The 143211-nt window shown below is 40.7% G+C and overlaps 6 protein-coding genes across 13 annotated transcripts; 1 reads left to right on the forward strand and 5 right to left on the reverse strand.

The window, feature by feature from the left end:
* Positions 1–9183: 9183 nt before the first annotated feature.
* b3galnt2 (beta-1,3-N-acetylgalactosaminyltransferase 2) lies at positions 9184–19148 on the reverse strand. Of its 2 annotated transcripts, none has more exons than XM_055018265.1 (12): positions 18881–19148; positions 18074–18200; positions 17596–17696; positions 15396–15589; positions 15053–15148; positions 13600–13710; positions 13404–13482; positions 12663–12846; positions 12189–12314; positions 11833–11992; positions 11695–11751; positions 9184–10213 (listed from the first exon to the last, which is right to left on the reverse strand). In XM_055018265.1, exons 1-12 carry the CDS (start codon positions 18987–18989, stop codon positions 10076–10078), a joined length of 1482 nt encoding a protein of 493 aa, XP_054874240.1. In that variant the 5' UTR covers positions 18990–19148; the 3' UTR covers positions 9184–10075. The 2 variants fall into 2 exon arrangements, with proteins under 2 accessions (XP_054874240.1, XP_023133805.2); XM_023278037.3 differs by having other exon boundaries at positions 15396–15595; positions 18881–19147.
* Positions 19149–23109: 3961 nt separating this feature from the next.
* LOC111573728 (guanine nucleotide-binding protein G(I)/G(S)/G(O) subunit gamma-4) lies at positions 23110–42786 on the reverse strand. Its single transcript, XM_023278024.3, has 3 exons — positions 42366–42786; positions 41023–41128; positions 23110–25278 (listed from the first exon to the last, which is right to left on the reverse strand). Exons 2-3 carry the CDS (start codon positions 41119–41121, stop codon positions 25150–25152), a joined length of 228 nt encoding a protein of 75 aa, XP_023133792.1. The 5' UTR covers positions 41122–41128; positions 42366–42786; the 3' UTR covers positions 23110–25149.
* Positions 42787–44177: 1391 nt separating this feature from the next.
* On the reverse strand, positions 44178–103399 carry lyst (lysosomal trafficking regulator). 3 transcript variants are annotated; one of them, XM_055018609.1, is made up of 55 exons: positions 103143–103399; positions 102761–103032; positions 93360–93451; positions 88403–88601; positions 84597–84687; positions 81574–83674; positions 77669–78617; positions 77366–77551; positions 74786–74942; positions 72636–72847; positions 72449–72515; positions 71719–71828; positions 70670–71039; positions 70423–70579; positions 70143–70316; positions 69890–70050; positions 68243–68433; positions 67370–67615; positions 66612–66785; positions 65577–65726; positions 64662–64799; positions 64380–64575; positions 64160–64288; positions 62656–63280; positions 61558–61738; positions 60205–60374; positions 59814–60044; positions 59462–59628; positions 58020–58172; positions 57746–57907; positions 57227–57418; positions 56921–57132; positions 56604–56813; positions 55934–56110; positions 55623–55699; positions 55319–55507; positions 54200–54345; positions 54019–54115; positions 53775–53836; positions 53512–53567; positions 53254–53406; positions 50652–50896; positions 48764–48830; positions 48517–48673; positions 47971–48111; positions 47665–47882; positions 47345–47575; positions 47031–47220; positions 46794–46930; positions 46558–46656; positions 45947–46086; positions 45765–45862; positions 45497–45653; positions 45349–45420; positions 44178–45259 (listed from the first exon to the last, which is right to left on the reverse strand). In XM_055018609.1, exons 2-55 carry the CDS (start codon positions 102839–102841, stop codon positions 45121–45123), a joined length of 11682 nt encoding a protein of 3893 aa, XP_054874584.1. In that variant the 5' UTR covers positions 102842–103032; positions 103143–103399; the 3' UTR covers positions 44178–45120. The 3 variants fall into 3 exon arrangements, with proteins under 3 accessions (XP_054874584.1, XP_054874583.1, XP_054874585.1); XM_055018608.1 differs by having other exon boundaries at positions 64380–64578; positions 103143–103398; XM_055018610.1 differs by lacking the exon at positions 57746–57907 and having other exon boundaries at positions 64380–64578; positions 77390–77551; positions 103143–103396.
* A 3519-nt stretch (positions 103400–106918) lies between these two features.
* Positions 106919–121640, reverse strand: nid1a (nidogen 1a). The gene is made up of 20 exons (XM_023278008.3): positions 121418–121640; positions 119368–119670; positions 119063–119289; positions 118645–118940; positions 116934–117074; positions 116226–116477; positions 115733–115933; positions 115411–115644; positions 115136–115273; positions 114542–114670; positions 113874–114017; positions 112579–112698; positions 111862–112089; positions 111481–111653; positions 110659–110785; positions 110374–110545; positions 109192–109349; positions 108985–109108; positions 108058–108170; positions 106919–107508 (listed from the first exon to the last, which is right to left on the reverse strand). Exons 1-20 carry the CDS (start codon positions 121619–121621, stop codon positions 107399–107401), a joined length of 3594 nt encoding a protein of 1197 aa, XP_023133776.2. The 5' UTR covers positions 121622–121640; the 3' UTR covers positions 106919–107398.
* Positions 121641–126281: 4641 nt separating this feature from the next.
* On the forward strand, positions 126282–133366 carry gpr137ba (G protein-coupled receptor 137Ba). 3 transcript variants are annotated; one of them, XM_023278023.3, is made up of 7 exons: positions 126282–127003; positions 129163–129212; positions 129323–129545; positions 129891–130037; positions 132097–132225; positions 132617–132738; positions 132860–133366. In XM_023278023.3, exons 1-7 carry the CDS (start codon positions 126632–126634, stop codon positions 132957–132959), a joined length of 1143 nt encoding a protein of 380 aa, XP_023133791.1. In that variant the 5' UTR covers positions 126282–126631; the 3' UTR covers positions 132960–133366. The 3 variants fall into 3 exon arrangements, with proteins under 3 accessions (XP_023133791.1, XP_035807675.1, XP_023133790.1); XM_035951782.2 differs by having other exon boundaries at positions 126283–127003; positions 132097–132144; positions 132845–133366; XM_023278022.3 differs by having other exon boundaries at positions 126286–127003; positions 132845–133366.
* A 6159-nt stretch (positions 133367–139525) lies between these two features.
* On the reverse strand, positions 139526–141891 carry LOC111573711 (uncharacterized). 3 transcript variants are annotated; one of them, XM_055018791.1, is made up of 7 exons: positions 141652–141891; positions 141350–141534; positions 141066–141197; positions 140810–140935; positions 140492–140569; positions 140158–140342; positions 139576–139874 (listed from the first exon to the last, which is right to left on the reverse strand). In XM_055018791.1, the coding sequence occupies exons 4-7, from the start codon at positions 140831–140833 to the stop codon at positions 139865–139867; spliced, it is 297 nt and encodes a 98-aa protein (XP_054874766.1). In that variant the 5' UTR covers positions 140834–140935; positions 141066–141197; positions 141350–141534; positions 141652–141891; the 3' UTR covers positions 139576–139864. The 3 variants fall into 3 exon arrangements, with proteins under 3 accessions (XP_035807692.2, XP_054874766.1, XP_023133767.2); XM_035951799.2 differs by having other exon boundaries at positions 139526–139874; positions 140158–140339; positions 141350–141891; XM_023277999.3 differs by having other exon boundaries at positions 141350–141891.
* Positions 141892–143211: the final 1320 nt, after the last annotated feature.

A 143211-nucleotide genomic window follows, 5' to 3' on the forward strand; every position in this document is an offset into this window, starting at 1 on the left:
TCCACTGGAGCAGCTGGCAGGACATTTTATTTCTGTACAACAGCCTCTGAAGAAAACCGCCCACGTGACTCCTAAATGTTTTCAAAGTGACTTAAAGCAGTCTGTGTATTGAACTATAGTGCCTATAAAAAGTATTCATCTCCCCTGGAAGTTTTCCCATTCTATTGCTATTCAAAACTGAATCACAGTCAGTTTAATTTGGCATTTTATGTATTCACCTTTTTTAAATGGACAGTTAGTGTTAGACGTCACACAATTAGTGAAATTGAGATCATCTGCGTGTAGTGAACATTCAATTCAATTCAAATGGAAGGTCCAGTCACTGGCAAATCAGTACTTCTGGCTGTAACTACATCGTAAAGACAAAAGAACACTCCGAGCAACTCTGTGAAAAGGTGATTTAAAAGCATAAGTCAGGAAATGAGCTCAAAAAAATCCACAAGTCACTATCCTTGGAGTACAGTTAAATCCATCGCTAAAAAATGGAAACAATATGGCACCGTCCAAGAAAGAGACAAGTGAGGGAGGCCACCAAGACACCTATGACTCCTCTAAAGGAGTTACAAGCCTCAGTGGCTGAGGTGTGAGAGACTGTATATCCAGCTTCTGTTCCTTCTTCTTCACCAGTCGTAGCTTCGTAGGAGAGTGGCAAACAGGAAGTCACTGTTGAAAAAAATTCAGAAAAATCTAACTAGACTCCAGATGACAGCTGGGAAACCCTGAAGTCAACCAGAAGAAGGTTATTTGGTCCACTGATGGTTATCTGACTAGACACTGTCTGGCAGAAACAAACACTGCACATCATCACAAACACACCATCCAAACCATGAAGCACGGTGGTGGTAGCATCATGATGTAGGGATGCTTCTCAGCAGCAGGCCCTGGATAGCCTGTAGAGGGTAAATTGAATGCAGCAAAACATAGGGAAACCCTGGAGGATAACTTGAAACAGACAGCAAGAGAACTGTGACCTGACTGAATATTTGTTTTCTGGCAAGACTTATCCAAAGCATACGGCCAAAGCTTCGCAGAAGTGTTTAAAGACAACAAGGCGACTGTCCTTGAGTGGCTGAGTCAGAGCCATGACCTCAACCCAATTGAGAATTTGTGGCTGGACTTGAAAAGGGCTGTTCATGCAAGATGCCTGTGCAACGTGACTTTGCTAAAGCAGTTTTTGAAATAAGAACTGGGTAAAATTGCACGATCTAAACGTGGAAGACTGATGGCAAGGCTAAATGCTGTAATTACCGCCGAAGGTACATTTACTAAATACTGACTAAAAGGGAGTACACATTTATGCAGTCGCTCACATTACATGTTTTAGATTTTTAATCAGTTGACATAATTTGTAGAAATCTGTTTTCACACAATAAAGAGGTTTTTTTTTTTGGTAAATTCTCTTTAAAGTTTTCAATTTTTATTGACCATGATTCAATGTTGGAAAGCAATAAAAGGGGAAAACTTCCAAGGGGTGAATACTGTTAATAGGCACTTTATATTTCATGATTTTACCAGGATGAAAGAGGACATACGTGATAAGGCTACTGAGATTCTGTACTTTTGTCACCAACTCCCATGAAATTAAAGATTCAACTAGATTATCATTATGTAACACAAGGTTGTATTACCCAAATTATAGATTCTTTGCCATTTTGTCGTTCACAAAGAAAAGACAAAATTACTTGAAGAATAAATAATCATGTACTAATAAAACTACTTTTGTGGTGAAGTGCAGAGGACTTCCTGTTTTGGGCTGCATACATCCCACATAGTTTGTGATGTTTCCGGTTAGGATGCTTACTGCTACTCCCTCGTAAAAGTTAACAAGAATTCGGCACTAAGAAGGAAGCTTGTGATTGAGGAAGCTTGGGAATTTAGCTTCCTAAATTAGCAGAGCCTTCCTTAGCAGGATGGAGATGTGTGATGACCATGACAGCTTCTCTGATACTAATTCCCAGGAAGCTAAAACTGTTCACCTGCTCCACCTCAGCGTCGCTCATGTAGACAGGTGTGTGTGTGTCTCGGCTTCCTTCTTCCTAAAATCAATAATCAGCTCCTTGTTTTTCCTCAGCAGTAGGTTGTTTTCTGTGAACCACACTTCAAGATTGTTGATTTCCTCCCAATATATTCTCATCAATAACCAAAAACAACAACGTGTTTGCCTCACATTGCTTCTCTTGCCTGTTTGTTGCTTTCATCCCAAACCCATTTGTCCAGCGATTGCCAATTCTTTTTTTAAATGGGTTTTTCATTCTTTGAAAAGGCTGAGTAACCTCTAAAAGAGCTTGACACTTGTTGAGAACTATTTTCAGCTGTAGATCTGGCGCACTGGTGAGTGTTAATAACAGCAGGCAGGACTGACATAAAATAAACCACAAAGCTCAGGTCCATGAAAATGAAAAAAAACATGTCAACCAGTGCAACGGAGGGACACACTGATGTTTTCTCAATGACATTTAGACAACAGAGGGACTCTGCAACACAGAAAAATAGGCTAAGTCAGGCTTCGAATATAGACAGTTCTTGTGAGTAGGATCAGTTTGTTGCTGGTTTGGTCTTTTAATGGGATTTGTTCAAAATCTGAACAATACAGAATATGATATCCTTTAATATCGCTTGATGCAGGAGCTTCATGAAAAGCTTCCCGCAGTTTATAATATTCATGTTAGTGTAGTTACCATATTCATGTCACTGTTCCCAGAACAACACATGTTCTCATGCATAATTCTGCCAGCACTGAGTCATTTGTAAAAACCTCACTGCGTCTTCATGTCCCATCAGGGATAAAGAGGAAATAACAAGCGCTAACACAAAGTACAAAGATTCTACCTGAAATCACTGTAGGTGATATAAATCTCTCTCCTCCGGGCTTGAAATAGCTGTATATTGATTAAGGGGGCTGCAATTTTACACACGAAGTTCAGTTTACTCATCATTTGGAGTTTTATGCTGCCTGTAAAGGAAATCTGTGTCATGTTTTCTGTGATTCGGAATGGTGCTTGATGATGTCATGAAGAGTTATTTTAGCATGGATGTGGAGATTCACACATTTGTAACCAAAATCCTGTCTTACCAACTGGGGCATTGAGTTCAAAAGATGTGGATGTTTATCAGACAGGAGGAATCTAACAAAACATACCTTTAGTTACATTATGGAAAATGTAAGAGCTTGCATTTGTGGAGTAAATCAGGATATCTCCATGGACTGTAAATAAAGATGCATAAAACCATAGTGATGTCACTCATACGTTTCCTGAAGAGTGGTTGTGAAGCTCAGTGTGGTGACTCCAGCCATCGCCATCCTGGCAGTGCCTGACCCCTTCCAAGTCCCAGTTAATCCAGAGGTGGTGGAGCGTGAGGAAGCTGAAGCGGGCCATAAACTACAAAGGTATCAATCTGTTGCTTAAAGTGTAACTTTAAAACTTAATGCAATTTAAACAGGTGAATTATTTAAAAATTCAAAAGGACAACTTAGCTATAAAGACAGCTTTCTTGTAAACCTGATATTTTTGCTGTAAATTTGGGCATTTTAACTTAGGGGCCTATAGGGACTGACCTGCCTTTTGAGACAGCCCCAAGTGGACTATTGAGGAACTGCAGTTTTGGGCAAATCTGCATTGGTTTCAGTTTTTAGCCCCACAGATTGCTGCTCGGATATCATAGCCTCTGCTGGATTAATGTTCTATTAAAAATCCATCACTTGCAAGTCTTCCAATCTTGCAGAGGTACAGTCCTAAATAGCAGGAGTATCCCTTTTAATGCTGAACTGAGGGCAAATGTGCTCTCCTAGATGACATCATGACATTTTGTGCACACACGGTGTGGCATGGGGTTACACCAAATGACTGAGTGGTTTCCTAGAATCTCATCATCAGACCAATGAGCTAATTCATGATCCTCTTAAGACAGAATGTAATGGATGTAATGGTTCAGTAATGACTGAGCTAATTATCTCCCACAAACACTATCATAGTAAATCTGCCATGTTACTGCAGCAGGGGTCAAGTGAGCTCATGAAACTTCGTGATTCACTCAGTATTTCCATCACTTTATAAAAGACGTGTGTAATTATGTGTACCGACTAACAGCCGACCTTCTGCCGAATGTGTCATCCAACCAATCCACAGTATCACACATTTCACAGATGTGTTCTGCAAATGTTTGCAAAAACTGACAGGCATAACCTCACCAGGCTGAGACGCTGTAGCTGCTATGGAAATGAGAGAGAGAGCTGTGGGTGCAATTTCAAATTGAGAATGAAAATGTTGCCCCATTAGGGCATAGATGTGTGTCTAATAATATCTCCTCATTCCTATGAATCAGAATCAGTCAGAAATACTGGTTTTGGATGCCGGGTGTCATGAATAAATGATTTCCTCCTCATTTTACTGCACACAGAGGAGGAAGAGGAGGGGGCTGCTGGAGAAGAGGAGGCTGATTGACAGCAATGTGTAATGCTCTGCGAGGAGAGTCTAAGAATCTGGAGTTGTTTGAATGAGTATGCAGATGCACGACACTCAGCAGACTGTAAGCTCCTCTTCTTAAGATCTGGGACAGCTGTGCCTGATCTGATTCATGGCGTCTTCTCTATCACACCGCAGGTAAGTTTTAATTTGATCCATAACGTACTGTATGTTTCCACAGGGCTGTAAATAAAGACACTTATTATACATGCCCTCACAGATGGCATGTAATCTGTAAAGTGGTATTCTGCTTAAATGGTTACTTGGCTGTTCTGAATGGTATAAAACTGTGAACCTCTACCAGAGACACTTGTACTGCAGGGAATACCTCCACCCTCAATGTCTCTGTAGTTGCAAGGTGGAACTCCACAAGTAACTCAACTGAATTAAAAACCAGAAACTTTTGAGAAAAAAAAATATTCATATTTGAGTTCAAAGGAATACAATCCATGAAAAAAATATCAATTAAATTAAATAACCTAAAAGTAATGGATAAACAGCTGAAATTGCTATGTAAACATGTTGAATAAATGGCTGAAATAGCAAATCTCTGGCTAAAAGAAATGAATAAAGAAGTAAAATAGCTAATTAGCTAAATATTAACACCTGAAATGGTTTGCTAAAAGTAATGGATGAACAGCTTTAACATTATAAATTGCTAAAAGAAATGAGTAAATAGTTAAAATTGCTAACTAACGAACAAGTAATGGATTACCAGTTGAAATAGCTATCTGGCTAAAGACAAACAGTGTAAATCATGAATTAATGATATATACCGTTTGTCTAGGTTACAACCTACTGAAAAAAGAGATGAAATAAACAGCTGGAATAGCTATTTTATTTCCAGGTCTTCCTAGGTTAACTTATGTCTAAAAGTAGTGATTAAATAGCTTTTACAGTTAACCTATAGGTAAATACACTGTCCGTCCAAAAAAAGGTCGCACACGCTATTATTTCATTGGACCACCTTTACCTCTGAGAACGACACACATTTGCTGTGGCATCGATAAGCTTCTGCAATGTCAGAGCATTTATTTCTATCCAGAGTTGCACTAATTTTCTACCAAAATCTTATTTTGATGATGGGAGAGTCGAACCGCTGCACAAAATCTTCTCCAGCACATCCCAACGATTCTGAGGTCTGGACACTGTGGAGGCCAATCCATGTTTCCACATGTATGTCTCATGCTCCCTGAACCACTCATTCTAAATGGGACCCCCATGAAGCCTGCCATTGTCATCTTGGAACATGCCCATGCCATCAGGGAAGAAAAAATCCACTGATGTAAAGACCTGGTCATTCAGTATATTCAGGTAGTAGCTGACTTCATTCTTTGGGAACAAACGTTGCTGAACCTGACAAACCCCAGATCATAACCCTAAACCCCCACAGGCTGGTAGACACTAGCCATGATGAATGCATCACTTCATCTGCCTCTCTTCTTACCATTATGCACCCATCACTTTGGAACAGGCTAAATGTGGACTCATCAGACCACATGACCTTCTTTCATTGCTCCAGAGTCCAATCTTTATGCTACCTAGCAAACCGAAGCCCTTTTTTCTGATTAGCCTCACTGATCAGTAGTTTTCTTAGAGCTACACAGCTGTTTAGTCCCAATACTTTGAGTTCCCTTTGCACTGTGTGAAAATGCTCTTACTTTCACTATTAAACATAGCCTTGAGGTCTGCTGTTGAATCCCTTACAATCATCTAAGAATTTGTTCTGACCATATCTTTTCCTCGAAGATGATGGTTCACCACTATCCTTCAGGTTTTAATAATGCGTTGGACGGTTCTTAACCTGATTTTAGTAGTTTCAGAAATTTCCTTAGTTGTTTTCTTTGCTTGATGCAGGTCGATAATTTGACCCTTCTGAGACAGATTAACATCTTTTCTACGACCACAGGATATGTCTTCTGACACAGTTGTTTAAGAAATGAGAAGCTCCTCACTGCATCAGCTAGGGTTAAATAAGTTGTTGCAGCTGAAACATATTCATCACTGCAGTAATTATCCAATGGAAGGCTCTTACCTATTTGCTTAATTAAATCCAAGTGGTGACTTTTTTTTGGACAGGCAGTGTATTTAAACAGTTAAAACAACTGATTTGCTGAAACAAACCAGGTAAGGTGTCTACTATGAAGTGAGATTAATGGGTTAGTGAGATATGTTGAGCCTAAAGTCAGCACCACTGTAATGATACCTATTATCTCTGATTGGGGTTGTAGGTTTTATCTTGCTGGTTTACACAAAGGAAGCCTGTCTATGTCAAGCTTGCTTCATAGTACACCCTACGTAAATGGTTAGCTTAGCTAAAAATAAGAAACACTTGGATTATTTAGCTTAAAGTATTAAATTCACAGTTAAAATGAACAGCTACATATGGCTAGAAAGACTTAAACTTTAGCTAAAAGTAACAGTTAAAAAGCTAATACAATGAACATGTGGCTAAAAGAACTTCTTTAACAGGTAAAATAATTAGTTAAATAGAAACAGCTGAAATGATCAGCTAAAATAATAAACACTCACATATTTAGCTGCACATAAGAAGGAAACAGTGGAATCAGTCAACTTAAAAAGTCTCTTAAAAGGTTATGTTGCCGAAAGTGATGAAAAAACATTATTTTGCAACAGATGAAGCACTGAAATTTACAGCCTCCTTCAATGGTAGCAGAGTGAAGGCAAAAACACTCAAAGCAACCTAAACATCAACAATTCAGTTGAATAAATATTATGACAACATATTCATTCAAGTGTGTTAAGCGGCACATGGAGGGTGGTGCTGATGCTTAAGCTCATCAGACCGGGCTGTGTGGGTACCTCAGGCAAAAAACAAAAAGATTAAAAAAACCACTCAAGTAAAATTAAGTGTCTGCCAAAGCTATCAAGAAAATAAGACTCAAATTTGTAATGTCAACACATTCTTGTGCTCAATCTGCAGCGCAAGATGATGAGTTTTGGGAAGAGGTGAGACTCAAGATGAAAAGGATTTTATAAATACAATTAACTCCAACGCCCAAGTTCCCTCTATTTTCTCAGAGCAGTGCTTGTCACAGGCTAAACGGATGATTGCACTTTCATGGCAAAATATTAATAGAGTGAAAATAAGTCAGTGGTTCAGGGAATTGTACTCTTGTCATCACTTACAAAAGATTACACATACACTTGAGGGCATAGACTATTCAAAACGTGTGGGGTCTATTAATATCAAACATATGGATGAATCAGATATTCTGGGTCAGTAAGCTGAGATGAGATCTTTTCATTATGCCCCGTCTTATTGTTGGACTACTTTTCCAGTTCTGCTTCTTTAGTCTTTAAGCATCTAGCTCTGGGAATGACTTTATGTTCACAAGTATTGATCTTTGAGAGAACAAAGGAATTCTTGAGTAGTGTTCCCCCTTGACACATTACTTCACACCATCTAACTCTTGCTTATGCCAATACACAAGGCTTTTTTCCATCCAAATATCATGCAGTTTCACATTATATAAACACACCAAATGATATGTTATTTTAAAAAATGTATAGAGGCAGGCATAAGCGGAGAAAACAAATCAACAAAAGGGCCTAAGCCATCAAATTATTATAAGGGAGAAGCCTGAGGAGACTGAGAATATAACATAGCAGCAATTTGTAGGTAAATACGGTGCAGTTTCTTTAAAGCTATTATGACAGATCTAGATTCAGTTGATTTTCTCAGATGGGTATGTGCAAGAGAACAGGATGAGAATAAAGCATTCAGAGGATTTGGAGCGTATCTCTGGAAATAAAATGCTAATAATTTAAACATTTTACATCAGTGACAATATCCCCACAGCGCTCATCAAAGTTCTGACAAATTCAATAACTTCATCTTCTAAAGAAGCACTAGCCCAGAAAGTAGAAGTAGGATTTTTCCCATCTGCGTGTCATTTCCACGCTTCTCTCGGCTCACAATGAAGGGCTTCGAGCCAAATCAGTGAGAAAGGCTGATGGAGTGAAAAACGCCGTGCTTATCTATGTAGGAGAGTGGAACAGATGCGGGTATGACTTTGTTATCATGCAGCTCACTGAACGAGAGGAGGCGAAAGGATAAGATGGGAGGCAGTGGGAGGGAGGGCGGTCGGGAGAAGAGGAATGTCTGCTCCAATGTCAGGTTAATTGCAGGAACAGATTTCTTGGCAGGTAGGACGGGTCTAAATAAAACAAACGACTTGTATTATCCTCCATTAGTAAAATATTCAGCATCATCTTTCATTATTTACAAATACATACAGCAAGGCAATCTAATTCTAGTGACTCAGCATCCATCATAAGGCTATACTTTAAAAAAGAAAAAATAAATCGCTGCAGCGGCTAAAAACGTGCAAAGAAAGCTCATAAAAGATCTAAACACACTTTACTGGATGCGTTAAGTCTTATTGATTAACATGAAAACACAGATCAATGTGAGGCTAAAACACACCACAGGTTGCCCTGTTCAAAATTCCAGCAGCTCACTGTTTCAGAAAGACAATCGCTGATAGAGACCAATGTGATTTCCTATTCCTTTTTAAGTTGCGAGGATGGATTTCTGTAACAAACTGAGAAAAGTGCGTTTGCTGACTGTGAGTCTCTGCTGCCGACTGAGCAGCACTAACAGCTAAAACAAAGCTTCACACTCAACACAGAATCAGCAGTGCCGGTGAATTTACGGAGTGCATCGACCTCAAAATAAACAGCGACAAAGCCGATCGCCTCTCTTAAGTGTTCTTTATTACCTTTGAGGAAGCTTTCATAAAACCGTGTTAAATGAATGAATGTATTTCACAGTCGCTCCGACTGCTTCGTCAAGTTCCAAAAATCTGTGTTCATATCACAAGTGTTAACATACATACCATATGACGCCTAACAAATACAGTAAGGCCACATCACTATTTGCACGATAACAGTTACAGTACAAACTGTGTGTTTGTGAGAAAGCTCATCATAAATCTAGAAATAGTTATAGAGCATGAAAAGCTTAAGACAATAATTTTCAAAATATAGCAATGTAGAGTAATTATCTTTAAAATGCCATCAAGTATCTGTTTTAAACCAAAAGGTTTAAGTCTGTACCAATACCAAGAGTACCAATAATTAAAATTTTCGAAAGTACTCAAGTCTTACAGATTCTGTACACAATAACCGTCACATGCTGGTATTGCACATGGTTCTAGTCGATCCCTGACAGTTTACACAACTAAAGCATTTTATAATCCACAGTCTTTTCCCTTATTTTCTCTGTTCCTTTAAAGACATTTTCAAATGTAATAACAGAGTTCATAATACAAATATTGACAAGATGCTATGGCTAAATGTGAGTTTTAAACGTATTCTGAAGCTGCAAAAGCTTTATGATGTCTGTGCAGTATTTTGTTAATATTCAGAACTAGCAAAGTTCCCAAGATTATTTTTCAACAGAAAGTCCCACATTGCAAAATCGAAGTGCCTCTATAACAACAATAATAATGATAATAATAATAATAATAATAAACCGACAATGGCTCAGTTTGGTGTTTTAAGGAAATCACAGCAACTGAACTGACAACCAGTGTTGAGTGCATTTTACCCACAGTGCCACGTGGTGAGTGTGGTCTTAACCACATTCAGTGGTCCCAGGGACAGCCGCAGGGGTCTCCACAGACCCTCTTTCTGTCCCAGAGGATGTGCAGCTCCTTGGCTGTGTGCTGAGGAGACGACAGCATGTCCAGGTAGCACTCTTTCTCACACAGCCAGCCGGGGTCCTGGCGACAAGACAGAAGCAGAAGAGGCTGTGTTGATACTCTCTGATACTGATCTGATTATTAGCTGTACACTGGTTCAGTTATCACTCAGGTTGAACTGTTAATATGAGACTCTGATATGCTGGAAATGAACTCTATGTTGCAAAGACTGGACCAGTTTACAAAACAAACCGGACGGATGGAACAGGATGGGATTTTCATAGACACCACTAGTGAATATTTTAGAGTTTTCTATTTGCTACAAGTCAGTGCAGCATGTAAAGTGGAATGTGGGAAAGCTGTGCTAAAAGGCTAGTGTACAGTAAGGAGTGAGCAATTTTGTCATAGATGTGCAGAAAACTATATATGTTTATAGAATATCAGCAGAATAGTAAATTACTTCTTTCCCTGGTATGTTTTTCATAGAAATCAAAAGGTACGTGCTTAAAAACAACTACACAACTGAGAGAGAGGAATAGGCCCACCATTTAAATTCACAGTTTCATTTTATACTGTATTTTGTACATGTGGGACATATTAGTGAAATGCTGAATTTCCCCTAATGAAGCCCAGAGGATCAAAACAAGACTCTTGCCGGTGAAAAGTTTTTTACAAATTTCATACTTTTAATTTTTAAATAAGCAGTCAACACCATGACTCAGCATGTTCACCTTAAAACTACAGATTTCCAGCGTTTCATATGTAACAAAGCCAAACAACCAATCCTGGCAACCTGCAGGGTGCAGCTTTCTGTATGACTTTCTTCAGATTTAAAGGTATGACTGAATGACTTCAATATTAGAACTTGTCGGAGAGTAGTTTTACATTGTTTTAGCAGAGTTGTAGGTGAGCTGGTGTTCTCCACACAGTGTGGAAATGGGAAAGAGCTTCATAGATTTGCATATTGTAGAGGACGCTACAATGCAGGAGGTTAAATCTATACTATTTTAAGGCACGAGGGGGTTATTTTCATGGAAACAGTGTTGAGTTTTTAGGGCTTGAATCACTGACCGGACAGAGTCTTTAGCCAGTACAGCTGATTGACAGGTTGCAATTTACTCTCACAGTGTGCGTCATCTCCCATTGTTTTACACTGTTTATCTGCACAAAGTCACTCATAGTATCAACTTCAGCAGGATATCAAGCTGAGATGGAACAACCTAAAAGGATGTTGCTTGAATAATGGCGTTTAGAGATCAATGTTGTAATTTCAAACTGATATTGACATCCTGAACTGTGTGTTGTACAGCTATGAAATGGATGATTTTTAGCTCTTCTTTTCTTCTTAATGTCAGTCACTAAATGCTTATCTCATGTTGATAAATGCTGGTGTACTGTCGGGACAATGATGGAGCGTGTAGGACTTAATCATTCCTGACAAAAGTCTGATAAGCTGTTATTTATAACGGTGTTAGAATGATGTCAGTAGACCAAACCCAATCATTTGCAAGCACTCGGCTTCATTGGAGCTGGCAGTTTAAGGCAGTCAGGCAATTTCTCACCTGATATTTCTGTGGTCCAACAGCTGCCATCCATATCCCCATGCTCACATCCTCTCCCTGTAACGAGACATCCAGGACAGACTGCTCACATTATGGTCATGATTATCTGCCACAGTTGCTCAGTGATTAGTACTCTACCTGGTAGGCCTTCAGTTTCTCTGCATTACTGGCGAGCCACTGGACCAGGTCACGAGAGACCACGTAGCCGGAGCCGCAGGCAAACGCCGGGTAGGCCGGACTGGCATACTCCAACTCCTGCCACTTCCCGATGCGATCCACTGCCCAGCTCTGCCTGAAACTGGGTCAGGACGGCAGATACATTAACATCAAGTCCTGTCTTCCTTTACACCTGACCAATAACCACTTTCACTACGCTGAGCATTCCTGTTTCTTTCATCTGAAGTTCAGCTGACAGTGCACTGAAGTTAAACTGAAAACACAAGTGGATGCAAAATATACACTGTCAACAGGATCGGAGACCAAATCGTACTTACTTCCCCCACCAGAAATTGCTGCGTTTGAGACCCTTGTGGTCAATCTTCATTAATACTGAGTCCACATCGATGTAACAATCATCATCCGTCTTCAGCAGTAGATTAAAGTCAGCATTTCCCACAGACCTGCCAGAGAGGGTATTTGCAATCTTAATTAAAGCCCACTTTCTGATTTTTTTAATTTTTTTTGCAATGTCCCCGAGTGGATTTACTTTCAAAAACCACAGAGAGTGCAGAGAAAGAGGTTTGCAAACAAGCAAAATACTTGTCAACTCCAAGCTTAAGACCACTCTGTATATTTTGCCATCTGATGACTCATAACTGTACTTTTTTCCCTGACGGAGTGATTGCAATCGTGATTCTAACAGCAAGACATTTTGAGGCGACGACACACTTTCATTTCAGGTTGCTGATTTCCTCAGAGGGCCCAGGTAATTTGGAGACAGAGAATCGAGTCATTAGCACTTGGCATACCATTTATAGAATTGAAGCAGTTTGGAAGGCACGTTCCTGTAGGTGTCTACCACGTCTACGAACACAATGTCTCCGTGCCTCAGGCTCTCCTCCTGCAAGGTGGCATCCTCCTGCCTCAGCCTGGAGGCATGGTGCTCCATCCTGGCTGGGCGGCCCCGCAGGAGCCCCGACAGACCGTCCCCATCTAACAAAGTGAGAGGGAGAGTAACATGATGGGGGGGTAAGATGAAGCAGAAAAAGGCAGAAAACAGTATAATGGTGGAGTTTGGTTCTAAATTTGATTTCTTTTAGGTCACATTAACTGTTTATTCACTAAAAGTTTGAATAAATGAAGGTACTTTTGAGAGGCATTAACTTTAATCACTGACTGGCAGAACAATACAATAAAATTATACCCATAGTACAGAATGGATCATTTGTTCTGCTTTCCCGAAATACTGAATGATGAATTAAATTTTGTTTTCCACAAAATGACTGCAAATGTAAACACATGCAGGTAAAATCAATAATGAAGCACAACAGGGAGGAGAGGGGGAAAAATGTTATTTTCCATTTGGCACATATGCAAGAGCCCCGAGGAGAAAAAGAGCTAATCTCATAACCTGCCCGAATGAACAATGTTTTTTTTTTCAGGTTTTAGAGTTTTTACATGGGGCTGCTTTAACAACAGCTGGCTCATAGAGCGATTTTGATCGAAGTCTTTCATAAAAAGCTCAGAATTAACTGTGTAGCTGGACCAACCGTAGATAGTGAATGTGAACCCCCCGGCCAGGCCAGGAAATCCAAGAGCACTTCTATGAGGCAATATGCCCTCTGCAATCTGCAATTCCAAGAAAAGAAAAAATGAAGTTTGTAGCTTCTTGAACTTTCCCTTCTTGGGAAACTTGAGAGGATTTTCCTGCTACATGTATTTTTGACATCACATGTGAGCACATACAGAGGAGAACTTGAGAACACCTCCTCCATCATTGAGCTTCACGGAGGAGGAGTTGACTGTGGTCAATGCAGCCGAGTCCAGACTCTCCCAAACCAGTGTCCCCTCGAAACCCTGGATAAAAGACAGATGCATCACTCATGCTGCAGAGCGTTGTTCTATTAAAACTGAACCGTAATATTGATGTCAAGACCTCAATACTGTTAAAATTTGATGGTTTACTTTACATTCTACAGTTAAGAGCTCACATTTTATTGAAGCTGATTCCAGTATTTCTCTACCCCACTTTTATTAAACAATACACTCCTCGAAAATCGTGTTTGCTGACATCAGGTTTTTTTTTTTTTTTTTTTTTTTAAAAACTTTTGATTTTGCAGCAGTAAAGTACAGGTACAGCCACAGTGCAACAAAACACATTTGTCCATCTGTAATTCTGATTTGGTTAGAGGTGAAATAAGTTTAAGAGCCCATACTATGTTTTGGGGGTTTTTCACTTTCTTTTAGTCTGCAAAATACCTTTTTCGTGCACATAAAATTATGCAAACTTACAAAGTCCATACCATTAATAGTGGTTATTCTCTCCCATAGCTCCCCATTTGCCTGAAACACCTCATTTCAAGTCCAGGGCTTTCTCTTGTTACTTATCTATATATCATCACACAACACATTTGCATAGTCTGCCTTCAAACAAAGAATCAACAGCTTGCTTGAAGCCCACCATTATTTTCTCACTTAGGCTGCTGCTTCTAAAGCTACATCTCTCTGCCTGTACATAGATCTGGGTTTACTAACCAACCCTGCCTTATTTTCATTGGTCAGCTGACCAATCAGAGCACACTTTTCAGGAGGGGGCCTTAAAGAGACAGGAGCTAAAACAGAGCGTTTCAGATGAAGGGTGAGATAAGGTGCTGTAGTAATGTATAATAGGAAGGAAAATGTGTGTGTGGTTTTTTTTTTTTCAATCATTATAAGCACTTAAACATATGATATTAGGCTCCAAAAATAAAATTATAAACCTGAGAATGTGCATTATATGGGTTCTTTAAAACTTTGGACCAGAGAGGGCAGCAAAACACTGTTTTTTTAAACTTGGTTTGAAGTTATTCTTTAATGGCAGCTTAAATAAAGGAGGACTTAATATCGCATTTAGCATTTTATTTTCTGTTGGGAAATAAGTCATTACATCATTCCCTAAGTTGCTTCCTGTAGAGAACTATATACAGTAATCTGATACTAATTATTGGATAAATTAATGAATTCTATGAAGACTATTTTAGTTTTTTAGTTGTGTGGAGAAAGAAATGTCTGTCATGATACTACTCAATTCAAATAAAACTCTCAAAAAATTTAGAATTCAACAGCTTTCTATGAAAAATTTAAAAAAAAATAAAACTGAAACACTTTCAGGACTGGGGCGCTTGAAGTCATGACCGCTCGGTTTATGTGAAAAACTGACCTTAGGCAAGATGAACTGCTCCACTGGTTTGTACCACACCCAGTTCACCATGGTCCCAGTGCTGATGGAGCTGAAGCGAGCAGTAACCACAGCCTCCTGCAAAATATAATCACTACTTTTTATCCATAAAGAATTCACGAGGAAACTGCTGTTGCTGTCATACACATTGAGCGTTCCACTACACTGCTCTCTCAATGGCAGAGATCCAAAATAAGCTGATGTTTGTGTCTATGACTGAGGGAGTACACATCAACCACAAAGTCCTCCAGCTGCCCCCAGGCTGTGTATCTACCAGGGTCCACAGAAAAAAGCAGCATACGGGGTATGTTTCGCTCACTGTTACCTCCTGGTCCAGCTGGAGAAGCTTCACCGTCACGTTGCTTTGAAGCTCAGGCCGGGTCCCGCTGGGAAACATCCCCAGTCTTGTTATCACCACTGGGTGGAGGACCTTAAAATCCAGGGCGATGGCGGACACGTCAGAGGGGGCGAGCACCGAGGGGTCCGACACGGTCACAATCTCTATGTCTGCATCCTGCCCTGTTACTGGGACACAAGAGGGATGGGAGTCACTGCACAAGCACATGTGAAATTTACTGCTATCCCCACAGAGAGAGTGATTCAGGGAGAGCGTTGAGAGAAGAAGACGGACTCTGGTAAAGCTACACCATCAGCACTTTGAGGAGACCGTTCTCAGGACCGCCGTCTTCAAAGTGAGGCTTCTGCTCATGAGTGTGCTTTCTTAATTACAAAAGAGCATTTTATTACCCGGGAGATCAATGAAAAGATCAAGGCTGTTAAAGCAAAGAGGGGTTTTTACATCATACGCGTTCTATAAAAGTTCTAATGCTCCTTCCATAACAAAGACAATTAGAGGACAGACAAAGAACAAGCAGCAGTTTATCAAACAAAATGTTTCTCACATTGACTGAATGGAATTGAGCTGCAGCATTTTACTGCTCTGGGAGGATATATTTAATATTTCTACGCTGACTAACTATATATGCTTAGCTTGGGCACACTTGTCAAAACAAATAACTGCAGCGCTCCCTTGGCACCGGCCATCTTGAGAATTCTAGTTTAGTCATTGGAAGCATGAATAAAGCTTGGCATATATCAGAAAGTATTACCACAAATTTACTGTTATTTGGTATTTATGGAGAACTATTTAAATATTAAGCAACATATAATGTTCTATGTTGTGCATGATGTACAGTTCAAACCATTCTTTTTATTATTGGCAATCTGAAGAGTCATGTTGAGCTCTGGTGAAAATATGATGCATCTTTTTTTGTATTTTCTGACATTTTATAAACCAAATGTTCATCCATTGATCAAGAAAATAATATGTGGATCAGTAGTAGATGAAGAAAGTTCATTTTCTTGATCAATACATGAACAATATAATAACAATACAATTGCTTGAGTTGTTTCCACTAACACTTCAAAAAATTCAAAGATATTCAGTTTAAAGAGACTAATAAAACCAGCAAATATCCATTAAAAAAAGTTGAAACCAAGGAAGCTTTTTGCTTAAAAAATTGAAAATTACATTTTATCCAGATTCTGAGGCCTATTATTCATTTTTCAGCTGCAGTTACATGCCCATAGATATTGTAATATGTTGTTCAGACCAGGGTTGAAGTTTTAAAGCTTAGAATATCATTAGGAATTTGTTTCCCCTGATACAAAGAATAAACACCGAGCAGGATTACCACCAGACATTCTGAGAAGCTAATCAGCATTCACCTTATTGTAGTCCCAAAGAAAAATCCCTGTGATGAATGCAGCACAAACATATTTCAGAAACAATTAATGGTCCGCTTAACACGTGCTTTGACCTGAATCCTGAGTTGGGTACCCAACTGTGTTTAAAAGCAGCTATTGTCTCTTCCAATCACACCGAGCATCTCACACCGAAGCCGCCTGCCTCCGATTCTGAAGCAAATCACGTCAACATTTACGACTATTAACACGGCAGAGAGCAGAGAATACGCTCGAAAAATAAAACATTGCCATGACCCTAAAGGCCGCTGTCGGAAAAAGCCTATTCTGATGAGCCGTTATTATGTTTTCATGAAGGCAGCAAACACTGAAGCGGTCAGGAAAAGGAGTGAAATGGCTGAATTGGACTGGATGTGTGAAGGTGAGAGACGTGACAATTACTGTGGACGTTCAATCTGACGGTGACCACATTCAATTATTTGATATAGGGTGCATCTGTGCTTCGTATAGCTCTACTTTTCAAGTGTTAGCACGCACTTCTAGTTACCCTGCAGCAGCTACATTCACTGTGAGACATTTCTGCTTTGGCCTTGGATGTAGAAAGAAAAGAAAGCTGTTCTTGAGCTGTGGGTGAACATGAATAAAGGTGCTTTACTTTTTTTTCTGAACATGCATTCTTCTCATTCTTTCAACTCCTCTGCTGTTATTCTACCTTGGCTCCATTATTGACAATTGGACATGCAGGCAACAGATTGCAGAGAACATTTCTTTTGTGTTAAAGCTGCCGTTCATTAGAGTGGTTTTCTCTTTCTTTTTGTTACCTGGCTCGGTGAAGTTCAGCAGGGAGCAGGAGTATGGATCCTCTCTGTCCTCCTCTGGAATGGGACACCCATGTTCACCCACGATAAACTTCACCCCTACCCTGGAAGAAAAAAAACACAAATGCATTTGTCTTTTTGTGTGTGTGTGTGTGTAACATTCGGCTAAATATCTAAAGCTTGTCCATCTATCCACCCTGCGTTGCCATGGTTACCGATGGTTGCTTAAAGGCCATCACACCTTATCTCCACTCAGATCGCTGAATGAGAAAGAAATGGACAAAAAGGAAGAATGAGAGAGAGAACAATCTTGGCCGCTGGTCAGCTGAAGATAAAAGGGTTGATGGGGCAGTCGGTTATTTGTTGCCAGCCGCAGGCTTTATTTCCTCTATATGAATTTAGCCTGGCAGGTGGGAAAAAAATAAATAAATAAAAGAAGAAACAAAAAGAAGCGGTGAAGTTGGAGCTCCGCCCTACAGACCTGTGCTGGAAGTGGGGGTGATCTTGGAGGTAGCCCAGCCATGTCTCTCTTATCGCTTGTCGCAGTTCATAATGGTGTCTCGCTGACAGCACTCCCACCAGAACTTCATAGAAAGGTAGTGGTTCATCTGCATTGAAAAGAGAGAAAAAACCCCTCACAACAGGTTGTCATAGCCTGTCATTTCCACACAAAAAAAACACCCAGAGAGGGGGTATTAAATGCAAGGATAGGGGTAAAATATGACCTACAGTTGGTGACAATAATAAACAAAGCAGCAGGGATAAATAATTTTAAAAAAGACACTTTGCAGCTCTCTTGATTTATGGTTCTCATTCCTGATCCTGACGCCAGTTTCCTCTGATATTTAGTTTACAGTGATTTACTGTGATGCCTGCTGTAATTCACCTCATGCAAATTCATGTCCTCATGCATCAAAAGCTGGTTAAACTACACTCGTGTGATGAGAAAGCGCATCCACGCAGCAGCACAGGACTGATAGTAAGTGATCATCGGCTTGCAGACAGCTCAGAGGACATTAGCTGGACTGTAACAAGCAGATGCACAGCCCTTGTTTCCTCACGTTAGACTATCCCAGCTACGCCCAACACTACTCAACTGTTATATTCACATTATTTCCCTCTAAAACACTCAGTAGCGCCAACACACAGTCCGACCATTAACTACCTGTTCACACACAAACTAACAGCCACAACGGGGCGGTAAAAGCAAAGTTAGCCCGCCGCTCGGATTGGAAAAGTTGCGGGGCTTTGAGGAGGTGAAGCTCCGGGGTTGAGGCTAAAAAAGTACCCGAGAGTGTGTTGTTGTCCAGCGGGGAGAAGGAGGGTCGTTGTGCCAACCACAAGTGCACCAGGACGGCGACAGCACAGGGCAGCAGAATGAGCGCTAGCCTCCGCATGGACGGAGCCCTTCATTCAGCCGGAGCAGCCTTCAGCTTTAGCGGCGCGGAGCCTCTTCCTGAGCCGCACGGCACTGCACGGTGTGAGCCCCTCCGTGTGTGCGCTTCATTTCAGCTCCGCAGCTCTCCGCCGGGCTCTCAGCACTGCCTCATGTCTGCCTCCGCTGCTCGGAGAGGCGGACCAATGGGAGACGAGGAGCCCTGCCGCGGTGCACTCTGGGAGGTGAAGTTCAACTCTGTAGCCAATCAAACAGTGTGAGCTATGTTTCTACTGTAGTAACTATACCGGTAGTATAATATAAAAAGTATAAAAAATGTACAAATAATAAATAAATAAATACCAGCAGATGACATTAGAGCGTATAGCAAGTAGTATCTAACCTTAAGAAAAAGAATTACAATTTCTGCTAGTAGTTGTTGCAATGATAGTAATAATAATAATAATAATAATAATAATAATAATAATAATAATAATAATAATAATAAGAAGAAGAAGAAGAAGAAGAAGAAGAAGAATATATGATGAAAATAAAATTAAGTTCTATGTTATTTTACATTAATAATAATTTGCTACCATATCAGAATGTACAGTGATAATAATATAAATTAATTATTATTACCATTATTTTAAAAAATTACAATACTGTTTTTTAATATAAAAAAGTAGTCAGGAGAAATACAGCAAATAATAATAATAATTATTACTATCATTATATTTATTTTTATTTATAATAATGATAATAACAATAATAATAATAATAATAATAATAATAATAATAATAATAATAATAATAATAATAATAATAATAATAATAATAATAATAATAATAACAATAATAATAATAATAATAATAATAGTTTGCTATATTTTTCCTAACTAAATATTTTAAAATTAAAAATAGTATTGCAAATACTATTTAAATAATGGTAACAATAATTAATTTATATTATTTTCACTGTACATTGTGATATGATAGCAAATTGTTATTAATGTATAATAACATATAACCTAATTTTATTTTTTTTATCATATTACCATTATTATTACTATTATTATCATTATTATTATTATTATTATTATTATTATTATTATTATTATTATTATTATTATTATTATTGTTGTTGTTGTTGTTGCTACAACAACTACTACCAGAAATTGTAGTTCTTTTTCTTATAGATACTTCTTGCTTTGTGCTCTAATGTCATTTCTTTTTCTTTCTTTCTTTCTTTCTTTCTTTCTTTCTTTCTTTCTTTCTTTCTTTCTTTCTTTCTTTCTTTCTTTCTTTCTTTCTTTCTGTTAAATCAGTAGTTGTGATACTTTTATTTAGGGTTAGAAGCATATTCTCAAATATGTCATCTATTGGTGGTGATGGAAAATTATTGTTGCTTTCTGTTACTGTTAATGTCATAATTTTTTTGTTGTTATCTGAATCAGGAGGGTTAGACGCACACCTCTAACGTGCAGTCTACAGGCTTAGGTTACACAACATTTCAAAAAAACATCACCTAATTATTGCAAATACCATGCATTTAAAATCTTCCCCTCATAAAGTACATCTGTTCTAATTTTACCTTGTACTACTTTGTTTGTGTCCAGACTCCAACAAATGTGAATGTGTGCACTACAGCAAGTTCAAGAAATACTTCTTAGCATTTAACGTCTCCATTAAAAATAAAGCAGCCCGTGCAGTTCCATTTAACCCGCATTAAAGTAAAAGGATGACATAAGCACAATAAATAGTTCATCACGTCCTGAGAAGAAAATTAAAACACTAAAGTGAAGTGGACCTTTGCATGTTTATCACATAAGCACCGGTTTTGTTGGTCTGTTTTTGTTTCGTCCATATTGTGAATTTCTTATGGAGTGAATAAAAATCCTAAGTAGGACATATAAATTATCACATGAATCACTTTATCTTTCTAAAACGCAGGTGACATGTTTTAGCTTTAAGATTAGAACATAACTTTATTAAACCCGTTACAAGGTGCTGCACATAAATCATTTAAATAGAATCTATTGTGCATGGAGATGGATGCTTGAGGAGGATTTCTTCTGACTTGGGAGAGCACTACTGTTTCTCCTGGAGACAAGCAGGTCACGCCACCACGAGAGCCCCCTGCCATACGTGTAAACATTTCATTTGAATTGATTTTAATGGAAATCCAGTGTTGCATAAATGTCATTCTGGAGACCTTACCACCCCTTGTTGTGAAGAATAATAACGCAATGGGAAATACTGCACTGTACTGTATGCCAGTGTTATGAGTGGAAACCACTGCTGCAAAACACCATGCTCTGCCTGCAGATAAATAATATTATCAGAAATGATTACTATTGTCATGTATTTTGTGTACACTTTGGGACTCACTGCTCTATTTGGAAAATTGCTCCATCACAGATTTTCAGTATTATAACCTACTGCCCTAGGGATAATTACTTTCCTGTGCATTATATAATCCTTTTTGGACTCAAATTCATAGGTATACTCATTACAATGATTTAGTTCTCCCTCTGCAGCACATTATTCATTTGAAGGGAAAAGGCTATTCATAGCATGTTCAGGCTTTCTGGAAACACATCCGAACATCCTGCTCTGTGGTGGCTACGCAGCCCTCATCTATCCAAGTTTGTTGTTTATGTGTTTCATTTCACTTTTTATTTATACGTTGAAACCTATTTATACTATTCCAACTCATGTGTGTGTGCTTTTTCTTTTTCTTTTTTTTTCTTTTGCTTTGCTGCTTTCAAAACACTCAGGACCCACTGCACTTTTCTTCAGATCTAGATAGATACTTTTTTTTATTCAGTTGGGTCCCAGCTGGGAACCATGCATCTGCAACATAAAACTGAGACTTACTTCCTCAATTTCTAATTCAAGTTTTTTGGTACATAAAACATTTTTACTCTTATCTGAATTGAGGGTCTAAGGAGAGAGGGTGCTGTAGACTGCAAGGAACTCTGAGATTAATTTGTAATTTTAACCATATAAATGATAATAATAATAATATTAAAAGTGTTTTTCTTCAATACTGATTAGCCTTGGTTAAATTAGCAACAATTCAATTTAAAGTTAGGAAAATCACCGTTCTTTAGCATCGTTATTGGGAGAGAACAATGAAAAACTAACTTCATAAGACGGACTGTGTGGGTTCAGACTGATCAGATTTTATTAACTGTCTGTCAGATTTGACACTGACCTAACAAATCCTGAGTGGTGGATGGATGATTGCAACTTTACGTTTCTCTGAGTCCCACACACTTTAAACCAACCAGAACTGCACAGAGAAATACAGAAATCTGTTAAAAAAAACAAAACAAAACATTTTTAACTTCAGGAGACAATAGTATATTCATGTAGGACCCCATCACTCATTGCAGAAAGCTGATTGGCCTTTAATTTGAAATAAACGTAGATAATAATCCACAGCACAGCTGGTCCTCTGGATTTAAAAAAAATCATCTTCTGTTTTTAATTACATCCTGCTCCCTTGGGATTGGTATAGTGAAATCAATAAGAGACACCTGGATTTGCCTTATCGCTGCCATTCATCAAAACTGTCCATGTCGTTTTGTGCATTCATCATAGCCTCCTTTTCCTAAGAAATCAAGTTGATATCAAATATGATTTTGATATGATCATTGGAGTTTAAAGTGCAGTGACAAAGTGGTTAAAAATAAGTCAGCACTATCAATCATGTGTGGTGGAGATTAGAGTTGAGTGTGTGAAAAGGATGCATGGATGGACACATAAAAGTGCAACAACAGACAAAATAAATGCTGATGTCAGCGGCAGATACCTTGAAATATTATTGAGGCCATTTTTCATGCAAACTGCAGTGTCGCTGCACATATTACCTTTTTTTTAAAAACCATCTACACTGTAGGAGGCAAACTGGCCAAGGCTGAGCTGCATCATAAAAATGCCACAACACATGCACAGTGCATCCAGATGGCCTGTGGTTCAGCTCAGCCACAGGAGGTCTCCACCTCACACCAGAATACCATGTTCCTCCGCGAGACCCTGAACGATTTGCAATGGCCTTTAATGTTATCAGCGTGATCATGCAGACCGCAGCTCCAAACATCAGCGACAGACAGAAATATTGAAGACACAGCACATTTGGGTTGCCGTTTTCCTTTAATTCATTTGATCCATCAGAGGATTTACAAAGCCTGCTATTTAAATGCTATTTTTTTTCCCCAAAACGATAATACCATTCATGAATACAGCTGCACATTGTTGACATATCCGGACTCCAATGAAATTATTCTGTGCAGCGTAGCACCCAGAAAGTCAATGAAGAGGCAATATTTTATATCATAATAGTTCTCTCTTGTATAAATAGAAATAAATCCATGCAATATTCATCTCTAGCCGTTGTATTTCTTGTTTCGGATTTGGCACCATCCTTCAGATGAGGTCAGTGAGAGTGCCCTGAGGTCGGTCTCAGGTTTTCAGATAGGAAAGAAAGACAATAATTATCCTGAAAACAATTTGAGGACACACTGGTTTGTGTGTGTGATCAGAGTTGGATTCCTAATGTGATGGCTATTCAAGTACCAAGAGGAAATTTCTCTCAATTTTACAGAAACAATGATGCAAAAAGCCTGAACCACCAAAGGGAGCATATTATGTAAACGACCCTTACTGTTGTTTTTAAAAAATACTTAGATAGTATCAATAATTGCATGATTTATAAATGTTTTTTCTAAGTATCATACAAGCTTAGTAGCACTACACGTCATGTAGCTGTCAGTGCTGTGCAACAAATATTCAATAATACTACTGATAATAACAATATTAATAACAATCATAACAATTCATCGTAAAAATTAGCAAATGCTATTCAACTACCATGTAAAGGAAATAGTTCAACAGTGTGCTTTTTCTTCCAAAAACAAACAAAACGGAAAAAAGGCTGCAGATCACAGTGTGAAGATCACACTGTTCCCACAGAAATTGGCACTGTAACATACTGTACACTCTAAAAGACTGACAGTCCCTCGGAAACAGAGGAGGCTGTCAAAAAGGAGCAGAGAAACATGCAGGCCTCTGGTTTGGCTTTAATGTCAAAGGCCTTGCCATTCACTCTAGGACAGGCAAAAAGAATCAGGCTCAGGAAACATGCCCAGAAAAGAAATGACTCCGTTAAGGAAATAAGATGAAAAGATGTCCTGCAACTTGTAAAAATATTCCATTTGGGGGCTACAGGATTAACTAATAGTATCTCTGATTTGAAGTGGATGAAATATACGAGGAGTAAATCAAACAGAGCAGCAAAGGTAGAGTGCATTAGAGCCGGGCTGGGAAGGAGGAGGCAGATTCATAAATAATTTTTGACTTAAGGGTTGTTTGCACAGTGATAACCCTGAAGAACTCATCTCGCCGTTGAAACATTAGCTCTGCATCTTTCAATAAACAGTCTATGTGTTTATTTGCAGCACAAGTGATGTGCCGCCACCGCCTCCTCCTTCTTCTTCTTAGGAGAGCGGATTGCAACTGAAATTATTTACTACGTGGGATCAGGTTGGTGTTTCTGTGCACTTAATCTGAATCTGACTTTAATGCAGTGCTAAAAACGAGGCGGGTCAATTGTTGGCGACTCTGGAGGGAAATTGAAACTGAAACCACTAGTGAGGGAAGTGTCAAATTCCAGTGGTGCTTTCAGCAAGTGTTGCTACAAATAGTCAAACGTGCACACTGAGAGCAATAAAACAAAAACTCAAATTATGTTCAAGGTAATACAAAGATTTATGCTATTCTTAAAAATTCAGATAAAGGGACGGGGAATAAATGTTTAAAAAAGTTGCAGACGCTGGGCAAATTTCTGTTTCCTGAGGCAAGTTAAGATCTAGCACAAAAACAAAAGAACGAAAAGAAAAAAAAATCTCTCATCTCATTAAGCACTGAGCAAGGCTGTTCTCTAATAACAAAGCAATAACAAACCTATTTAACAAGACATGATACGCTCACTGGGTTGCCAGTTTGGTAGCCGACTCCCCCAAAACCTTCAGCCACCAGGACAGAGCTGACCAACAACAGAGTGTCCACCTGGCAAATCTCAACTCAATGCCTATGGCCAGTAGCTTCAGGTGTGGTGAAGACAGAGAAGCCAGGCAACACCATGCCTGCACCTGTACAGCTCTACCCGCAGGTCATCAGAGGATGGTGCAGAAGAACTTCTTCTCCCGGAAAGGGTTCTCGGAGGCGGGGACGGGCATAATGAGGGGGTCCTCGCGTATGTGGGCGTCGCAGTACGCCATCAGGTCTGCAGCTGCTTTGGATACCTGAAAGGTAGAGACGAAGCAAAAGGACCAGATCTTTATAATAAGTATTTGGGATCACAGAGAGGCTTCCGTCCCCTGAATGCATCTCTTTATCTGAAATGTTATCTCTAATTCTAACTGATGTTGTTTTTAAAGTACTGTTCTTCCAGAAATATACACTACACCATGCTTTATTCATAATGTTTTCAGCAATCTTGCCTTCATTAAGATGGTGTCTGGGGCTGTTTCTAGTTTTCCTACATGTTATTCATCAGCCATGCGACCTTAAAGTTCAGATTCGGCCTGGGGGCCATGTTGCTTCTCCCCTCATCGCTATCTGATCTCTGCGCTGTTGTTGTCTAAAAGAGGCATTCATTTCCCCAAGAAAATAATCATTTTAAAAAAGCACTAGACAATGTAAACCAGATGAATCCGTTTATGGAGTGAATCATGTATCATCAAGTATCTTTGTTAAAGACAAAACACAATGAGACAGTCAGAGGAGCTGATTTCCAACTTGGCAGGAAAACTGTAACGTCAGAATACCTTGAATCTGTGTGGAAGCAGAACTGTGTTAAAGTTATGGCATAGGGTTGAATATGATGTTTTGTACTGCACAGACTAAAGGATGACAGTCATGCTAGCAGCTCTGAGATACTTTACAGTCAATTTTCTTTTTGCTCATGCAGCAATACTTTGAGCTAAAAGATAAAGTTAGCATGTTAACATTCTCATTGTAGACTGTATATAAAAGAATGATGTCAGAGTCTGATAAGTGAAGCCAGTGCAGAAGTGGCTTAAACCTGCATCAGAGATCAACATCTCCGTTTGCAAAAATAAGTCTAATTGTATTGAAATCTATGAGAAAATGACCCTACATTGACCCTTGATTTGTTACCAAATTAGATTTTTGTCTCAATTAGTGATGTTCTGATAAAATTTCTTAACCCTGATCCAATCTAATCTTATCCGAGTCGTTTAATATTTATCTTCCAATGCCGAGTCCCAGTTCGATACCAGTCTCCTAAATAATACACTAATCTACAAGTATTGTAGATTAGCTGTTTGCGTCACATGGTTGCTCTTACTGTTTAACACTATGGTGACCAGAGGAGGTAGCTATGACAAAGGGTAAAGGGGCACCATGACAAAGTCTTCTGTGACACTTAATGACTCTAGGTACAATCATCTAAGGTACTAAAAGCCGGAATCAACTAAGTCAGCATTCCTATATCTCATTGCCTGTGGCTTGAAATAGCAATAAAGACACATGTCCAGTATACTGAATTTGTAATAAAAATGAATCAGTTATTGATTGATGATACCGCAGTTAGTAAGAATATTTTAAAAATTTCCCAAGACCTGCTTGACAGTGGATGTTAACTAAAGGATCAGGTTTAGGGTTGTCCTGAGACCAACCAGTTAAAAATTCCTGATCTAAATTCTAAAATTGCACATGCCTAGACTCAATTGCTAGTTTGAGTCTCCTTCAATACTGCATAATGTTCATATTGTAAATTATTGTCTTATTTTGAGTAAAATAGGCAACAAAGTAGGGCATGTCTTCGGGCAAAGATTGACTGACATTAGCATTAACACAAGCAATCAAAAAACCCAACAAAGATACATTGTTTTTAACTAGTTGTGTCTTTTAAATTCTGTGAAAGGAATTCTGAAGTAGGGCTGCACAGTGGCGTAGTGGCTAGCACTTTCGCCTTGCAGCAAGAAGGTCCCTGGTTCGCGTCCCGGCTTTCCCGGGATCTTTCTGCATGGAGTTTGCATGTTCTCCCTGTGCATGCGTGGGTTTTCTCCGGGTACTCCGGCTTCCTCCCACAGTCCAAAAATATGCTGAGGTTAATTGATTATTCTAAATTGCCCGTAGGTGTGAATGTGAGAGTGCTTGTTTGTCTATATATGTAGCCCTGCGACAGACTGGCGATCTGTCCAGGGTGTCCCCTGCCTTCGCCCGAGTCAGCTGGGATAGACTCCAGCCCCCCCCCGCGACCCTAGTGAGGATTAAGCGGTGTATAGATAATGGATGGATGGATGGAATTCTGAAGTATCAGTTTTGTTGCTGTATGTTTTGCATTTAAGGTCATTTATTATTTTTCATGCACATTTATTTATTAATCAAGAATGATGGAAAGAAATGCTGAATTTTATAAAAACTATGTTTACAGGAAGATTGTACATTTTTGGGGGAATATTTTGTTTGCTTAATGACAATGACAATGATGATGTCAAACAAGGTGAATATCCCGTGGAGTCTTGGCGAACAGTTGTGTGACACGTTTTAATTCTGATAGTTTTGCACTGAAGCTGCAACTCGCTGTGTTTATTCTCAGAGCAGATGTTTTTGGGGATAAACTTGCACCAGAGGAGACCTGACTGGATGTTTGGCGGCTGTTTTTTCTTTGAAACCGCATATTGTCGGTGCTCCCGATCCGTCAGTGCCTGTGGCGGCTGCACTGATGCCTGTCACCTCAGCCGGAGGCAGGAGGACGAGGCGACTCAGGAGGTGACTGACAGGTGTTCAGGATGGACCTCCTCGACCAGCTCAGGGGAAAACAGAGTGGGACTCACGGCTGCACTTCTTCCACCGAGGCAAAAAAGTTGCACGATGTATTTTTCAAAGTCAAACAGTGACTATGAATTTTACAGTATGGTCAGACTGTATGTGAATCCAGGTTTCCACTCGGGAGATGAGTGGGAGGTTACGGGAGGGGAGGCAGCAAATGGAGAGCAGAGGAGCAGGTGCATCAGAGGGACGGCGAGGGCTCAGGGATCTACGTGGAGGACAGAGCCATCTGATCTCCTGCCTGCCACTTCACCTCACCCACTGCTGCTCTCACAGGAGAATACAACACACAAAATCCATCATGCTGCCTTTCAGCTTAGGTCCTCAACCAGGATTGTTACACTGTTATTTCCACCATCCCACAGCCTCAAATGGAAATATGTGTAAAGGATTGTGGATCAATAGCAGTAGCTGAGATCTCTGCGTTTCAAATGATCAATAAGGCTCATCTTATTTGATATTTTTCTCAGTGTCATAAAATCCCATGAAAAGACCAAAAACAACAATTTGTTATTCAGTTTCTTGCGTCTTTCTGACATCTTTAACCTACGGCACTCTGCTGCAAGCTCATTTGTTGTTACAAAACATATAGATTAGTTCACAAAAAGGTGCTTTCACTTTTAAAAGGCTCATAAATTTTGCCAAACAGCTGTGCACTGTCATTTTTAACTGATGTAACTCAAATAAAAGCAATTTGTTGGGGACTGTTTTCTAACACAGAATATTACACACTTGGTTGCAAGGAGTGAACTTCAGGTTTTAGCAGGACAATTCTTTTCAACTGTCAAAAACAAACTTATAGAATATCATCAGCTTCACTACCTCATTTATATTCACATTAGGCTTTCAAGCAAATGAAAGAAAGAAATTTTGATACATCTTGTAATCTGAACAAAACACCGTCAGTTTCACTAGATGATTTAAATAACTCAGTCTGGATAGAATTTATCATTTTGAATAGTTGGGTTATTTCGTGCGGGAGTACATCGGCATAGAAAATGTAAAAAATATTTTATATATAAAATATACGAATATTTTTTGTCAATATTGAGATCACAATTAGTCTATTCACTGCAATTTTTAATTGACTTCAGAGACAAAATATTGTTATTGCGCTACCCAATTTTAATAAACAGAGTGCTGCTTTCACTTCTACTTCTAATCTTCACATTCAGAGCAAAATAAAAATAAAACTTTACATAAAACACCTCACTTGTCATCATTAGACGCAACAATTTACCGATGTTCCCTAAAAGCCTCACATGAAGGCTACGCTAGAAGCTAACTGGGCGGCTGAGCACAGAGAAGCCTTTAGTCTCCACTGAGTTACTGCAGCATAGCAGCTCATACAGCTGAGACCAAAAATTTCTTTGAAAAGAGTAAAATGAAGCATTCTATTACCAGATTTACCAGAGCTAAATCTGTTTTTTATCTTTCTATGAGCCTTTTAAATATCAGTATCACAATCACTCATGTTCATTCATTTGCAAGAAGCCAATCATGACCATAATTTCTATTCAATGAATTGTGCGGCTCAATAATTAATGTTGCTTTTTTTGCAACCAAATCTTCATTTTTAGTGTTTCTCTCCACTTCCTGGCTCACTTTACTGTCAAAATGTGAAGTCTGCACATCAACAGATTCTGTGTCTTTTAAACAAAAAAACTGTTTATCCAGGAACCATTAAATTGGAATAAATTATGTTGCATCGGACAGACTTCTTTTGTAGATTAGTCATAGAAAATGAGAACTGTGCCAGGATTCTTTTTGTATCAAGCTGAGAAAAAAAAGCACAAATGTGTTTGAATTAACTGTCCTTACTTCCCATTGCATTGTGAGTATTGCCCATGTACACATCACAATGTCAAGGCTCAAACAATATATCCTGCAGCTCTGTTTTGACAACACACTCACCAAACCACTGAGTTACCAGTAAATCTGAGACTAGACTGAGCTTTACAGAGTGATGGAAATAGCACCGTAGTGTTGAGATCTAAAAAGAGCCAGCATGCTTTTGTGCCAATAGCAAAGCGGTATAATAATTACCACGTTTCCCGACTTAGTTTTGCATATTTACATCCTAACATTTGCTACATCCAACAGGCACAAAACAACTGAAGTGGAAGATAATACTAATATACCATTAGTTTATAATTAATGGTATATTATTAAAATAAATGTTGGCTATATTAAAAATGCAAAATCATGCAGTCATCACAATTCGTCTTGTAGGGCACAGCAATGTCTTGACCATTTGTATTGGTAATCCAATAGTAATCCAATAATAATAATAATTAATTGAGACATTTTACTAAATGCCACAAATGTCAGCCACATGGAGGAAAAGTCACACTTACACCAATATCTGCGTGATTCACTCTCTGTGTAAAAATGATTTTTGTACAAATTTTCATGGCAAGCCGTAGTTGTTGAGACATCCCAGTCTGGACCGGAGAGGTGGGCCGGTCGACTGACACACCAACATTGGCATCCATCGAGTCACACTGCTAGCCAGACCAAAACAAGCTGACAGAGTTTTGACTAGTCCTACACATTCAGTCAATTCAATCTGCCTCTCCTCCTCGGATATTCACTGCTTTTGAATTTCTTCTGAATGACCGTATCCAAATACAACACCCTGTTTAACACCAGAAACACACAACAGTGTCCTCTAATGGTTCACTGCCACTTCCATTTACAACCTGTGCCATTTTTTTCAAATAATCAAAATGGAATTTTAAAATTAGAAGTTTAGTTTAGTTATGGGAGAACATTAAGCAGTGCAACGAGTTAAGTTGCCAAACTACAAAAAAAGGCACACTGACAGAACAGTGTTATCACACATGGCTGCCTCTCTGCATGATTCTGTTCTGCTCTAACTACTGTGCTGTCGCCACCTTCTTCCACTTAATGCGTCTCTATTATTTATGTCTGCTTCACCACACCTGCACTGTGGATCTGTTTTGCAATTCCTCTGTCGCTGATAACAGCTCATAAGTCACTGATTACTCAATACAGCCTCAGTAAACAGAAGTGTCTTTTTTTTTGTGAAAGCTGACAAGAACTGACTTTCAAAAACACATTTATGCTTCGCAGCATCGTACCACTATTTGACAGTATGTTTTTGCACTTCCTGAGTCACAGCTGAAAGGAAGATCAATACAGCAATGAAATGCCACATTATCAGTTACTATGAGTATACAGGTGCACCACTGATCTGAATATTTGGAATAAATACACTCACACTCGCAGCACTTTTGAGACACAATACAATCAGTTTTAATTTCAGCGACACACTTTCTGACCACATCCAGCCTCTTGTCGCTGCATCCAAACAGTAACAAAGCCTTCTCCTGCTATAGAAGTAAACAGCTTAATTATTTTCATAATCAAAGTAAATGCAGTAATTATATTATCACGTAGCTGCAGCCAGGGTTTCTGCAGAGAGCAGGAGCCCCACAGGACAGAAAGTGGAACTGCACTGTGTGTGTCATTAGGCCCAGACTGATTGTAATTACACTGCAGCCCCATGATGGAAGGAGAGTCCTTCTAATTAGCACAGATCACATTCCTTTGGCTGATTGAGCAATTAATGAGAATGTGGTGATCCCTCAATCAGCAGCACAGAGAGCCGCTCTCGTCACTGATACACTCTCTCCCTCGTCAGATCCCTTAATTAAATTTAAGGGATCGCCACACGTAGCCAACAGTCTGTTTTCCACTCTGCTTTTATTTCCAGCCACATTCTTCTTCACTGCTTCTTCTTCTTCTTATTTTAATGAAGAATTACTCGGATCTGCACATCCGATGTGCCGAGCGGTAACACGAAACACAAGCAGCTGTCTGCCCATCGATCAGCCAACAACTGCTGTGGAAATAATAAAGATTTGAAACCTGCAACTGGTTTTTACTCTTTTCAATATGCAAAAATACACATGTAAATACTGCGTTGGGCCTAAAGTAGCCTGCCATCCAAATCAGTGATTTTTTTCCCTCCTTAACATATTAATTCAGTATTTCTTTGAAAATTATTAAAGCTAATAATGAGAGTAAAATCACCAAATTCCTGCAAAACACATTACACCAGGGCGTCAAACTCATTCTAGTTCAGGGGCCACATTCAGCCCAATTTGATCTCAAGTGGACTGGATCAGTAAAATCAGAGCACACTAACCTATAAAGAACCATCCATCCATCCATTATCTATACACCGCTTAATCCTCACTAGGGTCGCGGGGGGGCTGGAATCTATCCCAGCTGACTCAGGTGAAGGCAGGGGACACCCTAGACAGGTCGCCAGTCTGTCGCAGGGCCACATACAAAGACAAACAATCACTCACACATTCACACCTACGGGCAATTTAGAGTAATCAATTAACCTCAGCATATTTTTGGACTGTGGGAGGAAGTCGGAGTACCCGGAGAAAACCCACGCATGCACAGGAAGAACATGCAAACTCCATGCAGAAAGATCCCGGGAAAGCCGGGACGCGAACCAGGGATCTTCTAGCTGCAAGGCGAAAGTGCTAACCACTACACCACTGTGCAGCCCCCTATAAAGAACCACAATTCCAAATTTTCCTTTGTTTTACTGCAAAAAAGTATGTTCTGAGAATGTTCACATTTAATAAACTATTTTATTTTTTACAAAATATTATGAACAACCTAAAATTCCTTAAGAAAAATAAATTCAATTTCAACATCATTATGCCTCAGTTTATCATTTACACATTACAACTTCCAGATCACAGGGTGTCTACAAAGGAACAAAACATTTAGAAGGTATCTGGAATTGAACGACATAGTATTTTACTTTATGATCAAAAAGGCAAAAAAGACAAAAAACAACCAAAACAAGACAAATTATTACGAAAATGAGACATAAAATGACAAAAACAAGACAAACAACCTGAAACAAAAACGACACAAAAAAATTAGACAAAAAAAGAACAAAATGCCAAAAAAAGACAAAAAACACAAGTGAGACAAAAAGGAAACACAAAAAGATGAAAGCGAGAAGCAAAACGACAAAAACATGAGACAAACGACAAAAGTCAGACAAAAAAACAACAAAAACAAGACAAAATATTACAAAAATGAGAAACAAAATGGCAAAAATGAGACAAACGACACAAAACAAAACAAAAAAGAGACAAAAAAGTTACAAAGCAGCAAAACAAATGGAGACAAACGAGACAAAAAATGACAAAAAGGAACAAAACGACAAAAGGCAGACAAAAAAAGACAAAAAACAACTAAAGCAAGACAAAATGTGACACAAAATGACAACAAAAACCAAGCAATCTAGTGTTTTACTTTATGATCAAAATAATTTGTCATGGTCTAAAAATTATTTTAAATTTACGGTTTTACAAATGTATATTTTGTAGTTGTCTCCTCTGTAATTTTTACACTTAACAAAGTTGTCCTGCGGGCCGGATTGGACCCTCTGGCGGGCCGGTTTTGGCCCACGTGCCGCATGTTTGACACCTCTGCATTATACCGATGTCATCATAACTGTAAGAAAACCAAACTTTACAAGTAATGCAGCCGAAAAACTAAATCCTAGTCAAAAACAGCTTGACAACGTTAAAGTTTACAGACGTCAGCTATTCAGAGGAACTTACATTTCCGTCAGACTCACTATGGAGCCGAGTGAAAACCACAAAGACAAGCAGGAGATCAGTCGTGACACTTGAGATCCAATTACATTCCAGTCTGACATATCTGTTTCCATGTTAAGGTGACGGTAAAACTGACGAGCCAAATCTATTCCGACACTGTGATCTAAACACTTCTCACCTCATTCAAAATAACAACATCATTTTACATGTCTGAATATTTACCTTCCGCAGAATCATAGTCGTTTTTCTCACATGCTATTTTAGGCAGGTCTATTATTGTGCATGCTGCATTTGTTACCTATTTTTTTAAACAAACTAAAAAATGGAAAACACATCATTTCTGGTTCACAAAAGCATTTTTTTTTCTGTTGTGTTGCTGTCATTGTGGCACCATCATGTAAATCCACTCGGGAACTGGCTGGAGGCCTGAACATAATGTGCGAAAATAACAAACAAAACAAGAAGCAGCCCACCCAGAAGAGATGGCAGGAGACGGAGTTTATTGAAGATTTAAAATGGACAATCTGAGAAGATTGGCGTCAGGATTTCTGAAAGTTTTGAAACTGACTGCGAGAAAACTTCCTGTTAATTGATTTTTAAGCATTTACGTTTTATGCCAAGACAGTTAGCCGCATTGCTAGCCTCGTCGTCGCACCAAATACAGGTGACATGTCGGCTACATGACACGAAGGTCAAGGTATAACTAGGTTTAAATGTCGGAAGTCGGTTTGAGAAGAATCACTCCTGCAGAACATCCCATTTGAAACATCTGAGGTAAAAACTGGAAGAACCAGAAGCTACTTAAGCTGCTGATGCCCGGCATACCACCTACAGTTTGTCTGCCAGAGACTGTGGCTGTGTTTCACAGTACTTTGAGGTTGAATCTTTACTCTAGCATTCAGATTAGTACCAGTATAATGACACATTCCTATCAAACCATAATTAAAAACACATCGAAAAACACTCAGTTTTCAAGAGTCATATTTAGATTTTTGATATGGGTTGAATACAGTTTACTGGTTTGTAGTGAAAAATACTGATTGAAGCTCTCGAGCAATTGGCAAAATTTTGTATTTTTAAAAATATAATACAAAAAGCTGGTCATATGTGTTGTATTTCATCTTGGAAAATTCTGCGTCCACTTCAGTGCGTGCATATATATATATATATATTTTTTTATATATATATATATATATATATATACATATATATACATATATATACATATATATGTGTATATATATATATATATATATATATATATATATATATATATATATATATATATATATATATATACATATATATACATATATATGTGTATATATATATATATATATATATATATATATTTTTTTTTTTTTTTTTTTTTTTTTTTTTTTTTTAAATTAAATAAATAAAAATGATGGTTGTTTTCTTTAGTGCAGTTATTGCCTATAAAGACCTTTTCAGACATAATGAGGCTTTAGCCAGGTGTAGGTCAACAAAGCCACGGAGGACTGAGCAACTTAAACTTTCAAAACTTGTAGTTGGGCTAGAAAACATTCTGAATGAAAACTGCACCTTATTAGACTATTACCTCAATTATGAAACTTTAATAGATCTGTAGAGCTACTGGGGAGAAATGCACAACAAAGCTAGATGACAGATTATGAGCATAATCAACAGTCAACACCACGACTGAGCAGCTTTAAACTACAGTGCACTGATTAGAATCTCAAAAACATGGATTCAGCTTCCAGAGTATCTTACATGACAAACCTAAGGAACCAATCCTGTCAGCATGAAGAGCAGAATGGTCCGTTATCATTATTCTTCAGTTTTTAGATGTGTGTGTGTGTGTCTCCGATATCACAACTTGTGTAGTGAAGAGTAGTTTTACAGCGTTTCAGTGGAGTTTAGGTGAGCTGGTGAGCTCCAGCTGCAGCAAGTGGTGGAGAGCTGGTTAAAGAGAGATCTGCATATTCTAGAGCACGCCTGTCAAACATGCGGCCCGCGGGCCAAATCCGGCCCGCCAGAGGGTCCAATCCGGTCCACGGGACGACTTTCAAAGTGTAAAAATTACAGAGAAGACATTAACTGCAAATTGTAAATTTGTAAAACTATAAATGTAAAATTATTTCTAGACCATGACAAGTTGTTTTGATCATAAAGTAAAATATGATATTGCTCATTGTTCTTTTGTCAGTGTGTCTCATTTTTGTAATATTTTGTCTTGTTTTTGTTGTTTTCTTGTCTTTTTTGTCTGACTTTTGTCGTTTGTCTCGTGTTCGTAGTTTTGTTTCTCATTTCTGTTTTGTGTTTCCTTTTTGTCTCGTTTGTGTGTGTTGTTTTATTTTTGTCATTTTGCGCTTTGCTTTATTCATTGTTTTGTGCATCGTTTTTGCCGTTTTCTGTTTTTTGTCTCACTTGTGTTAGTTTTTTTCTGTCATTTTCTCACTTTCTAACTTTTTTGTCTAATTTTTTCTCTTTTGTTTTGTTTTGTGTCGTTTGTCTAATTTATTGTCATTTTGTGTCTCTTTTTTGTCATTTTTTTCTTTTTTTATCTGACTTTTGTCATTTTGATCATGAAGTAAAATATAACATTGTTCAGTTCCAGATGCCTAAATGTTTTGTGCTTTTGTAGATAAACTGTGGTGTAATATTGTTGAAATTGAATTTATTTTTCTTAAGAAATTTTAGGATCTTCATAATGTTTTGTAATTTTCAGAACATACATTTTTGCACTAAAACAAATGAAAAATTTGGAGTGTTCGTTATTTATAGACTCATCTGCATTGATTTTACTGGTATGGCCCACGTGAGATCAAATCGGGCTGAATGTGGCCCCTGAACTACAATCAGTTTGACACCCCTGTTCTAGAGAAAGCAACAATTGCAGCGGCACATCTAAGCCATTTTAAGGCATGGAAAAAAGCTTCTCAATATGCAACTTTGATCAACAGAAATGAGTTGTAAGGGGTTTAATCAATGACCAAAAAGACTTTACAACACGCCTGATATGTCTTCTAGGATTGAAATCTGTTTTCTAAGATCGGGTTTTCCTCCTGAGATTTGAACACAAATACAAACCTGTGTCACATTATTAGGACAATCAGACAGGCTCATTATCAGCTTTTCATTTTATTGTGGCCTCCATCCCTCACTGGATGCCTTTCAAATGCTGCTGGCTTTATCCAGTGTATCCAGTGAAATTGCCATTGCTAATTTTACAGAAAAGTGAGCAGGATTAAGACATGAAGCTGACATGTTCAGATGCCATCAGATTAGTAGAATACTATGCCTGTCTGAAAGGTGCTTAAACTGCATCCGTTTTTACTTGGATGTACTATCTGACGCGAAAACAAATTAAGCCTTTCAATAAAACGTTGCGCCACAAAAGGCGACTTGTCCGTTAAATTGCCATGATACATCTCCCAAACCCTGATTACAAGCTGGAGATAAACATTTTGTTTTAAAAGACGAGGACGTTTTCCTGTGAGCAGCCTTTGTTGTGCTGAGTAGTGATGACGGTGTATGGCTGACTTCCAGGCTCGGCTATAATGCTGAGCGAACAGCCTCGGGGCTGCGCAGCAATCATTCCCTGAGCACATGAGGAGCCTGCTGAATGAGATGATGACACGGCCTTTTAAGTTGCACAAGACGTCGTTCATGAAAAATGTTGCCCCTTCACATACCAGAAACATATGAGTGGAAACTATAGCCTTTAGTAGGGTGAAGACATAAAACAGTTAAAGCAATTACTTGTTTTATCTAATGAATGGAAGCAATGGAAATCCCTTTTCACATCGACTTTATTGATGTTTTAAAGCATAATGGCTGGCCTCTACTATAAAGAGTGCATAGGGATCAAAAGTCAATATTAACCCAGTGCTGTTTGATGAAGGCCTAGCACTGCTACACAGTAACAGTGTGATGGAGCTCATGATAAAAAAGGACACTCGCTCATTTAAATTTACGTTTCCTGTCCTCATCTGGGAGTTTGAACCTTTCGCTCATGAGCCCGAGTATAATATGAGGAGGAATTGTGCAACCAAATTGATCCAAATTTGCTGAAAGCTAATGTCAGAAGCGGTCAGCAATCACCGTGCCCCACTATTCCTGTGGGTTCACCGCTCACAGTTACCACATGGGTGCTACTTGGGTGTTCCAGCTGTGCACAACACTGTGACAGAGAGTTGGTGACATTGGTGCTTTCAAGATGAAGTAAGGCTTTATGCAATGCCTGTCAGAAGACGCTGCACTACCCTAACCTGGGACACATTCATTGTTCTTGTCAGGTTGTAGTTGGGGCTGCGCAGTGTCTCGGTGGTTAGCACTGATCTCTGGTTTGCGTCTTGGCTGGGGGCGCTGCATGGAGTTTGCATGTTCTCCCTGTGCAAGCGTGGGTTTTCTCTGGGTACACCGGCTTCAGACCAGAAGATCAAGAGACATATTGCCATAGCCAAAGATGCTTTTAACAAGAAAAAGACCATCTTCATGAACACACACATGAGTATGCTGACAAAACTAAGAATCCTCAGATGCTACATCTGGTCAATCTTGCTATATGGATGCGAAACGTGGACAATATCAAACAATATGCAGAAGAGACTCCAGGCAACAAAAGTGTGGTTCCTATGAAGAATGCCAAAGATATCGTGGGTAGAAAGAGTAACCAATGAAGAGGAGCAAATGCGAAAAGAACAATGCTGGTAACCATCAAATCGAGAACCATTAGATTCCTAGGAATAGCATAGAGAATCTTGCAATAAAAGGAAAAATAGAAGGGAAGAAAGCAGGAGGATGCCACAGAATGACATACATTGACAACATCAAGGACTGGACAAATACATCGAAAGCCAACACTGTACTACTTGCAACGTATGACAGAAAAGTGGAAAGGCATGGTTGTCAACGCGATTAAGCAAGATACCTAAGAAGAAGAAGACTCCAGCTTCCTCCCCCAGTCCAAAAACATGCTGAGGTTAATTGATGATTCTAAATTGTCCATAGGTGTGAATGTAAGTGTGATTGTTTATCTCTCTGTGTAGCCCTGTGATAGACTGGTGGCCTGTCCAGGGTGTCCCCTACCTTCACCCTAAGCCACCTGGGATAGACTCCAACCCCCCTATGATCCTAATGAGGATTAAGTGGTGTATAGATAATGGATGGATGGACATGGCAGTTGGTCGTTGGAATAACTGATGGGAAATCTAAGTGTGGTGGTTTATAAGTGTTTATATGCATAAAAAGGACTTTTGTGGCACCAGAGGGAACTACACAAAATCTTATAAATGTCTTCAAGTGATGTCCGTTTATTCAACGTCACTTTGGGGCAGAAAATACAGGTTTGGAAAAGCTAAACAAAATAAAATAAGTGGTATTGTGAAGTTGCAGCCTACTACTCATCTGAGCTGGAGACAAGAGGCTGCATTAACTGCTATTAACGTCAATTGATGCTTTCTGGATCCATGTGTCCGTAAGGGTGCACATGAAATGAGCTTCTGCGTCAACCTCTGCAGACGTCTGCAAGCAGCCTAAGATTTGCGACCACTGCAATCGCACCAACTGTACATGCAGCAGGAGGAGAGGCTGTGTGAGGAGGAGATTTGCCATTATATCCACACATTTACGAAGTAAGAGTTGTAACTGAAGGAGTTGCTGCTGGTGCTTTGATTTGCTTCCCCAAACACAGTGGGAAGTTCTAAATTCTCCAGAAATCCTTTGCTACGTCCACACACTGCTCTGAAGACAGGAAGGCAACAAACTCAGCACACCCCCAGAATAAATATTAGCATATCATGGTGCTATACAACCTATTTTATACCTCAATATAGCAGATTAAGATACAGAATGGCTGTGTGTCCTGTGTGCTTTTATGTCTAATATGAAGGTCAATATGATGTGTTTATGTAGCAAACTGACTTGTACCTTGGTAGTATGTATATTGTAGCATGAACTGAACAACATGCACCTCTGCTCTCTGGATTCAAAGGCTTCATCAGTCAGCAAACTATATGTGGAAACCACGAGTTAGCCTTTAGCTTGTGTTTTCCACATTCAAATCTTAGACTGAACTGTTAACGCTTGAGTTGCATTGTGGGTAGTCTGACTCATCAGATGTGGGTAGCAGGTATAAGCCTGGCCTTTCCGCCGCCCTTTTCACATGGGATTCTCCTCTCCTTCCATTATGTGTGCGTTCCCGTTCTAAAAAACCCTTTCACTACATGAAACAACAACAACAACCTCTGAGCAGCAACCTACACCCTGAAGATGGTAAGTTTTGCAAAAGATTCGGACCTTACAATAAAGAAGTGTCTGCTCTACATGCAAATATTCCACTAAAACAATTCCGTCATCACTATTTTGCAGGAACACAGTCGCTACTTCCTTAGCTTAGCCTCGCCCAAGATGATTGTGATTGATTGTTTATGAGGTGCAGTCAGACCATTCTCCAGCACTGACACATTATTGTGGAGACTATACAAGACCACATTATGGGTAATGCAGGCTGGCATGTAAGAAAAAAAGCATGAAATAAAAAAGATAATGCATCTCTGTATCAAATGTGTTGCCTTGATAAAAAAACTGACCATTGTGAGTCCGACAAAGTTATCGGAGTGCACTGCTAAAAATAGAATAAAGAATAGAGACTCCATGAAAGTCTGATGGTGATAGTTTACTCCTGTTGTATCAGTGCATCCACTACATGGGTTAATGCATTCATAATGGACTTAGATGACAAACAGTGTACAATAACGGACATAGGATCCAACACAAGGCTTTAATCTAAAGTGTTTTTGGAATGTGGAGTTGATCAATGTCTGCTTCTGCGTCTACATTGAAGAAAGCTTCTTACAGAAGAGGCAGGAGCAAAAACTGTGGTCTGGATGAAGGTCTAAATAGTACGACTGGTGATATATACTATGCTTTTATGCTTGTTAGAACATCCTATGAACCAACAATGCTTCAGTCTTTCTCTAAATCTTCCTCGTCATGCCTGAGACTCTCAGTTCCAAATCGATTTGATCCTATTGAAGAAGTAAATCTTTAAAAACACAAACATACAGCACACTTAGAGTTTAAAAAAAAAAAAAAAACACTCAGTATTGTCCTCAAACAGCTGGGTACTGTAGCGTTTATCACATGCTACTCAAACAAGAGTAATCAGTACATTAACATGGGGCTAATTTGAGCTGTGGATTAATACACGTTTGATACACTAGTGAGTTTTTACAAAAGGACAATCCATGTTCAATCCAGCAGCTTGTCATCCGGTTTGAGTGATCAATGTCTTTTTTTTTTATAAATTCTGGACAACAGCAGCATCAGCCTATCTTTCAGGTTTAATGATTGTGTGCAAATATTAAGAAATGACCACTAAATATGATAATGTTGCCAATTCTACCCAAGAAAAATAATTTTTTCCAGAAAAAAATGAATAAAAAAGTAAATATTTGCAGCAGATTGTCACTTATGAAGAGGTTATTCTAGTGCTCGGCAGAAACACATTTAAATCAAGCAGGGCTACAGTTTGCACATTTGTTCACACAAACAGAGGTAAAAATCAAAGCCCCGTACCTTTATTCTATCCATGCAGGCCTCCATCTTCAGCTGCTCCACAGCTTTCCTGGCTTGGGAGATGCTGGCCGTGCTGTTGTTGGCGATGCCGTCCTTCATGATGCTCCTGTGACGCCAAGCAGAGGCACAAAGAGGGGCAACATGGAGTCAATGAACATCACATTAGATCCAGAAAGCAGCAGCCCCCCTGGCGGTACCTCTACCCCCCCTTGGAGCTGCCTTTCTCTAACACAACCCATTTTTCCCCCTTTTTTTTTTAATTTAAAAGGACCCATTTTGAATGGGGGAATCTGTTGTACAGCAGCCAAGCTCCATTTTATCTGGAGAAAGAGCAGCAGTTGGACAGCAGTTTGTCATTTATCAGCCGCTGCTCATGCATGATTGTTGTATTTTTTTGTGTGTGTGTCAAGTTATGGCGGCTGGTTGACGGGAGGGAGAAGTTACAAATGGGGTTTGAGTGCTTTAGTCAGATGCACCTCAGATACATGTTGAATCATGTGTTTCCACTTTTTGGGAAGCAACTTTCCCTCCATCTGCAGCCTGGAGCACATCTCTGTCCACTCTTCATCTCCTCAACTTTCTCCTCAGCTGCAGTGGAGTTCATCCTGCCACCTTCCTGCACATCAATCTCACTAAATCTTGCTCTCATTTTTAGGCCTCCTGACCCCCTCGCTCCTCAGATGCCCCAGTTTGGCAGCCAGCAGCACTAACCTGAGCACAGATGTGTTTTATAAGAATGTGCATGGAGATTATGAAGCATTTCACTGAGGTGGGGTGCTGTTGAATCCATTCACTCACTGGATTATTTTTCCTCACATCGATTTGTTTATTTCATTGCATTAGTTCGAATAGAAATGTATTACAGAGCTGATAGTTGGTAAAAAAAAAAAAAAGAAACAAAAAGAAAAAGAAAAAAAAGGGGGGAGATGCAGATTTTTTTCTCCAATCCACCCCTTCGTGGCTCTAAAGCCAGTTTGAAGCTTTTAATCACAGCCTCGGATGAAGCTATCAGGCCTTTTCCATGTAGGTTTCCCTTCGATTCGTGCATCCACAGCTGTGCTCGGCTCTATCTGGGGGGCTGTGCAGCCTCTGAGCCGTTTTATCCAAAATGCAACGATGCTAATTGTTGATGCAGATCTGTCAAACATGAGCGACTCTTATTTCTAATGAGATTAAATAGTGGACACAGAGCGGAGCTGCGGCCCTGCTCACAGCACAAAACAGCAAAAAAAAGCACACATCATCTACAGCGAACAAACGCACGGAGGGAGATTATTAGAACAAATCTGACGCTTCGCTGCATCGCTCGGCTACATTAATGTTGGCTACAGCCGCCGACCTACCTGAAATGTGCCAATGGATTTCCAATTTGGAGAATTCCGGGTTGACTCCACCCAACACACACACGCACACTCACACACACACACAAAAAAAAGCGAGGATCTGTCAAATATCAAATGATAAGAGGAAATCCCTTCGTCTCCCTGAACCCGCGGAGGTAAATCCTGCCGTTTTAATTTCGCCTCAGCGGCTCGCTCAGTGTGAGTCGTGCGTATTCCGTGTAGGAAGATGAAGCGGTGAGGTCTTGGTGAGCACCACGGCTGGACTTGGAGAGATGTTACGCATGCAGCAGGGGGGGAAACCTCTGTATGACGATCAGATACAGGCTGAGGGGCAGGGAGCACTCGATCAGTGGACCAGGAGCTGCAGCAAGAAGAAGCAGCAGCATTCAGGATTGGAGCTGCCACTCTGCGAACTGACCCGACACTGCCTATTAGTCAAATTGGGTCCTGCTGCTTTTTCTAATTTGCTTTATTGCTGCTGAGATCTGCAGGCTTCCCCATTTCATTTTTACATCAGCTTTGACATCACCGGGTCCCCCCAATAGTAACTGATGGGGCTCATCCTTAACGACAGCGCTCTTTGGGAAAATGTGCACCTCCAGTTTTACCCCCTTTATCATGCCACTGATCTAATCTGTGCAGCATGTTTCTTCACGTCCCTGAACGCACCCCTTTTCTCCACACAAAGAAGACACCATATTTTTTTCAAATATTTATATATATTTATAACATACTTATCACTTGGTTCGTCCAAACATACACACATATATACAAACAAAAAAACAAAACAAACAGAAAACATTGAGAACCTCAGTCCATGATGCCAAAAAAACTGCCAGAGGTGAAAAAAAACTAAACAAAAGACAATTTAAGCAATCTAAGACAATGATCTTTAAATTATGCATAGCTTAAGTTATAACAAACAGAAAATAATACTTCATTCTGTCCTCTTCCTGCTTTTTTTTTGCCATTTTCAAAAACATTCATACAAACTCCTCATTTGAAGGTTTAAGAGGAAGGTGAAACACAAAATGTACACAAGCAGTGAAGACGCAGTAAACACTTTAACATCATGCTTCGCACAAAAGGTGAGTTGAGGAGGGGAAAAAAATAAATCAAGTCAATGACACAAAAAGGAATGATGTAAGAAGAAATATTCCCTTTCTCATGTACAAATCAAACATAAAGTGTGAACTGAAAGACATCAGTTTTCAAGACTCGCTGCAAAGGCAAAACGACTTGTGTCACAGCTGTTAACGCAAACTCATGTTTTCTTCCCATGTGGAACACAATTAAAAGTAACCTCCTGCATGTCTGATATTGCTTTCTGGATTTATTAGTGGCAATAAATCAAAGCTCAGTTCAGAGCTTGAGTTAAATGACAGCTGGTTTTTAAAAAAAGTACTTCTGACACAATAACAGACAAACTAAGTGCAGTAACTTCAGTGGGAATGTAAAGAAAAGCTGCATGAGGAAACAAACGGTGGGTTTCCCAGACCGATGAGTGTAGTGTATTTGACTCTGAGATCAGCTGTAAACTCATCAGTGTAGGAAAAGCTGATCGACCCCTCCCACCAGCTATTACCATTAAGTAATGCAGCACAGGTACTAAGCAGGTGTCGCAGAGCAGTGAGGATCACAAAATTCATCTCTGCTTCTTCTCCAGCCTCAGGCATCTAATGCCGTCCGTTAATTGCTTGCTCAGAATCTCGATGAGCTCAGTAAAGTAGTGAAAGTGGTTCCAGTGCATTTAAGCGGCAGACAGTTTCAGTCAGTAAAACACAAGAGCAAAAAAAAAAGAAAAAGGAAACATGAGCCTTCATGATGTTTCTAATAAATAAATGAATACCAACATGTCTCATAATGCAAAAAGACAGGTCTTAGGACTTAAACATCCTTGTTTAAGTCCTGCATCATGACAGGAAATGTCATTTCCACATTCACACAGTCAAGGTCAGCATCACCCCAGCATACAAAAGCAGGACAGAACAACAGGCAACACAAGGTACAACTCAACCCATCGCTTCTCCCCAGTCCCTCCTCTGAGCTCAGATGCAAAGTGAAGCAGGGCCGTGACACTTGTGTTCAGACTTGAGTGGAGCAGACAGGCCGGCAGAGGGGCGTCTCACTCCCACAGAGCAGGACGTCTCCCGGTGACAGACACGACGAAGGACTGCTCCCTCCCAGCGTCGGCAGCGTCAGCAGGACACGCTAGCTGAGCTCCAATCTGTCAGACGAGGCGCTGCAGGAGATCTGAGCACTGCCGAGGTGAGAGACGAGGGTCTTCACACTTCTGGGTCTGGCTTTGGCCAGACGATAGCAGCTTACCAGGAAAATAAACATCAGGCAAGTATCTTTGCACAACAGAAAACACAACAGCAGGAATCAAAGAATAAAAGACAAATGAAACACACTCTCAGAAACGCATTTTGTATAAAGTGTCTGTTGCAGCCATGGCCAAATATTCATCCATTCCTCCGACATTCCACTTCAGCATGTTTATAAATATATATTTATATACATATAATACTATTTTCATAATCATTTCTTGATGCTGGGAGCGGCGGTGGTAGAGTTTGCTCAGCAGGGGATGGCTTTATTTAAAAGTCAGGGAGGTTGAGGCCATGCTGACATGTCCTCCTCCCTGTCAGAGCCGACAGGAGGAGGAGGAAGAGGTGGAGGAAGAAGAGGAGGAAGAGAAGGGGGGGGTGTCCTCTTGCTGAGAACAGGACAGTAGTAAACATCAGACACACAGTCAGCCTGCAGCATAACTGCTCAGGAAGGAGTAGAACATGGGCAGCTTCATGCGCTGCTGGTCCCGTCGACACCACGCCATCACCGTGCCCTCGCTGTTGGCTGTGTAGAGGTGGTGGCCGTCACACGAGTATGTCAGGCTGAGGTAGACAGGAGAATATATAATGTGAACAAGTGGCATCACATAAAAGCATAATAAGGAAAGCATGACTGTAGTCCTGTTAAATACCTGATGATGGGTTTGCTGGACTTGGGGAAGGTGATCTCTCTCACTGGTTTTAAATCCCAGGTGCTCCACAACCTGAAAACATCCATCAGCGTAAATAATTCAGCGTCTCTAGAAGAGTAAAGGAAGCCCAAAAAATATTCTTTCTTACCTGACGACGCCGTTCTCCAGACCGCCGGCGATGACGTTGACAGACACGCCCTCCGGCTGGTTGGAGAACGCCACAGAGCAGATGATCTCTCTGCAGTGCACGTGACCAATCAGGTCTCCGTTCACCGTCCACAGGCGAAGGTCGCTGCCTCCACCCTCTGGATACGGAAAACAGGGGTCATAACTCACATCAAGGACCAAAAGACACTTCAATACCCTGGATATGTGATACAATAAACACCCAGATTATGCGGGAAAGTGTCCCTCACCGGAGTCACAAACTGTTGCGATGTCTCCCGTGGTCTCGCTGGCAGACACAGCAGTCACTGGGCTTTTGTGGCCTGTGAGGCTTTGTACATAGCAGAGTCTGAGGAAACACAGAACAGCTCAGAAACCACACACAGTATACTGCAAACATTATCTTCTGCTTTCACTTTCCAAACACACTGACCTGTTGAGGTCCCACAGGATGCAGGTGCCGTCGTTGCTGACGCTGATCAGGATGCTGTAGGGTTTGCAGACAAACAGGCTGGTGACCTCGCCCGTGTGGCCGTACAGGTGAACCTGAGATTCCACCTCCATCTCCGACGGCTGTGGAAAGACATTTTCCAAACCCAGCCACATGTTAGACGGGACAGAGGACATACAGATCTTAATGTATGTGTGACTCAGTAATGAAATGCTTAGTTTTTTTTCCTGAAAAAAAAAAAAATCCATTAATCAATCTCCAACTTGGCTTTGCAAATCAGTGCAACTCAACTGCTAGTGAAACACCCTTCAGGGACACAGAAAGAGGAAATCTGGATGCCTAGTGTTGGGGACCGATGAAAGTCTGAAAGCCTCTCTGATGACTGAACTCCCAGACCCCTAATCCCACTTATAGGCTCGGTGGAAATGTGTTTCAAGGGCAACTGTGATGTGACTAATGAAGCCGAGCGTTTGAGCACGGTGAGGCTGTCTAAGGAGGGGGAGGAGGGGGGAGGTTGATGGGAGGCGGGTGGGTGGATTGGGTGTTCATGTGGAGGCGGAAGGTTAGAGGGGGACGTCGCCATGGAAACCCACCGTGGTGCTGGTGAAGCGGTTGCTGTAGGCGGTGATGACTCCACACTTGCTACCCGTAAATAGCTGGCAGCCATCAGGCACCCAGGCGCAGCTGGTCACCTGGAGGACAGAGAGACAGACGGTTGGACAGCGGAAACCACAACCTCGAAGCTTATTGGCTGATCGGTTGTAGAGTTGTGCAACACAGAAAAAAAGGCTGGTGATTCTTTTCACTAACTGGTGCTCTGGATGTTTACCTGGTGGAGTTGTGAACACTGAATGAAGTTGATAGGAGGTTCGCTCTGCTTGCTCTTCAGCCTCAGTATGTTGTCTGCGTAGCCCCAACTCAATATGGCTGACCACTGGATATCTGTGCTGTGCATGCTCCGCACACCTACAGAGCGAGGTACATAAAATTAATGGAGTCAGCAGGATGTTGTGCAATACATCCTGTAATTCCAGGCTGTCTTGTGAATGAGTCTTAGGCTTCCTACCCTGCTCCTTGCTGTAAATCATCATGAGGCAGAACTTGCGTGAAAGGCCACAGATGGCTCGGGTCGGCAGAGCCAGCAGGGATCCGAATCTCTCCCCGTGGGGCTGACTGAAACACACCACTGGGTCAGGAGCAGAGGGAGAGCCCACGTACTCACCCCACTTCAGACCTTTGATCCATGGCAGTGGACTCTGTGGGGGAGGAAAAGAAAATTGCCAGGTGAGCAGCAGATCATTTCATGGATGGTGCATTAAGTCATGTCGTCCTCAGTGCACAGCAGGCTGCCAGAGTCACTGCCACCGCAGAGCAGATTACCGGGCAGACTATTTCCTTCGCCTGTTCTCTGGTTTCTCTGAAGGCCAGCTGAACCAGGAGGCCCATGGCGGCCGGCAGCTCCCCCTCCATCATGAGTTTGGGTCCCGCCCTGCTGATATGAGAGGCGTTGAAGAGCTGCCTAGGCGTCTGTCCGTATGTCTTGATCATCGTCTCCAGCGCCCGTCGCTGGACTGGATCTTCTACTGCCGAAACGTCCATGCCAAAATAGGTCTGTGAGAAGGTAAATGAAATTGATGTAAGCAACAACAACATTTTTTCCAAATTATATCAAGCAAATGCGCTAACGAGAAGCTACTTACAGCTGGATGGAAGACGTTGATGGCCTGGACGGCAGCTTTGCCTTTCTGCTTGAGCCCGAACACCAAGTCGATCCACTGACACAGCGTCTGGGAGACCTGGTCGGACTCTAGTGCTTGTCGGTGGATCAGGATGAACAGACGTGGGTCATTGCGAGCCCAGGGAGGTAAATTCACATGATTCACCCTCTCTCCATTCTGACGAACCCCAAAATCAAAACCTGCAAAAAATAAATACATTTTAAAAAGTTCATTCGGGTGAAGATGAAAAACGTACGCAGGGATAAATGAGAAGGGAAAACTAATTACCCTCTCTATTGACCAGGAATTCTGGGAGGTAGAAAAACTCTGGGATGAGTTCTTTGACATCAGTCATGGACTCGTACGATGACAGACGCCACGTTGTGTTCATGGAGTGAAACGTCCGGTCCGGGATATCAAAGCTCTGGTCTGATTAAGGCCAAAGACAATCTAATTACAGATTCGACTCACTGATTGAAAACATCCCCTTTCATGACCTTAAACACCATGCTCGATGAATAAATTTACAATCACATAAAAAAGATGCCTCGGAGGATCAGATGAGAGAGAAAGAGAGAGATGAATGAAAAATAAATTAACAGGAAGGAAAGAAAAAGAAAAGAGAAAGGAAGGGCGAGGAGTTGATCAGAGAAAAGCATAAAGATGAAGCAGCCTTTCAAGGCTAATAAATGAAATGCAACACGGCTACAGCAATGGGCTCCTCAGTTAGTTTTGAGACCAGGATGTCCCAGTATTTTGTCATTTCAGTCTGTTAGATATATCCTTATGTAACATATGGGCCAATATACTGTAGGTTTGGGATTAGATTCTCACCCTGGTAGGCAAGGAACATCTTTGTGAAAGGTGGCATTCGAACCAGGAAGTGCAGCACAGTGCCGCTGTTGGAGTAGTGTGAGCCATAGTGATAAGGCTGGACAGGAGGCATGGGGTCGTCCTCACGAATGCCCTTCTTGTACTCCTCCTCCAAATACTGCACAAGGCACATACACATGTTAATGTGCTTTTTTACTGAAACCAATAAACAAAGTAGCACACGATCAACCTGTACACCAAGTCTTACCCTGTAATTATCCACGTAGCGATCCTCCTTCTCTTTTGACTGGACTGCAATGGGCTTGCTTAAATTTCTGCATAACAAAGAGAACGCAAAGCACTAATGAGCCATGATGTTCACCAGTAACAAATGCAAGCAACCGTCTTCACTCGACGCAATCAAAGAGTCTCTGTATGTCTGTTCTTCGCTTTTCTCGACAATCACAGATGTGATTTACTGTATACTTGGCAGGTGTGTTGCTGTGGACATGACAAAGTGCAGCTTCAGTTTGCATGAATGGTTCTCAAGAAAGAGAAAAAAGATAAACATTAAAAATAAAAAAGGACTGGGGTGACTTGGCAACGTCACGACACCATCCTTGGCAACAACAGTGAATCTTAAAGAACACTGCACCCGGTCAAAGCATAGAGACTAAACTAAAAACATTTTGTCTATGATCATCTAAAGCCTAGGAGTATTTTAGACAGAGACCAACAATGTGGTTCTCTGTGAGCACAGCAAACTGGAAATAGGTGATCACACCAGTACAACTGGCTGCACAAGCACTCGAAGCAAAAACCTCTCGGAGCGTTTTGTCAAGGCACACCGCCCTGTTTACCCTGTCGCCACCCGAGCATGATATAGGCAGTCAGGATTATCAACACGCTGAACGTGATCTGTTTCTAAATGTTTCATCGCCCCCATGTGCAAACAAACTCCTGTCCTGCTGCCGTTATGCTAACGAAACACGACACCGTGCATCATTTCATATTGTTATTCAGTTGTGTTACATTTTTTATTGATTGAACGTCCATGAATGAGTTGGAAAATGCCTTAAACTAATTTTACAAACTATTGTTACAGTCTGTAAATAATTAAAACTACTTTCTTTACACAACACGAATGCAAGAATCATTTACCAGTAATTATCTTTACTGCACAGTACCCCGGTCATGATGTGAATCTGCATCACAACACAGTTTTAAGTCAAGCATTTAAATAAAAATAATTTAAATAATATAAAACTACTGACTTATCAGTTTAGGGAAACGGCTGCTTGGACATACAGTCAATAAATTATGCTGTATCACGGCAATCCTTCAGAATTTAAGGTACAGTATTTTTCTAGCATCTAACAAATAGCCAGAAAAACAGGGTCTATTATCATTACTGACTTAATGAAACAGCAATGACGCTGAAATTAGATGATGATGATTTGATGTTTGTTGAAATATTAATGACAAGCATTTTGTATTCATTATGCATAAAAAAAATTCTTATTTTAACAAAGTAATTAGAAGAAATCTTTAGAATAAGTTATCAATTGGTCACTACATTAACTGACTAACCAAAAAGGGTTAGACCAATCAATACCACTCCTTCTAGTTAATTCTGTTCATATGTAATGAGGTGTCAGCTAATTTGAGTCCTAATTTTAATGCTTTAATACCCCAAACGGAGTCAGTACTGAGTGTAAATCAGCTTGGATGAGCAATTGGTCTTTAAAATTCAGAAAGGTGTAAGCAGCAATACTGAAGGCAACGCAATCGTTCTGTTTTGTACTAGTGTTATAAATGATTCACAAGAATGACTTCAGTGGGGCAAAATTTGTCTTTCAGTTTATCGAAAAACACCACAATAAGTCCATTTAATACTATATTATGTAACTGAGAGTTCAATAGAATAGCTCTAGGATAAATAAGAATATATATATACAAGTTTAGCAAAGTGCAGCACACATACAGCACCTAGTAACTAATGCATCAATGATACAAGAGAAACAAATCTGCAAAACGATTCTTAAGATTAATGTCTATAACCTGAATAAATCTACTTTACACACGCAAAAACATGGGACATCACAACTTTTAATGCATTTCCTAACACACTAACAGAGCTTCCATTCAGCACCGACCTGTAGATGTTTGGGTCTTGCAGGTCGATCGTCTCGCTGGTGTAATCTCGCAGGATAAAGGGAAACACTGGGTACTGCATGAGGTCGTTGAAGGAGCGACCCGCGTGCTTGTTGAGATGCGTGAGGTACTCAAAGTTAGAGATCTGACCCGAGCCCCACAGCTGTGTGAGCGCCGTGATGTTCCCGTGCTCCAGCAGGTTGGGGAGATCAGAGGTTAGGATGTTGTGGTAGACATCATCTCGGAACTGAAGGCAGAACACACAGAGAAAACGTGAGACTATTGTTGATGAAAGAGCGAGCCTGGTGATCAAACAAGCCATCTGTCAATCCACTTTAACAAACTCAAATATTTTAGAGTTTGACTTCTATTCTTTATTAACTTTTCTATTGTAACAAGCCCAAGATTTAGCAATTAAAAAGATATTGACTGTCAAACATTCAACTATTAATAACCTCAATAAGAATTACTGGTATCAGCCTTTCTAATCAGTGTGTTACCATAGTGGGCTAGAAGTTAGTTGAAGCCAATGCTGATGCCCCCGGTTTGCTCTCAGCCTACATTTCTTATAATTTCTGTGAACTGGGGCTGTCATGGTATCAGATTTTCACTATTATCACAATTATCATGGCCAAAAGAATTAATGATAATATTATCATCACGTTATCTGTAGGAAGAGTGAAAAAAAATCTTTATTTATTCTGTTTAATCTCCTTTGTTGACAAATGAATTACTGTTAAAATACAAATGTAGACACGTGGAGGAGGACTCTGTAAACAACTGCATTCTGAACGCATCCTATGCTGGAGTGTCATCCAAACAGCTACTGGTGCTGGACTGTTTACAATATTATCACAGGTGTGTATCAATAATGCATTTTTGAAGTATCACATTTATCCTCAATATCAGTGCATGGTAATAAAAAAATTACAATAAACTTAACTTATATAATGCTTTTAGCACCAAAGTTACAGACTACTTATGAGAAAAAAAGTTTTAAAAAGACAAAAAACACAAAAATAAGTGAAAAATAAACAAAGATCATAAAAGCAGCCAGAGAACACAAAACAAAGATCATAAAAACAAATAGATCATAAAACAGCAGGGGAACAAAAAAAGCTCCATAAATCACAGCCATGTAGCTAATATTCATGAAGGCCTTTTGAGAAAAGAATATTTTAGAAAGAGGTTTAAAAGACACCAAAAATGTTGCCAATCTGATTTCAATAGGCAGCAGAGACACAGCTGAGATCTAGGAACAAACGGCGCATGTTCCGATCTAAGAGAGCGCCTGGGACATAAGTGATTTAAAGTTCCTTAATGTAATTTAAAGCAAGGCCATTTAATGCCTCAAAAATAATCAACAGAACTTTGGAAACAATATAGAATTCTACAGGTAGCCAGTGTAAACTAGCCTACTACTAACTATCAATAAATGCATGAAATGCTCAGAACCAGGCTACTGTGACATCTGCAGCTGTGGTATGAATATAGATTACCGGCAGGTTAACATGCACCTAATGACAAAGCTAAAATTGTATGCTGATGTTCAGCAGCGAGATGTACTATGAAATAAGTGTCTTTGTTAACCAAGTTTTTCTTCATCTGGCTCTTTGCACGCTCCCATAAAAGAGGGTGTTTGACGAGTCACTCGATTCTTCTGCACAAAACGGATGCATGTAGGTTTATATGACACACAAGTGCCTACAGTTTGCCACCTGAATTCGACAGCTTCATTCAGTGGGATGACTAACATGCTGCTCAACAGTAGTGCATATAAACCATATTCCCTCAGCTAAAAATGTGTATGACTTTCTTACAGTCGTACAATGAAAACTCCGGCTTTAGGCTCAACATATCCCATTCATCTCAAAACCTATCTAAAACAATACATATCTGAACCTGAAATGCACAAGGAAAATGGAAAAATCTTTTTGTTGCTTTTCCCAGGAAAAGATTTTACAAGCCTGCAGACAATCTGCAGGCAACAGATTAATCTGTTTGGCTTACATGTGCTCGGCAGCTCTGTACTTCCTTTGATTTTTCTGAATTGGAAATACCAGTCATAAACCATCTGTCCACCCATATTATAACTTTCTTTCAGTGTTTGACTGAGAGAAAAATATTAATGGTATTTTTCTGCAGAGTAAGATGGTACTGTATCTTATTTCCATGATTCATAGTACAGGTATCAGGAACAGAATAACAAAAAGGTAATTCAACATTTACCTTTCACAGCAATTTTTTTTTTCAAGCTGCATGATTTTGTCTGGTCATTCATCTCTTTCTTTGAGCTGTGATAAGCTCTTTGATCTCATCATTTTTTTAAAATCACAATCCATTCTCGGTGGCTAGATTTTTATATTCAAATAAAAAACAGACCAGATTTTTCCCTTGTGATTTGCCGGGGAGTCTAGTCATAGACGATAAATCCACTCAGGGCTCTGTAATAATGATGTGAAACATCTGAAGTAAAGAAGCTAGAACATCCTACTGTGCATCATTCATGAGCAATGTGAGCATTTGCTTTGTGAATATCTAAACTGGAACTGAAAACTTTGCATCTTTTATTGTTATTCTATGTGACTTCTGTTTTTTCCTCACCTTGGTGTTGTCAAATGCTAACAGCAAGGTCCTGCCGTTGGTGAGGAATATCTCCACAGCGTTGTCTCTTAGCTGCCACCATCGCTTGTGCACCTCCTTGATCTCCTCGTATGTCCAGGAGAAAGAGGGTGCCTCGGTCTCTCCATGAAGGCTCTGTTCAAACACATTAACACATTTCGCGTTGATTAGCCAGGAAGGCACATATCAAAGTGCCATCCCTGCGGCAGAGAATACGCCTGAACAGTCTGCTGGTTTTACCTGGTTGTCATGAGCATCAGCAGCATTGTCCTCCACAAAGTACATTCCAGATTTTCCTGCGAGACAGTGCAGGGTGAGTGAGATTTGTTGTACTAAGCGCAAGACAAACAAAAGCTTCCCTGAGTGAATAAATAAACACTTGTGTGTGTGAGAGAAGAGCAAGACACTCTAGCGCCTTAGAGAGAGCAGATTATTCTTTGTGCCTTGTGACCGGCAGAGTATATTATACATGGAGCAGCTGTGAGCTATGGTCAGTGTCTTACCCAGAAGTAGCTCCCCTGCTGTCTCTCTGGAGGGGGCAACGCTGATGCATCGCCTGGTGAACCTAAGGACAGAAAGACATTTCTTATGCCAGACACACACCATCTGAATAAAGAATAGGTACCTGTCAGTGTAGTAAAATACATTTAGACATTTATGTGTTTTCTCCCAATCATTCTGACTGTTTCAGACAGATATGGTGTTTACTAAAGTCTTAGAGTCGGGCAGAGAGGCAAAGAGTTATACCTGATGGACTCGCTGGTAGCTTTGTCTTTGACAGTTGAGGAGAAGGAGGAGTGAGTCTTGTCCTCAAACAGGAAGGAGAGAGCTGGCTTCACTGAGTCTAAAAAAAGAAGTGGAGATCAGATTAAGGGAAAAAAAAAACACTAGTGTGAGACAGAATTTTTACCAAAGAACGTTCATCCACCTTCAGGCTGGCGTCTGTCTTTGAGTAGGTATTTGTTAGGGATGGTGAGGTAGCATCTCTGTAGCCGCCGTCGCTCCCGGTTTGGCCCTTCTGTGGGGTCCAGCTGCCAGGACGTCGGGTAGGATGTCTGGTCGTACCAAACCGCACTGTAAAGAGGACAACAGCACACTGTCAACTCACTGTAGTACAGAAGAATCTCACTGCAGTTGTACATACAACTCAGGATGCCAATGTCAGGTCCTCTGCAACTAGAGGTTTAACATTTTGAAATGTTGCAGTTGTGAATTCTCAGTTTTAAGCCAGATATGCTTTCTGGTCAAAGTTCACTGTTTCTATAATTAATTCTTATGTAAATGTGTGTGGAAAGATTTTGGGACAGTATTTAGTTAATTTTCAAAGGAGATTTTATTAGAAAATAAATGTTCTTGTCTATGTTAGCAGTTAAATTAGCATTTTAGCTATTCTTTAAGCGTGGCTATATGGAAAGCAAAGACAGTCAGTCAGTCAAACACTTTGTTCCAGACAAAAATATCTTCACAAATACCGTATGGATTGTTAAAACATTTCTGCAGACATCACTGTCCTCCTCACTTATAATCCCTTAATGTTTCATCTTGTGGCATCAGAAGGTCAGATTTTTAAAGCCAATTGCAAAACGGTAGCATGCTAGTGTTCTAAACTGAGATGATGTCCATACTAGATGTAATACTGGATGATGAATATCAGAATATTACTATTATTATCAATTGTGAACATGTGCTTTAAGCCGTAAGGCTCTATTAACGCTCTGCCTGTAAAACAGCCCTGCCTGCCCTCTGGGTATGGGTGCACAAATGTATAGATCAAAATGTTTGCTTCATTTCACAGTGTTTCAAATTGTACCTTTCCTCTGAGGGTACTAAGATGCTCCGCAGGTTTGAGATTATTTCATTCGAATGTAATTATTCACACAAGATTGCAACCTATTTCATATTACAATGCCATTTTAAATAAGAAAATTACCGCAAAGTAAGGAAGAGAAAAAGTAATCATCATTAGAATAACTACAATCATTACAGAAACAATTTCATTATTTTGCTGTGTTCCAATATTACGTGAGAGATGAACTTTTACACCTACCGGTCATGTGTGAGTTGCTGCACCAACTCCTGCCAGTGGCGGCTGGCACTGAGGTCTGTCTTGTAAAGGCCCCTGATGTGCTGGATGACTTTCTTTCTCTCCATGCCTTGCCGCAGAGACACATTCTGAGTGATATCAGCTGCAATCTTGGAAATGTCCTTGGACTTTCCATCCAGTCTCTGGATAAGACTGCAGAGGAATAATAAAGAATGGAGTGAAAAGAAAAATGGAACAAAGATTAGATTCTTACCCGTATGCTCTTGAACTAAACATCAAGCTCACATCGGGAAAAAAAAACACTCACTTCCTCTGAGTGTTGGCCATTTTCTTTTCCCACGCCACTTTACTTGTTTTTTCTTCAGTTTCATATTTGAATTTTTCCTGTGTGAATAAAGTTATAGGTAAACAAGTTCTTAATTATTTGGTTAAAAAGAAAACTTGACAGGTGGTTCAAAGCATTAAAGAAAGATGAGGATATTTAACTTGCAAAACAGTTGTTATTTCATACTCTTGAATTGAACAGGTATATTAGGTTTCACTATCAAGACTTGGAAGCAGTTGCCCTTTACTTTAACGGTGACTGTTCAACATGAACTCAGTCTCTGTATGACTTACCTCTTTGACTGCCTTGAGCAAGTCTTGTTTGTGTGGAGTGTTGGGTGGAATGCAGCGATGACCACACAGCTTGAGTGAGGTCATGAATACACCCACGGCACTCTGCTCGTCTTTGGTGAGGCTGTCCTTGTGATCGTGCAGCATCTCGTACAGGTACAACGACAACTTTGGTCCATGCTGAGAGAGAGAGAGAGAGAGAGAGAGAGAGAGAGAGAGAGAGAGAGAGAGAGAGAGAGAGAGAGAGAGAGAGAGGGGGAGAGAGAGAGAGAGAGAGAGAGAGGGAGAGAGTAAAAAGAAAGAACAGATTTGAGTTTTTATTATAAAACAAGTCGCATGCAATGATGGACTGGAAAAAAGCCTCGTCAGGCTAAATGACCTTCAGTAAAGTCTGACAGGAGGACAAAGAGTGAAAGAGCACTCCCATGGTGATGAAGACCATGAAAGCATTCATTTGAATATTTTTAGAATCAAGGACTGGAAAACTTGTCTGTGGACTGAAAATGTTACACAAAGCTAATACTACATACTGCAAATTTACTCACAGATTCCCCTGAAACAAGCCCAAATAAGAAATGATATCTCTGTGAATGAAATTTACCAGATTTTTTTTGTCTGGGGTCTAATACATAGCAGATTGGTGTGTAAGTTGACAAATAGACTTCACATTCACCTCTAGACCTGGGCTGAGGCTCTCCTTCAGAATATCCAAATGCCTGGGATCAAACACAAACTCAAGCGCCTCCTTCCTGTCAGACAGGGGAAGCGCAGGGCTGAGTGTGTGCACCAGCAGACGACCTATTTGGACCCGAAAAGTGTCCCGACAGGACCAGAGAATCCTTCGCCACTGTTGATGTGGGGCTCCACCTCGACCTGTGCTGCCCTGTGGACCCAAACCACCAATACTAGGTTAGATTTTACACATTACAGCACCTAAACAAGCACTTTACAGCTGAGAAAGAGACGCTTCTCATTGACTGATGTCTATACCAGGCTGATCTTGATTCCATCCATCATGAGTTTGAGGATATCTTTCTGAAAGCTCTTCTTGCTGGCAGGTGGCAGAGTGAAAAGAGTCGGAGAGTGTGGGACAGAGGCCGAGCCACTCTCCTCTTGTGGTTGATCACCAGGTTCTGGTGTGAAAAGCTGTTGGTCTGGAGAGTCTGGAATATTCAGCAGGTCAAATAAGTCCTGACTCACATCTGAAACGAGAGAAAGAATTTAAAAGAAGACCAGGATTAGACAGAAAACAGAGAAGATTCGGTCGGATAATTCGAAGAAAGACAGCTTACTTACCATAGTAAATGAGCCTGTTGACAGCAAGAACCACAAGCCTCTGCAGCCGTTGGACAAATTCAGTCTCACTGGCACGAATGGGGTTTTCCTGGCTCATCCTCCTCTGCATCATCTGGTTGAGTTCATCACTGGCTACAGAGCGCATCCGCATCAGGAGAGAGTCGGTCTGGGCCAGAGAGAACCGGCGACGACCTACAAGCACAATTTTGGCATGTCTTCAGTTGCGGTAATGCAAAGCGCACTGATGCATGATAGTACAAACAGTTCAAATATGTGCACGCATCTCCCATGATTATTAGGAGTCACTGATCAAAATGCCATTTGTGCTGAAATGCTTAACGCTGATTTAGTTAAGCATTCAAACATGCACATACAAAGGCACCAGTAGCACACAAGGGTACTGGGCAAATTAACCCCCAAGGTGAGTGCCAGGGGGCAGGGTGAGTTCACTGCAAACAATGGGAGACATGCTCCGTGACGGGGAGGATGATCTCCGCTGTGGACCGCAGTCCCAGCTACCTGCATCACAGTGGAGCATGTAGGATGGAGCTCCGGAGGGGGAGGGGAGGGGGGAGTCCTGGGACAGGAAGCTGAAGGGAGGGGACAAGGGGATCTGGCCATAGGAGCAGTAGTGCTGTCTGGGGATGCGGGGGATAATGGAGTCTTTCATGGCAATGGAACCTTTAGATGGGGATGAGGAGAGGATCAATACACAGACACAGTTCTACCTCAACACTCAGGAAGACACGAGCAGATGGGATTTGTACTGTTGAATCAGCTTTGTGGCACTCACCTGCGATGCTCTTGCGCTTTTGATAGATGGCATGATGCGGAGAGCTCGGTGCATTGACAGAACTGCTCAGCTTCTGAGGTTCTTGGTTGGCTGTCGTCTTTATGAACTCGATCGCAGACTGAAGGACACGGAACTGCAGAGCCACCGCCATCTCTGGGAAGAAAACAGACAGTGAACGTGGTCAGTTAGAGGTCTCTCCCAATAAATGATTGATGAGCTTCATGCAAAATTCAGTCCTACAACACATTCAACAAGAGTTTTTGAAATTCAGCTGAAAAAAGATAGTGCCCTATATATATATATTTAATTTAATTTAGTTTCCAAGATCCACTAAAGCAATCAATACGATTAAAATCGTTATTAAAATCAGAATCTTATAATATCCTACTGTTGGGTGAAGTAAATACAATAAAATCACACTAATACTGTACAATACAATAGGGTACCATTTAAAAGAAAACAAACAATAAAACCCTATATTTAATGCTATGTAGAACTGCTTAAGCTTTATGATTAAGACAGATTGTCTTGTTGCCTCTACAATATTAAAATGTGGACACTCAACTTTCTGCAGCTTAATAGCAGCAAAGATTAGGTGCTAATAATTGGTTTATTATTTTTATATTTTCATTTCATTTTATTCTCTTTTATTGATGTAAAGCACTTCAGGTAGCACTTGCTGTACGAATTGTGCAATACAAATAAAGCTATTATTTTTAGTAGTAGTAGTAGTAGTAGTAATAACTGCTGTAGGAATACTGATATTACAAAATTAATCATGTTTTTGCCTGCTGATCAACAGGACTTCAAGCTACGGTCTGTTAAATTCTTCTTCTGACAGGTAGCCTTCTATAACAATTTTAGGCAGCTGATTATACTAATGATGAATCACACACACCTCATGAACAGATGGCATTCATCAAGATGAGATGAGCTACTTCAAAAAATGGTGCAATTAAGATAATTCAATACGGAACAAAAGTCGCAGAATAGGATAAGAATACAGACACTGTTTTGCATTAGGCCTATTGAGGACAGTAATACAGCTAAATATAACTACTAAATTGACAAACAAACAAAAAAAAGGAGCAGTCATGCCATTCTAATGTTTCTGTGATCACGGAATGATTATATCAGATCATAAATATAGTGAGGAAGTAAGTGCCATTGGGGAAGAGATGGGAGAGATATTTTTCAGAGCAAATTTAGAGAACAATGAGAGAAAACCATTTAGCGGGAAGATGAAAATGGAAGATATTTCTCAAATTATGTTTTTTGTCAAATGAGTTTCCACTCTGCAATTGCAGATAATGAAGTCACAATCCTGTTCCTTTCTGCAGTACAATTTGACAGCTTGATATCATCCACAACTGCAGAGCATAGGAGATAACAAGACAGATGTATTTTGCATGTGTATTGAATTTCAGAAACACAGCCCTCACCCTGTGTGCGACGCATCTTGCTGGTCTGCATGAAACCCAGCAAGGTAATGAGGTCCTCGATGATGCGGAAGTATTGGGACCCTGAAGAGCTGCAGGAGTGGATTGTCACAGCGACTAACATCTGCTGGATGTCACACACCAGGAGCTTGTAGTCATTCAGGGGAATACTGCAGAGAGAGGACAAGAAAAACAAGAAATATGAAGCACAGGAAGTCAGTCTGCCGATCATATATGCAAGATCAACCAAGAGTAAGAGGATTAATGATTTAATTCTTGGTTCAAAGGTTCAGCACAAAACCCATGAACCTATTGAGGTGTTTGAATGAATCATTCTCTGTTCTGGCAGCCTTACCCATTCTCCATGCCATTGAGGGTGGAGAGGGTGTTAAAGAGCACGTAGAGCAGGCCGTGGTCTAACAGGATGTCTGCCAGCTTGGGGCAGGCGTTGATGAGCTGCAGCAGCATGCACAGGATGTTGTGCACCAAGGAGTTCTCATACAGGGAGTTCTCAATAAGACCCAACACTGGGATGATACAGCGCTTTCTGAAGGGTGAGATATTTTCCATTTCCTCCAGATCCAGACTGGAAATACAAGAAAGAAAAATGTGATAAAATATGCACAAATATGTGTGCTTCAACCATTATTTATACTGTAGACAATTCTATGCATAATAATATGAAATACAGTGCCTGTGGTGCACTAGATGTTTTGGCTTGACAAGTGTATTTTGTCTGGACTCACTCTTCCTCCAGGCCCACCGGTCGCCCAAACAGCATCTCCAGGAAGCATTCAAGGAGCCCCTGGCTGCCTTGGTGGATGTACAACTGGTTGGCCAGCAGTGAGAAGCCATGGTTCTTCAGAAACTTCTCCTTCTGCTCCTTGAGAGCTCTGCTGAAATAGGCATCCAGCAGCTGGGGGAGAGGAGCAGAATAAATGAGGTCTGTGAGCACAGAGGAGTACTGTCCTGGGGCCTCATTTATAACTGGTACATACACACAAAACAGGGATTGAAATATATGTATAATGCTTTACACAAAAAAGCTGGGAATTATAAAAACAAACCAGATGAGAAAATGCACGTATTTGTAAGGAAACTATAACCCATGAGGGTTAGATACACTTTGCGTTTTAGATATCAAGTGTATGATTTCATCTGCTGTTGATGCTTAACAAATACCAAGTGGTGAGCTTTACAAGTCGGTCGACACTCTAGCTGCTTGTTGCATCAACAGCCGCTACAGCTGTCACTCTCTCAAGCTTTGATTGCAACACCGTTTCAATTTCACACAGGAACAACATGTAAGTCGATATTCATGAGGGATTTGCACTGATGAGCTTTGGTTAACTGTGGAAATTTAATGGGCGGACTATGCGGTTCTCCAGAGAGAGCACCATCACAAATTGATTGCGACTTTGGAAAAATGAAATTTGTACAGAGGATTCAGTGCACATGTTTATAAGTCTGATTATTTTTTGTGTGCACCTAAACTTTGATGCAGATAATAACTATGCACTGTCCTGTAAACTAAGCCCCAGGTGCTATAAAAGTACAAGAACACCATCTGTACTGAAAATATTATCCAAATTATTATTTTCTCCTGCTTGAGTAATATTTTGCTAATAACAGCAGGGCCCAGCTTGTTAAGGGATTTCTTAAAAAACTAACAGTATGTACATGATTAATCAGACCTAATGACCTGTGGGACAGACAGGGTATGGGAAGTTGAAAAGTATTCAGAGACAGACAAAAATACTGTTGATTCTGGACTTTTGATGGGATTTGTTGACATTAAGAAAAACATTTTGGCTGTTCAGCGTCTCTAGGGTTGTGGTTGGTTGTATTTTATGCACTTTGTACAGTTTCTACTTTGCTTGTCTATAAAATTCTGACTTTAATCTTACAAAACTATTTTACTTACTGTGAGTTTTTTGAGCAAAAATTGCTCACTCAGAAGCACAACATGTAAATCATATGCATAAATGTGACTTGCCGGAAAGACAATAAGTAAAAAACATCCTATATTAGGTAACAGTATTGTGCAGTAAAAACGTACTCTCACTTTACAGAATGTGAGACTCAAAGAGGAAACCAACCTTCATGACTCCTTGCTGGATCAGAGGTGATGAGTGATTGACCAGAACAATGAGGGCTTCTGGCTGCACGAGTTTATCCATCACCTCCTCAAGCATGAGGTCAGGCAACAGCAGCAAGACACCTCTCAGAAGGTCATAGAGTCCACAGCAGATCAGCACCAGGCAATCCTCTGTGCTGGACCTGAGGCACACAACTTAAACTTTAGTGGTGAATTCCTGTGCATGAACAGCTACACCAAATTCCTCAAATGGTGCTCTTAAGATGACAGGTTAAGTAAATAAAGTATATTTTAATCTAACTTTAGGCTGCACATTACATATGTGTACATATTAGCTGTAAATCGTGTCAAACTGCTATAGAATCTTGTTTTGATAAGAGTGAGTGAATATTTTGCACTTCAAGGGTATAAAACTTGCATCAGTCAGAGGAGAAGCTATTTGTCAGTGAACAAACAATACATCAGTAGGGAGAGATTGTTGATACTATTTTTTCATTAACCCTGCCTGAGCAGCATGAAATCAGAATATAAAACAAACACCATCCACATATTTGGATTATAGCCTTTTTCTGCATTGCTTGAAATAATGAAATGAAGGCAGATATCTTAATGTCACACAGCCCACACTGTGTCTAATAATAACATATCAGTGACTTTGCAGAATTACAATGAGCACATCTTTTTTTTTAACTTTCCTATCAGCTTAAGTTAGCAGCTGGCTTACAAGTGGAAATAAATTGAAACTATCACTACAGTACAAATCATTTTAAGAACTGGCTTTGTTCGGGCTATTACTGTAACTAAACGCTTATATGAAGATTATGCACCACTGGTCTTTATCAAAGTGTGCAAAGTTTGTGTAGATAAATACAAAGCAAAACTCACATGAACATGGATTATATATGGATATATAATGTTAAAAAAAGACTAGTTAATGCCACTGTAAAAGCTTGGCTAGCATTGGGTATAAGTTGCCTAAATTAATATTTTTATGAGTCATGACTACTCAGAAAATGCTGAGAGTATTGGCTTGATAGTAGTAATACCACATCTGACACTCAAATAAGCTGCTACACTAAAGGGTACGAATGTTGTGTACCTGTCATTGGATTCAGCCTTGCTGTGGGCCCTCTCGTAGCCAGGAGAGTAGGTGTAGCTCTCCCAGTCTTCAGGCATGGAGCCTCGGTCAGCTGCACTGGGCCAGCGGCCGATGGTCAACGAGCCATTGGGAGCAGGGAAGGCCAAACCCAGACTGGCCAGGTTACTGTGGCTCCTCTGGAAGGACTGGATGCCCTTTAGGCTGTCAGGGCGGCGTGGCGCTTCATCATTGGCCCAATCAAACCTGTCTTCAGACTCCGCCACCCCCACACTCCCCTCCGCAAGGCTGTCCACCTCCGCTGCCTCGTCGCGCTCCTCCTCCACACTGATGGATGGTGTACGCTGGGCTGCTCCCTCACCTGTGTCCTTCAAGTCACAGATTGTCTTGGCTGATTCACAGCTGCTCAGGAGCTGCTCATCACCTCCGCCCCTTTTGAGCGTCTCCGTGCTGCCGAGAGCCTGCTGAGTGGCGAGGGAGACCCCGTCACCTTCACCTGCCTCATTTGAGCTGCCGTGTCCGAGTCGAGGCGTCAGTAGGGGCGAGGAGTATGGAGATGGCGCCAGACTAGGGGGGCGTAACGACTGATCATCACCTCCGTGTTCAGGGGAGGGAGCGTGGAGATGGCCTGGAAAACAAAACAAAGCAATTCAGCTTTTACAAATGATCAGATTTTATAACTGAAGGCTGCAAAGGACCTTATTTATATGCAGGGACATTGTACAACACCTGAAGTGCAAATAGAAATACTGACAGACCCGCTGTTGCGATGAATAATATCATAAACACAGAATCAAGACAGTACACTGACAAATCTATGCATTTAATTGTGGTGAGACAATAACAAATAACACAGGGTCCATTCAGCAGATGTCTTATGTTTTTGTACTGTGAATCTATCACAATGTATTTTTCTAAGTACCTGAGTCAAATCTATTTCATTTATATAGCCCATTCCTAAAAATACATACTGCTTTGCCTGAGACAGAAAGAATGAAATTAAAAAGCAATGGTGTGATGACAAAAGGGGATTATAAATGCAAAAACAAGAACAATAAAAGCTCAGACAAAAGAGGCATAGTTAAAAGATATGGAAATATATATAATAAAGAGAGGTGTTGTTAGAGCTGCCATTATATTAAATTGTTCTTAAGGCAAAAAAAAAAAAAAAAAACAGGAAGGAGAAAGATGGGAGGGAATTTTACAAACACTAAAATGACCTAATGCTCATGCATCAGCTTTTCCTCACAACTAATGTTTACGTTAGGCAACTAAAATAAACTTTTGTGACTGTAATTCATCACAGAGAGAAAATAGGGCTGATACAGCACTAAGCATGTTAAACACATTTCCCTTAGAGGCACATACACTCAGAAAAGCACTGCTGACCTTTCAATTTATAGTGTCATTCTATGCAGCAAACTAAAGCTTTGTATTTAATTAGCATTACTGTGTTGTGCGGTGGGAGTGCATGAAGGTCTGTGTTATAAAGCTGCAGCAGTTGTACCGTCATGGGGAGCATCAGTGAAAACAGTCGGGGAGAGTGACACCACAGAGCTGCTGGCAGACTTCCCTCCACTGTTGGAGTGTCTCAGGTACATAATGGACTGAACCTTCTCCTGGTACAGTTTCCCATCTGACAAACACAGACATCAAAAGAGCTCAGTGCATTAAATTTCTGGCACTCCGAAACAGAGCTGCTGCCTTCAGCTGCACGGTTTCCTCACCTATGTGTAGGGAGAAGTAAAAGCTGGATGGAGTGTGGCAGACGTAGGTGTTGGTCGGTGGGTGAACAGCCAGCAGGAAGTTATAGATCAGTTTTAGCAGATCCATGTCTGGAGGAGAGCCGAGGACCTCCTGGATGATTTTGATGAATGACAAACATACTTCCTGTGGGATGGCAGTCAGATGCTCGTCCCGATGCTCCTTAAGACAAACACAAGGTTTTTTGTAAATGTACCTGAGAAGAGGAAGCGCACTATGAGAGCAGCTTTATGACGATTACCTACCTGTAACACCTGGCAGGTGAGCAGGAACCGATGCACCACCTCAGCTTTGAGAAACTGACGAACGTTGAAGACCTGTTGAGGGTGGTGAACCCTGATGAGGATTTCTAAGGCAGCGAGCAGCGTTTCCCACACTCCACACTAACAGAGACAACACAAAGCACACAACAGAGCAGAGGTAAACACATTAACCGATCATTATCTGATGGTGGGGATGAGAGTACTATCGCTCCTCAGCCAAGTAAGTCACTTTAGGACAAAGCATAAAAGACTTACACTCTGAATATTAAAAATATCATCTGCAGTGCAGCCACTTAAGCTTAACCATCCTTTGTGTACACAGGAGTCTGCAGTGCAACTGTGCATCTGGGTGAAAATTACTTTACTCATTTTTAAATTCAGGGCATTTTTTTAGAGAACCACGTTAAAAATTAAAATCAGTGAGCACATGGCCACTGAGAGTTGCTCCTGGAGTGTAAGAATTTATTACAGGCTCATCATTAGATGAGGGTGTTTTGAGCATTCTGCCCCTCATCAGGAATGAATGTTAATAAATGAACAGACCTTGGGAAAAACCAGATACACTGACATTTACCAAAGCCCTTCAGCAATAAAAATGTTGTCTCTTTTTGGATTTTTCTCTACTACTGCATCTTAAAATATGATGAGGAAACAACAAATGATAAGTTGTGTTAAACAATACTTTAAATTTAGCTCATACAGAGCATCCATTTATCTCTAACAGAATTTTGCCACCTTATATGTGTGATGATCGTGTGGTTGGAAATGTGTTTGCTCGTCTTCATGTATGTTTATTCTGTAATGTTTTGCTTCTTTTGTTAGACATTGTATAATGTTTTTAAAAAAAATTTATTTTCACAAATCAAATACGATTATTTTTACCATGCATGAATTTACCTCCGCCTTGGCCCAGATCTTCCAGTCCAACAGAACATCTGAGAGAAGCCTGATATCCTGCACCACAGCGACCGACTCAGTGTCCAAACGGAACTGACCATCATCCCCCAGGAGGAGGATGGGTCCACTGCAACACCCATCAAGTAAAGTCTAGAAAGACACGATGTGGCCATTAGCAATACAGCCACTTCTATAGTGTTTCTATACCACCTTACAGAGTGCCGTTTACTCTAATCAGACACATACCTCAGCATATTGATAATAACAATTGCTGCGGAAACAACGGTACTGTGCAAAACCTCAAATAGGAGGAAAATCAATATATTCGTCATGAAATTTTTGGAATGCTTATCACTCTGTCAAAACTAATGCCATTTACTCCCCGAGCAGCCCTGTCTGTATTGATCAAAGCCTGTAAATTGTGACCAGCTTCACTGCAGTGGTCATAAATCTTGCAGTCCTTTATGCCCTGGGAAGACTGAGGTACTAAAAGACAAAAGCTTGCAGTTTTACACACAGTAACACAGTCTGTATGACAGGGTAAAGAGGTTAAATTAACTTTGAGATATGCTAAAGAAAGATTTCTCTTACAGCATAAACTGAAAAGTATATATAATATATATGTATATTTAATAAACTTCCAACAACTGCAGCACAGTATGTTCCTTTCTACATAGGAATGATTATGAGTGTTTAATATTAATAATCAGTGCAGTTCCGTGCTATACAATACAGGATGTGGAAACATAAAGTGACAAAGGCAATCAGAGGTGCTGTGTGACTCTGCAGGAGCTTAGTGTTTCATCAAGTCAGACAGAATCCATTTCAGCACAGAGCCATCACACAGCTCAATTACAGACACAGCCAGAGGGTCAAGTAACAGCAGGGTCACCAACAGTGCCTCAAAGAGGCACCACTGCGTTGGCCTGGATCAGATTCATGGTAAAAACATGTGATTGTGAATATATTTTACTGCACTAATCATCAGAGGCTGTGGGAACAGAAGAAAAGCACAGAGTTCAGGATGTGACTCACTTTCAGCATATGATATCCTACGATGCATTTGGACTTGATGAGGACCTGATGGATCATAGAGTAACCATGGTAACAGTCCATTTCGTGGATACGGTGTTGGTTAAACTTGGACAGAGACAGCAGCACTCGCAGGGCCAGAGCCTGGGTCTTCTCACAGTCACTCAGCTCCACCGTCTGGACACCGCAGAGCCCAAGAAAGGAAGAACAAAGAAATGAAAAAAAATAAATGAATACTGAGCATGAAAACAGTGTAGGTTTAGAGGCGATAACTTTGCTAAAGTTTCAAGAGATAATTCATTCAAACAAATATATCTTTACTATTCTCTTTTCGTCTTAGAAATAAATTTTCTCGCAGTACTTTTCATTTGTAGCACCTTTAGAAACCTGTATGATGCAGCATATTGATTTTGTAATGGTCACAACATGGTGTTCCACAATGCCAACAGAGTAAAAATGTATTTTCTAGGACATTCAATATGTTACTCAGTATCAGATTTGATTTATTTATACTGTTTTATTAGCTAAAAAAAGCAGCGAAGAGGCAATGGTCTTGTTTATTTTACTAGAATAATCTTTGAAATCAATATATGAGGGTGATACAAGACAGAAATTCTTCTGTTTTCTCTGAGGTGATTTATTTATAAATTTCCTGACACATTATCTGATGGGAATACACCTAATATTTCAGAAATGTTACAACAAATAGCCACTGTGGCCTCTGAGCATAGAGCTTTTTTAGAAAAGAAGGATCATCCTACCTGTGCAAAGAGGAAGACAAAATTTCCCGTTCCACCAATCTTGTGCAGGACGCTCTGCAGGCCGTGGGTTTCCGTGGGGAGCAGAGCTCTGAGAGCGTTGGACTCCAGGGAAACACTCTGCACTTCTTTGGAGCTGAAGGGCCGCTGGGTAATCACTGTTTTGGCCTGACCTTTCAGTCTGATTACAGGTTCATAGATCGTATAGACTCGTGGACTGCTGGGGGCATACACCACTGCCAGACTCTCCTGGATAGAAGCACAACACGCACAGTCAACTTTTCAGGAAAAACTATCGTCTTGCAACTTTAAATAATTAATAATATACATCTTTTTGCTTAAATAACTCGCCAAACTAGCCCTAGTACGGATTTAGACCTGGGCTAGCCTTGCTTAGAGTTTAGCAGAAGTTAAAGAGAAGTGGAAAATAATTTGTTCTTCCTGTATTACTGCCTTTTCTTTTTTTTTTTTTAAATCAGCTCGGCTATTATCAACAAATTCATTAGGATTTAATGGGAGAAAAACTATTTTCAGTCTCACTGAAATAGCTGCAGCTTAACTATAATAGCTTTTTTCCATTTGGGAAAAATTACTTCCTACCGTGCAGTATCATTAATGACAGCTAATTGGAACAGCACATTACTCATACACCGTGAAATGAAACAATAAATGAGACATAGGAGGGATTTGCTATGCTTACAGAGCACTTGAATCACCAATACAAGTACGAAGTTTAACATTTGACATGCAGAAATTGGGTAACAGAAGAAAAAAAACGTGACAATTATACATTTATTTTCTGCCTTCACATTTCATAATTGCGCTTTCTTTGTGTTGTGATGTGGATGATGATGCCTTGTGCAAACAAAGACTTACAACCAGAGTTGTTGTGTCTATATCCTTGCTCTTCATCAGAATCTCTCTGACGTTCTCACACTTCAGTCCTTCCTGAGTGACAAACTTGGAGAATGTTCCACTTGGCTTGCCATACTTGCAGGGCATTATGGAGGTGAGGTCTGGTCCACTGGTGTACAGGTAGAAGGCCTCCTCTGATCCTATTCTAGACCCTGACACAGGCAGACAAACATATAGTTATAGAAACTGACATTACAAGGGCATGAAAAAAATTCTTTAACCCTCAGATGCGCCACCATCCATCGGCAAGTATGAGAGGACCTCCAAAAAAATAAATAAACAAATTACTATATTCATCCTTGAACGTCTCATGTGTGACATGAAGTCTTGTCAGGAAAAATAACCAAATCTAAACTTTAAATTGTGATATTTCATTAAGATTCACAAACAAATGAATAACTTGCATAAACTAGATCCCATAAACTCCCAAAAAATGATGTGCTCTCCAGCGCAATAGAGAAGCCTTGATTTACTCAGCTGCAATCAACAATCATGTGGCAAAAACTCTGCAATTTTCAGGTGAACTGCAGGATATGCTTACACAGATCATAGAGATGATGGCAAGAGAGATTGAGCAGAAAATATAACAAGCTTGATGCCGCATGGCTCAGAAACAGCAGAGAGAGGGGCAAGTTGCCACCAAGTTGTTGAAAAATGCCTAGTTTGTGGATGTAAAAATGCAAAAAGGCCTTGTCAGACTACTCATAGCATGTGGGTGGCATAGCATGTTATAAAAACAATCAAGAAGTTATTATTTATGGCAATATATCTGTGTCATACTGCACAAGAGACATTTTGGAATTCTCTCTAGTTGCAGTAAAAAAATAGTCCACTGTGAGTAACTATGGCATAGGAGCAACACCCAGAAACTGTTGCTTCTGTTAAGAAATATCGTAATCATTTTGATGTTTCTTGTATGAGTAAGCTGTAAAATAGAACTGTGAGAAATCCAAAATTGGACCCCTGAATCAATCACATTGTTAATGAGCTCCATTATTCCATCAATAAGTGACAAAGTAATAACCTAGGTAGTGCAACACAAGACCCTTGAGGCGCAATGGTGCACCTTGATGTTTTATTTCTTGCTTTCTTGCAACTTCTTGAAATCCTGCAGTCCCTCTTTTCCAAGAAGAGAGTGCTACCAACATTGAATTCCAACGACAGCTGAGAGACGAAGCTTGTCTAAATACATCAGTTGGGTTCACACGTTGAGATCGCCTAGATGCAAGCCATTCACAGCCAATTAGAGGCAACAAGAGAAGTATTCAGTAAGCCTCCTGAGAGAATGCTGAGAATCTACAGCGTGCCACACATCACACCAGTCACAGCCTTGTACAGATGGATACTGGATAGGCTTTTAAAGCATAAATGTATCATAAACCTTTTATGTACATTTATGTACAGTGTATGGTGCTTGTAAGAATAAAAGTGACAATACATGGACCACCAGAGAGCAGCACTGAAGGCAGATACAATTATGTAAAGGATTAAAACGGATTGCACGTGACATAGAGTAAGATGACTGTCTGACTGAGATTAAATGTCTGAGAGCTTATGAACTCATGATTCCAGATAGATATATAAGACATGAGTTAACAGCAGTCTCACCATTGAACAGAAGCACAGTGCCCATGCTCCAGCGTCCACCCTGCTTCAGAAGATCTTCAGAGAAAGGAGTACAGTGGCCCAGCATGCAGAAGGTTTTGTTGCTGTCAGATGATAAACTGGACTTCCTGGGTAGAGTGTAATCCAAAGAAACCTCACATTTCCTGAAGAAAAGACAAGAAAAGTTCATTTAACTTTACAAATTTAGCAGACTGACCAAACAGCTGATAATCCAGTCAGATTCCGATTTCCTCACCAGATGCCACACACCCAGACAACCACACGCCCATGGATGTTCTTCTTTCCCTCTGGCTGCTGGCTGTAAGTGAGGCCAAGGTGTTGCCATTGGCCCCCTCTCAGCAGCCCTTCGCCAGACTCTGCCTGCGCCAACAGCCCTGCTTTAATCTCATCATTCGGGTCTATACAAATCCTGTGGGAACAGAGCATTACAATATCTCATGGCACATAAACTTTAAAATTCGTCACACAGAAAATTCTTCACAATGCTTGAGACTGTAGTCAAAGCTGGAGCTCACCTAAAAGTCAGAGAGCCTGTGGAGAAGTCGGCCCACACTTGGAGCATCAGTGCCTTGGAGCCCATGGACAGAATATGAACGAGGCCTTCCTCTACTAATCTTGTCCCAGCCTGAGATGAACCATGGTGTGACTCAGCTGCAAGAGGGCTACTTTCATCTGGCAAACAAGAAGACAAGAATCTCAAAACCAGTCCATGTTTATGGACATCACGCACCAAAGATTCTTATTGAAGGATCTGCGTCTCACCCTTGTCTTTGTCCACATCCTTCTCCTCCTGCTCTGCCACCCTCAGCCACATAGAGGCACTGAAGCCGCTGGCCATGTGGGGCCAGCAGTTCTGCCCCACTAGAGGTAAGTGGAGAGGAGCAATGTGCCAGGGGGAGGAACGGAGGTGGCTAGGTCGGTACTCTATATCCCCCTCCCTGCGACCAGGAGACAGTTTGCCCTTCCACAGCAAACCAACACTTTTCCCTCCAGCAGCACAGGTTTGTCTGGAGCCAGGGGACAACCCTGCTGGCGTTGAGGCCCCAAGGATTATGGGAAAGGTCAAGAAGTGAAGAGGTTCCATATTCATGTTGGCTTCAATGATTTGTAAGATGCCCTTTAGTAAAATCTCCTGACAAGTAACAGAGTAAATGAGAAGTTAGGAGAAGAGTCTTTGTCATTTTAGATTTGATACAGAAAACACTTGGCATATCTGTCTCTGCCTGTTTACAGTTTGTCAGTTAAGTCTTCTTTGTATCCCCAAATTAAGCAAAATACAGCAAAGCTTATACACAGCATTAAATCTATAGGATAAATGTAACTAAGTGCTGTTTCTTGATAGACAGTGAAAAATCAATACAATCAGATGTGGCAAATCGAAGCTGCTATGTGTTATATTTTCCTACACAGAAAACACAGGTCACATGTCACTATATTCACAGGATTAAAATAAAGTATTTTATTCCGTTTCAGAAACTTATTTCTAGGGGACAGGTTATTAATGATGTCTGCTGCAGGTTTCCAATTAAAAACAGACTTGTGATAATAAGTTGCAGCTTTACATCTGTACGGCACACTTTGGTGTAATTGTATATAAAATGAAGTGGGCCTAAGGGACAATTATGTGTTGATGAGCTTTAAAAAAACCAAGAAGTGAAAAGGTATGACAGGAAGAATGTCTCACGTTTAAGTTCCTGCTGCTGCTGAAAGACTGAACATGCACACTGTGACTACAAGCTACTAGTGTCAACATCAACGTAAGCAAGCAAGCAAGTGCATTTTTTGAGTGATTGATAAGGCTTGCTATTTACAGTGGGTGGAGTCTTCTCCAGGAAGAGGCGAATCAATAGAGCCAGTTCCTCCGCTGTGATTCGCTGGCTCACCATGGCAACCAGCAGCTCCACTAGCACAGTCTGGCAATCTGAATGTAGACCAATGAAGAGCAGATTACGTAAACAGTTTTCCTTCACTTGGGCATGAACAGAACACCACAGGCAAAAACACAGAAAAGCATCACTGGCTGCTTTGCTCTCAGCTAAGTTATAGCTCTGGTAAAGACAAATTAAAAGGCCATAGACAAGCAAATTAAATACAAGTGAACGACAGGCATCGTACATTCAAATCTAAGATATAAACTTTGAGGGAAGATTATATAGAATGTTTTTCAGAATTATAAGTATTATCCATGTTGTATTGGGTGTTTTAGCCATAGGAAATTGGCTGAAAATATGTCAGAGGCTCACCAGCACTGCAAAAAGGGTACATTCACTCAGCCTTTTCTCATATTACCATGCCAAATAAGATAAACTCAAATTCTAAAAAAATCCACTGGGTACAAATTCTCCCAAGAACTACTAAAACTATCTATACTAAATATGACGTTTGAACCCTAAGGACACAGTTGAAATGTCAGGGGTAGGAAAAACATTCTTAGCAACACAGCATACTGAGTGGGCCAATTTTTTTCCCTGAGATAGGACACATGAAAAATATCTTGTAATGTCAGATGAGATAAAAAAAAATAAGCCAGAATGAACAAACCTGTAAAGGAGGGGTCCCTTTGACTGAGGATGTTGTGAAAGCCAGACAAGATGGTTTTGACTCCTCCCTGTGAGAACCAGCGAAAGCAGGTGAGTGATATTCTTCAGATCAAAGCTGATCAGTAAACTAAGACAAATATGAAAGGCTGGTAAGAGTAGTACAAAGAGGAAGAAGTGGTCAGTCTGACCTGGTCATAGAGTAAGGCAGCATTGCGGCTGTTGGCGTGCACTGCACCAAGCAGGCTGTGGAACACATGACTCAGAACCTCCAGGTCCGGGGAGCCGGAGGCAAGAAGCTGCAGTTCCATTGTGCAGATCTCTGGGAACAGGAGCACGCCACACCCGGGCCCGTCCGTCACCGCCGCAAACTCGCGCAACACGGCCGACTCCACCTTCACCCCTAAGAAACCAACCACAGACAGCAGGAGAAAATCAGAGACACAACAAGGGACTCGCACACAGGCATGAAGATATCAAACATATCATGCTGACTGGCACGCTGCACGCATCAACACGTAGACACACTCTGGCTGCCAGTGCTGCTTGAACAGCTTCACGATCCACAGGCATCCCCTCCTTCAGGTCCAACCTCTCATCTTGGAGGCAGCACATAAAAATGAATTATCCTCAGTTCTATGCTCAGTCTCAGAGCAGCATGGGAGTTCCCCCATGATTTACAGGAGAGCAGCCCAGCAGGCTCTCACATGGCTTCTGGGACCTCCTTTTATTAATGAAGCTCGCTCGTCTCGTGATGCACAGCTACACAGTTTTTCACCATCTAACATTCACACATCCAGCGACATACTGCTTTCAGTGAACATAAACTAAAAGATACACCGTCCCTGTCTCCCTTAACAACCATGTTGTGCTGATGCCTGTGTTTGGTCTTGTGGTTAAATTAAATTGCAGAAACCCTCCACCCTCCCCCTCAGTTTGTATTTTATATCACTTGTTACTGTATTTTTGAAAAAGAACTGCAATCCTTAAGTCCAAAGTCATTTCAATTAACCTTGTACAAATGAATATAAGAAGCTGGTACAGTGCAAATACAGTTAAGGGATGAGGAAATGTGAGGAGACAGCAGTTACTGGAGCCAGAAAATCTTAATATGAGCATAAAGAGAAAAGCCTGGGGAGAGGAAACATGGAATGAGCTAGTAGCAGATGCAGCAGCTGATGGTGATAAGCTATGACACAATATGTCCCAAAAATACTACATGATATCTTTATGGAACTTTTTTATTCCAGAAGCACTACGACTAAATTTAGCTATTGAAATCCTATGATTGGGGGGTAAAAAAGAATGCAACTAAAGCAGTAGCATCTGTCAGTGATCATGCTTAATTCCTCAAAATGATCTATTTTCTATTGAACGAGGATTATCATTCTTTAGGTAAGATCGAGTCTTCGATTTGACAGAAACAACACAAAAGTGTATTTGCCAAACTTCTGTCACCACACTGATTAGAGCAATTTGTTTATGTGTCCAGCCTGACTTAAGAATTACAGATTCCATGTTTTTCAGTACTTAAAGAGTTTTCCAGGAAGTTAAAATCTCCACTTGAGTCACAAGATTCAGCTCATGGGGCCACAGAGTGTAGCTGCCAGTAGTTGTAAAACATAAAACAATGACTCTATTAGGAACGGATAAAAGTTTAAAAAAAAAAAAAAAAAAAAAAAGTGTAATCAGGCCACATTCGTAACTTGCAAGACCAGAGTGGAGATGTAGAGCTGACAGAAGAAGCTAAACCACATATTCTGCTTTGTCATATATGCGCAATACAAACTAACCACTTCTGATTGCAAAATATCCTCATCAGCCCACCAAAGGAGGATGTTGTATTTTCACACAAAACAAACAGCCAAACCCTAAATTGACATTGTAAATTGCCTGAAAATCATGATATTATTTACCAAAAAAATGTTCCCGTAATGCAAGGAAATGCAATAGTTATTAATAATAACACAAAAAGATTGAATGAATTAGTTCAATGATGGGGGAAGCAAGGTTTCCCAAGGCCAAAAAGCTGCCAGTTAAGAGGTTGAGAACACCACATGACCTCTCAGTTAATCAAGATTAGTCTCCTGACATTTATCACCAACATAAACACATAGTATATGACAGCAAAATGATTTACAGCATTCTTAAAATAACCCCAGGGTTGAAAAATGAATTTGCTGTGGATAGCAACATGACTGACAAGTAAAGCAAACTGTGCCAGTCTAAGCTATTATTATTTGAAGCTACGAGGTATGTGCAGTAGCTGTGTATTCTTGAGGAGGAGTAAATGGGAGCGCGAGTGTGCATGTGTCTGGTGTGGAAGTAAGCGTGGACCTACCCTCTTCCTGCTTGGCCATGTCCTCAGGGTTGCTTTCGCTGTCGGCGTCGTAGCCCTCCTCCTCCCCCGGGGGCTTGACGCCACAGCTCTGCACCTCGTCCACCTCCTCAGACAGATCGCCTGCTGGGGCTGCCCCCTCCGTCAACACCTGGAGCTTCTGAGCGAGCGAGCAAGCAAGCACGAGACAGACAGAGAGAGAGAGACAAGGGGAAGCAAGAAAAAGTCATGAATTTCAAGTTTAAACAGTTCAAATACAACCGAACCAAGATCTTTGGTTCATTAACTGTCAAGGAGTTGTACGATAAGCATTACTGCACAAGAGCTTACCCAATCCTGTTTTGAAAAAAAAAAATAAGTTCCTTGACCAAGAAGTGTAGCTGTGGTCTTACCACTAATGCAGCGAATAAATTGTCAACAAAATGAGCGAAGAAAAAAAAGTACAAGATTTTGGTCATAAGACAAATATCAGCTGACTTGCAAGGCACTCACACAGCCCAGTTCCTTGACGTGAACAATCAGTCATCGTATGTGCATGTAGGCAAACACACACACCCACATACACACAAACACTTGCACTCAAGTAAACAGTCAAACCATTTACTTGTTCAAAGAGGCTTATTGTAATACACACCTCTATTCTTTCTGACATGATACCAGGCCGCTTTGATACTGAATTATGGGTGAATATTTAAAAGAATAGTCCAGTTCAGTGAACAAACTTTGCAGTGGAAGACTTATCTCAGAGCTCAATAGCACATACTTGTAATGGTTAAGTGAACATCACACTCTGTCAGGCTCACTGAGAAAGAACTAAGCTCTTAGGAAATAGGTAAATCTATTATATAAAAAGCTACATCCTCCTGTGTTGGAATAGGCTTAGTCAGACAGACATTTTAAGACTTGAGGAAAACACATCTAAGGCTGTGAGATAGGAGACACCCACTACCAGGTGGCAAGTCCTTTTAGTGTGGACACAGAAGAAAAATGATTATCTTCTCACATACTTTTTTTTTTTCTGTTTATCTCATTTCCTGGAACAAATAAAAGCAGTCTGGTCATAGCCATGTAAGATCCTGTGAATCTTCCAATAACGTTGAACAAAGCTTACAGCGATAGTGTCACTATTGAGAAGGCAAGAGTTGCTGAGACTTAAGGATTTTTTTTTCTTTTCTGTTTTGTCATTGTGAAAAACTGCCAGTATGCGTGTATATTACTGATTAAAGAGAAACTATCTGTGTTTTATATGGTTATGAAATTTATGTTGGAAGAACTGACAGAAACACAAAACAAAGTAAAATCCTGTCTAGGGTTCAAAATGAGGCCATTCTGGTTTATGTTTGCATCCACTGCTTGTTCTACACAAGGGCTATCATTATTTATGTCTGCTGTTTTGTTGTACATCTGGCAGATAACGGCTGCTTGGCAACATAGTGTGAGCGGCCTGACACAGGAGTCCTGATGCTTGACAGCATTTGGCTGGAAAATGGTTTTCCTCTCATTGTATGCTTGCGTCCTAAATAAACACCACTGCTCTTTCTATTTTACCAGGGTGTTCAGACAATTGTTAGCCAAAGAATCTGTAGATAGAGTGTGTTGATTGAATACAGTCTGCTTCATTCTACTGGAAAAAACAGCTACAAATGAAATATACAATTTTCAATCAGTTTGACTGAACTTCATCAAGCAAAGACTCATTATTCATCTGACTGGATTATACTAGTAAGTAGTTTTGAGACTCCTGACTATAATTGTTTCACTGGAAACAATGGAAGACAAGTTAATATAATTGGGTCACACACACAACGAAAAGCATTTTGTTTCTGGTCACACATAATGGTTTACAAATTGTGCGATATCTCTCGACTCTCTCTAGTTCTCACCTCTGCCTGACACCTTTAGAGGCACTTGCCCATGTGGCAACTTGTTGAAATCAGTGGGAATGGAAAAAGTGAGCACACGAAGCGGCGAAGTGAGAGACTGAAACTATTCACTTTTTTATTTTATTCTATGTAGATGCTGATTTTTCAGTATTTTTTGGAACTATTATGTCTCTAATATCTGACAGAAGAACTATGAAAAGAAGGGAGCAACAGGAATGATGTATAACAAAGGTCCTCAGGCAAACCACAACTGGTGACACGGCTGTGTATAGTGAGAATATTAAACCCCTATTTTAAGGTACAATTGGTCTTAAAATAGCCAACAAAATTCATAGAAGCATTCAGGTAATGTCTGAGTGGAGTCTATTCTGGCACTTTGTTACACAAGTAACAGGCAGTAAATGCAAAGTAGTTGTTTGATTAAGATGCCGATTTTTGCAGTTGTAGTGTGATCAAAAACATTTTTAATTTTGCTTAGCAAATTATAAAAAGATACATTTTTGCATAAATGAAATTCAGCACAGCAAAAAAAGATTAGTAGAGAAGCATTTTGCCAAGAGTTCTATAATATGATTAACGCTAAAGGCAGATAGCTACATGTGTCGTATACCAAATGCTTGACTGGCAATAACCTGAACTTGGCTTTTCATACATAATTATCTTTCAAAAAACTAATAAAAGATGCAGTAACTTCACTCACAGGTTCTCCCAAGGCAGGACTCACCCTGTCTGGCTTCTCCTCGGGCGGATTGGGACAGGATGACACCTCGGCCAAGGCCACTCGCAGGAGAGAGTCAAACAGCGGTACAGCAAGGTCAGAATTCACCACCCCTGAGCGAGAGAGCTGGTCTCTCACCTCAAACAGGGTATCCTCCACTGACTGGAGCTGCAGACGAGGGCAGGTATAACAGTTTAATTGAAGCCAAGGTAAACATAATTCTTTTTGTGGTTGATGTGTTCACAGATTAACTGGATGGGATGATATACACAGTGTTTAACAAACCTGATAAGAGAGCTCAGGCTCTATCCTCTGCAGTGTTGAGTTTGCGCTGTGTAGACAAATAGCCAGTAAGGCCTCAAGGAGACGAATACTTTGTAGTTGCCACTCCTCCTCCAGCTTCTTTGCAAGATCTTTGGTCCTTCCCTCAGCTGGACCGGCGCTGAGGGTGTTGGCTGAATCATGAGATGTCTCCTCCAGTGCCAGTGAAGTTACCGGGGCTGTGGACTCGGGGCTGCCTTTACCTTTACCATCTCTTTTCTTCTTTGCTTTTCCATCCTTGGTCTTACAGGAAAGTTTCTGTATAACCATGGCCATGAGGCGCAAGCAGACATCCAGTCCTCCTAGCCTGAAAAACTGCCTCTGGAACAAAGGGCTGGCCAGGTAGATCCACCTACACACTGACCAAACATCTGCAGCGCGTCGTACCTGCTCTTTGGAGGGCAAAGCTACACTATCTGGAGACAGGTAAGGCAGCCGCCCGCCCAGAGGTTCACTCGCTGTACTGTCATAACCTGAAGTGTCTTCAGAGTCGTTGGCCGAGTCCCGGTCAGAATCAGCCTCTTTGCTGACACAGAGGAAGGCCACACATAGGAAGAGGTTGATAACATGAAGGTGGGTCTCTGTTCGGCTGCGCCCTGGTCCACGTCCCTGCCCACTACGGCTCTTATGCCGCGGATATGCCTCCTTCAGGCCTTCATAGAACTTGCTAAGGCTCTGACTGCCCTCTCCAACCCCTCGGGACCCCAGTTCCTCAGCCAGGCCCAAGACAGCCTCCCTCTCTTCAGCATCAGCACTCTCCAGCTCCTGAAGCACCCCATCAGCCTGCTGGTATCCAGTGCCAATTATAAGAGTCTCAAACACCTTCAAAGCCAAAGAGCGCGTCTGATCTAAGTAGACAAGCTCTGTCACCTGGTTGAGGCCATTACAACTAATGAAAAGGTCTCTGACCACCCTGTAAAACAAAATAATTGAAACTGAGTAAAATTAAACAGAAAATGCAAATAAACAGTATGTATACTTAACACAAATATGATCAATTAGAATCACTTATAATTCATTTTCCACAGTTGAAGCACTGTGCCATTCATATTTTTAAAAATCAGCCTGAGGAAGAATATGGCTATCCACTTTTTATTGACCAAGAAAATGATTACTACGGTGACAAATAGGGTAGACGTAGACATTACTCAGTAGAGCAGATCTCCCAGCAGATAAAATGATCAGCACCACTCAGTCTAATCTGAAAACCTCTACAACTAGCCAATCAGAGCAGCATCTGCTGTCATCACACAGGACTCTTTACACTCCTTCCATCTCTAATTTTATTTCTTCCCATCAGGTTGCAGACATAATTTCCACCCTGAGGCACAGCAATGCCTTTATATTAATAAGTCATCATTTAAACTACGTTAAATTAACTGTGAAGGACTCGACATGCCAAGACTGCACATGGACCGGCGAGGCATATTTGTAAAATCCCTACTTTATTTGCTGCTTTTACTTTGGTCTCCAACATGTTTTCTGCCGTGTGATTAAATTACGAAGCAACATGAAAGACAAATTCAAAGACTGTCACATGGTGTCTGTGTTATCAGCAGGCGAAACATGTATTTAGGCAGCAAAACAGAATTGACATTTTACTCTTTTTAAGTTTGTTTACTACTGGTATACACAAACTACTGAAGCGGTGATAAATAATAAATTACACCATTACAACACAGGGTAAATTATGGTAAAAGAATAATGTGTCACCTCCAAGTGAAGGTTAAATCAATATTTGGTGAGAGAAAACAACACTCTTGAGAGATGTGCTAACATTATACAGACTAAAACAAAAAAAGAAAAAAACACTTTCATCACAGCATGGATTTGTCTCTCCAGTAGGAACTGAAATAGATGTTCAGTTGAAGCTTTGAGCTCTTTGCATGAAAGAGATAAAATTTAAGAGATTATTAACTTGTTGCTTTTTTCCCCCTCTAATTCAAACCCTTTCTCCAGCCTTCTTCTAAATTAATGCAGAGTTGATTAATTCTGCTTTTTCAGAATATTTCCTCTTTTAATTAGTGGTGTGAAAGTCCATCAGGATGACTGTCCATTAGTCTGCATAGTTAATGCTCCTATCTGAAAAATATGAGTTCTGTTATGCAGAAAGTTATAGAAGAAGTGCAAGATGATGTCGAGGCAGGCAAGATGTCGGATGACGTACAATTTTGTGAAAATTACATGGCTTTTCGGTTCTCTTTCGCCAACTTTTGTACTCAGCCCACTTAGAAACCGGTGTGTATAAAAAGGTGACGTAAAGCTGACTTTTGTTGCAATAATTGCTTTCACCCATTTAGATGCAGGATAATCACCCAAACATCAAAATGTAGCAACTATCTAATTAACCCCAGTCATTCAATACACCACTGAGGGCTGTGAGACCACAAAATAGATTTATACTCACAGTATTTTTATAAAACTAAATTTTTGCTGAACATTTTGATAGGCATTTCATGTTTTTCTGAGGCTGCTATGTGATTTTTTTGTAGTTTTGGAGGAGTCTTAAACAATGGATGGCAAAATGTAAAGCAGTAGGTCTCAAATACATCAACAGCGAAGTTAACAAGTGGAATAGGGTGAAGTTGATCAGTTATGCAGCTGATTTTTAAGTTTGCTGATTTTAATCCTATACCTATGGCAAAGTTATTCAACATGTACATCCCTTAAACGATAATTACAGGGATTGCAAATGAAAGCAAATTGGAAACATCCACTAATAATCACTAATGTGGTGTTTGAGCAAAATTCATTGAACATACATGAAGCAAAATACTAAAATGCTGCTCATGATCCTCCAAAGTGACAATTATCTGAATCTATGACTTATAAGCCTTATGTTAACTTTTACATGCCTAAAAATGTCTCTGAAAGTGTCTTTTGAAAAGGCCTAGATGAAAAACATTGTAGCTGAAAAGTCTTTGAATGTCAGTCAAGCCTGCAGAGAGCAGAAAAACACTCTGAATTTTAATAAGGAAACCTATCAGCCTACTGCTGACAGAACATCTCAAAGCATCCAGCTCTCTATTTTCGAAACCCACTGATCCTGTTTAGGGTCGCAAGGGGACGCAACCAATCCCAGAATGCACTAGACAAGAGTTGAGATACAACCTAGATGGTTCACCAAGGTTAACAAATGGACAGATAAGAACATTCCCTCTCAGATTCACATATATAGGCCTTTCAGTGTTCACTTAACCTGAATGTGTCTGGATTCTCTCAAAGCGGAGAAATCTTCTTTCAAATGACAGCATCCAAAGAAAAAAAAAATCATGGTATAATATTCTATCAACTGGATTTTGCCAGCATTTTGATAAATGTATAGGAACAAAGAACATCTGTTTTAGCCAGACTACTGTACTCGTAACAGTGTTACATAAGAGTTCAATAATCCTCCACCTCTCAGTCAGTACACAAAGCTGTGATAAATTATTGATTAGCATCAATTAGCAATGACCTGGAGAGACAGATCTAATGACAAACAACGTCCAAGTAGATTACGTGTGCTACTGGCTTATTATATTTGCTTTATGTGATTGTATAAAAAAAGCAGAATCCATTTCTGGAGAGAGAAATTTGCTGTACTTTTCTAAGCAGCCATCTGCATCTCTTGGCTGTTATGATAGATTATTAAAACAGATTATTGAATCTTTTGCGTATTTATGTAACCAAAGAACTTAATTTTTTGCACAGCTTGCAGCTACTAATGTCTTTACTAGAAGTTTTCAAATCTAAATGCACAGCTGCCACAACCATTTAATGCAGTCCACTCCTTCATGGAAATTTCAAAACAAATAAAAAACATTTAAAAAAGACAGATGACCAAAGAAATTTAGGACTGAATAAAATCACATTTTAAATCAGCTTACCTTGATTTGAGAAGTGCAGGTAATGTTTGGAGGTAAACGAGTAGTACCTCCACAGGCAGGCACTGCGTGTGATAGCTGCAGACCTGAGTACAGACAGTGGAAACCCCCAGCTGTTGGGCATGGTGGGCCAGCTCTACTCCTCTCTGCAGCACAGGGTTGAAAATATGTGTGTAGAGCTGCCACTGCACTATAGCATTGCCCCGCAGGGTCAGGTGACACACATGGCCAGCTATCTGCTGGCTTAGATGCCAGTCTTCACCAAAAACTAGCTCCTGGTAGGCCTCCAGAGCATCCCACTTCCACAACATGTCCTCAGCCCCGCCTCCACTGGGCAGAATACCCTGGGAGCGGTAACAAAGACTAGTAGAAATGGCTGAATGTTCTCCATGCTGCAGGGTCTCTTCCAGGCCCGGCAGCTGGCTGCTGTCCAGAGTGCAGATGTTACAGGAGGCCAGCTTTGCTTTCTCTGAAGGCTGCCCCCCACCGAGCTGGTCTAAGATCAGTCTGCCCAGGACACTGAGTACATGAGACTGGTAACTACGCAAACCTGGAGCTTGGAAGGCATGTAGCAAGGGTCCTACAACTGAGCGGGGGTACATACAACAGCAGATTCCAACTGCCTGCACCCCAGCCAATACCTGCAACACAGCAGGCCCACTGGGAGACAGGCGCTGCAGGAGTCGCAGACACTGGTGGGCACAGGCAGCCAGGCAGCAGCAGCGCTCAGGGTAGCGAACAGCATCACCCTCCATCCCTTCCTTGCCTTCTCCATCCTCTTCAAAGGGGTTGCGTCTGGCAGCCTGCTTAAAAGCAGACACTGGCAAACCTGACAAGTCTCTGTGATGATGCAGAAAGTGGGAATATTCACAGCGACGGTGGCGCCGTCTGGCACAAACAGACTGATGCAGCTGCTCTGACTTTGCTTTCTTAACAGCACTGATGATCTTGAAGACCCCTGCAATGAGACCTCTTAGCCTCTCTGAAGCCTCACCTCCCATTTCAGAATCCCTGACCCTGCCAAGTCCCTCCAGTCTCAGCACGGTGGCCTCAAAGAGCTCCAGGCCACGGTGCTGCACAAACTCATGGATGAGCTCTAGAGCCTGGCTAAAGAAAAAGGGGTTGGGTGTGGAAGCCTGAAGGCAACCCAGCAGCACTTGTAGTACTCCCTCTAGAAGCTCTGGTAGCAGTAATGCTCTGTGACGATAACGTGAGAACGAGAAGTCATCCTGAACCTCTTGCAAAGTCTTCTTGGGCCGTGGAGCAAAAGGGTTGCTCTGTCTGTCCAAGCAGCTCCGGATTTTGAGGGTGGCTCGCAGCAGGTCTGTCAGACTACGTCTCAGGCTGTCAGGAAGGCTGTCATTCTGACTCACATCCACAGACATCAGGTGCAAGATGGTGCGTAGTAGCATCCTCTGGACAAGCGCGATAGGCTCCTCCGTCCAGCCTCCAGCAAGCTCCTCTGCCCCTGTTCCACCTCCACCTCCTCCCCCTGGACCACAGCAATCTCCAAACTCTGTCAGGATCTCTGTGAGAGTCGGTACAACGCTGACAGCCAGGCCAGGGTTGTGGTTGATGCTCATGTCAAACTTGCACACCTTCTCCAGGAGGGAAAGCAACACATGACAGAGATCAAAGGGTGAGTTTTCCATGCGGTTGAATATTGATATTGCAGCCGGATCTGTCAGGGTTTCAGTGTCAGCAATCTGGAGCCCAGGGGATCTGGGATGGGGGTATGGTGCACTCATGGTTTCTGTCGTAGTGGTGGATGTTAACTGGGAGGCCTCCGAACGATGATGCTGACAGCTTACCTGGATGGTGGAGCCATGTGATCTTCGACTCCTGGCACCACCTGGGCCTAGGACAGCTTTGTCTTCAGAGTTGGCTTCTGAATCTGAGGTAGAAACCTGGGACTTGCGAGCATCTTTTACAGAGTATCGCTGTGCTGTTCTGCGCGACCTCCGTGATTTCCAGGTGCCACTGCCAACACGGGCCTTCTTCCCAGAGCTCTGTTCATCTGTTGCAGCCTTCTGTCCTGTTCTGGGAGGGACAGCCTTCACCTCCCGACTTAGGAAAACCTCCAGTAGGGACGGCAGGGTGAAATCTGTCAACACACAAACACTTGTCAGATATACTTTGTACATGGAGACATACGCTACCAAGTATACTTCCAGACATACATATGTGTAGTAATATCACATGAATGCCTCTTAATGTCACATTTTAGTAGTTGATACTTAATTTTAAGTCTGACAAACACTGGATATTGTTTTTCAAAAATACTAATTTTTAGTTTACAATGAGTAGCATAATTATCAGCTGAAAGTCAGCAGTCATAGCCTGTTTGTTAAAACACTTAGTAAGCAGGAATTAATTAAAGTAAAAATGTCTATGGTCCATGTTAGAGAGGATCAACAGCCCTGTACTAAATGCCGGTGTCATCTTGAGGTCACAGGCCTCTGCAAATACTGGTCTTGTACTGTTCTGTGCCTGCTACTGTTTTTAACACGAAGAGCTATAATACATGGTACAAATTGATTCATCCATCGCAAAACGAGTCCAGCACAGAATTTGCAGTGTGAAGCAAGTGAAGTATTAAATAAAAATAAGTCATTTGATAAGCACATCACACACACTGTTTGCATTCGAAACCAATGTGCACACATTCCACTGCCTTCACATGAACCCACCAACCCGAATGCTGAAATATTGTTTGACAATAATAATTTGTGACAAATTTTGTAAAAGATTAAAGAAATATGTAAATGCACAAAGCTAACCAGCATTTCTGGCTCATGAAATCCATTTTGCATTTTAATTTGTCTATACAAACACTCTGACTTCCTTTTCATCACAGACAACGGGAGTGCTCAGTTAAATCTATGCCCATAAAATCAAGTATGGAAATTGAAATTATTGGTTACATACCAAGAGGAGGAAGCAGCCACAAAGACAGCCTGCGGTATACGCTGCTAACAGCAACTTTAAAAGGAACAATAAATACTAGAGTATTTGTGGGTACTGACCTGGGGCTTTTTCCTCCTGCACAGGAATCTTCCAGACCAAAGGGAGTAAAGACAGCAGCAAAGTGAGCAGCTCCTCTCGACAGGTCAGCTCCTGTGAGTGCAACAAAACACACTGAGGTTACCTAGAAAGCCCCCTTCACTCCTCACCCTCTGATGTCACACCAAGATACACCCATCGAGTAATCCTCCTGTCTACAAAAGGAAGAATTAATTCACTCACGCAAGATTTGCTTTGTATTCAAATTTCACCATTTTCTTTTGTTTCAGCTATAAACTATTTACATGTTTTATCACGGATTCAATCATTTAGTTAGTCATCAGTGCCAGTGTGACAGAGAGCAATGTAGCAGCTATATGACAGACTTACTTCCGAGACCTTGGGGATCTCAAGTCTATCCAGGGCATTCCTCCTGCATGTGTTAATTAAAAATGATCAGCATGTCCATTTAGCAAGACTGTCAAAACCATACGGTATTTTCACTGTGTATTGAATACTACATTAGAGTGCATCAAATCATTGATTTGGTTTTGATCATAATTCTAATTTAAGCTATACTTCTAAGAATGTGCAGCTCTATCATCTTGGATACAGGTTGCTTTTTAAGATGAGTCTGTCTTGTTTTACTGTTTATGCATAGCCAAAGGCTGCTAGTAATGAGTTACTCATTAACTACATGCAAGTGATCAATCAAGTAGTGTCTTTACTAGACACTTCATCACTCTTACACTGATCCTTTTACCTCTGGTGGCAGATTATTATCTAGCTGGAGCCAAACTATCCAGTTGAATTATTCAGTTGATGAAGTACCAAGACCTGACAGTAGGTTGATATTTAGCACTTTTAAATGAACATTCAAATTGAACTGATTCAACAAACCAAAAATGTCAAAACACATCTATGAGGGTGCTGGAAAGCATCCCCTTCACTGGGGGGGGAGAGAACTGTTAAAGTCTCTCTCTTGAGTTTGACTTCAGGGGGGCATGTTCCATGGAGTGCACACATGAAGATGCGGCCACAGGATACCAGCAGTTGTCACTTATCTGATTAGGTGGAATTGAGAGATCAGAGAGGAGAGAGCGGAGGGGTTACGGGGGGATTTTTGAATAACTTTGGTCTTTGTTTAGTGTTTCTTGATTTACTATGTGTTTTCTTTAATTTGTATCAGACTGTGTGTGTGAGAAGGAGGGGGTCAGGCTGAAGCTCTGCTCTGCTGCTGCAACTGCCATCATCGACTACACCTGGGTGACTCCTTTGTCTGACTGTTCGTTTGGTGAGCTGTATTCTGTACATGGAAACTAGTAAAAACTGGAGCTCTGGAGCAAAACCTCTTGCTGTTTGGCTGCTTTCTATTGTACCATCACGCTTTGGTCTTTAATGCCATTTGGCTCATCCAATTTGTAGAGGTTTATCACCACCAAAACCCTACAACATCATTGTCATTTCCAAAGAAATTCTGATGTTTATTTTTTTTATCATGACTAAAGGAAAGCTGTTGAGTAGAACAGTGCTGCAGTTTTAATGCAACAAATCAGTGTGTTGCTCCCACTGGAAATAGACATTTTTAACAAATACATGTGACTCATCTAAACTAGCACACAGAGTCAAGGTGATGCTAAGTGAGAGGATCTAACACAGTGGAACAAAGACTGTTCATAATAAATTCTCTACTAAATTCAAACGGCACATCTGTGATTTGAAAACTAGCAAAGCACTAGCAGTTCTTTATAAAGTGCCTCTGATTGTCATTGACGCACACAGCTGGAGCTTGTGATAACACATCTGCGCATGAAAGCATTAAAACTCTGTACTGAGTACTCCTAATAAAAGGGAAAATATAACAAATGTGTGTAAATGAGCTGAAAGACAAGAATAACATAAGGACATGGAGGCAATGATATGACATTCAAAGTCACACATTTAAAAAGTCTTTGATGAGGCACTGTCTTGAAAATGAGCTCAGGATTACAGCTGTTTCTCGATTTTAAGAACAGATTTGTGTTTACATTACATCGAAAGACAAACACTTCTGTTGGAGTTCTTGTCAAAATGCTGTTCTTATGTTATACCATCACTCGACCAGTCATCTGAAAGCTGCATAACTTACCCCAGATGAAAGATCTTCTAAATTGTTATTTGACCCAGAAACACACACAGATCAAATCAGTACATAAAGGCACTGTGTGCACGGTAGCGTGGGCCCTGCAGACCAGTGCATCAGTGTGTAGGCAGAGGAAACACTGGGCTCTGTCAGAGCCTGGTGCCAGTTAATAGAGCAAACAATACCTGCCTCTATGAGGCCATTCCTATCACTTAACACAAGCACCTAAATAGAGTGCTCACAACTCACTGTGATAAACAATGTTAACCTTTGCCCTTCGAGGTACTACATTTTTATCAATATTGTGCTGCATTAAGTGTACAATATCTGTAGAATCCATTTTGAAAGTGATACTGATAAACTGTGTATACTGTATGATAAAATACATAAGAATATATAGAGGGTGACAAATTAAAGGAAAAACCAACATTAAGTGTCTTAGTAAGGTGTTGGGGCACCACGTTCTGGTAGAAAAGCTTCAGTGCTCCATTAGTTCTCCAGGTCTGTAAAACTAGAACAGACCACTGTGAGCTGGATACAAATATTTTACAATAGGATAAAGTCAGTCACTCAAAACAACTTTGTATTGATTTGTTCCCCAATCCAAACCATAACAACAAAACTGCTCCCACAGCATAACCAAGTCACCAGATCTCCTCGCTGTAGGGATCAATGGTTGTGGTTTCACTTTCAATTTGTCACCCATCTGAATATCTGACATACTATTCTGACAGCTGTATGAAGTTCTACTCAACTATTCTGAACAAGTTTGCATTAACACCTTGCATACAGCAGCACAACAAAGAGATCAACTTTCTGCGATCAAGCAGTCAAACAACGTGGGCACTGCAGAGCAAATTTCCTCTTTAGATATTATCACCTTGCAAGTTACAGGAGCATCAGACACAGATGTAGACAGGGTAAAAACATGGTCTCCACACAAATATAGAGACAACACTGGCCATGTGGGAATATAATCATTGGACACAGTGTTGAGGAATCTGCTGATTCTCATGCTCAGGTTCAGGCATCTTTTAATGTGAAACAAGTTTCTATCAAACATTGAAAAGTGTTATTAACAATCATAAAAATCCTATTTATTCATAGCATCTCGTTTGTGCCTTTGCTATGATTCTCCCATAGGTTTTAATGCACTATAATCATTAAACATTCCTTCCTTAAAATGTTTGTTGTCATGCCTGCCATTTCCTTCTGCACATCAGATTTGTTGCAGCACGTTATATGGACATACGCCCAGAAATTGTAATTTGTCATACAGATGTGTACCAGCTGCATGAAAAAAAGCTAAACGCATAAACTAAAATATGAAGCTGGATGTGAAACTACAAGAAGAGCTCTAAAGCTTAATGTGAATATTACTGAATTCAACTGTATTTGTATTTATAACTTCAAATGTGTGCGGGTCTGCAGGACCTGGGTTCTATATGAGAGCAGCACATCAGGGTATCTTGTCTTTGTGCAACTGTCATGCAGCGGGAATCTTTTCGCAACCAAACATTTGTTCAGATCACAACAGGTGCAGGTGGCCTCTGTAGTTTAAGATGTAGTAATTTGTTACAACAGCTGTTGGTGTTTTAGTCGGATTGCAGAAAATAAAACTTCCACTGCTGGCACCACAGTTTTAAAGGCACATGTTGTTTGATTTGGCTTCAATTAATAGGATGGATGCTCTCACTGTTTCCTTACCTGGTCAATGATTGAGTCCAGAGTGCTGAGCAACAGGAAGCCTCGTCCTCTGACCAGGTACTCGCCCAGTGCCACCATGTGACTCTCCTCCTCATCTTCCTCCCGTGCCTCTGCTCTCTGGGCCACCGCACTGCATAGTTGATGTACATCAGTGAGGAACTCCCTCGCCAGTGTGTTACTGGCCCCACTCATGTCTGAGCTACAACAGAAGACAGAAAACATCATAAGACCATGTTAAATTATCCACATGTGTACACACACTCGACAATACTTTGTAGCGTTATGAGACTGTCATTTCTGGGTAACCGTGTGACTTTTAATTCAATACTATAAATCAAAACAAAAAACCCTTACTTTGAAATATGCTTTGCTTCTAGTGTGCTTATGATTGAACTCTTTCAGTAGAGACCTAGTAGATTCTTTGGGTGTACAGGCAAACCCAAGCAGACTTATGTAAGGTTCAAAATTAAGGTTATGGAAGTAACTTATAGAAAAAACAATGAGTTTAGCATTCATCCCACAAAATCACAACACAATAATCACACTGCAGTGATGCTTGAATGCATATTAAGAATTTGGATGGTAGCAGATACTAATATACCACTTGCTGTATCACTTGTTTTCTCTATTCAATTTTAATGCTCACTTACTTTTAAAAAAACAATATCCTTTTAGTGTATGTGATGAGAGTGCGATTGTCAAAGAAAAGAAAGAAAACCATTTTCAAAATTGCAGTTTCATAATAATTGTGCTTGAATTTTGTTTGGGATTTAATCTTTAAATGATATAAAGTGAGAAAAGAAGAAAACAGAAGTTCAGTCACAGTAGTTATTCTGTTATTCTATTATAATGGAAAGGTCTGAAATGCAGTAACATGAAAGAAAAACAGCCAAAGTCAACTCACTTGAAGCTAACAACACTGTGAGGTCTTTACTGCCAGGTTTCTCAAACAATGCTCATCTCAATATGCAAAACAACAGAATGGTCCACCTGTGCAAATTATGGTTAAATATAACAATTCCAACAAAATAAAATAAGCTTTTCAGAGCAGCTCTAAGCTAGTATCTTTATGTCTGCTACAACCACGTGTTGCTCTAAATAAGATATAGGTAGCACCTTATTTAGAGCAACATAACACACACCCGGCACTTTTTCCATCCCTTTTCAGAACAATCCCTATTAGATTCACTTCAACGTGAATTCAAGACATGACCTCAGGACTGAGCCATGATTAATCCAGTCTCACAGTGTTTACATTCACATTGCTGATGTTTTACTGCTGCTCTGATCCAAACTCAAATAACATAACAATAAACACCAGCAGGACTAAGTTACAAAACCTGCCAAAAGCACTTAATTTAAACAACACAAACCCTCTGACACCAGTCTGTGTAACATACATATGTAATAGTCCTTTGCATCTTACCAAATGTTACTGGGCCAAACTGTTTTCTTCCAGTCATCTTGTGTACACTCCAAGTTTGACTGCAGCTCTGCTGGCTCTATCTGCATACCTCCTCACATGACTGCTGACTGAATTTTCTGTTCTGCAGCACAAATTCCATTAAATTGGAATTTCAAATGGAAGCTTTCCAGATTCACAGCAGATCAGCGTATCACATGAAAGCATGTGATGTCACATGGCGAGGGGACTGGTCTTGGGAATACTGACGAGCTTCCAGTGCCCCGTACAAGACCTCTGGAATAAACCATCGATCACAGTAAAAGCCTTTGTATTCTCCACTACAACAACTGGCAGTTGTTTTTTTTTTTAATGGACAAAAAGGCCTACTGGGGATAACTGTAAAAAGCAGCAAAAAGAGACATTTTGTATTTGTGGTTTTTGACCTCTGCAACTTCAAGCTCTTTTAAGTGCCTTCACCTTTACAAATCAATCTTGTATGACCAAGAGCTGCAAAAAGACAGTGATTTATTTAAAGTCTACTATCTCTAAATCAGCTCTTGGTTTTTATCCAGATAGCCTGGCTTCCAAAAAGGTAATTCATTTGTCAAGACTAATTCCATTAAGTTATATATGTGAGAGTTACAAATGAATAATGTGATATTTACATTTCATATGAACTATTTTCTTTTATTTATGGCTGTGCTAATTTTATGCAGAAAGGTTTGCACTTGCTTGAGGAGATTTCTAAAATGGTAAGGCCCACTTCAAAACTACAGGAACGTAGTAATTTGCAGTCTTACATCAGCAGGACTGTTGCAACACCGATGACACAAAGTAGCAAGGAGAAGAAACGCAACAGATTAACATGCTTGCGAGCCACTGAAAAGAAGAGCGTCAGAAGAGGAATATGAAAGAAGATGATGGAGTGAAGATGCTGGAGGAAAGAGAAGGATGCAGCCCAAACAAGCCAATCACAGTCTCTGGTGGTATCAGTTACGCCTGCATACACCTTGATGTATAGATCTGTATACATAGATACTTCAGCTTTAGTCTGGCTGAAACATGTCGGTCCAATAAATGGAGCATATTTAGGACACAGGTCACCCTCAAACAGGCCACATACACACATAAAAGGCTTTGACATGCTATTAGCGAGTATGACCACCTCCCTACTCAAACTAGCACATGATCACAACTGTTTTTTTTTTTTATCTTATCCACTACACATGGCAGTGAGTAGTTTCGTGATAAGAGTGATACGGACTCTGGAGGAGCAGATAAAATCACCAGAATAAAAAAAGAAGTGAAAATCATCTGTCTGAGTTACTGTGCGTCAGTGAACCACTACAGCCCTCCTATGTCGGGTTTGACATCCTAACATTGCAATACCTACTGTAATTTATAGTAATGCTTGTGATTGAATTTATTATCAAATACACACATATAGCACAAGATTAGATTAAAAGGCAAATTTTGATCAAACAGCTCATTCTGCATTTTCATCTACAAAGACTAAAACACACTTAATCAACTCCAGGCTAGGAAACATGAATTTTACAAATGTACTACCAAATTAGGCCCAATGCGTTCAAAACAAACAGCTACCGTACTTACAGTTCGGTCAGCATTGCTGAGAAATGTAGAAAAATTCAACAGAGCATAACGCAATAAAAACTCAACTGTTTTTTTCCCCCTAGACAGTCTTCGCTCGTCAGCTATTAAATTACCATTATTTTACAGAATTGCTTCACCAGCTTTGTCCTCTCTGTCCTTTCATCTCTACAACAAGAAAGTGATTAGAAACTTAGTAAACAGAGATAATGGTTTCCTTGATATCTTGCCACTGCAAAACACTTCTCTCTGCTCCAGACCTCAAATTTTGTGTTTCCCCTCAGGCCAATTATCGTGATGTTCTTCACTCTGACTGAGTGGAGGCTTTGTTCAGCTCTGTCCTCTTCTGTGTGGAACGCATTAGATAATATTCAAATATTGTCTGGGTGAAACCCACAAACTCATAGTCAGGATTGCTGTGTACACTAAACTTTTAATAGAGTGTCATAGAGACGAGCTAGAATAATGTCATGAAGATGAATGTTTTTTCCTGTATAGAGGAATTTTTTTGGAGCCACCCTAGGAGGTTATAGATGCCCACCATCCGCCAAAAAACAGATGTCAAGCAGGGCCAAAGGAAAATCACTGGCACCAAAATAATAAAATGACTATGGCAACAATAAATATAAATACAAATATAAATATAAATCTTAACAAGTTTCGTTACTTAGGTTTTCATTTGCTCAGGCATGATGGACAGTCTTGTTTATCAAATACGGCCGATAATAACAAGAAAATGAATAGACTTCTAAGGTACTGATCTGCCTTTACTGTACATGGAACGATTCATGCTTACTGCTATCACCAACCAAAAGACCGATTCTGAGACAGGAAAGACCCTGCCACTGCATCAGTACATCTGACTCTACTACAAACAACACAATATTAAGGATGTGTGCACAAAAAATGGATTTTGTTCACTGTGGTAGTTTTACTCTCTTTTATTTAGCTGAACTTAAATCTGTTTGTAGAAATTTTGATAAGTTGTGTTTGCTGTTTGTAAATGAAAACGTTCATGATTTTTTAAAACTGTGGTTTCAGATGGATATCAAATGAAGCTCTTTGAAAAACACAAGTTTCAGAAATTAATATTTATGTATGTTCTGTCCTATAATCACTACAAATTTGCACTTTTAAAAGCTTTTTTGCAGCACCGTATCCATATTCATATTTATAAGAGCTGTTAGATTAATCTCTGGTCATGTCCCTGCAGCATTATGAACACTGAAAGCTTCCTCATTTTCTGACAATTTAAAACAATCTATAAACAAACAGTTCAATTTCTGCAGCATCGGTTATCCAAATGCTTTAACATTGCACATAAAAGCTCCACGTATTAAAAAACTGAACGCTCAGTAGTTGATCTCAGAGAGCAAAACATTAAACTGCATTAAACCCTTTTTTTTTTTTTTTTTTTTTTAAACAAGAACTTTATTTTAAGCATTTTAACCAAAAAACCCCATTCAAACTAATCGCTTTTCAGCTGAAGGAAGACATGGCTCACAAATGCTAATGCACCTACTTAATTCTAGGTAGTGTGTGTGTGTGTGTGACTTATTTACACTCAAAAGAATACAAACAAGAGACACTAGAGGCTCCTAATGCCCCACAATTTTCCTCATCAATATGGAAATCTATGCAGTAAGGTACTCCAAAAGCTAATGCACCATGATTACATAATGCCCGCAACCTCTACTACAGTGGCAAGACAGGAAATTCTGAAAACAAAATCTGTCATTTCTGAAGTTTTTTAATGTTCTGAATGAATCTAATTCTGTTTGATTTACTGTTGATAGTGTTGTCTTAAAGGTGTTGCAGTAAAACAACCTATTTAAAAGACTGGAGCTCATTATACACTAAGGTTTTAGTCACCCTAAGGGAGACAAAATCTTCATTACAGATCATTTAATAAGCGAGCGCGCTGATGAGATGAGAGCTTACCAGAATTTCAGTGCATCTTTGGTGCTGTGGTTGGGGTGGTGCTGCACGTAGTGGAAGAGACAGAGGAAATTCTCCAGACTCTGAAGGCTGACCTGGTAAGAGACAGTGACACAAAAATGAGGCACAAGAGTAGCAACACGAATCAAAGTCAGATTTCTACTTATGCGAAAATAAAGAGGAAATGAAATGAATGCACTCCACAAAAACATTTCCTTTTTACTTGACAACTCATTGTGATGTTACTGTAGATCATTTTAAGGTTTTACGTGATTGTAAATGATGGCACAGTCAATTATATAGTGGTGTACGAGCCCCTAATGTCATTACGTGAGACTATTGCTTCAATATTGATTTTCCAGGTCAGACAAAGTGCAACAAGACAGTATATTATATTTCCCCTCTCTAACCTGCCAATACAAAAGGACTGGAACCAAAGAGCCCCATTTTCTTCTTTACTCATTTAATACAAAAAAAATAGTTATCAGAACCTGAAAGCGAATTGTAGATACATCACTGTGCATATATTTCCTAGGGCGATTCTGTCCAAACTCCCCCAACTCATGATCAAAGTAAATCATCATTACTTTGAATAATACGCAATGCACAAAGCAGCAATTTAAAATCAGTGATACAAAGAATAGTACTGGAGAATCTCACAATCTGAGGAAACAAAGACCACATAAAGAGGAAAGTCAGACTTGTCACAGTGCAGCCGTCGGAACCTGACCACAGAACGAGACTCTCTCATCAGAGCTGGCAAACCAACTGGGGCTTGTTTAAACACTGAGAAAAGCCACCTGACTGCTTTTAACTGTATTACTGCTTATAGGGTAGTGTGTTAATACCTTCCCGGCAGACGTGCGAGTCACTAAGCCAGCGTACTGCCATCCCTCACACCACAACAGAGCTACCTTTACACCTCTGTTAATCTGACACCACTGACTGGATTCATTCAGGCAACGCTGATCCCTGACTGATGTGGCTGCCCTGAGTGTCTGGGTCATGAAGCCAAAGACACCACACAGCACCAATCATATTACAAGCAGTCTGACGTATGATGGCACGAGCAGGATACTGAGAGGATGGAAACAACCTGAAAGGATAAAATTCACTGAAATATGAGGACATATACCATTTGTCTTTATTCTGAAGAGTAAGTGTCAAAATGATGCAATGTCTATAGTAACGCAACATTTATGTAAAGATACTCTTCTTATCGTCAACATATTTCAGTAAATTACAAAGTTCAATCAAATCAACTTGATGGTGAGGCTTTTCTCCTCCCAACCCTGAGATCCTACCAAAATGTAGCCTCACCAATTCGCTATTAGACAAAAAATAAAGACATTTGGATCATCAAAGCATACAAGGTGACTGACATCATATTGTGTTGAGTTCTTGATAAATAATACTGCTATAAAATAATGTGTTTACAAGGGCTGGACCCGAATATCCGAATATTTGGTCGTGACGGTGGTATCCAAATATTTATTTTGAGATCCAAATATTCAGATTCCACCCGATTCTACTGCTGAATTTTGGTGAAAAAGACACAATGTAAACATAGGTTTTGCATGTTTACGAGGAAACTCTACAGACATTGAATTTTTTTTCTTGCTTGAAGAAGATTGTACAATTTTACTTTAGAAGTCTTCAACAAAGATTACAGTGTTTTCTTCTTCTTTTTTTTTTAAAGTATGCCAGAATTCATTTGCTTCATGGACTCCCTGCAAAAAACGGACACAGTGATATTTTTGTATGATAAAATTACAGCACATCATTTAGCTGCACAAATCCAGCTCCATTTTTTAATCTATTATCACATTCCTAAGAGTGCAAAGTGACAAAAACGAAAAGCAAGTGAAGTCAAACACTCCTTTGTTGATTGCAGTAACAGTGTATTGACTACTTTCAGTAGTGATTTTATCGCTCAGTGTGACTGCGGACTCATTTCTACTGCATGGTATGATTCGACTTAACTCACTCCTGTAAGGTTTTCTACTGCGGGTCGTACCTGTTACCTTCTTTTGTTGTCGTTTTGTATGTAGAATATTCAGCTTCTCTGACTAATAAGCATCACAACCAGCCACATAACCTGTATTTTGTTAGTGGAATAAACCTTTACAATCAGAGTAGTGACTATTATTTCTGTGTTTGTATCACTATTAAGTGATCACAGCAGTTTCACTATGCGATGATGATCAAGAATCCCACCTACGTTGAGGGAGTCCTGTCTGCAGTGGAAAACAGAGTAGAAAGAAGTACATAGCAACAAATGTGAGTGAAGTCAAGTCAAATTGAGTCGTACCCTGAAGTGGAAATGAGGCCAAACACCAGAGGGGAAACTCTCAGATCAGTTATTTAGGTACTGGCTGTTTTGTCGCCCCTCAGCTTTTGCTGCTAAGGTGAGGACTGGGACTGAGGCTACACTTCTGGGAAACCCACCTATGCTGTACATTTAGGTGGTGAATCAACTTCCTTCCTGTGTCACAACTGTTAAGTTATTTACTTAAAGTGGTTTACTAAGTCAAGTTTGATTTGTCACAGGATTAAAAAAATGCACATATTTATGCCAAGTAACCATAAGTACTAGATGATGATGAAGGTGCAGAGTTGACCACACTCACCGGGGTCAGGGAGGGGCAGGGAGGGTGACACTTCAACAGCTGAGGCAACAACCCACCCAAGCAGTGATGTGATGGGTGGGTGGGTAGGTGGGTGTGGGTCACTGCACATCAGGGGGCTGGACAACATCATACACAGGAGACGGGGCGGGGGAAGGAAGAAACAGAAATGCATGGATCATGAGAGAGACAGGAAAGGACAGGGGAAAACATGAAAGCTGACGAGAACATAAAAGTGAAAGAAATACCGGTAAATGCAGCAACAGATGAGAGCAAAGATAAACAGGGGGTCGTGATTGGCAGGAGATCGAAGCTTCAAGGTTGCCAAAACTGTTATTAGTTTAATAAATAAGCCCTGAAGCAATGCTTGAGCTGTGTGTTCACTCTGTTAAATTAATCTCCTAGAATGAGTGTTTAAAATGACTTGGTGTGTCCTTGTGTTATCTGTGTACCTGCGTTGTGGTCGTACTCCTCATATGGGAAAGGGAAACTGAATGGTTCAAGATAACGCTAATTTCCCAGCAATGGGTTTGTTTTTTCCTCCGAGGCTCTAATCCAATATTACAATGCACTCGGCCTCAACCAGGCAGGATTGATAATGGAGAGACTGCCAATACCGATTAATACAGCTTAGGAGGGAAATCAACAGTTCACCAAGCTCAGTGAACGCATTTCTGGAAACAAAAGGAAAGCTTTGACCTTTCTTCTGCAATGATCAATTGCTTCATTCACTCATTTGTCATATAGACAAACACACCTATGCTATCCGAGAGGGTTAAGACATACTGCTATAGATTAATTCCACTTGTATGTCAAGGGCTCTTATTTCTAGTAATTTTGTAGCTTGGTGACAGAAGAATTCAGTTTAAAATCATCAATAAGGTGATGTCAACCTTTTCCTTTGCTGTTCCCTTGTAGATTAAGATTAATTCAGTAAATGTAAATACATTTAAGCTGGATAATATGACACAAACAACATGGATTCCCTCCGGAATTGGGTAAAACAACAATACTTCCTTACTCTATTTTGCATGAGAGGAAAAGGCCTGTTTGAAAACTGAAACCCTGAATTTTCTTAATTGCTCGGATACAGTGGCAGTGACCTGTGTCTTAATCCAACGTGGAGATCATGGGAGACCGAGTCATGGGAGTCTGATGGCTGAGTCACTCATGCTGGTACAGACTTTCCTCTCAAGCTCTCTTTGGATAATTGGGTAGACTACAACTTGGCAGCTGCAGTGAAAGCGATGTGATCCTGTCCTCATGAGAGAGGACGTGGGGCGTTGGTTATGCAATGTTTTTTCCGCTTTCAGATCCCTACTGATCTAATTTGACATTTGGGTGATGAGCATCATGAGGAGACCCTAACGTTGCAAATTTCCTCACAAACTTTGAGTCAGAGAGCAGAGTAGCTTCACAAAACACCATAAATAACCGTGAAGTTTTTTTTTCCATTAAGACACACACAAAATGTCAGCAGGTCACAAACAAAAGCATGCTTGTGTTTTTGCCAGTGTCAGGTCCACCCTGTCACAAGCAGTGACCTTTATCCGAGCATCGCCACTGTGCAGGAAATGAAAATGTGTTACCATGTGAATAATCTGTTTCATTGTTTTCATTACAGGGAGGCTGCGTGTAAGCTGGTGTTGGTCAAAATTACAACCCAAACATCCTGCTCTGACCTCTCTCTTCCCCAGTGCCCTGAGAGACTGTGTTTTTGAGGAGCAATCTGACTTAATAACATGTCACTGGGTGGAAAAAAGCTGAGCCAGAGCATTGGTTGAGGTCTGACTCAACCCAGAACCAGAGACATGAATTATTCATCCATTCAGCCAATCGTTTGGAACAGCCCTGGAGACCAGGGTGAGTAGGAGTTAGACTGAAACTAAGGGCGGAACAATAAATACAGATGTGAAACAAGTTCTATGGTCAGCCAGCAAGCAACTTCACTAAAGGCACCGTGGAAAATAAAGTCAGAACAGAACAGACTCCAAATCATGAAAGTGACACTGCATAAAGTTAAAAACACAACGGTCTATGGTAAATGTAGTGTGATGATCACAAGACAGAGTGATCGGAGCTTGACTGCATGATGGTGATGTTTACATAGTAAAATCTTAGCCATGGTGACTTTGCTACAAAAATATAATAGCAAACTACTGAGGAATAAATAGGGCCAAACATTTCTTCTGTAAAGTTTTAGCTATATATGATTTTGGAAAAGCAGGTTGGTTTTGAAAGAGAAGGTTTTAGTGTAACCCTCATTTATCACTTGAGGTTTGGAATTAGTAACCCTGAAAACAACTATGATGAGAAATCTGCAGCCTGCGTCTCATCTGGTTGGCATTTTTAAGTTAATTAGATTATTTCAGAAATACACCAAAAATGCACTGAAGCAGTTGTTTCCAGCTGATATCAAGTCAAGTGCAGTTGTATGCCTGTCATGTGTGCGTTGCTCAGAAATTGGGCTAGTTTAGTTCATGAATATTATTACATTTCATACTTTTGAGAAGCATATGCATTCACGAATAAACAAGGGTTAAATGCAAACATTACTTTGCAGATGTATGCCTTGAAACAAGTGGTGGTTATGGGCCATTTAGTGTCATCCAGCCTCGAAAAGAAAATAATATCATGAATAATATTTCCATTTAACTAGACTGCTGCATGAAAATTACAAGAGAAACCGATTAATGTAGCAATTACTTTTTCCCACTTTACTGTGCTCTCAGTTGCTCGGATGTGGAATTTGATCCATACACATTATCGTTAACTGCTTTAGATAGATAAAGCAGTTATACACATTTACAGATGACCTTGCTCGAGAAACTGCACAGCAAAACATCTTAGTTAATACATTTATGGAACGATGAGTACAGCACCGTCTTCAACCAAAATATCAAAGAAATAAAGTATAGTGCACATCCGTCTCACATTGTTCTGTCCTGACAAGCCAAATAATTCACATTAGGGATGGAGTGAAAGCAGCCCTGCCATCTTTACTCCCTCTTTAGTATTCACTACATTTTGCCTTATGCTTTGCTCGACAAGTTTAATCTTCTTTAGACAAGGATTCAGGGCTTTACCACAGAAGGAATGTGAAGCGGAGAACAGAGCTTGGAAAGGTAATGACAAGTAACGTGGGTGGAATATGTGACCAGGGTTGTCCTCTTTCAGAAAATCACTAAATTTAATCAGCTTTACACACAAGTTTCAGACACTGAGAGACACTGCATAGACAATGGTCAATTAAAGCAAAGCATATCAGGATTATGAACCACCAAAAACATGACTGATGTTAGAGTAGCGACAGAACAATACTTACAACATGAGTCCAGATTTGTCAGCCAATTTTATGCAAAGTTAAACCCAACCACAGATAACACTAGTCCACGACTGTAACTGATTTGTCTGACCGAATTTGAAGTCATGTTAACCCAGCAAGGATCATTTACCTACAGCTCCTTGACACCAAAAGACAGAAAAAGTGAAGTGATATACACACTTCACTTTGCAGTTTTGAAAACATCCTGTTACCTCATAATGAAACTGAACAATCTACAAGCAACACAACCTAGTCTCCTGCTTGGCTCCCAGCCAGGCAACCATTCTCCTAAATGGACTCTGCTCATCAAGATGCAGAGAGACTGGACAGAATGGAAAGTGTCCCCCAGATACTTTGATGCAAGTGTGCCCGAGGATAATATCCACTGTAGCAGAACACACCAATACGGCAGTTTTGGCTCTATAAAGGAAGAAATTCTAAAGAATGGAAAAAGGCTTAAAGCCAGTAATCCTGTTATACTGAAGGTCTAATACAAATGCACTTACTTAACTAAAAGCCATTGTGATTACAGTGGATTCTATATGTTAATTACAGATATCTAAGGGGCCTTACTGCACAGTGAATATACACTAAGTACCAGGGGTGGGTGTGACAAGCAGGAAAGTGAATCATTGCCTTCGTTCATAAGCAGACCTTGGCAGATCCACCTAAACAGTTTGCTTCAAGCTGCTGAGACTGTACTTTCTTTTGACTCCAAAAAAATACTTGAGGAAGTAAAAGAATCTTTTTTCTGACCTTTCTGCTCTCTCAGAACAGGATCTGCTGACAATGAAGTCACAAGAGAAAACAAAGAGGTGAAGACTGAGGTCAGGTTTAACCAATCTACCAATGCTGGCCTTGGTCAGAAATATCAGTGTGAGATTAATCATGGCAGAAATGAAGACAGAAAGCAGAGAGATGGCTGACAATAATAAAAAACAAGGAAGTAGTGGGTAGAGGCTACAGTCTACTGGTATTTTCACACCTTTTTTTTGTTGTACTATCTTATTGATTGCTGCAGGAGAAGGTGTCCGTTTGCATTCCAAGTCTCGCTGTTAAGTGCGATCACAGAATTGGATGCTCTGTATCCAATAGGTGGTCCATGAGGCAGGGTAGAGCCGTGCTGCCGTTGGACATTTCTCATGATCACTTTGTCATGTTTACCTGTATACTGACTCCTACAAATAGAAGACATCACTTTGGGTGAGGTGGTAGGAACAGACAGTACACACTTGTGCACTGATGGGATTAAAGTCAAGAAAAAATATAATTTCCAAGTATGCAACAGCATCCATGTGAGTGCTGCAGGCTGTCAGTGTGTGTCCCCATCAGGTTCAATCAGGAGGGAAAGCTACAGTATGAGCAAACTGGAGAGTACAGCTGTGCTCACTTAACCATCTTTCTGCATCTCATACACACTAATACACACGCAGATCCGCACAACACTTTGATCACTGCGAAGTTGACAGGTGGAGGAGCAAACACAGGCGTCCCAGGGGACTCGTCACAACAAAAGTGACATAAAAAGTTACCATTAATAGAAAGGCAGAGTCTGCTTGGTGCAGCCAAAAGTGTTATTACTATGGCAACTGAGAAAAAGCCAGAACCAATTCCACAGCTGATATCCCTAATGCAGACCAAAGTGATTAACAAAGCAACGAAGCATTGCACTCCACCACCGAGATGATGATTATAGAGGAAGTCATTATTTCCAAGAAAGAAAGAAAAAACCCTACAGGCTTTCTCAGCACTCATTAGCTTTAAAAATGATAGTAGGACTGTCTTTAAAAGGACAAATCGTACATGATACATCAGACGTAATGGACTAACATTATGGCTAAATCAGCTCATCTATGTGTGTGTGTGTGTGTGTGTGTGCAGGGTGGATCACACTTATCCCTGCAGTCTGATCCTAATCCAAGTCTCGTGATCTGGCTGCTGTTCGCTCTCTGACAGGAGGAGGGGGATGAAAAGTGCTGCAGAAGAGGCCTGACAGAGATTTGAAAACCGCTGCCGCAAAACTGACAGTGTATTTCCACAATGCTAACAACAAAAAATGCCTGTGATTTACACCTGCCTCCACCTCTGTGTGGTGACTCATTGCTGGGGCTGCTGGGCCTGCTTGTGCTGCGTGACGTTCTGGGGAAACTCAAGGATCTTGAACAGATTTAGGGCATGTCCCAAACAATGTGGCAATTCATTTTCTTGGACAGTTACTTTTACTGTCCATTCAACCCTGGCGGTAGAATGACACATACTGAGTGACTCTCCACCCTGTGGTTACGTCCTTAAACAATCATAGACCATATAATTCTGCACAAAAGTCACTTTGCAAAAGGCTCTCTATTGTCGCTGACCTCAGAACAGCTGAGACCAAGAAAGAAAGTCATGTGGCCAGGATAAAAGAATGTGTTTGAGCAATGTTTTCTATTGTCGGATAATATTACCTCATTACACATTTTATCAAGATTGAGATCCAATACGGGCACTATCATCCCGCAGCTGTTGATGCAGTAAAGATATCGTACTACATAAAGCAAATTAAAAAGTAAATTCAGGGAGTGAATGTCACATTCTGCATATCCAGCTTTTGCAACACACACATGACCACAATAACGACTTGCCCTCTATCAGAAAAATGAAGATACATTCAACTGTATTCAGGCCTTTCCAATAAAAATTTCAATCTCAAAGCTTTTTTTCCAGGACTACTGATGTGTTGTTCCATAAAAGTAAGCATCACCAGGAAAAGACCCCTGAACTGAGCCCGTATCACAAAGGTGTCCTGCCAAAAAGTGATCATCTGCCAAAAACTGTTTCGGTGCTTCTTGCTAAAGCTGTATTGCCACGTTCACATACGCCCACAGCTGCTTTAATCTGAATCAAACAGTCATATGGTGCAAATACACATGACTTTATGTCTGTGGTAACAGCTAAAGCGTGTAACTTAACCGCTTCTTCCAACCACATCATTCTGATCAAAAATGCTTGCAGTATGACATTTAGAGGGCCTTTAAGTATTGGTTTAGTCTTGTTTCCAGTGTTTTGCATGTCTGTATCCTTGATTAGACTGTAATTAACATGATTTTTAGATGGATTTTCTATACAAAAAGAGAAACCATCCCTTTTGTAATTGTCCAATGACCTATAATCTCTAAACTATAACCAACCTGAATGACGTCAAGTCATTTGGGTGCATTAATGACATTTCAGTCACAATGTAGTAGCTAAAACCACTTTTAGGCTGGCAGAAAAGTGCATTTTGTGAGTTTTATTGGACCTTTAAAGCAGTTTGAACTGGTAACTGGTTATAATCTAGGACACAAAGCCGGTAAAGTAATGCAGAGATAAAAGGATAATTGCTCCTATGAATGGTAATTAGTTTATGACAGGTGATCACTTTCTGGCACAACACCGGCTCCTCCTTCAGTCTGCCTCATACAGCTTCATACCTGCAGATCCGCTCCTTGCAGTCTACAGTCCATGTACTTTTCCCACGCATATGACAGATCAGTCTGCTGTGGACTGGCCATGGCGTCCACACTTCCAGTCTGGACGTTGAAGAAGTCAGGATTTACTAAATTCTTCTGTGGGGTTCCTCTCTAATCCTCCAGCAGGCTGGAAGTGGCCTGGACAGCCCGAACGAAGCCCCAACTGTTCTCCTGGGTCTTTCATAGCAGGTTCATGCTTCACTGCGCTGCTTTGCCACTTTTAAATTAGGCTTCTGCAGAAAAATACAAAGTGTCAACGGTTAGCCAAACAGAATTAGCAGGCAAAGCCGCTTTTGCCCTTATCAGCGCACTCAAGACATACTAGCAATTAAATGTGACGCACTTGAACCCGACTTGAACCCGAAACTTCGGCCAGACGAGCCTGACACCACTGGAGTATTACCAAAACAAAACAGACTCTCGCAGTGCAGCAGCTAGCTTAGCTCGGTGTCTCATTGAACCTGCGTCAAGTCTGCAGGAAGATCGAGGGGACGCATTTCTGCTGAGGAGTCTTGTTTTCAAAATAAAAGTACCTAACGTGTTAGTAAAAAATATAACCTCACTAGACTAACAAACATTTCAGCTGTATTCTGACATGTACTCAATTCTCCTCTATTTTTTTTTTATTTTTTGCTTCTTAATTTATTTACTTAACAGATTTTTTGAGTTGGTAGTGTTAGGTAAAATTAAAAAATTATTGAAATGAATGGTCATGTCCATACTTACAAACTATACACAGTAAATACATTTAGCTATATAGCTAAAGCAAACACTAATGACATGTATAATTAAAAAGGTAAGTCATCAATAAAACAAAAACACTCTTCTAAACCAGACAGTTTGTTTATAAGTTGTAATGTTTGCATAGTAATTTTATTTTCCCTAAATTTAACACATATAGACATAAAAAAAAGTGTTTAATTTCTATGGCTTGCTATGACTCAAAAATGCTATCCACATTGTTACATAAACGTTTACAGATTTTTTTTTTTTACAATAAATTTGAAAAAAGTTAATAATAATATTAATTTATTAGCATTCATTGCACCATAAAAATATGTGTTGTTGTAAATTAGTGATCAGTCTGTTAAACAATAGACTTCACTTTGAAATTTTTTGTGTGAAGAATTCGTTTTGCTGATGTTATGTACCAAAAATGACGTAAACAATTCCTTTGAATGTTATCGCTGCTTCCAGCCTGAATTAACTGGTGTCAGAAAACGTTGCACTTTTATTCTGACAGCTACGCTTGATAACTGTGTTCACCATTGTAGCTAACTTAACCCCGACACACAAGCAGCCTCGATAACTTTAACCAAAATATCGAGATAAAAACCATATTAAAACCAAAGACCCAACACCTAATAACTACTACAGGCTATTTAGTTGATAATATTCGTATCCCCGTGTATTAGCTCTTTAGCTAACCGTCCTAATGTTAGCCGTTGTGCTGGTTGTTGCATCGCAGCTTCTTGTGTACAGCAGCTGTCAAAACTGCCTGACAGGGAAACGACACATCCTTAACGGTGTTTACCGAGACAAACCGACGGTCCGAGTGTAGCTGCAGCTTTCTTACGTTCATAATTTCCTATTTGAAGTGGGAAGAATGAATTTTTCATACATACCTTCGTTTCCCATAAATTAAAGCCAGCTAATGCTAGCCTCCGTCCAGCACTGCCTGAGTTGTTATATTTTAGCCCTCGGCAGTGACTGTAAGGAAGTCCCAAACGTACTGCCCCCTTCACTGCCTGCTCACCCAGTAGAACCAGACCAGGTACAACCAAATAGTCTATGGATAACTGAGAGACTGAAAATATTTTGTGATAATACACAAGTAGCCTTCCAACTTTCGTGCTACATTTGAGTTAAAGAGACTTCACGTGTTTAGGTCCTCTCAATATCAGTTTTTAGTCATCTGGGAAATATGAATACACAGATCTGATTTAATGTACAAACATTAAATATGACTGTGTTCAAACCTAAATCGATGTGATCAGTTAGATTTGTCCATGTTGGTCAAGCAAAAATCTTCCTCGCAGACAAATTTGAGGGTAAAATGCCACGGATTACATTAATGCTCTCAGCCGGTGACCTGCCCACAGACTGCTGCGCTGCTTCCTATTGGACAGCACACAAATGATTTCCCAATCAATCACTGCATTTCGTTTAGGGAATGGTGGTGCATTTGAGAATCACAGTAAAAACTCCAATGCACATGAGTACTGGTACCAGGGAAAGAAAAAGGTAAAGACCCTTTAAGTAATTTCTGAATTAGAACATTTTATAAGTGAAGTCAGTGAGTGTAATTTTCCCCCTTCTGGAAGTAAGAGCAGATGTTTTGATATTTCCAAAATAACTACTACACACAAGTTAAATGTTTATTCAGAAATCAAAGTAACAAAGTAAGTGTTGACCTGCATATTTACAAATGTTTTACTTATGTCTAAAGTTGTCAAAAAGAAAATGTAATCTCAAAATTTTAACAGTATTTTTGGTGCAGGAATGGGATCTCACGCATGTGTGTTTAAAAATTATTTATTGTTGCATATAAATTTGAGCTTGTACAATTACCCAAAGACCTATTCCAATGAAAATAATGAGTGAAATAAGCAGCAACCACCTTGGCTGAGCATTTCCACCTTAATGCTGCAGTGCACGCATGACAGGCTCAAAAACACAGATTCAAATTTCTGGGGTTTCCTTACATAGCAAACCTAAAGAACCAATCCTGTTGACTTGCAGAATGGGGCTTTCTGTATCATTAATCTTCTTCAGAAATGACTTCTGGTTTCAACTTGTACAGCTGAATGACCAGAGAGATACTTTCCATAATAATAATAATAATAATAATAATAATAATAATAATAATAATAATAATAATAATAATAATAATAATAATAATAATAATAATAATAATAATAAAGTTAGTTGGTTGACAGAGAAAATTATAATATATTCACAGGTAATTAATCATGTACGTAATTTCTCAAGAAAAAAGGGGCAAATTTCCTGAATTCACTGGTCAATAAGAATTTTCAGCATTTTGATTTTGGAATGTTAATTTTTATGTATTTTTTCAGAGTCTGTGCTAAATATTAGTAATCAGGGAGAGTAATATTTAATATTTGGAATATGGTTCCAGTAAAAAACGAAAATCCACTTGTCTAAATTTAGCAGCACAATACTTTGTCAAAATGGCTTTTTATTTTATGTATTGCATATGATTAATTAAAGGAGAACGTTACAACATTTATTCTTTGGCACTGATTGGCTGTTCCGCCTGATTTGTAACCAATCATATAGTGCTGTGGGCGGGACATTGCCTGAGATCACAGAGTTATGACAACAGACACAGAGGGATGATTGCATCAGAATCAAACCAGCACATTTTTTAATGATCTTATTTTTAGTGGAAATCTGTTTTTTAAAAACCCCAATACTGATAATCTGACGGGGAAAAAAATCAACCAAACTGATGACCAATCGAACCCTATTTTATTCCTATCACTTTGCATTTCCCCCTTTTCCTGACATCTTATTGGCCAAATGGTGATGGATTCATCAAGACAAGCAGATTAATCAATAATGAAAATAATTTTATGTTGCAGCTATAATGCGGACGTTTTGAGCAGGTCGGTTAACTCACATGAGGTAAAGTGACACATTTCCGAGTTCATTTGAAGTCCCTTAATGCACCACTGACGTAGCGTATCTCCCTCAGGATACAAACTACGGTGGGTGGCAGCTTTTCTTTTTTTCAATAGAGCAGAAACATCGCATTAACACAGTGCATTTTAGACTTCGGTCACTGCAAAACAACAAAGTAAACTCTTCTTTTCTTTACAGACAGGTTACAGAAGTACTTGTTAAGGAATATGACAGTCCTGGAGGTTATTTTGGGTAACTTTCTAATAATAAATTCGAAAAATGTACATGTGCCATCTACCAGACAGGTTTTTTTTTTCCCTTTTTAAATCAAGTCACTGTAAATACTGTTTCCCCAGGGTTAAATGTGACACATATTGCAACAAAATGCTAAATCAGTATTTGTCATAATCACTATCTAACACATGGTGTCACTATTGTTACACTACAGCCACAGAACGTAGGAGCCCAACCTGTTAGAAAAATGTTTATTCTTTTGCTGCCCAGCATGTAAACTCATCCCACCAGCTCGTACAGACGGTTTATTCCACAATAATACTTCCATGAGATAATTCAAACATGCCACAGTGTAACACAACCGACACGAGATAAGGTCACATATTGCTGTGATGAAGTTCACATTAAATACTGTATCCCTGGAGCTTTTATTCTCAGTTTATGTGCACTCAGGAAACATGGTAGTGTTTATATTTACAATTCTCAAAGGCGGATGTGATTTTTATAAGTGGGAAATGTAAAAAAAAACCCAAAAAACAAATGTAAATAAGCATAACACTAAGCAAACAAAGGCACATGAAGTTCGCCTCTGGTGTTCAGTGGCATTTGCAGCAGTTAGAATTTAGTAATGCTGAGTGGCTCCTAACTGGGGGTCAAACATCCGAAACAGTGTCGACTCTGAGAGCTCGGCCGCCTCTTTTTTCAGTACCCGGCGTCTCACTCCACGCAACCCACTGCGTTGTCCGGACACTTGCAGGAGCGGCCGGTCGGTGTGGCTAAACAGAGGTGAGTGCAGCCTCCGTTGTTCACAGCACAGTAGTTTTGTCCTGGCAGGCGGAAGAGAAACACTTTTTAATGTGGAAAATCTTTGGGCACTCATATGAATCACAAGCCACCATAGCAGGGGACAGCAGGAAACAGTCTCTTCACTGTTTGTTATACATTCAAGAAACATATCTGAGGGAAACATAGCAAACTCCAGATGTTGGAGGCCCTCTCCCTTGACGCCACATTCCCTGGCTTTATGCATGCAGCCTTATCTGGAAGGGAGGATGAAGCCTGGTGCTTCACTTAACCATTAGTCATTCCTTTGCTTAATAATAAATACTAGCTGCAGAATTCCTCCTGTTGCTTTCAGGTCAAGGAGTGAACCTGGGATTTTTCATGTTTTGCAGCATGCACTCAGAATTCTTTAGGGTGTAGAGGTCACAAATGTGGGCTGGTGGGTCCTGAAGAATAACAGATATGACTCAGAAGTATGACTGGCTCTTTAGTGGGGTGTTTTCATGCAAAAACACAAATTTAAATCAACATTTCGAAGAGCTACAGCCAATTTTCACAGGGAATACGTCAAACCCTCACAAGTGGTTTATTACCTGAAGGACACTGAGAATAAGCAGTGGCAATCCCGTACAATTTGGTCCGTTTCTGAGGCTGGAACTCATCTGACTCTCTGCCAGCATAGCGGTCTACTGCGACCACGGCATCCCTGTTGTAAACACAAACAGCACTACAGTTTAGCAATCTGGGACTCTCTCAGCTTGAGAAATCCCCAAGCCTTCTTGTGTTCTGTATAAAGTCTGTCAAGTATGAAAGGTCAGAGTGGGTTTGTTAGCCATAACCGACATAGTTTGTTGCAAATGGCTGAAGTGTGTCGCCTCCCCCACCACCACCACCAGCATCTCTCAAACCTTCTCTTGTAAGGCCAGATCACAGAGAGGCCCTGTGCAGGTCACTCACAGATGTCCGGGCTGAGAAATTGCAAGCAGCTGTCAATTTTTAGGAAACCTCCTCACCCCACACACGCACACGCACACGCACACGCACACGCACACGCACACGCACACGCACACGCACACGCACACACACACACACACACACACACACACACCCAACCCCCACTGCTTGGCAGTGGCTAAGGAGTAACTAACACAGAAGAGTCAGCAGCATGGGACGCCACCTCCACGCTTTCAGGGTGGGAGTATCTGAGCCAGGGAGAACATGAAGGGCCCATGTTTGAAGTGAGGGGAGCTTTTCGACCTTTGACCTACCCTCTCCTTCCTCTACCTTCACAGATCTGTGTTCTGACATTGCACAGTGGGCCACAGATAAAGGCTGCCTTATGCCCTTGATGTTACAACAACCTCTGGGTCCTGCTTATAACTAATTCCAACTGCATTAAAATCAAAGTACATAAGAACTTTGGCTTGGCTCTTATCAGAAAAATATGTGTGTAACAACCACAAATAAACACTAAATCAAGGATATCATTTACTGGAATAATAAAAAACTTAGTTTCAAACCTTCTCCAGTCAGTGTAGTAGATATTCTTCCCAAAAGATGTGATTCCAAAAGGGTATTGAATCCCTTCCAAAACCTTACTGCGGTCACCCCGGCCAGGATTCATGCACTCCATTTTATGTGTGCCTGCAGGCCATGAAGAGATTTTTCTCAGTGTTGATCACAAAGCAGACATAATTCTACAGATGAGTCATCTGTCTGAAATCTACCTGCGTCTGCCCAACAAAGCAGAGAACTCTGAGAGTCGTAAGTCAAGCCGTTCGGCAGGCCAAGATCGTCTTTAACCAGCACCCGCCTGTTGGATCCGTCCATGTAAGAGGTCTCTATCTTGGGGGCGTCCCGGTTCCAGTCAGCCCAGTAGAGATTCCTGTTGTAGGGACAGGTGTGGTGTGAGTTCACTATTAAATTTAGCATCAAACAGTGACAGGCTGCAAATCATTTAAATTGCTGGTAGTTTGTTAATCACTGTCAGTAATATCATCCTGCTCTATGATGTCTTTATGGTAAATACAAAGCTACAGCCAGCAGCCAGTTAGCTTAGCTTAGCAGACTAGAAAAAGAAGAGAAACAGCTGGCCTGGCTCCTTGACAAACTATCCACCTGAGCAGCCTAAACATTTTTTTTGTACAGCTAAAACAAATGAGATACAGTGTGTTAACTGATGAGCTCTAGAAGTGATGGTAGTTGGATTTCCCTGTTTTCAGTCTTCATGCTAGCTAAGCTAATCAGCTTGTGACTGCAGCTTCATATTTACTACGCTTACTTTCAGTAAAAACACAATTAAGTATATTCCCAAAATGTTGTATTCATTTTTAAAAACTGTACTCTAAAATCAGAACTTAAAATCTCTCTCTGGTCATTGTTTTAACCTCTAAAAACTCTTCTCTGCGTGTCAAAGTTAGGTATTTACAACATATTTTCCATGAAAATAATTGCTCCATACCTAAAAACGTCTTAGATGTAACTGTACATCATTGCCTTCTTTAGAATTAAAGGCTCTACGTAGTCCCTTCTTCTTTGTCTACCCAGCCCTCCACCGCTCCTGCAGCTCCAGCACACCAGCTCACCACAAGTTGAAATACTGATGTAATTCTGCCAGGCATACATGTTCCAACTGCTTACAGCTGCCTGAATCCATGCACTGAATTCCTGAGATAGAAATGCTCAGCCATGTGCTGACTGTCTAAAAACACCATATGGACATGCTAACAAGGTAAAAAGCTTGTTTTTCATCATAGATGGGTCTTTTAAAACTGATAGATTTACATGTAAAACGTGTTTCTAAATGTATAAATGAATTTTATATTGTAGAGTTTCCTAGAGATCAGTGTCTAACTCACTATATGTTCAAGAAACAAGCTAGTAAAAGCTTTCTGTAATATCTTACACACCCATTGGCTGGGTCAGTGATGATAGCACGGGGGTTGACGAGATCAGTGTCAACAATGACACGTCGCTGAGACCCATCCAGAGACGCCACCTCAATCCGATCCTTCACAGAGTCCGTCCAGAACATAGTCCGCCCCAAGTGGTCAATAGCAATACCCTCTGGGCTGCCCAGATCTGTTTAGAAGACAAATTTTCTAGCTTCTTTACTCCATAAAAACAGTCTTCTGATTCAAAAACAACTGGAAATGAAACAGAAACAGTCCAGTGAAGAATAAAAGTAACAGTACCTGATTTAATGACAGCAGTGGGGTCTCCACCCTGGATGTTGGCCCTGCTGATGGAGGGAGATGTGATTTCTGTCCAGTAAACCATTTTCTCCACGCAGTCATAGGCCACTCCAATGATTACCTTCTCCTGTGGAGGGGCCAGAAACCAACAAGTTCTAAAGTGCACTTTCTCCAAAAAAAGACTAGTCAGGAACAAAAACATGGAGCAGATGTGTTTTCTGACATTGATGTCTAGACGATAATCCAAACAAACTGAGCCGCACACTCAGCATGAGAGAGTCGACCAGACTTCGGGCCAGCTGGTTTGGAAATCAGCATAACAAGAAATGGAGATTGCAATTCCAAAGATGTCGGACTGATGTTAGTAATTAGTGTGAATGTCACCATATGCCTCCAATAAAGTGCAAGCCTTGAATGCATGCAGCAGATGGGAAAGGCACAGAGCTAGAGCAAGAATTAGTACAAGTGAACGTGAACAGACCGAAGCAGGAGGCTGAGCTGATGTTGTATATACAGTCAAGAAATCCTTTAAATACTGTGGTTGTTGTTGATTGTTTCCTCTTGTATAATCTTAACGGTACAAACTGGAAGCTGTGCCAGGGGTTAATTCAGAGCTGCTATCTTGTTAAAACTTCTGAGCGTTCGTCAGATGAAAGTCCAGTTAAATATTTCCTTTTATGATGTCGTAACACACATTTAAAGCAAAAAGATTTTCTTAAACGGTAGAAATAAAACCGCAGAAGTTGAAGTAATACAAAAAGGGATCACACAAATCCTCCTAAACTTCCTGTCTTAAGGACAAGCATATTGAGAGGAGCTTACAGGGAGATGGAGGACAGCCTTGGCACCGTCCTTTTTCATATCATAACCCTCCAGTGGGACGTGCTCTATCCTGCCGCTCTGGGCAAACAACAGGTGTGTCCCTGGGGGCAGGGCATCGACATCGGGTCGAGGCCGGGGTCCCACAGGTGGAGGCACGCCACCGTTTTCAATACCTAATTGACACAAGCAGAGAAACATGAAACATCAGGAGTCTTATGATGAGAAAACCAACCTCAGATCAGATCAGCAGTTGAAAGCTTTCCTGGATCTTCCTCAAATGTTTGCATGCTGCTCATTTGTGCTGCATATTTTGCCTTTTATCACACTCTGAGTAAAACTGTGGTCTCTTTATGCTGAGCGGTACACATGTGATTTACTCACACATTGGTCTGCTGCCAGGTCCGGAGCGAGTCCCAGGAATCTCTTGCCCGTTTCGGTCCACGCACCAGCAGTGTCCCGTGCTGTCATGGCACTGCATGGGGTTATAGGCACCGTTCTCATCACATGTTGGGATATACTGGCCAACAGGAGGCCGAGGGCCCCGTGGACCGAACTCTGTCACTCCCAGCAGACTGTCTCTGTGGGTCTCACATTGTGTTTTTGTCCTTTCTGGAAAGAAGAATGAAAAATGAGCTCCAGAGTGCACACAGACACTTTGCAACAATATCACAAATGTATTCAGAGGCTAATTCCTAATTCGTTTTTGTGTTCTGTTCTTAAATTCAGCTGTCCAAAAATTCCCACATCCCTCATAAGGCTTGATAAATTCCTTTTTCTATCCAGGAGAAAATGAAAAACAGGTTCCAGCTGGCACCAATACACTCTGGCGAGGAATTCATTTCCAAACACCCCTCTTGGCCAAATGTGTGGAATAAAAAAGTTGTGAATGAAAATGATCGGTTTTTCTATTTATTTTTTATTGTGTCTGCGACTACATCAAAGAATATTATTACCAAACTGTCTGAACTGCCATGACTGACACCCAAAATAAACTTGTAGTAGCTCAGACTTGATATCAGTTACCAGGGAGAATATAAAATCAAGCCAACTGGCAATCATTAAATGAGATGTTTGTTTGCTTGTCAGAAAGTGATTTACCTGAAGAGCAGGAGAAGCCGTCGCCATAGTAACCTGGCCTGCATTGGCAGGTAAATGATCCCTGGGTGTTAATACACACAGCGTCCTGATGGCACCTGCCTGGCTGGCACTCATCTATGTCTTCAGGCAGGAAAGAAGAGGGTGAGTGAGGACAGAGCAGAACTGCATCATCTAAAATACTTTCTGCAAGTAAAATTAGTTGAGTTTTTTTTTTAATCATCACAGATCTGCAGGTTAAGCTGGGTCAGCTTGTCCCTTAAACCGTAGGAAGAATGGAAAATATCAATGAGCACTATGGAGAAACAGCAATAAAAAAAAAACAACTACACATAGCAACAGGACCTCTGAAATGTCCATCTGCTTTTGATATTCCACCATTCAATCACTGCAGATGTTTTATGTAACCAGACTCACCTCCCGCAGTCCTGAGCAGATGGTTTAACAATTACAGTCCTTCAAATCCATGTAACAGATTCAAAATGTTAATACGATTTTGGACTGAGCTGTATCTTTCAGGAAGTCAGTAGTTTCAGCAACTTTATCATCACAAAACGATAAGGCAGTTGTGAGGAGGGTCTTATTTTTTACTGAACAAGAGTCCAAAGTCAACAAACATTCAATTTAGGCAGGGAATAGCAGCAAAACATCACATTTGAGAACATGTGACTGCCATTTTTTGGTGGAAATTTTGCTAGGAATAATTACTTAAATATTTATTAAATCATAAATATGATTGCCAATTAATTTTCTTTTAATCACCTGATCGATTTAAAATGGAGCCGGCAATTCTAATTAAATATACTTCTTGTCATTGCTCTGCAAAAAGGAAAGACACCAAGTGGCTAGGAACGATCCACCCAGCACTATTCATTTGCCCTGTGCTCAGGGCTGGAGCAAAGAAAAGGAGAGGGAAAATAGGTGAAAAGGTTGCAGTGGGAGCAAAAACAGAAGACAGATCTGGCAAAAGTTCATTATTTAAATATGGAAACTGGCTAAATATTGATGATCTTTCCCCAGAATCACAGACTTCACCTTTATTAAATTGTGTCATCTCTGCCACCATCTATAAGAAATTGGTGGACTAACAAATGTCTAATAATAGTATGATAACAAACACTTACGCTAGATGCTAAAACGAATTATGGAAAATGTACCATGAACACTGTAATTTACTGGCTTTGAATTTAATGCTATAAATGCTTAGCAATGCAGTTTTCAGAAACCTTCAAATAAGGCGGACATTCTGTAACCTACAATCTGAAAGCATGCTGTTTATTAATGTCTCTTTGTAGTACCTTCACAGACTCTACCATCTCCTATGAACCCTGGTAGACAGGAGCAAATGTAGGATGATCCTCCAGTGTAGCTGCACTGAGCGCGCTCAGGGATGTCACAGGTGTGGGTGCCTTCCTCACAGGGGTCCACCGGTCGATTAACCTCTGAGGAGAAGAAGAAGGACAGATGGGAATTACTACTGTTTTCTTATTACAGCTTATCCAGACAGAGCCAGGCAAGATGTTCTCAGCCTATGATGAACAAGTCATGAGAGTGGTATCAATGGCAAACAAGCATGTTTGACAAAATGTCGAACTATTCATTTAAAATATACAGTTATAGCTGGTGACAGGAAAGAGACAAGATGAGAAAATAAATAAGAAGTCGCACTAATATTGCACTCCTTTTCACAATCTTCCCAAAACATGCATTTTTACATATTTTGCAATCAGACATGCAGCCAAAAACCTAATTACACTTTCTACTGTGATGATCTTCCTGCACCACAGTCACTGTATGTGTTTGCTTATGATTAGTAGGCAAGCATGTGTTTATCTTGCCCACCCTGCTCTGTTTAATATTTTAATGCATTTTATTACAGTTTATGTCTGAACCGCTACATCCCAAACCACCAGGTGAGATTTACCCAATATGTAATTGTACTAGACAGCACACAAACACCACTTACCAACGCAGGTCTGCCCGTCACCGCCGAACTGATACCCATCTTCACATTCACAGCGGAAGGTCCCGGGCTGGTTGTTGCAAATGGCATTAGGGCCACAGATCTGAGGGTTCTCTCTGCATTCATCAATGTCTGGTAAAGAGAGCATCCGGTTAGCATATGCTAATAACTCCCACATTAGGTTGACATTTGAGTTCTGACGTCTGGATCTGTCAAATCAGTGTCCGTCATTATCAGATGTTGGGGGATCAAAGAACAGAGCTTGATTAGATTTCCTAATTGTCTAAAGATAGCATCTGTCTGAAATGCTTCCTTCCTTTTTCTACTGTGTGTGCTTTTTCCTGTTTGGTCTCTAATGCAAAGGACTTTTAGATGTATTGAGTGTGGGCTGGGAACGAGGACCCGGCTGGTTATAGTTTTTCCTTTGCTAATTGGCAAGATAGTGCAGTTCCCCAGGAAGGAAGGCTTTAGAAAATCGGGGTTAATTTAATAACGGGTCTCAAGGAGATATGGAAACTGTTTGATTTCCTCTGTCGGACAGAATCCATAGGATACCACATCCTTTTTACTGCCTCAAACAGTGGAAACATTTCTTACCGTAACATGTGCGCCCATCTCCGTTGAAACCAGCAGCACACTGGCAAGTGAACTGGGTTCCCTCTCCGGGTCTGCAGACTGCGTTGGTGTCACAGCCGTGTCTTCCAGTGAAACATGGGTTCTCCACCGGCTCCCCTCCTGAGAAAGGAAGGAGTAGCCCAGTTTGATTACTATAGTATTTCCTTTTTTCTTGGTCAGGATGTCATGTTTTGTGCAGCAGGAAGGAAGGAAGCTCAGACCAAAACAGACAGACTAAACAAGCTCCAAGTCCTCACCGTTGACATCACCGATCTTGTTGCTCATGGCGAACCGGATGAGTTCATTATTAGCGTCGTACATGGCAAAGACCTGGTCCACGCTGAGCATCTGGGTAGGTTTAATGTCTCTCATAGCTTCACCGTGCTGGCAGCTCTGGAAGGTGATGGTCTGACGCCACTGATAGGTCCTGGTGTCAGTGGATCCATCAGGCAGGCTTACTACATAGTCCCGAGTGGAGGATGAGGTGATCACTGAGATTTAAGACAGACAGTTAGGAAACAGATGGAATCTTTAGGTTAAGAAATTAAACATTGATTCTTTGTTCAAGCAGTGTCTTACAGTTGTTGCTGTACTGGTAGATCTCAGAGTAAGGGTCGATCTGCACCGTGGAGCCGGGAGGCACCTCAGGGACCCGACCCTCCAATGTGGTGCTCACTGCCAGGTGGTCGTGCTCGTCGATGCCTTTGAACTCCTGCCTGATGGTCAGCTTCTCATTCCCTGGCACAAAGGTCACCTCAGCCTGCCGTGTGAACTCCCCCCCTTCAGAGGACGGAGAAGAGGAGGTTAACTCTAAGACCCTGGCCCTGGATGAACTTTGGCTCACTGGCTTCTGTCACAGCTGAGGTAATGTGAGGGGAATTCAGCTGGACAGCGAGCGGGGCTGCAGCTGTATGTGTGTTTGCAGCAGCTGTGACATTTGTTTACGAGATTTATGCTTTCTACGATCATCGGTTTTCTAAACACATGAAGGCTGGAAAAAAAAACGAAAAAAAAACAAGAAGCTTCTGACTGTCACATTATTAGATGCTGTTAAAGCAGCTTTTTCTCTCACCGATAATACTGAAGCCGTTCCTGAAGCCGGGCTGCTCCAGAGCAAAGGCCCACCCGATCACACCACCGAGGGCGGTGAGGGGCTGCAGAGAGGGTCCAACAGTATAAGGGATGTCGCTGATGGCGACGTAGGATCGGCCGTCGTTTACCACAACGTAGGAGTGCAGATCGTTGCTGCTGAACTCCACTGGAGAAGGAGAGTTGCCCACAAACACTTTTCCATGTACTTTACCATTCATCCTCTGTGGCTTCCCTGTAAAAACAAACCAAATCCATCAACGTTAGCAGGGAAAAGAGCAAACAAACATTGCAGCTGGATCCATTTATTCGGCCCATTTGTTCAAATTAATGTTAGGGGCTGTGAAAGGGGCATTCGTAGAAGAATTTAGAAATAAGAAATGGGAGAGTGAAATTGAAACAGAGCTGCTAAAAGGTTTTCTGTCGCATTTACACATTGGGCAGCTACCAAGAAGAATTTACAAATTAAGTCCTGGACAAAACTTTAAATTGTTCCACAGTTGTTTTTCTAAAAGCTAGCTTCACTCTGTCAGTGTGTATTCTAACTTTCTGTAGTGTGTTTTACACAGGCTGGGTAAGACATTAAAAGGTTTGATTGTAGTAGTCCAGCAAAGGTTTTACCCACAATTCATCATTTTAAAAATGTTCTAAGTGTAATGATATTAGTAAAACAGTGGAAGCAGAAACTTACCCTCGGCCACACACTGTATCCCATTGCCATAGAAGCCCGGCCTGCAGTGGCAGCAGTATCCGCTGGAGTAGTCCCTGCAGTCAGCAAACTGGGAGCACTTATTTCTGTTGTTCGCACAGGTCCCAAGATTGTATGAGAACACTGAAAACATGGAAAATAAGAGCATTAAATAAATTCCAGGTCTTAATAGCAAAAATAAGAGCAGTGAGAATATCCCTGGAACAGCTAATAAATACTGAAAAAAACATATATAATAATAATAATAATAATAATAATAATAATAATAATAATAATAATAATAATAATAATAATCAGTATATATAAACAATAAAATTCTCAGTACCAAAATTAAGAGCAGTTAGAAAATCACTGAACCAGCTAATGTACACTAAGAAAAGTAGTTTTATTTTTACATCAAGCACCTGTGGCTCAGGAGGCACAGCGAGTCGTCCACTGATCCCAGTGTTAGTGGTTTGATCCCCAGCTCCTTTAATCCAAATACCAGTTGTCCTGACACTGGAGCCTTTACATAACAGTTTCCCGCCACCCGTCAATGTGGGTGAATGACGGATGCATTGTAAAGAGTTCTGGGACCATCCAGCTGTTAAAACACTCTGGTGAGATGTAATATCCTAAATGTCAGAAATTCCTAATGTAACTTTTCCCATATGTCTCATATTGTGTCCTTTGGGCCATAAACCAGACGTTAATATTGAGGTCACAGCTCAGCTCTGGTTATTGGGTTGCTCATGAGGCTAAAGACTCCTTAAACACTCTTGTAAACTGGAAGGAGTGTAAACCTTAAAAAAAGGAATAATAAATAAAACAAAACTTACTCATAAAGATCCAGGAAATCCTTGAATTTGTTGGGTTTTCATATATATTATTGTAGGTTGAAACTTTCATTCTCCCTTGGTCAGGCTAATGTTTATAATTAATAATACTGTGGGATATTAACATTAATATTTATTATAGTCAGTTAAAGTAGTATTTTATATCATTTTTGTAGAGTTTCAATCCCTAATATTTAAATTACTCAAGTAAATTCACATCATAGATAACACTGTGGGGTCTTTGTTTCAATATTAATACTTGTTTGGTTAATTCATAACATTAACCATATTTTTCTACTTTAAGGCACTTTGGCTCAATGGCTGTTGCTTTAAATGTGATTTATAAATATTTGCCACTTGACTTGATTTGACTAAACCAGTTTGTTTAATGGGATTTGTGGCTTAAGGAACACTTGGATTGAAAATGTAACTGGCAGCCTGCTTGACTTTGATAAAGGCCTGAAGAACTGCAGGAATACTGTTTGCTAGCTCCAAATTATATATGGTTGAGATTATTTGTTTATTTTTTTTTTAGCTTTTAAAATTCTATTCATATTTTTATTGTTTGTGGGTCTGCTTGGCTTAAAGTAATGGCGATACATTCTCTGACTACTATTTATAAGAGCTCCTATTTTACAGGCCTCTCCAACCCATGACCTTTTCTTAGTTTCCTGATAAATAAAAACATTAATACAGAATAATAAAACTCTAAATAGGAGACAAAACTAAAGCACCTCATAAAGGCAGTCATTTTTCATTTTTGACACATACAGCAAAATTACACTCAATCTGAGGCCTTTCTGCCACCGTACTTGCAGTATCCATGGAAGTGGCACATACTACCTCGTCATAATATTGGGCCTGGAGCTGTGACTCACCATCCACATTTATATCTGTGTCGTCCACCACCACCACTTCTGGGTTCTCAGGTTGATGCGGTTGGTACTGAACTGGATGGACTTCAATTGGTTCCGCCTCCACCTGATAAGGAGGGTATTCTACTTGTCCGTCGGTATATACAGGCCTTCTTGCATCAGCGTCCTCGTGGCCCCCTGAGGCCTGTGCTGGGGCCTCAGTGGGCAGATCAGTGACTTCACCTGGAGCCACATTGGTGAAATAGGGAGAAGTTCCAATTTCATACACCCATACGCCCCGCTGACCAGAGTTCGTCTCCCTGAGACAGGCAAAGAGGCAAAGATACGTTTCTACGTTTGAAACACATCTTCAATAATAGTTGCTAATGTTAGGCAGGGAAGTGCACATTGGTTATAAATGGTGTTCTGTCTGTTGACTTACTCTGCTAAAGCTCTCACAGTTTCTTCTTCATCAGTGGTGGTGCGGTAATATGGTCCCTGACGGGAAAGCAGGAATCCTCGAACCAAACCTTTACTGAAGCCAGCATGCATGACCGCATTAGTATCTCCTGCAGGAGTGGAGGTAAATTGTATCCCATCTCTAGCATACAGGACGATAGCGTACGAGGCGGTCTCCAGGGATGCGAGAACCAACTGGAAGGTGTTTCTCTGAGTGATAAAACATTAGAGAGGATATAAGTTTAGCAGTTCTACCCGAGAATACTTGAATAATCATGCCTTGCTCACCTTCTTTGGGGCGCCATCCCCTCTGGTATGAGGTTCATGAGTGGCGACATCAGCCCAGGTGATCACCACAGCATGAGTGGGATCCACTTCATCATCCTCAGGGAAGGCTCTGTTGATGTGTTCAGCAGCTCGACGCAGAACATCAGGACTGGAGTCTTCACGGAAGTAAACCTTCCCAACACCATCATTTGTGTCCAAGTCTCCTTGCAGAGCTGCAATCATGCCAAATTTTGCAGGCATTTTGCCGAGATATGTTGCCTCGCTGGTCGGCTCTGCAGTGGCAACAAAACCATTGGAGTTGATCTGAAATTAAAGGCTAGTTTAGACAACAGGAAATGAGATACCTGTGACACTGTACGACTTCTTTATGGCACAGTTATAAGTGTTTCACAGCAGAGGCAGACCCAGTTTGGTGTGACCCACTTTGATCTTTATTCCAAACTCATTAGACTAATGAGCCGAGTGAGCTGTCATGTACCAGCAAAGCACCAATGAACAAACAGAATGGCATTTAATGCAAATTTTACAAACTTCTAATAGTTTAATGAGAACACCTGCAAAGCTTGTAAAGAAAGAAAAACCTGAGCTCACGTCAAAAACACACACACACACACACACACACTGCACATGGGGCTCCTTCACTTCCTGACCAAAGGAAAACAAGAGCACTATTCCTGGCCCGGGCTGTACAGTTTCCTGTCCTTCCCCTGACAAGTAGCCCCAGAGAGTCCGAATTTTGCACGCTAATCTTCATTACAGAAACATCCTGCTGAAGTTGAAGATAGAGCTGGGAAAATGATCAGTGAATCTGCTCTAACAGACGTAGCGCAGAGAGAGATCTCTAAAAGTAGTGGTTAGGTGCTCCATGAAATGTGAATCACACTCACGAGGATGTGATGAAAACCCCTGACCTGAGAAATAATTAGAGAATTTTTTTTTTCTTTTTTCTGTAACCACATGTGGAGTGAAACGCCACAGGGCACAGACAGTTCAGGGCAGACGGTCTCTGAAATGAAAATCTTTAGGCCATCTTGAGTGTAGGAGTATATATGTTTGTGGCTAGTGATGCAAACATAACTTGGAGGTAGTCAGCGAAGGGAAAAACCCCAAAGGGTGATTGTTTGAACAAGGAATTCAATATTTAATATAAGCTTTTGACTCATGGGTTAACCACGACTTTCTGTCTCAAATAACAAGTCTGCTTGATGGGTGAGACTGGATGTTGCTGTAACATTACTGACAAATAAATTTCACTGATTATAAAATAAAGTTATCAATTAAGTGTTGCAACACCTTGATGTAAAACTAGAATTATCTATAAACAAAGAAACAACGATAACTCCAGCAAGTAGCCTCTATCATCTGTTAAAGTCTACATGAGGAAAACATGTGCAGAGCTTTGGCAAAGGTTAAGTCTCTGCCACTGTAATTGCTCTCTGATAGCACATTATCCACACGCAGCACAATTAAAACAGAGAAGCTGCACTTTTCTTTGAAAGCAGAATTACAGGGAATAAAGGGCTGTTTGTTTGTCCGACACAATGGTGTAGCTTCATTTAAAAAGCTCCACAGGGCAACAGTTAAAAAGCCTGGCAAATGATAACCACATGAAGTCTTCAAGGATGAATTCTAAACCTATATATGTAGGTCACATATGTATCTTTTAGAGACCATATTGTTATGTTACATCACTAGACTTTTTGGGTGGATTGCAAAACAAGCTTCCTCGAGTTCTTCGGTCAACAGTAAAATGATAACCTCCAGGGAGCCAGTAAGAATGCACAGACATACATTCCACAAGATAGAGCAGCTTCATGATAAGTAAATCAATATTTATACATCTCCCAGTTGGACAGAAAAACTCAGACCCCACCGGAGCTATATTTTGCAACTTCCAGGAATTGTTTAAAGTTGTAACTACTGACCCCCTTCCAGTTTCTAGTTAGGCGCAATTGCGCAAAATCGATGTCCAGTCGACTGTGACCAGTAAATCCCAAGCTTTGGTCTTTTTCTTACTATGAAAGTGGAGCAACTTTTAAAGTCAACTTACAAATATGCTGTCAAAAGTGCCATCATAAAACAGAACTGGCTGGCTCAGTTCAAGTTGGTGCGTCTGGTCATTCCCGGCTTCCAGTAACTGGTCTCTTGCGCTCGGACCGAAGGGGAAAAGTTCGTCTCGCCTTATGCTCTGCACCGAGGCCAGGAATCCCAGAAAACTCGCACATACGAGCCATCCTTGCTTCTGCCAACCCATTCTTCGTCCTTCTGAGGCGGCTGAGCAGTCCTGAGTTAGAGGATGGGTGTGGGCGGAGCACAGAACTCACTAAAACAAATTCCTGGAATGATGTGGTGGAAGGCTGGCATGCTCTGGGTCAGTTTGGTGGTGCACATAAAGAGACATGAGCTGAAAGGGTTCACCGAGGATGGAATTAAGCACTGAGATGAAAAGGGTCATTTTCACATCCTTTTATTTAGAATTTTGAAACTGGTTGTTTCACTGTTGCCAATACAGTAGAAAGCAGCAGGCTGTGTTTAGATAATAATGTATTTTAATACAGGGCCCACCGTGTAGGAGGTATGCTGAGGGACAACACTGGATCTGTATTAGCAGGTTTGGACTCAGGCCAGTGGACCATCAGAGCATGGACCAGTTACTGGCAACAGAGCTCCATGCCCGGTTTGACTGAAACATTATGTAAAGGACAATATCACAGAGCACTGTACCATACACTAATCATTTGAAGCATGCCGCTGAGGCTATCAGACTCCTCTCCAGCTGGGATAATGAGGGGCGTGCTGGTTATATGGAGCTGCTTCTGCCTTGCTAACGGATGGTCAGTCATCCATCCAACACTCAGCTCCAGTTAACTGTTAGCCACACTGTCATGACATTTGGTATTCACAGCCCCCATTATGTCTAATGATTTTTACTGACCTTTGAACCTTTTGTGTTGAGCTCACATCTTCCCAAAATGTCTGCATAAAAACCACTTAGCGCCTTATTTAGACAATGAAATGAGACAACAAAGTTAATGAAAACATTTCCACGACATTTGATGTGGGCAAACACGATCCCCCGACAATGATTCATAATGTTTTTGGTGACAGTGTGACCTTTCTCATGTCCTCCCCCAGGCCAGGATTTCATCACACAAGAGAAGCACTCAAGGCTGAAAGTGCAGATTATGGGTCCTATGTTTCATTTTTGTTTCCTTTCATCTGAAATACTGGATAATTTTACCTGCACAGGCCACTAAAACTCGTCAGATTAAATAAGCTAATAAAATCCAAATTAGTCTGGTCACAGTGGTCACAGCTCATGTCCAGACTGAGGTCATAAGTTGCAACAAAAGGACCCAAATAGATACCGATTTGTTTTAAGAGGTCACAAGGCAAACAGGCTGGGAACTGCTGTCATATGAGATTAGTCTCTTCCACTGTTGACATTTAAGGAGCTTCCCTTTTACACAAACCTCAGGCCAAAATGTTTTGAAAAGAAGATAAAATGCTCACACTGCTGTGAAAAAGGGATGAATTAATGTGATGCTAATGGCTGTTTGGCCTTTTGTTTTGTGGCACCATCGGGGGAAGTTTGAAAGTTATTATCCCTTCTATTCATAGAACTTTAGGATGAGATTCTTTTTCAAACAATAGTGTGGTATAATGAACATTTCAGCATCTAGTGGGGCTTTGCTTAGTTGCTTTTGTGTTCTGATTAAACGCACCCCATTACCAGCCATAACAGATTTTAAATTCTAGTATTTTTCTGCTGGATTATGTGATTTCTTCGGCGGTTGTTAGACACCAAGGCTCTCAAAAACTCCAAAATTTAAAGTGGATATTCCACAAATAAGATGTAAGATGTTGTTCTTGTACATTTCGAACTAATAAGTGACTGGCAGGCCTATATTGTATATTCATGACATTCAAAATTCACATTCAGATTCACATTCAGAAAACTTTATTTATACCCAGGGGACAATTAAAGGCACATAGAGCAGGCAGTGCAACAATGATGTAAGAAATTGAGTAGGAAAAAAGATATTGAAGATAAAGTGATATAAAATAAAATAAATAGGAATACACACACACACACACACACACACACACACACACACACATATATAAATATATAAATATATATATATATACATATATATGTGTGTATATATATATATATATATATATATATATATATATATATATATATATATATATATACACACATATATATGTATATATATATATATTTATATATATATATATATATACACACATATATATGTATATATATATATATTTATATATTTATATATGTGTGTGTGTGTGTGTGTATTCCTATTCCTATGCTATATATATATATATATATATATAGCATAGGAATAGGAATAGGAATACACACACACACACACACATATATAAATATGTAAATATATATATATAAATATATATATATATATATATATATATATATATATATATATATATATATATATACACATATATATGTATATATATATATATTTATATATTTATATATGTGTGTGTGTGTGTGTGTATTCCTATTCCTATTCCTATGCTATATATATATATATATACATATATATATCAAATCAGCTCGACATTGCATCAGACACTACAGTATCTCCCATGGAGTCACCTTTTACTTTTATTTATTATTTATACCAGTCAACATTTGGACTCCCCTTCTTATTCAATCTTTTTTGTCTGCTGTTTTTATACAGTTTTCTACATTGCAGAACAATACCAATTCACTTGGTATAATGTACCAAACCCCACATTGTTCAAATATATTTTAAATGTTAGGTTCTTCTAGTGGCCACCTATTGCCTTGAAGACAACTGTACAGCAATACTGTTTCTTACACAGTCAAAAGGTGCCACCTTGTGGTCATTTTGTGAACCGTGCATCTGTGATTTCGTCACAAAACCCCCAAAGAATAACATGATTTTCAGTTATCAATATACTTAAGGTTTATATACATAAAGCAGGCACATTTACATAATTGATGTATATGTTGTTGCTTTACAAAATATGTCAAAAAATATGCTCAAGAATGTTCAGTAGTGACGGCTAGATTTTATCAGAAGAGAACATTTGTTTAAAATGAGTGCAGTGCTTGTAAGTATGAAACTAAATGTAGTTCAGTAGACTTAACTGATGATACATATTAGGCCCTTGCTGGACTTGCAGTGTCTGATGGGATATTTACCCTGAGGCCTGTGATGTCATTAGCTGTGACTTGTTACTGTTTGAGTGAGTGTGCAGCAGTGTTGCCTGGGAACCAGCAGGCTGCTGTGTGTCTATAACAGGACACTGTGGCCTGATAAGAGCTGCTTCATCACCACTCCATTACTGTTATTTCTGATTTACAGATGGAACCAAAGATGTGGGCGATGCTCTATTCTGTCCCATTTAGTCCTTCATTCACCAGATAAATCTCGCTGCTTTGTATTCAGCTTTTTGTTACAGTTTAATTATAGCCTGTCTACATGAAAAAGAAGATTAAAAAGAATGCATTTGGAATCATTTTTATACTCAACATTTAAAATGCCAAACATAAAATTATATCTGGGATAAAGTGGACTTAAAAAATGAGGTCTCACAGCCAAGAGGGAAGCACTGCAGCTGACAGAATCCGGTTCGGTGTGTTCCAGTGTGATAAAAGATTAATGTATCACAACAGTCAGAGGTGAGGCAGACTGACCTCCGTCCTGGGCCTCCCTCGTGTTCACATGCCCCAGTCCTGTGAAACAAAAACCCTGCTGCTCGCTGTGGCTGGTAGATAAATTTCTTCAAAGTCCTTCAGCTCTAAACAGAAATACTGAACTACTTTCGGTTGGAATTGAGGGGGAACTCCAACGGTTTTACAACTAAAAAGGAGGTTTATCATCAGATGAGAACAACTGTCTCATGTCTTCTGTGGCTCTGAAAGAGTTTTCAAAAGTCTGAGAAAATAATTCTGATGATATCAACAGAGTCATGAGACTAAAAAAAAAAATTGATCTTCGTTACAAAATACAGCTGTGATGTTAGGAGGTGTGGGTGTTTTCGGGGGAGCCAAATGAAAGACCTGTGTGTACTGAAAGCCGTAGGATTCAGTATTTTGGACTTTGACATTATTAGGAACCAAAAATGTTCCTTGCCAAGACTGGATTACAGCCAAAGGACCTCAAAGAGCTCACTTGTGCCCAGTACTTTGTGATAATTTGATGAACTGATTTATATAAACTAAATCCTTAATTCCTTAAAGTAGCATTTAAACCTATCCTATCTATAACACATGTATTTACATTTTAAGTAAATTACAAGAGTAACACTGAAATAAGATGAAGTGGTGGTGACAGCAGATGCCAGTATTTTACTGTAGTTTCATAGAAAATGTGTAGAAGTTTTAAGAACTGTTTGATTAATGTGTTGGCATTGATCACTGATAACTGAGGACATGGTAGAAAAAAGGAACAAAAGATGGGTGGGAAAAGTTCAGCCACTAGTTTATATCATTTCCAACCAGGACCCTACTGAAGAAATCTACTGGTCAAATAAAAATCACTGTAACTGCAACTGGACTGCTACTTAAAACATCTATTAACTGACTCTAAAATGTAGTTACAGGAAGTGAAACTATGAGGCTGTTCAGTTTAGTTGATGTGATAATTAACTGTACCTCATACACCCACTTTATTCACTGAGTTTCCAGCGTCATATGGTCACTTTTGTTTTCTTTGCGTGATGATTGTGATTATATTTTTTCATACATCTGAGTAAAATGAAGGTAAATAAGAGTGCGGTGGCCTCCTGTGGGAAGCCCCATCACAGGGTTAAAGGTACAGCAGCGTGCGTCAGCTGCTGCGTAGCGGCGCGTAATGAGCGCAGGGAGGGGAGAGGGATGGAGGAGGAGGCTGGAGGAGGAGGCTGGATGAGGCTGGAGGAAGCTGGAGGGGGCCGGTCCTGCCACGGAGCTCCGAGCTGCAGCCCTGAGCAGCTTCCTACCCGCCGCTACTCCTGACAAACGGCTCATTCTCAGCTCTGATCATGTGCTTCGCTCTCCGACTGTCTCCGGCTCTGCTGCAGGAAGCTGGGCTTGTTTTCGCTCCCTGACAGCCCCATCCGCAGCAGCTTCTTCCTCTTTCTCTGGGTTTCGGCTCTCACTTCTCCTCGGCCGGGGGCTGAGCAGCGACAGACCGGCAGCAGATCAGCCTCCCTCGCCGCTGCGCTCCCCTCCTCCTCCGGCCAGCAGGTCATGGAGGCCCTGGTGGAGGAGAAGGAGCCGATGGAGCAGCCGCCCCTGCCCACCCTGAGCCCGGCCGTGCCCCCCTACGTGACTCTGGGCCTGACGGTGGTGTACACCGTCTTCTACTCCCTCCTCTTCATCTTCATCTACGTGCAGCTCTGGCTGGTGCTCCGGTACCGACACAAGCGCTTCAGCTACCAGACGGTATTCCTGTTCCTGTGCCTGCTGTGGTCGGCGCTGCGCACCGTCCTCTTCTCCTTCTACTTCAGGAACTTTGTGACAGCCAACACTCTGGGGCCCTTCCCCTTCTGGCTGCTCTACTGCTTCCCTGTCTGCCTGCAGTTCTTCACCCTCAGCCTCATGAACCTGTACTTTGCACAGGTGAGTTCACAGGATGACACCCAGAAAGGTCACCCAAGGGACCAGTCCCCACCACCTAAATGTATAATGCATGGTTACAGGATAAAAGGAAAAGAAAAAAAATCACATTTGTTGTTTTCAGATTAACTATGCAAGTTGCAAACATTGTTTTTATTAGAATGAGCTTAATATTGTGCGACTTAAACTCTAATTTCTGCCTTTAATTAGCTCAATTAAATGATTCGTCAATCTAAACATGCCGGGACAGTTCCAGACAGTTAAGACTCATACATAAAAATAACTGATTATAGAACAAAGGCTAACTATCCTAACTCAATAAAGTTTGTTGGCTGAACATAATTTCATTAGAAGTTGCCATAACTCAAATAGATTAACATAATCTGTTGCATTAACTTTTTTCTTGAGGCCAAACATTATTTTTTTAAGAATATATTTACTGTCAGTACTACCCGGCTTGTTTGACTTTTAAAGGACTGTCCTCCACTTAAAGGTGTCTCTAACTTACTGTTGGATTGCTAAAATGTTTGAGCTTGCCTATGCAGAAATGGATTCACAAAGGTTGTCTTCATGCTCATTGATGAAGGGGAGGTTTCTCTGAGCTTATGTACATGTGAGCAGGATTTTGTGACATGTTCAACAGGTTATGGTTCAGTGTGCATCTTCCACACGTGATGTGGAAACACGAGGTTACATACAGACACTAACAGATACAAAGAGTGTAAATACAGAGAGATACAAAGAGAATAGACTTTCAGTGAAGTAAGAGACAAATAAAATAAGATTCTGGATTTTTTTTAGCAAGAGAAATCACATGCCATTTTAGTATATTTTAATAATGTAATTGAACTTTTTATGATTATTTTCATTATCGATTAACATGTTGATTGTTTTCTTGATTAATTGATTAGTTGTTCGGTCTGTAAAATGCAGAAAATGGTGAAAAATGTCAATCAGTGTTTCCCAAAGCCTGAGACAATCAGTCTGCCATCATAGAGGAGGAAAGAAATCAGAAAGAACTGAAGAATTTTCCCTTTTTAAAAAAATCACTCAGACGAGTTAGTCAATTATCAGGATAGTTTGTCGTTAATTTACTAGTTGACAACTTATTGCTTATTTCTTGCAGCTCTAGTTATTACCTGTAGTGACCTAAATAATCATTCCTTGTCAAAAACTTTCACATGTCAGGCATGGAGGGGATCTCTGTCCTCATGTGATCTAGTTCCTTGGTATTATGCAACTATACTGTACAAAATCTAAAATGACTTCCAGTAACTGTGCAGTAAAAGGATAATTAGACATGCAGCTATTAAAGTAACAGCTTTAAAACTTGCACTAGGGTTATGTAATGGTCTTATTAAAATTCTAATTTTGATTGTAAAATTATGCAACTAGAGCACTGTGATTGTTTCTATTATTTTTGATTTGGGATGAATGACTGGGTCTGTAAAATGAGAGAAAGCTCTGATGCTTCAGAGAAATAACTCACTAATAAATGAGTTAAGTAGTCATTTCAGCTCTAGATAGAAATATTTTTCATCTAATAGAAAATGTCATCAAATTGAAGTATTGAACAATAAACTGTGCTCTAGTCTTATGTTTGTCTTTACAGTTTCCCTCTAAAAATCAAACTATATTGATAATAACAATATGAATTTTTCAGGATCCAAGTTAAGTGAAGGTTGTTTGATGGTAACACTGAATTATTGGTCACCTACTGCAACTATTACACTTGTTCTGCCTCTAAAAGTCTCTCATATGACTTAACAAGCAGGATTCTACTATACCATCCAGTGAGCTACCTGTTGCTATCAGTGTAACAGACTCTTATTCAGATCGACCACAAAGTGTGATGCACTGAATCATTTCTTCAACTGCTTACATAATCCACATATCAAATAATAGCTGCTCTGGCTGCTGCCTGAAGCTTTATTTTTAGCATAATCCTCTTGCGCCGATGTGAGTCACAGTTGCGAATTGACAGTGAGGCTCAAATCTTTGTGGCCCTGTGCTGCTGTGTGACCACTGTGAAGTTTGAAACCCTGCTGCGAGGTTCCTCTTTCATAAGAAGCTTTTCAAAGACCAAGAATACAGAAGTGAAATCAGCCTACCGTAAAAGCATGACACATTTGCATGATGCACTGTTTGCTTTCTTTTGGCAGGTTGTTTTCAAGGCCAAATCCAAGTATTCACCAGAACTTCTGAGGTACAGGTAAGACCAGACAGTGAGCTTTAGTAGATGAAGATCATTCATTTACTGGATTGGATTTTCAGTTCATTTGATAGTATTTTTGCGGGGGGGGGGGGTTGTGTTTCCAATAGGCTGCCACTGTACCTCCTCTTCCTCTTCATCAGCCTGGTGTTTTTAGTGGTGAATTTAGTTTGTGCCCTGCTGGTGAGGATGTCCGCTGCAGAAGCTCACACCATCGTCTTAGTGAGAGTCGCAATCAACGACACACTTTTCGTTTTGTGTGCCATCTCGCTCTCTTTATGTCTTTACAAGATCGCCAAGATGTCACTGGCCAACATTTACCTGGAGTCCAAGGTGAGACTTCCTGGTTCTCTATGGAGAGAAGAATGCTACGAATGGTGTCAGTAATAGCTTTTAAAGTCACTGGCTTTTGATTTACTTTATTCTACACATCGTTCCTGCTTTGTGATTGTTCCCTGGCAACACAGTGTGCCTCTTGTGCATGACTGACTGTACAGCAATGCGTCTGTTCTGTACAGTATGTTATCTCACCCTAACCAACCAAATGACCTATTTTTCATCAGCGTACATGTAGTATTTACATGATTTCACGGATGTTTTCACCAGATTACGTCTCGTTTCAAATGTGAACATATGCTTGAGATGTATCATCATAACGCGACTCTTCAAACTGTTCAGGGGACATCGGTGTGCCAGGTGACGGTTATAGGAGCCATCGTCATCCTCCTCTATGCATCCAGGGCCTGCTACAATCTGGTCGTCCTGGGACTGTCAAACAAAAGCATCAACTCTTTTGACTACGACTGGTACAACGTTTCAGACCAGGTGAGTCACCAGAGGGTGCACCGCCACAAAGAAACACTTCAGCTTGTAGTGAAAAGTACTTCATATCCTTCTCAGTGAGTTAGATGCGATGAATTACAGTAAATATGAAGTGAGAGTTAGCTTAGCATAATGAGATTCTCCTGGTTACCTGGCAACCTCATGTTCCTCACGACTGCAGGAACTCTGGATAAAAAAGGAAACAAGTCCGATTTACTGATTATCAATATGGACAGAAGCCAAGAACAGCACATTATTCCCAGGGGCTAAATTGGGATTTAGATGATCTCTTGTCCGTTGAGGTCAGGGGTCACAGAGCAGACTACAGGCAGGAGAATTAGGAACTATTTCTTCAGTCAGAGGACAGTAGTTCTAGTGAAAACTGCACACATAGTTCTGTGGATGTGGATTGTCCAGAATAATGACTGAAAATAATAGTTACAGTAATATTTTTCAAACTAAATTCATTTCACCTTCATGGTTTAAGTGAAAATTTAGACTCAGATTTCTCAAATGAAAGTGGGAAGAGACAACATTCTCATTTATGATTTACATTTTTTGTGAACTTTCAAGAAAAATACCCTCCTTGAAGCTCTGTGAAGTCCCAAATGGCAACAATACAACACCCTAAATGTAAATACCAATATTCAAATAGACTACATTATTACAATTTGCATGGAAGGAAACATTACTCTCTCTTTTTAATAATAATAATAACTTTATTTGTATAGCACCTTTCAGAAGAACATTCTCAAAGTGCTTTGACAGGTAGAACTTAGTGATAAAAGAGAAATAAAAGAGAACTTTACAGGAAGACGAGTGATTTATAAGAAGTGATTTATAAGAATCTACTGATTGGGTGAGCCTTATCTCCTTAGGCAGGTCGTTCCAAACCCGAGGGGCCCTGATGGAGAAGGCCCGGTCACCCTTGCATCTAAGCCTCGACTTTGGAAAAACTAGGAGGGACCCACCTGAGGATATAAGGCTGTGCGAGGGGACGTAGGGAGTTAGCATGTCTAAAATATAGCCAGGAACAAGGCCCTGGCAAGCTTTAAAAGTGATCAGCAAAAAAAAACCAGGGAGCCAGTGGAGGGAAGCTAGAACAGGGGAGATGTGATGTCGTCTGTTAAAACCAGTAAGAAGCCTAGCTGCTGTGTTCTGGATCAGTTGGAGGTGGGAGAGAGATTTTTGTGGAATACCCAATAATAGGGAGTTGCAGTAACTTTTTTCCATCCATTCTGTACAGCATTATCACATTCTGGACATAGCTTTGCACAAGACATGACTAAAATATCTACAACAACTTTAAGGCACTATTTTCATAATTAGGCTGACTGTTGCCTTTTAAAAAAATATTTAGGGGATTAGATCATTTCATGCTTGAAGTAATGTGGTCATGATGAGCTGCAACAGGGCTCAATTCAGATTCAGGAGGTGCGGTTTTAGCTCCGGTGGGCCCCAGTTAATATAATCCCTAATTATGCCGACTGTCATTGCAAACTTTTGTTTTGTTGTGAACTGTCTGTATTCATTTTAGCTCAATACTGATATTTCAGTTTAAAGCCTTTATTGTGTGCTATGCTGATCTCATGGTACATTCCTTTGTATTAAAATCTGCTCCCAATATCTCTAAAGTTCACACCTTAACACCTTATTACCCTTTTTTAAAAAAAAAAATGACAACAATCAGAGTATGAAAAAAATGACAAATACTGGTTTTATAGAGTTACAAGCTAAGCATTGCTAACTGGCTACTGAACTAGAGAGTCTCACTCTATGCAAGAACCCCAATAAGCCTATTTTCTAAAGTATTCCTGTAAGTAATTTGATGATTTATATGAAAAATATCATCTTGCTGTGTCTGACTGTTCAGACCAGTTTCTGGGGTTTACTTGGACTTATGTTCACATTTTAAGAAAGCTCACCTCTTCGCGTCTTTGCTATAACATGGTCATAGTTTATTTAAGGGGAAAGGTGTAACTAATATGTTTTTGAAATCTTCATCACCGTATTAAAGAGCTGCTGGAGTGTTGTGTAATAATAACATTGTTGTTTCTTTCAGGCGGATTTACAGTCAACTCTGGGCGACACTGGCTACATCGTCTTCGGGGTGATTTTGTTTGTATGGGAGCTTCTCCCCACTTCTCTTGTGGTTTTCTTCTTTAGAGTTCGACAGCCGAATCTAGACAGGGTGAGCCAGCAGTTAGTCTGAGCCGGCGGCTCCCAACCTGTAGGTTAGAGGAGGATTTATTTAAAAAGAAGTTAGTAGTTCAGCTATAATAAAGTGTCAATTTTAGTTTTTTTCTTCTGAAAAACTGGACACTTAGGTTGTTTCAGCCATAGAGAATTCAGCCAAATTGGACAATTTAAGGGGGAAATACCACTGTTGTTGGAAGTGCTCACAAGTAATAGACTGTGTAGTGTCTGAGGAGGATATTGGTTTATTTCAAGAGCTCATAAAGCAAACAGGTTGGGAGTCATTGCCTCAAGTAATGTGTAACGTAGTCATGTGAGATATTACTGTAGTTCACTCTGATATCTTACATTTACCGTCTTGTTTTTGTGTCTCTCTCGTCCTGCAGAGCGGCTCTGGCCTCCCCGGTCACGTCTTCTCCTCTCGGGCGTATTTCTTTGACAACCCGCGACGTTATGACAGCGATGATGACCTGGCGTGGAGCGTCATGCCTCAGAACATCCAAGCCAGGTACAAACACCGACCAGCTGTTCTCCAGAAAACTGCTGTACATGAATCAGGAATGTGTCTAAATTCAGAGAGCCATTTAAATGGACGTTGTTTATTAATTCTCCAGCCTGGCTGCCGACAGCTACGAGTGGGGGAGCCAAAGCAGCGGCATCAGCGCCTACATCGGAGGAGACGACAGCTACAACCTCCCTCTTCCTCCAGAGGAGCTCAGCCACTACTGACCGGAGCTCATCAGTGACTCCTGCTGACCTGTGGCTTCAGTTTTCTTTTGTATATTTTTGCACAGTCTCTGTTCCAGACCGAGGCACATGGGGACGAACGTCTCCCTCCACTTCATACATTCAGTTTTCTGTTTTGTGTAGAAAAGAACTAACAGACTTTGGTCAGTATATACAGACCCAGTGATGGGACTATAGTTTTGCACACTCCTTGTACAAAGTTCTGCTCTTAAACATTTTTCATTGTATAGTTTATATTGAATACGGCTTAATATATTTCCTGACCTTTGTAATATGTACTGTATTACTATTTTATGTACTGTCAATGGTGTTCTTTTTCATACAGATTAGTTCATATAGAGGAGATATTCATTTAATTCATATTAAAACAAGTTTAAATGTTCTAAAAATGCTGTTAATTTTTTAATATCACACCAGCACCCAAAGGATAAAAGCAGAGTGGGTTGCCTGTGTTTTATAGACAGTTCTACATGGCTCTCAAACTGCCAAAATGACATATTTTTACACTTTAAAAAGCAAATACAGCTTCAGATTTGCATTTATGACATTTTATGCAGTTAGGTAGAAATGGGATTTTTTGACATATTTGCAGATGCAAACATTTGATCTTCTTTGACTCAGTGCCCACAGAAAAAGGCGACATGCTTGAACAAAAAAGGGAGAGTGATCTTTTTCAGTCATTACTCAATAAAAATATGAATAGATGAAATAATTTTCTATGGAAAAAATAAGAGCACTCTGGTCTTGGAAGTGGTAGTGCTCCATTTAGCAGAAACCATTTCTTGTAGGTGTTTTGCATAATTGTCCACTAGTCTGGCAAAAAAAAAAAAAATCCTTCTTTTGAAAGATCCTTGAGGGTTTTCTGCATGTACTTCTTGTTTGAAATCTCTCCACAACAGTTCAATGTTTTGTAATGACTGGCTCATTCCATAACCCTCCGTTTCCTATTTTAGAGCCTTTTCTTAGTGGATTTGTTAGTGCGTTTAAGATTATCATCCTGCTGAAAGGTTCCCTTCGGGATCAACTTTCAGACACATTATTTTCAAGCACTCTTTGTTGTGATGCAGAATTCATAGTTAAATCAGTGTGTACGCTGCCCAGTCCCTCAGGCAGGAAAGCAAATTCCAAATCACAACATTTCCACCACCTTCTTCACAGTCGGTATGAAGTTCTTCTCCTGAAAGGTCGACTTTGGTCTGCAAACTGCCAAACAACTCCATCCAAAAGGCTTTTCAAAGGTCTTTGCCTCTATGTTTTGCTCTAATGTTCTCTTTGAATGGCAAAGTTTTTTTTCCTGGCAAACCTCCCATGCAGGTCAAATAAGCGTAATCTCTTTCTGACTGAAGATGCAAACACTTTGACACCAACGGTTGCAGCAGTTACCTGTAGATCCTGGGATAAAATTCTGGGGCTCTTGAGGGTCTTTTTCTTTCTGCATAAGAATGGCTACTCTTGAGCTGAATTTGGTGGAAAATAAAGTGATTGTGTAAGTTTTACTCCACTTGTAGAGGATTCCCTTCACAGTGGAATGATTCATATCAGACCATTTGTATTCTGAGATCTTTTTTTAAATCCCTTGACAGACTCAGAGTCATCAGCAACCTTTTATTTTTGACGACTGTTGAGAGCTCATTAGATCTATTCATGGTGACAACACACGCATTAATAGCAAAGAGAACAGCAGGCCCTGGAGGTTAAAATGTTTAAATAAGACAGGTTCCAGCTGTCACTCCTTCAGGAGGTTTGAATTACTGGCACTTAATCTGGAACCCCTTCTGATTTGATGTATTTGATAATGCGAAAAATGTACTCACTTTTTCCATGCAACTGATTTTGGTTTATTTAAATGATGACAATGTCAATTTCATACACTTATTTGAGTATATCACCTTAAAGGAGGATCAGGTGCTTTATCAAAAATGTAAAAAAAAAAAAAAAAAAAAAATCATTTTAATTTTCATGAGATGTAATTATTGTTTCACAGGACTGCATGTCCACTTTTCCATATAACTTTTGAATTTTGCATTTTTAAAATGTCTGTTTATTCTAGTATATTGATTTAGAACATTATGAGAATGCTATATTGCCTTTCACTATAGATTACCATTTATATTTCATAATAATAATAATAATAATTATAATGCATGGTAATAACAAGCTGTGGATCCTGAGACTTTATTTCATAATACTCTGATATAGGGCTGGGCGATATGGCCTAAAACAAAAATCTCTGATTTTTTCACAAAAAAATCCCGTTTCACGATTTATCCGATATATATATATATTTTTAACCCCCTACCTAATCTCCGCACGCCGGAGTCCAGTCTACTCTATGCAAATGAGCTGCAGCCCTCTCCAGGTAAACACACCGGATCGCAGCTGGAAATGCGCTGCATGTGGCATGCTGGTCCGGTTGCGGTGCGTTTCCCGCTGCGATCCGGTGTGTTTACCTGGAGAGGGCTGCAGCTCATTTGCATAAAGTAGACTGACTTCTACTTTGTGCAAATTGGATGTGGCGTGCGGAGATCCCACGCATCGTGAAACTGTCCTCAAACTTCTAAACTAGGCATCGGTGACCTAAAACGAGGACAGATTCAGCTGCTGCACAGATTATTTCTCGCCTCAAATGCTTTCAGAAATACTTTTCACTGACATGTTTTTTAAAATAAAAGGGAAAATTTCAACAGCAGTTTGTTTCAAAGCAGAACACCAGCCAGTTTTCACTAAAGAAGCTTTCAGAGCAACAATTAAATGACAGTTTTGTTCTCATTAAGTTCAGAGTCAGTCAGCCGAAATAATGTACACACATCAGGAAAAGAAAAACTTTTATAAATATTTCATTTGCATAAGTACTTCTATACATATAGATACATCTTTCTAAGTTTGATCAAATCACGATAACTCTGTGTCCTGTTGTACGATGTTTTCCCAACAGATGGCATTTACCCTCATGAATGGAGCATCAACAAGTGACGTCTACAACACAACAGAAATGTCTGGAAGCCAGTGGCCACCACTTTGAGCACCTCTTGTAATTGTAGAGGCCAAAGATAACTTTTATTAATCTCATGATGTCTGAATAAATTTGGTATTGAAATATTTATGCAAGTTTTTCTCTTCCTGATGTGTGTAAACATTATTTTGGCTGACTCTGTGTAATGGGTTTCTGACAGGTCACCAGGCAACATCTTTTTATAATAATGACAAACATACCTGCATTCTACAGGAGTGATTTTCCTCATGTGCAGGTAAAGATGTGTGAGGAGCTTAGAGATGACAGGAGCAGGAGTCATCCTCACTAATTCAGCTTCCACCTCGAAACAGAAAGACCACAAACATACACATTGATATGCTCTCAAACGTTCAACCTCACAGCCTCAAAATATCTGTTTAGGAAGTGTTGTGTTTCTAAATTCTGCTGAAAGCATTGACAGACATTCTCTTACAAGGTTGTATAAAAAGCAGCCTGTCCTCTGAGCTACTGAGAAATCTTCCTGAACAAAGTTTCTAAGTGTAAATGGGCTCAACAAAAACTAAAGCCTCAGTCAGAGATAACAGGTATCGCAAATTACAAACAACTTTCTTTGTTTACTCAGACTTGCTGCTTCAACCTCACATAAAAAGGGGAGTTTAACTCATCAGGTGACTGAAAATGAACGGCTTGTGTAGTTCTAGATCCAAAAGTAGGATGTTTCAACTCATGTTTTACTACAAATACATGCAATAATAAATAAATACAATGGCTGGTTGTTAGTTTACTCACTATTAATGTCACTTTATATACTGGATTGAACTTGAGCAGTGGAAGAGAGAAGGAATTTAATGAAATTATGGGCATTGAGAGAGGTAATGTTGCGCAATGTTAAGTTAAGCGCGGTTTAATCCAAACCAGCTGAATGTTAAGCTTCAGTGCAGCTGAACGGGTTTCAGTTAACCTTAAAGTAAAATAACTTTTTTAAAAGCTAAAATACACAGCAGAGAAATACAGGTTGAGAAGGTCATTCTAATAATGACGGACAGCTGCAGCAGCAACTAACAGGTGTTCAGCGGTCAGTTAGCCACCTGTGTTAATTAGCCCGCTAGCTAACTTAGCCGCTTAGCTAGCTAACGCGTCCGGACCAACCGCTCAAACACGACAAAACACAACTCTTCACAAGTCGCTGACTTAACGTACAACAAAACAACGATACTGGTTAGAACTTTAGTTTCTGATTCTTTTTTTTCTGACATTAGGTGAATAGATAGATGTTAATTACCTTCTTGACAGTTTGGGCGAACACTGTCGCCTTCCTCAGAAGCGTCTCACTGACAGCCTGTGACGTGTCAGCCGGCAGATTTGGCATTTGCTACGCCCAGTAGAGTCGCCAGATGCTGGGCCAACCACGCCCACGCCGTAATGGCACGTCGTGGTGAGCCCAATGGACCCGGCCATCCCACCAGGCATGCCACATCCCCCGCAGTCCTATTTCCTCTGGAGCATGGTGTCCCAGGTGTGGGAGAGCATGAAGCCTCCCCCGTCCCTGTTCATGGCTCTCTCCGCCCGCCTCCTGATCTCCATCGCCTCCTTAATCCAGCGTTTCAGTTTGTTTTCTTCCGTTCCGATGATTCTTGCCCCGTCCCAGTCCATAACATGATTGTTCCTTTTGCAGTGGTCAGATATTGCAGGACACAGAGTTATCATACTATAATCAAACTTTGAAAGAGATATCTATATGTGTTGAAGTACTTATACAAATGAAATATCTATTTTTAAAAAATGCTCTTTTCCTGATGTGTGTATACATTATTTTGGCTGACTCTGAACTTAATGAGAACAAAACTGTCATTTAATTGTTGCTCTGGAAGCTTCTTTAGTGAAAACTGGCTGGTGTTCTGCTTTGAAACAAACTGCTGTTGAGGTCTGTGTTTTTAGGTTTAACCCCACAGTTTCTGAATGAACTGATAGTTGTGTTTTTTTCTGATCAATGTGGACGTTATAATTGATGGTAGCATTTACTGATCATATAATCAGCATGACAATATAACAGTATAACATTCTGACCACCTGACTAATACTGTGTTGGTCCCTTTATGCTGCTAAAACTCCTCTGACCCAGTGGTTCATCAGAACCTCTGGGGATGTCCTGTGGATTCTGTGGGTCCTATGGGTTGCAGGGTGGGTCCTACCTAGACCAGGCTGATCCTGGACCATCCCACAGATGCTCAATCAGATCCTGGATATGGGGAGTGTGGAACCCAGGTGAACAGCTTAGCTCTGTCATGTTCTTCGGACCACTCCTTCCTGAGCAGTTTTAGCTTGTCCTGCTGAGGGAGGGTTTGCTGTCAGTGGTCAGAATGTTGTGGCTGAGAGAGGGTATTATTTCCTTAAATTTAGTCACCGAATTGTCAGACAGACATCTACTGTCATGATATTTATTCTTAACTCCGATACAATCTATTGTTGTAAATTGAAATGTTATCATAAAATGGTCAGAAAGAAGAGGGTTCCGGGGAAATACTGTTAACTGGTTGATTTCTATGCCATAAGTCAGAACGAGATCAAGGGTGTGATTAAAACTATGAGTTGGTTTATTTACATGTTGAGAAAACCCAATTGAGTCTAATATTGAATTAAAAGCAGTCGTAAGGCTGTCACTGTCCACGTCAACACGAATGTTAAAGTCACCCACAATAATCACTTTATCTGAGCTGAGCACTAAATCAGATAAAAAGTCTGAGAATTGAAATAAAAACTCAGAGTAAGGAGCAGGAGGACGATATAAAGCAAAAAATAAAACTGGTTTCTGAGCTTTCAAATCTGGATGAGAGACACTGAGAGTAAGATTTTCAAATGAACTGTAACTAGGTTTAGGTCTCTGGTTCATTTTTAAGCTAGAGAGGTAAATTGCCACCACTCCTCCTCCTCAGCCTGTGATTCGAGGAACATGACAGTTAGTATGACTAGTTTTAGTTTTCAATCAACTGATGCAGAAATTTTAGTTTAAATTACACACAATATTCACCCGGTGGAATGACCAAAATTATTAGATGAATCCCTCTCATCAAAATATCATCTAAATGTAAGCTTTAATTTTAGACAAAAACTGACAGGATAAAAACATCCCTCAGAAATAGCTTCAGTTGTGAATGAATTGTGCACCAATAATGAATAACCCTGCAGAATGTTTGCAGCCACTTTTATAAAATGTCCACCCTGCTCATAACCATCAAGTAGCACATGTGTATTTACCATAGCAACCTATTAAAGTCCATGGGATTGTTTAGAATCCAAGATGAAACAGAGCAGAGAGTAACAGGAGGAAACAATCAGTACTTTAAAATAATCAGATTTTTGTTGCCCTGGAACTGATTTCAGCTCAGTCCACACAGGTCAGAAGCTGCTGCACCTGTTCAACCTCTGGACTTCAGTGAAAACAACATATTGAGGAGGAGACATGTAGTCGTGGGTGATGTGTCTCTGATTAGGATGTATTTTATTTCATATTTTCTATTTGTGATTTGAGTTGCTTTATTATTTTCATTTGCTTATGTCATTATCTAGTGTGTTTTTGAAGGAGTCACAGGTGTGTATGAGAAACCAGTGGCTTGAAAACAGATTTTTTTCTCAGACTAACATGAATTTCTAATCATAGAATAAGGTTCTTTAAAACCTAAAATTACAGGAAGGGTCTATAATGTCAAACTTCTAAACAAACAGATACATGTCTTTTGTTTTGACTTTTTATTTAAGGTTCTCTTATTGCTGTTTGATCAGATCAACATTTGGTAGCATTATGGAGGAAAAAAACTTCCCGTTGCCGGGAAGTTGAAAAAAAACCTCCATTTGGGATGAGGGTACAGAGGAGGGAGAGAACATGAACAGCAGATCTAAATGCGTAACTCCACATCTAGAGATACCTGCAGAGAGGACCAGACACAAAGTTAGTGACATACAATGGTAGCATCTAGCTTCTAACTGTATGGAGAGGAGATGAGGAGATGAGGAGAGGGGAGGTGCTCAGTGCATCGTGGGAAGTCCCCCAGCAGCTTGGGTTGGTGTATTTACAATTGGAGAGAAAAAACAACAGTCTAACGATGAAGTAAATGTAGCGTTGAGGCTGTCATTCACAGCATCTATGTCTAGTAAAGACATCCACTGAAATGACTTTATCTGTAAACACATTTCATTTGAGGAGTTTACCTTTGGAGTAATCTGGAGCTTCTCTTCTTCTTCGTCTTCTTCTTCTTTGTCTTCTTCTTCTTCTTTGTCTTCTTCGTCTTCTTCTTCTTCTCTGTTTGATGCTGTTGGTCATCTTCTTCCTGTTCTCGGACACATTTCTTCTGTTGTCGATCGTCCTGAGGCTGATCGAACTGTTTCTTTGTCTTCTTAGATTTTGAAGTAACAATTTTGGAAGAAAAGTATCACAGACGTGTGTCAGATTCACATTCAGTAGTAGTATGTTCAGATTCACATTCAGTAGTAGTATGTAACAATACACTGTCACCAGGTTCATTGTGTTTATATTGGTACCAACCTGCTGGTCGTCTGGTTCTTCCTCTTCACGTTCTCTCTGTGACTGTGTGGGGTTTTCGCTTTGTACTCCGACTTCCTCCTGCAATCCAAACACATACATAGAAGGTTAACTGGTGATTCTAAACTAAATCTGAAGTGTTAGTGTGAATGGTTGTCTGTCTCTTTGTGATTGCTCTGAGGTGGACTGGTGACTTGTAGCCCCTGCAACTCTATATAGGACAAAAGGTGTAGCTAATGGATGGATGATGCCCTTTGTTATAGGGCACAACATACACAAAATAGTGAAGCACAACAGAATTAGATTTCTTTGTCGTCTCACCTTTTGTGTCACTATAAGCAGCATCCCCTCTTCCCTAGTCTGAGTTCACATGCTGGGGCTGCTCCTTATCCAGTTTCTTGTCTTGATCTGATCCTACATTTTAGTGGGTGTCTTGGAGAGAGAGCTCTAAAGAGAGCAAAAACACAGCAAGAAGGTTCATTAAATCACAGATAAATAATTACATTTGAGCCGTAGAACTGCATATGCTCATATTAACATCAAGTATCTAATGAGACAGTTCACTCCATGGACTCACCTTGTATTAGTTGAGTGGTCTCACGTCTCATGCACTGGTCCTGGACATGTTTCCCATCATCTTTTCTTCGAAATGGCTTATTTCTCCTAGATGATCCATCCCTGTTGAAATCATTTGGTGTCCAGGAAGCAGCTATATAGGAAAAAGAAATACATGGAAGTTGATTTTTCCATTGATTCTAACAGAACTACATTTTCTCAGTCAGCGATATGCAGTATACTAAATATACTGGGTAAACATGTAGTATCTGTGGGGTGATTCTTTCTAAAGCACATGTAAATTACCAGTGCATTTTGCTCCTTATGAAGTTGTCCTGTCGTCTCATTGCAGGCTGGTTGGCGTCTCTAGGGTCGTCTCTGGTGGGCTCGGTTCCTCGTCTTCACCTGTCTGCTGGAGCTGGGTCTCATCTTTGGGGTCTTCTTCTCGTCCTTCTTTCAGTTTTGTGTCCCGGGGCCATCAGAAGTTGGGGCTGAAAAAAACAACAACAGGAAAACGTGTGAGAATCTTGCAGAAAATGTATCACCTCCTGTTTGGAGATTTAAAAACTTCTTGTATGATAAATATAAAATCTAAACCTAACACTTACCTTGTCACGGGCCACCACTGTGTGGCGGCCCGTGAAGTCGTCCTCCCCCGCTCCCAGTGTGATTCACTGTGGAACTCCACTGTGGGTCCAGGATGGGACACAGACACACATGTTACTCCTCCATGGAGGAGCGAGAAGATGAGGAGAGATGGGGGTTGGGTTGTGGGCAACGTTGGAGGGGGGAAAGGAGGGGGACTAGCGTGGATGAGGAGAAGGAGTAGGGAGAGGAGGAGGAGAGGGAGAGGGAGAGGAAGAGGGAGGGGGAGGGGGAGGGGGAGAGGGAGAGGGAGAGAGAGAGAGGGAGGGGGAGAGGGAGGGGGAGAGAGGCAGAGGAGAGGGAGAGGAGGAGGAGAGGGAGAGGGAGGGGGGAGGGGGGAAGGAGGAGCGTGTAGGAGGGAGGAAGTAGGGGGAGGAGGGGGAAAGGGGTGGAGGGAGGGGGGAGGAGCGTGTGGGGGGGGAGGGAGAGGAGGATAGAGGGAGAGAGGGAGTAGGGAGAGGTGGGGGGGAGGGGGAGGAGCGTGTAGGAGGGAGGAAGTAGGAGGGAGGAAGTAGGGAGCGTGTAGGGAGAGGAGGGGGGGGAGAGAGAGGAGGAGGGGGGAGAGAGAGGAGGAGGGGAGGGAGGGGGACTAGCGTGGATGAGGAGAGGGAGTAGGGAGAGGTGGAGGACCACTGTCCCCCTCCTCCACCTCTCCCTACTCCCTCTCCTCATCCACGCTAGTCCCCCTCCCTCCCCTCTTCTCTCTCTCCCCCTCCTCCACCTCTCCCTACTCCCTCTCTTCCTCCTCTTCCTACTCCCTCTCCCCCTCTACGCTCCTCTCCCTCCCCTCTTCACGCTCCTCCCCGTACTCCCCTCCCCCTTCACGCTCCCCCTCTCCCCCTCCTCCCCCAACTCCCTCCCCTACACACTCCTCCCCCCTCCCCCCCTCCCCGTACACGCTCCTCCCCCTCCCTCCCCCCCTCCCCACTCCCCCTCCTCCTCCACGCTCCTCCTCCCTACTCCCCCCCTTTGTACTCCTTCTCCTCATCCACGCTAGTCCCCCTCCCTCCCCTCCTCACCCTCTCCCTCTCCCCGTCGTCCTCCTACTCCCTCCCCCCCCACACGCTCCTCCCCCCCACCTCTCCCCCTCCCCCCGACTCCATCCCCCCCTCCCCCTCTGCCTTCGTCATGAGTCGGCTGGGAGAGGCTCCAGATGGATGGATGGATGCATGGATGGATTTTGGGTGGTTCCAACTGAACTCGTGGAGCGTGGATGAGGAGAGGGAGTAGGGAGAGGTGGAGGAGGGGGAGAGTGGTCCTCCACCTCTCCCTACTCCCTCTCCTCATCCACAAAATCTATCCATGTGGATGAGGAGAGGGAGTAGGGAGAGGGAGGGGGGAGGAGGAGGAGCGTGGAGGAGGAGGGGGAGTGGGGAGAGGGAGAGGGGGGAGGGAGGGGGAGGAGCGTGTAGGGGGGAGGGAGTCAGGGAGGAGGGGGAGAGAGCGAGGAGGGGAGGGAGGGGGACTAGCGTGGATGAGGAGAGGGAGTAGGGAGAGGGAGGGGGAGAGGGAGTAGGGAGAGG

The sequence above is a fragment of the Amphiprion ocellaris genome, chromosome 16 (assembly GCF_022539595.1).
Source record: "Amphiprion ocellaris isolate individual 3 ecotype Okinawa chromosome 16, ASM2253959v1, whole genome shotgun sequence".
NCBI lineage: Eukaryota > Metazoa > Chordata > Actinopteri > Pomacentridae > Amphiprion > Amphiprion ocellaris.

Coding starts and splice junctions, on each gene's coding strand:
- b3galnt2 (XM_023278037.3), bottom strand. CDS start 18,989: ATGCGGAGGCTAGCGCTCATTCTGCTGCCCTGTGCTGTCGCCGTCCTG. Junction 17,697..18,073: donor CACCCCCACTTCCAGCACAG/GTCTGTAGGGCG, acceptor TTTTTCTTCCAG/GGTAGGGGTGAAGTTTATCG. Junction 13,483..13,599: donor GTGTTCTCAAGTTCTCCTCT/GTATGTGCTCAC, acceptor TTGGAATTGCAG/ATTGCAGAGGGCATATTGCC.
- LOC111573728 (XM_023278024.3), bottom strand. CDS start 41,121: ATGAAGGACGGCATCGCCAACAACAGCACGGCCAGCATCTCCCAAGCC. Junction 25,279..41,022: donor CCTGCATGGATAGAATAAAG/GTACGGGGCTTT, acceptor TCTACCTTTCAG/GTATCCAAAGCAGCTGCAGA.
- lyst (XM_055018608.1), bottom strand. CDS start 102,841: ATGGCCAGTCCACAGCAGACTGATCTGTCATATGCGTGGGAAAAGTAC. Junction 58,173..59,461: donor CAAGATGCGTCGCACACAGG/GTGAGGGCTGTG, acceptor TTTTCTTCCCAG/AGATGGCGGTGGCTCTGCAG. Junction 47,883..47,970: donor ATTCCTGGTCAATAGAGAGG/GTAATTAGTTTT, acceptor TATTTTTTGCAG/GTTTTGATTTTGGGGTTCGT.
- nid1a (XM_023278008.3), bottom strand. CDS start 121,621: ATGGGTTGGCAGAAGCAAGGATGGCTCGTATGTGCGAGTTTTCTGGGA. Junction 117,075..118,644: donor CACAGATATAAATGTGGATG/GTGAGTCACAGC, acceptor CCATGTTTTCAG/TGTTCTCATACAATCTTGGG. Junction 109,350..110,373: donor ATCACTGACCCAGCCAATGG/GTGTGTAAGATA, acceptor TCCCTACAACAG/GAATCTCTACTGGGCTGACT.
- gpr137ba (XM_023278022.3), top strand. CDS start 126,632: ATGGAGGCCCTGGTGGAGGAGAAGGAGCCGATGGAGCAGCCGCCCCTG. Junction 130,038..132,096: donor GGTACAACGTTTCAGACCAG/GTGAGTCACCAG, acceptor TGTTTCTTTCAG/GCGGATTTACAGTCAACTCT. Junction 132,739..132,844: donor CCTCAGAACATCCAAGCCAG/GTACAAACACCG, acceptor TTAATTCTCCAG/CCTGGCTGCCGACAGCTACG.
- LOC111573711 (XM_055018791.1), bottom strand. CDS start 140,833: ATGCTGCTTATAGTGACACAAAAG. Junction 140,570..140,809: donor TGCTTATAGTGACACAAAAG/GTGAGACGACAA, acceptor TTTGGATTGCAG/GAGGAAGTCGGAGTACAAAG. Junction 140,343..140,491: donor AAGAACCAGACGACCAGCAG/GTTGGTACCAAT, acceptor TCAAAATCTAAG/AAGACAAAGAAACAGTTCGA.